This window comes from Lissotriton vulgaris, chromosome 4_1, assembly GCF_964263255.1.
Source record: "Lissotriton vulgaris chromosome 4_1, aLisVul1.2, whole genome shotgun sequence".
Taxonomy (NCBI): domain Eukaryota; kingdom Metazoa; phylum Chordata; class Amphibia; order Caudata; family Salamandridae; genus Lissotriton; species Lissotriton vulgaris.
The window spans coordinates 880,835,089-880,979,267 of record NC_141691.1 but is presented as its reverse complement, the minus strand read 5'-3'; positions in this window follow the sequence as shown (position 1 = coordinate 880,979,267).

Genomic DNA, 144,179 nt, shown 5'->3' with positions numbered 1-144,179 from the left:
AAATGGCCTGGGATTGAGCAGGGACATACGTGGAAAAAAGAGAGTCCCTGACACTACGATTCCCAGCATGCTGTTAAAAGAATGCCCACCTGCAAAGCGCTGTGGAAGGAAATGAGGTCATTAGAATAATAATAAAAATGTGTATTTAGGACAGCCTGCAAAAACTCAGTGAATACCTATGAGTAAAGAGTGAGGACATTGTATGTATATATGTATTTATGTATATTTTAGTGACCTAAAAGTCTTTATACATGAAGGTTCAATTTGCACTAAACACTTTAGAAAAAATACAGCAGGTAACTGGATCTTGGAAGCACACAGTAACTATCCAAAATCTCTCAAAAAAGTATCTCATATGGGGAATTCCTTAGGCTCAAGAGAAATTGCACCAATGAGATTGATTTCCAACAGGCAGCCAAGGATTCTATGGAGAGATTTGTGGTAAGAGGATGTGCCCCTGCAATATTAAATGACACCTTAAGTAGGCTAGAAAAAATTCCCCGGCATACCCTTCAAAAAGATAAACCACTTCAAGCAAATGGAGCAGAAAGCACACCGAGATTTATAACAACGTTCTCGAGTGACTCCAATGACATTAGAACCATTCTGTCACGCAATTGGAACATTCTTAAATCAGATGCCATAATCGGCAAGAACCTATCCAAACGCACTCAAGTAACTTTTAGGCAAAGTCGATCCTTTAAGGACTCTTTAGTACACAGTCACTTTGATCACCCAGAATCCAAGACTAGGCAATCTGACAGGATTCTATCCATGTTCCAAATGCAAGGCCTGCAAAAATAGTCCAAAAACCCTCACCTATGAAATTCCAGGCAGGAAAGAAAATCGAACAATAAAGACATTTTTAACTTGCACCACCCCATTCTGTGTCTTCTGTCTAGTGTGTCCATGTAGAAAGATCTACATTGGGAGTACAATCCACCCCACTAAACAAAGGGTCTTGGAACGTGCTATAGCCATTGAAAAACTTGACTTTTCATATCCTGTCACAAGACATTTTTATCAGTTCGATCAGAGCGACAGGAAACTGTTAAGATTTTTCTGTATTGATCACGTAGCAGCACACGAAAGAGGCGGAAACAGAAAGCTAAAACTACACAGGTTGGAGTCCCGATATATAGTGGATTTACAAACTAAAGCTCCAGATGGATTAAATACTGAAGAAGAGCTAGCTATCCACCTGTGAGAGTTACATTGCAAAAGATCGAGTTACACACAGTTAGGTACAATGAACCAGTTAATTTTATTTAATTTGTTATATTTGTTGCATTTGATGATATAGAAGGTCAAAATGAGTTGATATGCAGTAACGTTTTGGTGATTGAACCTCCTGAGATGTAGACTTCCTAGTTCCAATGTAAATAGACTTTAGATCATGAACCTCAAAATAGGCTGATAGATTGCTGAGTTTTGTTGCCCATTCAGGGCTCAATTATGCAGAAATAGGCTGAGTACTGCTGTCCATTCTGGGTTCAATTATGTAGAATTATGCAGAACTGCCTGCCTAATTTCAGGTCTAAACTCTTATGAGTTTCAGTTTTCATGTTGTTTATCTTATGTATGTATTCACTTGCAAAAATGAATTCAGGAAATTCTTGAAATATATTCAAATTTTGAACACACAATTAAATACCATTACTAAATGAATATGGCACAGGGCATCAGTCGTAAAATATGATAAACTGTAACTGAGACCAATATGTAAATACTTGTATATATTTGTGATTTGTCAAACAATGAAATGCTCATTCAGGGCTTAATAATGTCATGAAACATGAACGTGCAACATTATGTTTTGAATTGAAATCAGAAAGTTTTTTTAAATGACAATTTTGTGTCCTGTATTTAGATGGCGTAAAGTATGGCAGCAGTATGTTTGTCCTTCTCTTATGTTAATGACTTTAACCTGGAGAAAATACACTGTCCTATTTTGTTGTTCATGCTTCATTCTTTAAAAAATGCACCCTTTCCCGTTTTCACTCACAGGGGAAAAAGGCGCAATGCCGAAACGCGTTCTGTCCCTTTTCATGAGTTCTCAATTCGAATAAAACAACTGAATTTACCCTGCAAGTTGTGTGCGGACGAGGTTGGTGCTGATTTTTATATCACGATCTTGTTCACGGTTACAAACATTTGTCCTTCTTTGGTTTCAGTCTTTTATACCAGTTGGTCATAACAGCACTATTATGATGCATTATGGTTCTGGTAGTTACTGTTCACCTTTAAATTCATAACATAGTTCCTTTTGTTTCCTTTTAGTGGTATATTTTTGTGCATTAATCACGTTATAGTCTCTGGCATGATGTACACAGACGTATATTTGTCTTAGTTTGTATGGTTTTACAACAACTGATTTTGTTCTAAAAACATTTGCAGTAAATCCCTCAGTGAGTCAAGTGGATGTTCATTTATTTTACATGCATCAATTATGTCATTGCATGTATACACCCACTTGTTTAACTGTTACATTATCTTCATTAACAAAATCAGTTTTTGCGTGCATGTACGGTTATATAGGGACTTAGTGCCCAAATTCTCTGACAATTATACGGTGTACAATAAATTTTGTTGCATGATGTTTAATATTGGCCAGATTTTTTCTCTCTATGGAGGGTGGATGTGCTCAAAGGTGCACATAAAGTTCTTCATCCCCGTTTAATCCATAAGGGCTTTTTGTTTTAAATCGAATGATTAGTCTAGATTCAAGACGGCGTAAAGTCATCAGTCTGTTACCACCTCTCTCTTTTATCGGCACTATTGCCAATCCACTGTAAGTGATGTTCTTTCATGTCTTTTTTTCTTTTTCATGGGTCAACATGTGTTTGGCCATTGCGTAGCTTGGGTCACAATTTTCTATTGCTCGAATATGTTCCAATATTCGTTTGTGTAGAGAGCAAATGGTACTTCCGATGTATCTTTTACCACAAAAACATTGTAATAGATATACCACATGTGTTGTTTTACAGGTAATTGTACTTTCCACATTAAAGATTTTTCCTTTAGGATCCTTTAGCTTAGATAGATTTCGTCCCACTTGACAGGCCTTACATTGGCTACATTTGGTGAAGCCATTCTTTTTTCCATCTAGCCAGTTATTTGATTTTTTCTTTTTTTCAAAGTGGCTTTTGACCAATTTGACCGACAGGGATGGCGCTTTTCTAAATGTCATTTGTGGATGTTGGCCAAGTTCTTTACCTATATCTGGATCTTTTTGCAAAACGTGGCAAAACTTTTCTAGTGTCTTACGTATCTTGTGGCTTTCTTTGGTACATGTAAGTATCATTCTGATTGGTTCCCTTGTGGTTGATTCTTTTTGTAATTCTCTTTTTGGGATCAATGTTTCATTTCGACTTTTTTCTCTTGCTCTTTTTTCACCTTGTTGAATGTCACGTTGTTTATACCCTCTTTTGCTAAATCTGGCTGCAGTTTCTTTGAATTTGATATTCATTTATCCTTGATTAGAACAATTCCTTTTCATCTTGATGAATTCACCATAAGGTATATTCTTTTTCAGCGCTTCAGGGTGAAAACTCAGTCCATATAGGATGCTGTTCGTGGCAGTTGCTTTTCTGTGGACTGTTGTTTCTAGCTGGCCATTGTTCACATAGACTTTCGTGTCCAGGAATACTATTTCACTAGTACTTATACTGTGTGTAAATTTCAATCCCACCTCGTTGTTATTGAGGATTTCCATTTACTCCAGGAACTCATTATTTGATCCATTCCATATTATGAATAGGTCGTCTATAAATCGTAGCCAGAGAACCACTCTGGCTACGTACTGGTCATTTCCTTCTCTCCAAGCTACCTTTTTCTTCCACCAACCCATCACTAGGTTGGCGTAGCTTGGACAGAAGGAAACTCCCATTGCTGTGCTACAGTTTGAGAATAATGTACCTTATTAAAAAGAAAAACATTATTTTTAAGGCACATCTCTATCATTTCGACAAGCATCCTGCAGTGCTTCAATTGTTCAATCGGTTTTTGTTTGAGAAAATATTGTATTGCTGTCAGGCCCAGCTCATGATTTATCGAGGTGTAGAGAGATATGACATCGATGGTTACCAGCCGGTAACCATCCATCCATCCATCCAATGTCCATCAAATGTCTGAGGAAATCCCCCGTGTCCTTTATGTACGAGGGTAAGGTGGGTACAATTGGGGCTAAGTAGTGGTCCACATAATTAGCGACATTCTCATACAGGGACCCACAACTAGAGATAATGACTCTCCAAGGGGGTTTATTTAGTGTCTTATGGACTTTCGAAAGAAAGTATAGTGTTAGAGTGATAGGGTTTTGGTTATTGAGGAATTGTACTTCATTTTCAATTAGTAAATTTGAATCTTGCCACTTTTTCAGACGATTTACTAAGTCCAATATCATTTCATTAATTTGACTTTTGCTCAACTTTTTATAATTGTTGGTGTCACTTATATGTATATATATATATATATATATATATATATATATATATATATATATATATATATATATATATATTTATATATGAAGAGAACTCCGTTTCACTCCACCCATTCGTCGTCGGTTAAAAACAGACACGGACCCAGTCAGGTACTTTGCTTTTAGTTTAATGCGTGTACAACACAATCGCCGCCATGATGCGTTTCGGGCCCTTGAGCCCTTGATCACATGACGCGAATGAAAACCCCACCTTGTTATATTGTGCATGTGCTAGTCACCTGACCCCGGGCCTAAGGACATGAAAAAAAGCCTAACATTTCAGTCTTTCTATGCTTTTTTCTCCATTCCATTTGTCTTGCACTAGTGCAAATGTACAATCAATACAACATCACTTGTTAAAGATGCCTCAATTAATCCTTGCTTGACATGTTTAAATATTTACATATATATACGTGCAAAATTCCGCTAATATTAAAATTTATAAACATTGCGGTAAAACACATAAATATAAACTGTTACTTTTATGTACAAATTGTATAAATAAGTATAAATACATTTTGTTTAAAACCATTCAAAACTCCCATCTTTATGCAGCATCAAGGTGTGTGCAAAATCGCAAGGTATAATAGTGCAATACAGAGTTTTGCTTTAGTGCAAAGGTTGTGCATCAACAAGCTATTTTGAAACATGTCGCATAAGCATTTGGCATACATAATACCGCCCCAGTGGGCAACTTTGATTGATTTGGCATTGTTGCTATAACCACAATTGGCATTGTTTCGACATATGGACTAATTATGACCCAATTGCCCCTACCTTTGGGCCAACTGGTGCTATGCATTCAAATGAATACCAGTAAAAAGAAAAAGAAAAGAACAAATAAATAAAAAAGGAACCAAAACCTTATTGTATAATCCCCTACGTGATAAAATGTTAACCAATCTACAAGGGCCTTCCTTACAGATGTTATTCTTTTTGTTTTCTTTTACCCTTCAAAAGAAGCTCTGTTTCAGATTCATCGAACATATCAGATTCAGTAACAGTAGCTATTCTCCCCTATACTATTGGGTACCCTAGTTGTTACTTGGGTGCAGAAATTCTTTATATCAGCACTTATCCCAGGCAGGTATACATATCTTCCCTCATATTGAGCCCATTGGGGGTCTTAGTATTGAGTTCAATGATATAACGTGTTTCTAATGCTCTCAACTGGGCTTCCCTGTCCCCTCCTCTGCGTGGTGGCAATATGGTGTCTATGGCATAATAAGATAGACAACTGATGTCGCTGTTGTGACAGGAGTTGATATGCCTCGCCACCGATAGGACTCATCCCTATTGACAACCGCCCGCATGTGCTGGAGTATGCGTTTGTGGACCTGCAATTTCGTGCTGCCCACGTATCGCAGGCCACACACACACTCCAGCACATATACAACAAAATCTGTTTTGCAGGTTATCTTTTTAGTTATTGGAATTGGGATATCACTGAACGGGGTCAAATAAGATGTTTTATTTTTCCCTTGCTTACATGCCTTGCACACAGAGCATTTGATGAAGCCGTTAGTGGTATTGAGCCATTGGGTTTTATTAACCACCTCTGAGCTACTCCTCACCAACATGTCGCTCATTGAGCGTGCTTGGCTAAATGTGATTTCCGGTTTGTTAGACAGGGTCATGCCGATGATAGGATCCCCCTTAACAATTGGCCAATTTCTACGGAAGATATTGTGTAGTTGTTTGTATTGCCTGATGTATGCTGATCTGGGACTGTGGGCTGACTAGATTGACTTATCATCTTGCTCATCCCCTCCTGCATTTGAGCACTGATCTGGTTGGCTTTGGCGATAGCTCTGTCTACCACCCCAGCTGAGTACCCCTTAGCTAGGAATCTATTTCTGCTACTCGCTTGGGCCTTTCTGCATTCTGGTTGCGTGCTGCAGATTCGCCTGATCCGCAGCATTTCCCCATAGGGGATGCTGAGGATCAAGTGACTTGGGTGGTGACTTGAGGCATGCAGAACCGTATTCCTGGCCGTCTCCTTTCTGTGAAGCCTGGTTTCCACTCTGCCCTCCTCTATATAAATCTCCACATCTAGGAAATTTACCATTGTGTCGCTGATGTTACCAGTGAAATTCAAATTCAGACTATTCACATTGATATTTGCAATAAAGCTTTCTGCGCTTGATTTTGAGCCATTCCACACAATAAACAGATCATCTATGTATCTGTACCATGATATGATGTTATTGTTCAAGGTTTCTTCATACGTGGTCCTGAGGACCTGCTCCTCCCATAGTCCCATGTGCAAGCACGCGTAACTCGGGGAGAAGCAAGCCCCCATCGCCACGCCCCTTACTTGTTGAAAAATCATGTTCTGGAATAGAAAGTAGTTATTGCATAGGCAAAAGTTTATCATCTCGTTGATCATCTTGTTGTGACAGAGCAAAGAAACTGATCTTTTTCTCATAAAGTACTCCACTGCTCGCACCCCATCCGAGTAATGAATGCTCGTATATAGGGCAGTCACATCGAGCGTTATCAAAAGATAGTCTGATTGCCATCTGATCAGTTTGATATTTTCCAAAAAGTCCCCTGTATCTCGCAGGTAGGATGGGAGTGAATGTACATATTCCTGGAGAAAGTGATCTATATATGGGATGTATTTTCCAGCATACTGCCTTTAGCCGATATAATCGGTCTTCCTGGTGGGTGTACTGGGTCTTTATGGATCTTGGGGATCAAATAAAATACAGGGATTACTGGATAATTAGTTCTCAAGAAATTGAATTCCTCCCCGCTCAACAAGCCCATACTCTTCCAAGCCAATAACTTCGAGTTAAATGTGTTCCACCCAGATTTAACTGAGGGCCAATCACTTCTACCTTAGCATTGTCGGTCATTGAGGTGTTCCATGGCCTCCTCCATATACATGTCTTTTGGCCAGAGGACGATATTACCGCCCTTATCTGATTGCCTTATTATTACATTGTTGTTACTTTGTAATTTTTTCATTAAACTGCCATAAGCGCTGTTTTGCTTGTGACGTTTCTTAGTATTGGTCAAGGTGGATTTATGTAAATCTTTAATCTGTGTTGTCACCAATTCATTAAAGACATCGATGTTGTCATGCGTTAGTACTGGATTGAACATTGACTTGGGTTTAAAGTTCATTGAGCCAGGGGCATTTGTTCTTAAAGTTGCCATTCCTTCATAGTCATTATCCTCAATGGCTCCTTCCATCTGTAAATTCTGCATATCACAATATAGATCATAATCCCCTGCCTGGACACCCTGGGAGTTTGATGTTTCTAAATTCCTTCGAATAGTGCCTGGCCCAGTTTTCTTTTTATTCAATAAATGGAATTTCCTTAATTTCAGCTTCCTTGTGTATTTGAAAAGATCCAATCTTGTGCGGGCATAGTTAAAATTACTTGGAGGGCAATAGGTTAACACTAATGACAATGTAGTCAGTTCCTTGGGGCTTAAGCGGACATAAGTCAAGTTGATTATCGACAATGTACCCTCACCCTGTCTTTTTATCTGCGCCTCCATTTCTTCTGTGCCTTTTTCTTGGGCGCTGGATTCTCTGTGTTGCCTTATTTTGTGGCATTGCCTGCGTTTGACGTTGTTCCTTTGCCTTGTGCTGGTTTTTTGATGTGTGAGCGCAGGGTCTCTCTTCAATCGTGTCTCAGGCAATCCACCTCCTGAGCTAGGGTTCTTTTTGTAAACCCCACCCGAGAGTTGCCTGCCTGTTGCTCCTCTTCAGACTCACTCCCGGAACAGAGCTTAGATCTGACCTGGAGGATGACAATTGCATTGTGTCCTGCATACCCGGCACAATGCTTGGGACTTCAGTAATAATTAAATTTCTAGTATTTTTGGCAGAATCGTACTTCTCTGCAAACGTGAAGATGCAACCGTTTTGGTAATCCAATTTATCTCTTTGGAACTTATAGGTTTTCCATTTCTTTATCACATCCTCTTCCTTTGCTATTCTGCCCATCATCTCCTCCCGATATTTTTTCTCCAGCGTCGCATCATTCATAGCTGAAATTAGTTCATTAAGGGCCAGATGTAGGTGGCCATTTACCGGCCGGTAACGGCCGATTTCGGCCGTTACCGACCGGTAAATGCAAATTGAGATGTAGGGCCCTGTATTTTACAGAATCGGTAAATTTACCGATCGGTAAATTTACCGATTCTGTAAAATACCGAATCGGTATTTGATCAGATTCGGTAAAATTGATATGTAGGTGGGACTCTTCTGAGTCCCACAAGCATTACAGAATCGGTATTTTACCATCAAATTCTATTTGATGGTAAAATACCGATTCCGGTGTGCATGCACATGTGTGCATGCACACCTGTGCCATATGACAGGCAGACCTGCCCTTAGGGCAGGTATGCCTGCCACATGGCACCCGAACCTTTTTTGGGGGTGCTAGAGGGTGTCAAAGTGACACCCCCTGCACCCTTGTCAAAATCGGTATTTACCGATTCGGTAAATACCGACCGGTAATGCCCCATTCATTCCTATGGGCTTCAAAGCCCATAGGAATGAATGGAGCATTACCGGTCGGTATTTACCGAATCGGTAAATACCGAATTTTACCGATTCGGTAAAAGGGAACATCTGTATTCCCTACATACCAACCCCTCACATTTACCGAATCTTAATTACCGAATCGGTAAAATTCGGTAATTTTCGGTAATTAAGATTCGGTAAATGTTACTTACCTACATCTGGCCCTAAGTTCTGTGATTTTTGCCTGTAGAGTCGCACCATCACTCTCGGCATATTTTATCAGGATTCTTAGTAACCGACTAGATGAGTCCAGATTACATTCCGCCCACTCTAGCAACATATTTGGATCTGGATTTTCGAAGCTGGGGGCCAGCATAATTCGCAGTCCTCGTGGCACCCGTCCCACCTCTAAATATCAGGAGAGAGATTTTTTTTCCCATCATTTAGCCTGCTCCGTTCGCATGGCTTTCTCCAACTGTTTAAATAAGTCTTTCATTTTATAGCCCACCGGTCCCGCCACCAGTGGAACGCTGAGGAGTTCTGCTTCTGTTACTGGCAGATCGTTGAACATGTCCGCCGCAGCCTCTTCGCGGATTTTCACCACGTCAACGGCAGCCATTGTGTTGTAACGTTACTTCTAACGTATTGTCGCAAATAGCGCCGCAGACAACTTCCCTCCAATGGTTTCGCCTGTCGCGCTATCCTTTACTCCTACCCCGGCACAGAAATGCTCCGCAATCAACACAGATCAGGCACTTACTATAGACTTTGGCTCGATCACCGCCGTGAGAGTTAACCGTCTGTTGTTGCCTGAATCCGGTGGATATTGCAATCCGGGGGCCGACACAGCTGCTCCTTCACTGAAACTGTCAATGCTTCCGGGTTACCGGTAGCTCTGCTTCCTGCCCTTCAGCCCGAAGTGTAGGAGGGGTCAGTTTACACCTGGAAGCCGTCTTGGTGTAGAAATATGAAGAGAACTCCGTTTCACTCCACCCGTTCATCATCGGTTAGAAACAGACACGGACCCAGTCAGGTACTTTGCTTTTATACATATATACAATATTTTTGCATGTTTTTAATGAAAATTTGTGTGAAATTATATTTTAATATATAGGGACACAATATTTTGGTAATCAATATTTTTGACACAATATTTTAGTATCATGATATTGTTGTTTTTCATATTGTGTCAGAGATCTGTCCAATTAATACTTTTGGAGATTATCAGAAAATTCCATTTGACTGCAAACATCATGGAAACTGTGTTATATTAGTGGAGGACTCTTGCTGCTGATTATTAAGCCCTACCTTTCACTAAAGAGTTGGAGTACAATTGAAATACACACTGCCATGTGGAGCTAAAAAAAATTGGAAAATGCCACACCACTATAAACTTATGCCTGTACTTGAAAAATGTTTGGCAACTTGGAAAAACTCAAGATCACATGAAAACTTAAGTTATCTGCAATTTGGGTTGACAGTTTGGTACAGATAAGCAAAACTACGTACTGGAATTTTTTTTGATGCCTGAAATCATAGGGACAGGGACCTTCTGCAAGTATCAAAGGGAAAATATCAAGTGCTCCTGCAGAGGTAGAGTACAACACAATTATCAGAGTTGCAATAATGATGTGAATGTGCAGCCAGAGGTATTATTTTAATTAAAGAAACTTTAATAAGACCTCAAAAAATATAAATATACATAGTGAAAATAACGATCGAATGAGAAAAAGCACAGAAATTCATTAAGAAACATAAATAAAATGTACTGTTTATGATCAATAATTTATCACAATCGCTGCACTGTTTGTAGAGCGATGAGAACACAGAAGACTGTAGGCTCCTCCTATCAAATCAATTCAACTATCTAAACAATGAGATTGTATGATGTTACTTAGCATGCATTTACATAGTATGCTTTTACTTCGTGGTTTTTACTTCGCAAAGCATTTACTTTGCATTTTTTAGTACGCATGTCATTACTTCGCAAAATTAGTAATAACATTAGAATTTGCTTTTCTTAGCGGTACCTTACTTCGCATGTTTTTACTACGAGTACAAAGTGTTTTTATATATATTTTTTTTTTATTTGTAACCTAACCACTGGAACGGGATGCCAGGGAAATAGGGGATTTGGGTGGGTAATTAATTTAAAAAATATCGGTTAACTACAGCACTACCCTAAAACTCTTTACAAAATACCCCCTACACTACACATACACTACAACACTACCCTAAACCTTTAAATACTACCCCCTACACTACACATACACTACCCTAAACCCTAAAACACTACCCTACACTACACACACTCTACAACACTACCCTAAAACACTACCCCTACACTACACATACACAACACTAACCTAAACCCCCTACACTACACATACACTACTACACTACCCTAAACCATAAAACACTACCCTACACTACACATACACTACAACACTACCCTAAACCCTATAACACTACCCCCTACACTACACAACACTACCCTAAACACTATAACACTACCCCCTACAAAATATTGGTTAACTATAGCACTACCCTAAACCCTTTACAAACTACCCCCTACACTCAAAACACTACCCTACACTACACGTACACTACAACACTACCCTAAACTCTAATACACCACCCCTACACTACACATACACTACAACACTATCCTAAACCCTAATAAACTACCCTACACTACACATTCTCTACAATACTACCCTAAACCCTAAAACACTTCCCCCTACACTACACATACACGACAACACTACCCTAAACCCTAAAACGCTACCCCCTACACTACACATACACTACACTAAATCCCAAAACACTACCTTACACTACATGTACACTACAACACTACCCTAAACCCTAATACATTACCCCCTACACTACACATACACTGCACCACTACCCTAAACCCTAATACACTACCCCTACACTACAAATACACTACTACACTAGCCTAAACCCTAATACACTACCCTACACTACACATACACTACAACACTACCCTAAACCCAAAAACACTTCCCCCTACACTACACATACACTACAACACTACCCTAAACCGTAAAAAACTACCCCTACACTACACATACACTACAACACTACACTAAATCCCAAAACACTACTGTTATATTTGCATTTGCTTCATGTCACGTTTCATGTCGCGCGCTGCACTCGCGCTGCTCCACTTTGTGACATGTCTTGTGTTCCATGTAACGGTTGGCAATCTGGAGTCAATGGAGAATGTTGTCTTATCTCGGCCTAAAGCAGATTTTGAATTGAATGATGTAATTGTCAATTTAATGGTGGATACGGGATCACTGTACACAATCATCCCTAAGATATTATACAATTCATCTTGCTCTGGTTCAATTTTAGTGAAATCTGATATCACATTAAGGGGTTACCAGGGTGTGAGCATTGGTGTCCTTGGATACTTTGAGGCAAGTATCAAGTTTAAAGGGAGGGTCACTCAAGGGAAGGTTTACGTGTCCCCACATGGCCCTGCAATTTTGGGGTGGTTACACCAATATGAACTTAACATAAGGGTGAACCCAAGAGCTGATCCACCTGTAATGTGTATTGACGTTGAAAGTGTATGTAATACAGTCCATGATAACTTAGAAACCATTCTTAAAAAACATGAGTGTATCTTCAATGAGAAGTTGGGGGAGGCCATTGGCTATCAACACATCATCAAAACCAGAAGAGATATAGCACCTGTGAAACACACTGCAAGGAAAATACCTCTTTCTGCAAGAGATGAGGTCAGGAAAATCATCAAGCAGTTATTAGAGGATAACATAATTGAGCCTGTGGAGGCCACACAGTGGTTGAGTCCAGTGGTGATCACACAGAAGCCGGACAAATCTTTGCGCTTCTGTGTGGACCTGCAGAGCCTTAACAAAGCGGTGATAATGGATAGCTTTCCGCTTCCGAACATAAATGAGATTGTCCTGAGTTTGGGTGGAGGAAAGGTATTTTCAAAGTTAGACCTTCGCAGTGCGTACCATCAGGTAAAGCTCCACCCGGACTCAAAGCAGTTTACGTCGTTCATCACACCGGAGGGTACTTACCAATTTAAAAGACTCCCTTTTGGCCTCTGTTCTGCAGCAAGTGCCTTCCAAAGGATCATTACTGATGTATTAAAAGACATTGAAAGGGTAGTATTTTTCCAGGACGACATCCTGATTCATGGTTTGGATGTGGGTGACCATGATGTTATTCTGGACAAGGTTCTTTCTGCTCTTTCAAGGGCTGGTCTAACATTACGCAGAGAAAAGTGTGTGTTTGCTGTTAAAGAAGTGGACTATTTAGGGTACCATGTATCTGGCCTTGGCATACAACCCAAGAAAGACCTTGTAAGTGCCATATGTAATGTGTCTGAACCTGATGACAAAGACAAGTTAAGGTCTTTTATGGGCATGGTTGAGTACTATGCAAAATTTGTAAAGAACTTTGCTGAAAAAGTCGAACCTTTACGTATTATCATGCGGAAAGGGAAAGGTTTCACTTGGGGTGCGGATCAGAGGAATGCCTTCCTATTGATCAAACAGAACATATTAGATGCTAACATTCTGTCAAGTTTTGTACAGTCTTATCACACCTTCCTAACTGTTGATGCTAGTTCCTTTGGGATTGGTGCGGTCTTAACACAGAAAGGGGGTGGCAAAGAGAACACCATTGCATTTGCGTCGCGTTCTCTGACTGAGACCGAGAGGAACTACTCAGTCATAGAGCGTGAAGCTCTTGCTGCTGCATGGGCAACTCGCTATTTCAGGGTGTATTTATGGGGAATCACCTTCACACTCAGGACTGACCATAAGCCCCTATTGAAGGTTTTGGCCCCTGGCGGGATTAGGAACTGCTCTGGGAGGTTAGCGAGACTTGCTGTTTGTGTACAAGAGTTTACTTGTAGGGTAGAATATTTACCCGGTTGGTGCAACAGTGTGGCGGACTGCCTTTATAGATTACCTGACACCAAAGAACCGCCCAAGGAGTTAGTCACTGAGAATGTAGTCGCGTTTTTAGATGACTTGGAAAGTGATTTACCTAGCTCCATATCTAGCAGGGAATGGATTGAGGAAATGGCGAAAGATCCCGTTATGGCTGGTCTAATCAAGATGTGCAAAGAAGGGGTGTCAAGGCAGAGCACTGTCTCATCTGCTCTTAGGCCTTATGTTCAGTTACAGGACGAGATTTCTTTACAGGGGGAGCACATCCTTGTGCGGGGAGAGAAGTATGTACCTCCAACATCCCTTAGACCCCGCATCATTGCGCTGGCGCATGAGGGCCATCTTGGCCAGACCCTTACTGGCAAACGTGTTAAAGCGGATTTTTGGTGGCCAGGTGTAGATGCACAGGTGAAGGGTTGGGTTGAGCAGTGCCAGGCATGCAGAGAGTCTGAAAAGAGGTTACAAGTTTGTGCCAGTAAAGATGGCATGGGGAGGATCATTGCAGACGATGGTGTATGGCAGAAGGTCTGCATTGATTTCATAGGTCCTTTTCATGATCTGACTGATGCTGAGAAATTCGCCTTTGTTTTGGTTGACTCAACTTCCAGGTGGGTTGAGGTTGCTTTCATGAAAAGCATTACTGCAGAGTCCACTATCAAGGTCCTTGATGAAATATTTCGACGTGAGGGCATTCCCTCAATGGTGTTAACGGATAATGGTACGCAGCTTACCTCTGCCATTATGGAGGAATATTTTGCTTTCCTTGGTTTGAAGCACTTGCGTACATCGCTCTACAACCCACAAGGGAATGGACTTTGTGAGCGAATAAACAGGCTTGTTAAGGGTACTATGCAGCTCGCTTTAGCGTCGGGTCGCCCTGTACAGAAGGAGATCAAGGAAATGCTGTGGGCATACCGCACTACTGTTCATAGCAACATGTCTGTAACACCTTTTGAGCTCATGAGGGGGAGGGTGCCAGGCACTAAACTCATTCCTACTTGGCTACATGAGAAAAAAAAGGGTGTGGGGGGCGACTTCATGGGGAAAGCTGTCTCTTCCAAAATAGCTGAAGGGGACCTGGTAAAAGTAAAACCTGGGGGCAATCAAAGGATGTTCAACAAATTTAGGGGACCCTACCAGGTAAGGTCCGTAATTGGCAACTATGTTAAGCTACAAAATGGTCAGACGTGGAATCTCCGCAGGGTAGCACTTTACCAAAGAAAGCCTAAGTTTGTTCCTTCAGTTCATATTTCTAAGGATGTGATTACTGATAGAGTTTGCAGACCTCTTCGCTGCAAGGTGGCTCCTGCCTATCTGAAAGACTACGTATAACTTCGTCTGTTTAAGGGAGAATGTGGGGTTGATTGGTTTGTTTTATTTTGTTCTGCATTTCTCTGCATTTCCCAAGACCAAGTGATGTGTTCAATGATGCTTTGTTTTTCTTGTGTTTCACCTGTTCTTTGTAAAGGGTTACTATGAGCTTTTGATTTACTTATGCTGATTGTATCTTTCTTTCCTTCTCTGTTTAAGGAAAGGAGATGTGTTATATTTGCATTTGCTTCATGTCACGTTTCATGTCGCGCGCTGCACTCGCGCTGCTCCACTTTGTGACATGTCCTGTGTTCCATGTAACGGTTGGCAGTTGCCCGTTTCATCTTGCATACGATGGTTGGGTTTTCTGCTTCGGATCTTAAATAAACCATCCTGAATTACACGACGCTTGCGTTCCGCATTCAACTTTGTTTACAACAATCATCTCATCTTGAATATTCCCAAATTTTACACTGCCCCTCAGAGAGAAAGTGAAACTATTGATGAATTTGTTTCTAGACTGAGGGAACTCTCGGTGAAGTGTCAATTTGGGAATATTCAAGATGAGATGATTCGGGACCAGTTAATTGTGCAATGTTTTAGCAAGAAAACACAGGAGAAGTTGTGGGCAGCTAAAAACCCCACCCTTTCTGAGGCAATTACCATTGCTAAAGTCGCTGAAGAAAGCGATAGGTGTATGAAGGAGCTTAAAAGAATACAACTGGGACACACTAGTTGTCAGGAAGTTGCAAGCCTACAGGCAGATGCTTCAGAAAGCATAGCTTTAATACAAGGGAGGCAAACAAATAAGGGGGGGAAACCCACAACCTCATTTAATAAAAGCGTGACAAGCAAGTTTAAACCAGCCACACGTTCTTGTAATAGGTGTGGAAGCCCGTTTCACTTAGCTGACTCAAAGAATTGTACAGCTTTGTCCAGGGATTGTTTAAAATGTGGGAAGAAAGGGCATTATGCACGAATGTGTAGATCAGTTGGCTCAAAAAAAGTCGCAATGGTTGAGGCTGAAGTTACTGATGATGAAGCAGAGGTTATGATGATTACATCTGGTGGCAATCTGGAGTCAATGGAGAATGTTGTCTTATCTCGGCCTAAAGCAGATTTTGAATTGAATGATGTAATTGTCAATTTAATGGTGGATACGGGATCACTGTACACAATCATCCCTAAGATATTATACAATTCATCTTGCTCTGGTTCAATTTTAGTGAAATCTGATATCACATTAAGGGGTTACCAGGGTGTGAGCATTGGTGTCCTTGGATACTTTGAGGCAAGTATCAAGTTTAAAGGGAGGGTCACTCAAGGGAAGGTTTACGTGTCCCCACATGGCCCTGCAATTTTGGGGTGGTTACACCAATATGAACTTAACATAAGGGTGAACCCAAGAGCTGATCCACCTGTAATGTGTATTGACGTTGAAAGTGTATGTAATACAGTCCATGATAACTTAGAAACCATTCTTAAAAAACATGAGTGTATCTTCAATGAGAAGTTGGGGGAGGCCATTGGCTATCAACACATCATGAAAACCAGAAGAGATATAGCACCTGTGAAACACACTGCAAGGAAAATACCTCTTTCTGCAAGAGATGAGGTCAGGAAAATCATCAAGCAGTTATTAGAGGATAACATAATTGAGCCTGTGGAGGCCACACAGTGGTTGAGTCCAGTGGTGATCACACAGAAGCCGGACAAATCTTTGCGCTTCTGTGTGGACCTGCGGAGCCTTAACAAAGCGGTGATAATGGATAGCTTCAGTGGCGGCTGGTGACATTTGAAATTGGTAGGGCGTAAAAGTTGCGGATGAGACGCGTTGCGAGTGAGCGAAGCGAGCGTGAACGTCATAAGAGGGTGGGGGAGATTATCCTGAGAAAAAAAGAGTGCAAATGGTGCATTTTAAAGACCATTTGACAAAGCAATGCAAAACGGTTTATAAAGCAATTGTGAAAGTGTAGATATACATACTATAGTTCAAGTTGACATCACCCGACAGGGCACAGGCCACTTGCTAAAACAGTAGTTAAACACTGCTCCATGCATTCCGTCAGTCACTCTTGAACTCGTTATTTTTAGAGCTGAACTATGGCTACGATTTTGTTAATTTTTTATTCATCATCTCAAACTACCTTTCAGCTCGGATATGCAAGTATCCAGTCTCTGAAAAATTAAAAGCTGGACAGACTAGAACAGAGACATTGGCAGGCATTCATTCTTTGCAAGGAAACTGATATGTTTGGACAACAAGGAGACTCTGAGATAAACGTTAACCTGTTAACCTCTTTGTGTGCCCATACCCTGGGGAGTATACATGAAAAAGCCTCCGTCCAAACCCAAAAATAACTGTAAAGTAACACTCTACAAAACACACAGACCATAGCGTACAACCCCCCAAAGGCGACAATTTATCCACGAGGCCATATCTCCAGATTCTCCGTTTGTTATGATGCCCCCGGGACCCAAAAAGGGCCTCGTGTCTATCTTCCTGCTTATCTCTGCGTGCAGCCATTAAGAGGATTCACAGGCGGCATTTCCACTACACCGCGCTTCTTTTATGGCCAGCACTGCAAACAACAGATGTTACTAGTATTACCCAATTTAATGCAACTCACTATGACAACCTATACTGTTGCTCCTCGTCTCTAATTCAATTTCAAAATACCTTATCAGTGCTCCCTTTGTATTTCTGCATCACTTGAAATAATCACACCATATGCTACATTTAGGGTGACCTTTCCCCTTAAGAAGTGAATATATCGTGGTGATCATTTTTAAACGGTAAACATTTTAAATCATTCTTTTAGTTTTCGGATTCATTTGAATCATTTTTATTCACAGTTTCCTTCGTGTTTATTGTGTAATTTGTTATCAGTAGACGTCGACATTACATTAATAAGTACACTAGTAATCCAACTCGTTTCGAAAGAAAAGTTCCATCATCAGAGGCACTTTATCATGAACTTTTCCCATTGCTGAGAATTAAATAAAAGGTGCGTGTTACTATAAGGAGGCAAGGATGAGTTGGTCGGTCTTTACTTTGATTCAAACTGGTGACCTGCAGATCGAACGCGGCACCAGTGAATCATGAATAGACTGACCCGTGACCCCTCTTCCCAGCTACTTAAAAAAGACGACCTGAGGGGATGAGGGGGGAGGCGGGAGGGGTTTGGAAATAAACACAATATATATAAAATAAAAGTAAACTTACAATCGGTCGGAGACTCCGTCCCGCCGTCCTGGTTCAAGTCCTGCACGTCATCAGGAAGGTGGCGCGCAGGCAGCCTCCCACCCCTCCACCGCCTCCTTCTTGATTGGTGCGGCCGGCTGCCCCAGGCTACGTAATTTTCTCTGCATGCTGCTGCTGCAGCATACAGGGAGAGTGAGTGGGTGGTGTTTCTCGATGGCAGGGGGGAGTGGCTTGGGGGAGTGGCTTTCCCACTGTTGTGTTATACTGTCTGTTTGGGCGGCCTCAGGCTGCCCAGTCAGTCAGTATTAACAACAGTGGGCAAGCCACTCCCCCAAGCCACTCCCCCCTGCCCTCGAGAAACGAAACTAGGAAGTTCTTCTTTCTCGCCGTGCAAGAAGACAGAAACAAATGGTAGTTATATTAAGGCAATAACTACCATTTGTTTCTGCCTTCTCGCACGGCGAGAAAGCAGGGGGGGCGGCGCCCAAACGCCCCCATGGTGGAGCCGCCGCTGGATAGCTTTCCGCTTCCGAACATAAATGAGATTGTCCTGAGTTTGGGTGGAGGAAAGGTATTTTCAAAGTTAGACCTTCGCAGTGCGTACCATCAGGTAAAGCTCCACCCGTACTCAAAGCAGTTTACGTCGTTCATCACACCGGAGGGTACTTACCAATTTAAAAGACTCCCTTTTGGCCTCTGTTCTGCAGCAAGTGCCTTCCAAAGGATCATTACTGATGTATTAAAAGACATTGAAAGGGTAGTATTTTTCCAGGACGACATCCTGATTCATGGTTTGGATGTGGGTGACCATGATGTTATTCTGGACAAGGTTCTTTCTGCTCTTTCAAGGGCTGGTCTAACATTACGCAGAGAAAAGTGTGTGTTTGCTGTTAAAGAAGTGGACTATTTAGGGTACCATGTATCTGGCCTTGGCATACAACCCAAGAAAGACCTTGCTACCCTAAACCCAAAAACACTTCCCCCTACACTACACATACACTACAACACTACCCTAAACCGTAAAAAACTACCCCTACACTACACATACACTACAACACTACACTAAATCCCAAAACACTACCCTACACTACACGTACACTATAACATTACCCTAAACCCTAATACATTACCCCCTACACCACACATACACTACACTACCCTAAACCCTAAAACACTACCCCCTACACTACACATACACTACAACACAACCCCCTACACTACACATACACTACAACACTACCCTAAACCCTAAAACACTACCCTACACTACACATACACTACAACACCACCCTAAACCCTTAAAAACTACACCCTACAATACAACAATACCCTAACTACACTGCCCCACTTACCTCTCTCTCCTCGTGGTCCCTCTCTTCACCTTCAACCATAATTTTTTTTTACATCTTTAACATTAATTTAAAAAAAATGAAAAACAAAGTAAAATAACACTTAGTAAACATCATTGCGAAGTAAAGGCATGCAAATTAAAAGCATGAGAAGTAAAAGACAATGCGTCCTAATACATGCTAAGTAAAACACCTGCGAAGTAAAATCTGCAAAGTAAAGGTTGCTTCCCAAACAATGATTGTGGATAGTAAGCAATTGCGAATACAGAAAGAATAAAAATTACAATGCAATTGGAAAAACCTTCCTAGGAAGGACATAGGATTATAACATAGTATATAAAATGTGCCAGAGCCCACAGGTGGGAATTTCTGGAAGTGATAAAACATGCTTGGCTGCTCTGTTATGGAAAGAGACCACGAGTCCTTTCAGAAATATATATAACATGACCATGACATTTTTGTGAAACTAGGCCAATAGCCTCGCAGTTAGCAGGAAGGGATCTTGCTGCAGATGAGCCAGATGTTTCTCTGACACACAGAGATAATTGGTGTCTCAGTTCACTAAAGAAGTTGGTTGTATAAGCCCATTTGTATTTACTGTGCTTGGCAGCTAGTCAGAATCTCACTACCAGTCAGTTCCTGTGGATTCCTAGGAACTTATTATGAGTTTGGTAGTCCGACCGGATGAGAACTGTGTCGTTCACACCACCAGTACAACAGCAATCTAACATCCAGTGTATTATGAGTTGTGCTGTCTGAAACGCTGACCATGGCGGTCTGCAGTGTCGGCAATGCATCCAACTACGCCACCAGGTCTGCAGCCCACCCACCAAGCAGATTACGACTACACAGTCCTACTCACGGTCTCACAGCAGTGCTCAACATACGGCAGTTACCCAACAGCTGTTGACCGTTGCCATACATACCCCAAAAAAAAGAACACAACAGTGACCACTGGATGGATTTAAAAACACACACCTGATGTACTTTGGCAAGCTGGTAACGCCTGAAAGTCACACTATAAAACACACCCCATCCCTGAGCAGCATCCTTTGCTTCCAAACCACAACACAGCAAGACTGTCATTTTCTGCTTCTTTCAATAAGGCACCCCATTTTTCCTCTTCCAATTTAGCGCTCTCCCCCACATATAATTTTCTTTTTGGCACCTTTTTACCTCCATCGCTTGTTTGTTCTTCAATGATATACTCACTCACATTTTTGTTTTTTTCACCATGCCTGGGGAAAAAAACAAGCTTTACTGAGCAATGGTTAACAGTCATGGTGGATAAAATCATCAGAGTAGAGCCTCACATTTTTAGGTCTTAAGCACAGCAGACTCCTCTCATGCCGTTGGTACCACACTGCACACACAGGGAGACTTTAGGAAGAGGTGGAGCAACCTCAGGCGAGGGCAAGTACCAAGTACAACAGTCACCACCTGGAGGCTCAGAGGACTGGCTGTGACCCCCCCAGTGCAGCATTACAAATATTACTCTAGGAGGAAAAGGTCCTGGCCATCCTGCATACTGAGGGGTTGTCAGGACATAGAGAGGGAGTGGACTCCGGTAAGTTTCACTTTAATAACTGCCACAATTTCACAATGTTCTGTTTGATCTCAACTCTGCCTTACCTATTCTGCTCTCTATCTACCTTCCTAACATGCAATAATCAAAGTATCCGCGATGTTGGTTTGTCTGTGGGAATGTGCATTGGTGCATATAAGACCACATGTATCCAACTCCATGACATGCCACATTTTGCAATGTTGTCTGTAAGTTAATTTCCATCAAAATATCTATCCAGGACCAGTGATAGGTGTTAAAATTTAAATGTATGGTCCATCGCAAGTGCATGTTGCCAACAGTTATGGTTTGTCAAATGTTTCTAAACCGACACTGAAGTGACTACAACTGTCATGAAGTTCGTCACTCCAACTCTAACCAAGAAGCTACGCTCATATCACCCCTTCTCACTTATCTGCCATGTTGCTGTTGAGCTTCACTAGTCATGCAGTAAGGGAGGCCCTGCCAGTGGATGACACACCAGCAAGCACCCCATTTCAGCAGCTCTAGATCCTCCCTCTGGAAAAAAGAGGGGACGTCCACCCAAAAACCAAAATGCCCAGGATGGCAAGACACCCAGAACCGCCAAGTAGGAGCCCTCAACCCTAATGTCCTCCTGTGTGTGCTAGATATTCACTTTGCTGGATTAGTCCTGCCCACACCTCCATATCTTATGGGAGGAGCATGTTGGACGTTGGACTCATGACCACTTGGACTCTACTGCAATTGTTTCATCCAGCATGACTGAAGACTTCACTTATTGTTTGCACTGTTGAATTTTATGTTGATTCTTTGGCCTTGTTCAATTAATTAAAACACATGCCATCAAAGCATTGTGTTCTATTGTAATTCTCACATTTACATTGTGAATGTACTACCAGGTGAACTTTGCAATGTAAAAACTAGGGACTTCTGGAAGCATCGATATGTTGTATATAAACAATGCTCATTTCAGGATCACTACCATGTCACAACAACACATACACACAAGTGTCTGGGCTGAGAACATCTTTATTCCATTGTTCAATTCATAGGCTGACATGATGTTAGAAACATAGCAAATAAGACATGACTCAGTTATTCTGGGTCAATGATCACATAATCAATTGCAGACTTTCACAACATGGAATGATAGGATACAACTGAAAATATTCTACACAATAGCCAACAATCAATTAGGTCTACATCATCAGCTGGATTCATACTTCCTACCTCACAAAAGGAATCCTACATCAAAGAAAGATAAAACAGACACATGTCAGTGCAACAGTTTCTGACCACAGGGGGATTTCAATCCAGTGTTGCTTGCATCTGGCGGAATTCCACAATGTCAGTGATGTATTATAAGCACTTTGACCTACAATGAGGAGACATATTAACAGATACATCCAGTTCATAGACAATGAGGAATTAGCCAGTTTGAAGGCAGGCTACCATGAATTGGGCACAGTAGGACGCTGGCTCTCTATATAGTGTACTAAAATGAAGTACACAGAGAGTCCAGTGGACCCCAATAGGTGTGCAGAGGTAAAAAGAGATAATTTGTATGCTCTTTTTGTGGTAGTAAGGCGAGCAATTAGGCTTTTCAGAAGATAGTGCTAAACATTTGTTGTCACAAACACAAGCAATATATAAGACACACACTCAATAATAAATCTAAGACCAATTAGGAAAATAAATCTGCATCTTTATATATATTTTTAGAAACCAAGAATTTGGTTCAACAGTAATTACTTTGCATGTCGATGGTTAACCAAATGCAGTTCAAGGCACACATGCTTACAGGTTTTAAGCAACAGCGGTCAATACCGTCAGGCAGAAACTGTTAAGGTCAAGGGGAAGAAAGCATGGGGTTAGATTACTGAGTACCGCCAACACATTTACAGTCCCCGTCGATGGAGAAAATACTCTGCCATGGAGTTTTGGAAACAACGGTCACCCAGAGATCAGAAAGAATTCTACTCCAGGGGAGTCAGAGTTTTGGAAGTGTCAGGGATCGGACACAACAGGCAGTTCTGGGTCAGCCAGATTGGAGGTGCCGTATGTCTTGGGATACAGATGTGGTTCTTTAATAGAGGCTTCCAGCTACAGGAGCGGTGATGGTAGTCTGTCTTGGTAGTGCCAAAGTTGCTGCTTTCATGTGGTAGACACAACCAGAAAGTTGGTACAGGCTCACAGGAGGGGGACTGTTTCCAGCGTCAGTGACAGGTACTGTGAGAATCCCTCAGGCTGGTGGATGCGTTGAAGGGTTGGTTACCAGTCTGATGGCCAACAAGCCTTGGCTGCTGCAACTTTCGATTGGTGGAATGGATTGCTTCAACAGGATATGTATCTGTTATCACCCCAGCAGTCTTAACCGGCAGTGTGTCGGGAAATAGCACCACTAGTCCAAAAGTGGATACAGCCAATTGGTGAAGGCTGGCAGGGCTCTGTGTTTCCTGGAGGTTGCACAGGTTTCAGGTATGGGTGGCAGGACACAGTTGTCGAGTCCTTTTGCAGTTGGCAGGGTTTGACGCAGGTTTCTTTTGCAACAAGGCTCAGTTCCTGGCTTAGCAGCACATCTTCGTCCTGTGTATTCTTTTGGTCCAGAGAACTCCCAGTCAAGGTTTTGGGGAGCCACTTAAATACTGAATTTAGGCACATTACAAGGAGAGACAGGCAGTAGCCGAAGGGCTACTTACCTTTAGGGTTTCTACACACACCCCTAGTGACTACTTACAGTGGGAAGAGGTAATACACTTGCCCTGTTTGGGGGCTTTCTCACCATCTCAAGATAGTGGAATTGCAGGAGAGGTGTTTATCTCGACTGCCCCACCCTAGGGGTGGTTCAGGCTGAGGGGGGCACCTCCTGCGCATCTAACTAATTTTCCCTCTACCAAACATAGAGCAGGAAAGGGAGCATCACATTTGAAGCTTCACACCTTGGAAGACAACCTGTCCTGGAGAAGGTGTGAAACACCCATGCCATAGCATGTGTTTTCTTCTGTCCTCTTTGGGCGCTGTCTCTCATCCGATAAGGTTAAAAACATGTCTGGAGGTGGAAGGCTAGGGGAATCCACCAGACACCCCACTAGTGTTTGGTTAGGTTTCAGATTATACTCTAAAAGGGTCTCCTGTGTGTATTTATTAATGAATCCAACACTGGCATCAGTGAGCATTTATTAAGTCAAGGCATTTGGTACCAAACATCTCAGAAATCGGTGAAGCTATCATGGAGTTTCCGAACCTCAAACTGATGAAAATCCAGCCCATGTGTTCTTTATGGCTTCCCTGATCATGTATGTCACAGTATGGACTGGACATTGTAGGGGCATATCTACTCCTGTTGATAGGCCCACATATAAGGTATTTTTTTTCTCTGTCTTAGGGCTAAAGGCCTGGAGTAGGGGTGGCTTACCAATATATTATGCAGTGTAAGGGTGTCATGGTACACAGGGCTGTGTGATATGTTGACTCTTTGGATTCTCCTGCAACAAGATTTGCAGCCTGCAGTGGCAGATAGTGTAGCCTTGGTGAGGGGGCCCTGGAGTGGCACAACCAGTTCTGCAGCCCCAGACGACCCTCATCAGTATCCATTCCATAGGTACCAGGGTTACCATTTACTAGGGACTTACAGGGGCATCTGAAGTGTTTTTCAAAAAGAGACCTGCATTGCGGACCTGGTTTACAGGGACCCAGTGCACGTACGGTTCAAAATTACATCAGACATCAGGCAAAAAGTAGGGATAACCATGCAAAAAGAAGCCCTTTCCCACAGGCACAACACAACATTGTGTTGGATCACATGATGGTACACGTATTGCATTAGGACCATTGGTACTGGCTTTGTACACCCAAACTCTGTGACAGACATTCCCATGACCAAACCATGTCAACTTCGTACGTCTGAACAGTATCATATACCTACTAATGTCACACCTCTGAAATTTCCAAATGAAGATGACATGGTGAAGATACCTAAAACAGACCAACAAAGAGAGATTAGCTAAGGAAACATACGCCACACAAATTTTACATATGTACAAAGTAATACCCTACACATGGTTTCGTCCTGGACATGACATGGGAATGGAGCATTACCAATGTCAACATGTTTGCCCTCATTTGTGGTGGAGGTAACACACTTAATCGTTACAAATACAGCCTCAGTAAACGCTAAAATACCATCAACAATATTTTCTATACAAGTGCTAAAATGGCAGAAGGATGAACTTGCATATGGGACAAATGCAAAGTTCTGCCTCTGGAGGTCATTGAACGCGTGTTTGACAGTTCATTCCATGGCGGATACAGCCATAGGCTAAAGTTGGAGGATGTGAAAGCCACTGCCCAATGGCTGTGGGTGTCTATTCTCATAACCACATATACAGCTTACTTGTATGCCGCCGTGATTTAAAAACGTACTCACTGGCCTACTGACACTGCTGGAATAAACACCTCCTCTACATCAGCTGCTGTCTGGCAACTCTGGGAGCAACCATGGGAGGCCAGGTAGGTAAGAGGACCCCTGCCATCACACCAGACAAGCTGGAGACACTGGTTGGATAAGTCCTTTCCCTGTATGCCCATCTTTATGGCTCACCAGAGGACAAGTAACTTCCTACATGATGTTTGAAGAAATATGATTGCTCTCCCTTACCATGTTCATAAGCTACTGTGTGCCTCCGAGTCCCAGAGTTAAATCACCAACACATGTCTTAGATGTGTTATCCCTACTTAAGTCAATCAGTGATGGATTATGGTGGTCTGTGCTTTGTCGACAAAAAACTCCATAGTGATGTGGGAGTAGGCCTATATGCTACCCCTGTGCCATGCACATATAATTGCATGCTAAAGTCTCATTTGGCCTATTATGAGTTTAACATCTTCATCTTGTTCAATCTGCAAATGAATGAATATGTTTAACTGCATGACGTGTGTATGTGTAATGTAAGGTTCTGTTGTAGTTGATCTCAGATATGTATAGAGTACCCCATTTCTCCCAGCACACATCCGTCCTCCCCGGGGAGTGAAAGATACATCACAAACTCATTCAGAGAGCAACATAACGGGCATGTCCTGTATTCAATTGCCAACAGATGTACACAACTACCTATGTAAAACTTGGAAATTATATGGTAATGTGGGAGCACTATGGTACATCTGCAGGGAGCAAACTCAGGCAATAGTTTCTTCCAACTCTGGCCCAGCTTGTAGCTGTATATGTGACACAGTAATGCAGCACAGTGTCCACTTCCTGCACATCTGCTGATCGATAGATATTGCTCAAATGAGTAATTCTGAACAATTTGTTGCCTACTGTATCTTACATATGCTACCTATAGTATTGTACCTGACAAGATCCACAAACCTACTGAGACTACTTGCCATTTCCCCACATTATTAATGTATTTCACTGCTTTAAGACAGGCCCCTTTCAACCACAAGTCTACTGTTACTGTCCCATGAGTAGAGCTCGAATTGTGTAGGCAGATTGCACTTTTGACACATGTACTTTGCAGATAGTTGGTGAGTACAGTAGTGAAGTCCGTCACTGCATTAAGCAACCAGACCGTATGTACAATGGTATGTTGATGTCATTCTTTACTGGCAGGACATCACCCAAACAGTCAATTCAGCCTAGTACAATTTTACATTGAATTGTCCCTTGACCACCAGTTTCCAGATTGTGAGCGCACAGTGTGACACATGGCAGGCCTTAGATGGCGACCCATGTTTTCGGATGTATCACATTTATTGGTAATAGTTATGTTTTGAACAACATGGATAGAGTCACCCGTCTGGATTATGAAAGTGTCTATACTTGCATGCACGTCTACTTTAGCTGTGATGTGCTCCCAATGGTGTGTTGTGGTACATCTGGACTACATTCACAGTACATGTGTTACAGCACCGAGCTATGTGATGTAAGTAGGCTGATGTAGTCAGTAGAGGACCTGACCTGAGTTGGGTGTAGTCATCAGATGACTAGTGTATTGTGGTATCAAGTTAGTGTTTATGTTCATCATGGGAAGCTACGCATCTGGGGAGTTGTCAATTTATACATGGTCAAGCTAGGTGTCTACAACTTGTTGATCAGCCAGAAAAATGTACTTAGTCACGCATGTCCACTCAGTCTCTTCATCTATTGCATCCATACAGGTCAACACCCATCAGAAGCAGGGACTGTGAATACCCAATGCCCAGAAATTGCGGGCCCTGGAGGCATATTGCCAGCACAGCGTTCACTGCCAGAAGAGGTGGGAGGCCCTGAGATGCTAGCCCCAGAAGATAGTGGTGGTCCAGCTGGGAAAGTCCTCCCCTCGTGGTAGGGAATCATGCCAGATACTGACAGCCCTAATAGCCCACATCTTGGGTATGGCCTACAAGTTTTTACTACAAGATCTATAGTTCTACCGTCTGTGAGCATTTCAATTGTATGTGGTGGCGAATGTGTCAAGGACTTTTGTGAATGGTGAAGTGCATAAATGTAATATGTAATCACAGACAGGGGTGTGTAGACATGGGTGGGTGGGTCACACATACCCAAATACATTGTTAATTGTAATAACTCAGTTCCAGATGATGAGGCAATGACATACATGGTCCGAGTACTGACAGTACTGACTCACAATGTGATGTTCCATGCCATTGAGTTGTGAGTATACATTTGGGTGACATGCCCAGGTGGAATAGTGGAGGTTCATTTGGTGGCTTCTGACATGCAGCAGGTAGTGTAATGCTAATATGTTTGGGTCATATGTGAGTGTGTACACTCAGTAATATATTGGTATATGCGTTTGATAGACAATTAGAGGTGTTGTGATGTCTTTTCCCTATTGTCTACAAGTTCAAGTTTCTGTTCATGGACATGAGATTCCCTCAGTCTCATAAACCTTTGTAGTTGTAATGACTTCACAGTATGCTATGGAAGATTGGCACTAGTGAATACACTAATTAGGAGTTGGCATGTCCCTAGGCCTAGGTGGTCTCATGTCCTATGGATATACGTGAGGACATCTCACCCAACTTTAAGCCACATTGTCTCCATTCTACTTTTGAGTAAGACGTGTGATGCATACCAAAGGTATGCAGTTTCACCTTTGTAGAGTGTTGTGACAGAGGACAAAAGAAGAAATTTCAGTTTGGTCTTGTGAGCAGTGTGGAATGGCACTTCCAGGACACATCATTCTTAGTACTACACATATTGCAGGAAGATAGCTGTCTCAGGTGTCCATCAGTTCATCATGAGGTGGGATTAGGAGCATGTCTGGTTCCTGTAGCAGGGCCTTATATGCAATGGGTAGGGATGCAATAAATAAGGTCATGCTAGTTAATGTCACTTGGTCACTTTTGTATGTTAAAAGGGCCTAAATACACAGGGTAATGTTATATCCTGATACATACATGATGATGGAGTGGAGAATAAGCTAACACATGCAACTGTGGCTGACTGTGGTCCAGACATAATTGTGTGCAACTGTTAAGAACTCATGTTGCATTTGTGCATCTGCTAATGCTAATGTTGTAGACAATATAGCCATCCTAGTAGATGGGGGTGATACATGCACACATGTTGTTCCTCCTTTGTGTCTACGCAGTTGGATTTGACCAAACTCATATGTAATTACAGCATCTACCCAGGCAAGCAGAGGAGACAGGGCCCGGATTATCAGTTCCAGGCACCTCACCCCCTGTGACCTCAGCTGCTCTGAATGAGGAGGCTATTTACCTCCTGGGACCAATCTCTGTTGGGCAGACTGCACTGCAGAATGCCCGCCAGGGCATCCAACAGACTCAGATGGTTGTCTACCTGTAAGGCATTCACAGTGGTATGTCTGCCCTACAGAGATTGTTTCAGGCTATGGCATCCTTGCTAATGGCAGCTGTACACCCACCCGAGCATTCTATCCCACATCCTTCCTCTGCCCCATCCCTATCCAAATACCTTATTCTCCTGCCTGTCCCAAGCACACACATATCTGTGCATGCACCACTCCAAAGCCTGACGCGGAAGCCGGGTCCTGGAGGTACTACATACTTGCACATTTGCCTGCATTTTAAACTCGTTGTGTGGTGTCACTGACCTAATTACTTGTTGTTTTTAAAGCAAAGACTGCCAACTGCACGCAGCCGATTTGAACGCTGTCGCGCACTAAATTAACCTTCAGCCGCCGCCATCAGCCCAGGCGTGCGCGCTAAACCACGCCCACCTGATAGGCCACGCCCACTTGCCCGCCTACTTAAACGCTGAATACCAGCGTCCAAGCATTGATTCCTGACCCAGACCTGAGGCGGAAGCCGAGTGCTGGAGGTACTACATACTTGCACATTTGCCTGTATTTTAAACTCGTTGTGTGGTGTCACTGACCTAATTACTTGTTGTTTTTAAAGCAAAGACTGCCAACTGCACGCAGCCGATTTGAACGCTGTCGCGCACTTAATTAACCTTCAGCCGCCGCCATCAGCCCAGGCGTGCGCGCTAAACCAAGCCCACCTGATAGGCCACGCCCACTTGCCCGCCTACTTAAACGCTGAATACCAGCGTCCAAGCATTGATTCCTGACCCAGACCTGAGGCGGAAGCCGGGTGCTGGAGGTACTACATACTTGCACATTTGCCTGTATTTTAAACTCGTTGTGGGGTGTCACTGACCTAATTACTTGTTGTTTTTAAAGCAAAGACTGCCAACTGCACGAGGCCGATTTGAACGCTGTCGCACACTTAATTAACCTTCAGCCGCCGCCATCAGCCCAGGCGTGCGCGCTAAACCACGCCCACCTGATAGGCCACGCCCACTTGCCCGCCTACTTAAACGCTGAATACCAGCGTCCAAGCATTGATTCCTGACCCAGACCTGAGGCGGAAGCCGGGTGCTGGAGGTACTACATACTTGCACATTTGCCTGTATTTTAAACTCGTGTGGTGTCACTGACCTAATTACTTGTTGTTTTTAAAGCAAAGACTGCCAACTGCACGCAGCCGATCTGAACGCTGTCGCGCACTTAATTAACCTTCAGCCGCCGCCATCAGCCCAGGCGTGCGCGCTAAACCACGCCCACCTGATAGGCCACGCCCACTTGCCCGCCTACTAAAACGCTGAATACCAGCGTCCAAGTATTGATTCCTGACCCAGACCTGAGGCGGAAGCCGGGTGCTGGAGGTACTACATACTTGCACATTTGCCTGTATTTTAAACTCGTTGTGTGGTGTCACTGACCTAATTACTTGTTGTTTTTAAAGCAAAGACTGCCAACTGCACGCAGCCGATTTGAACGCTGTCGCGCACTTAATTAACCTTCAGCCGCCGCCATCAGCCCAGGCGTGCGCGCTAAACCACGCCCACCTGATAGGCCATGCCTTCTCCTTCTCCGCTAGAAAATGTGTATGTTTAGGAAGCGCAGCGGGAGCGCCGTTTGCGCGCTGAAGGCGCGCCTAAGGCAAGACCGTCTGCGCCCGTCCGCGCCAAGACCGCGACAGGCACAGGAAACTCTGTCCATTCCTCTTCCCACACCCGTTACCAGTCCAGGGACCTCTATCGACTACAGGGTTCCAAGCACTGTCCCTGCATACTAGACCCAGCCACACTAACCGGCTCAGTCAGCTGCAAGCTCTGCCGTTGGACCTCTATCAACTTAGACTTCACTCCAGCCGCTCTATCACCCCCCAAGGCTTCCCAGCCTCTATTCAAAGGAGGACTAATTAATGCACGATCCATGTGCAAGCACAATCAAGATATACACGATCTCATCATTAACTCCGATCTTGACTGCCTAATGATAACCGAAACATGGTTAACGGAAGATAGCAACCCCGATATTGCCATCGCCCTACCCCAAGGTTACTCGTCTTTCAGACAAGACAGAGCTAAGGGGAGAGGCGGTGGGGTCGCCATTATACTTAAAAACATCTTTTCCTGTCATACTTTCAATCTAGAACCATTGAAAAAAACTGAAGGCTTAGGCTTTTCAATTAAATTGAATGAATATACCTCCTTCTCAGGCGGCCTTATCTATCGCCCACCCGGCAATGCTACTGAGTTTCTTGACTCATTATGTGACTCCTTGGGACACTTCTCTCTAAGATACTCACACTTTACCCTACTCGGCGATTTCAATCTACATCTTGAATCCAAAACCGATGCACAATCCATCAATTTCTCCCAAACCCTGGATATGTTCAACATCCAGCAGCTCGTCACTCTACCTACGCACTCTCTTGGTCATACCCTTGATGGTGTGTGCACCAACCTCTCTTCCTTAACCACCCTTCCCCCTCTGCCACAGATCTGGTCTGATCACTCTTTGATCCCATTCCACATTAAGACTGTGCATCCGCCCCCCTGCAATAAAGCTAACTCCCACCTTACCAACTCCATCAACTGGAAAAAGGTCCAAGAAAACATTAGTCTCAAACCCCTAATGCCTTCTCAATCCCCCACCTTATCGGGGAACGTCGAAATCGACGCCGACCTTTTCCACAACTGGATCTCACAGGAAATTAAGTCCAGAATCCCCCCCAAACGTCCCTGTTCCTCCCAACAAAAAAACAAAACCAATGCCCCTTGGTTCACACCCGACCTAGCTACCGCTCACTTACTATGTAAGAAGGCGGAACGTAAATGGCGTAAGACATACGATGAGGTCAATCGTCTTTCCTATATTCTAATAAGGAAAACGTATCCCTCAAAAATTAAATCAGCCAAAAAAACCTTTTACGTTAACGCCATCAAAGATGCCAGCCAAAAACAAAAGACGCTGTTTAAAATAGTAAAATCGTTTACTCAACCCAAGGCACTCCTACCGGAAATACCCCCATCTCAAGATCTCTGTGACCAAATCTCTGATTACTTTGAAGACAAAATTGCTTCCATCCAAAACAACTTTCCCACTCCGGATACCTCCCTTGTTCCCCCCCTCCCGGACTCTAGTGTCGGCATTCTCAGAAGCTTCTCTCCGGCCACGTTAGCGCAAACCAGAGAAGTCATCTTGGCCTGCAAATCTGGCTCCCCATCTGATCCCTGTCCCCCGAAAATACTTCACCAACTAATCGAGGTGTTGAATCCGACTATCAACAAAATAGTTAATTCTTCACTCCTCACAGGGTCTGTCCCCAGCCGATGGAAGAAGGGAATTGTCAATCCCCTTATGAAAAAGGCCAATAAATCCCCGACAGATCTGACCAACCTCCGCCCGATTTCACTACTCCCTGCCCTGGGAAAAATAACGGAGCAACTAGTCTACAGAGAGTTAAAACGCCACTTGGAAGAAAACAACATTCTCCACCCCAAACAATCGGGTTTCCTTCCAAAACACTTGACTGAAACTGCACTGATAGAACTATCAGATACCATCAAATTGTTACAAGATCAGAGGAAAAATTCTATTCTTATCCTCCTTGACTTAACGGCGGCGTTTGACACCATTTCCCACTCCATCCTTATCAGTAGACTGATGGATATTGGCGTTACCGACACTGTTTTAGCCTGGATAAAGTCTTTCCTTACCGACCGTTCACAAACTGTCGCCCTAGGTCCCTTCCACTCTAAAGAGAAGAAGGTCTCTTCAGGTGTACCGCAGGGGTCCATCCTGAGTCCCCTCCTTTTCAATATTTACCTCATTCAACTCCTGTCCCTGATTGATTCCTTCGGCATACCAGTCACCTCGTACGCCGATGACACACAACTCATCGTGCCACTAGATGACAATTCCACTGAAGCCGAGCTCAACCTTAAACTCTGTCTAACTGAAGTCTTCAGCTGGATGGATCGCAACCACCTAAAATGCAATTCTAGCAAAACTGAGATCCTTCCAATTGGAAAAAACTCGTCCTTCTGCCCAGCCCTCTGGTGGCCAGACGATTCAGCTGCTCCCCCCCAGACTGTTACATCCGCCAGAAATCTTGGCGTTATCTTTGACTCTGACCTTTCCTTTGACCTACATGCTAGAACGGTAGCTGGCAAATGCTTTGGAATAATCAAATCCCTCAGAAAATTTTTCGACTTCCTTCCTATCGATGCTAGGAAAACTGTGACAGTAGCGCTTATAATTTCCCGCCTAGATTACTGCAACAGCCTTCTTGCAGGGGCAAAAAAGAACACGCTATCAAAACTTCAAAGTGTGCTTCACTCCGCCGCACGATTGGTACTCAGGCTACCTCGCAGATCCTCTATCTCTGCAGCCCTCCGTTCACTGCACTGGTTACCTCTCCATAAGAGAATTCTTTTTAAAATACTGATCATTGCCTTCCGTGCCTTCAACAAAACCGGCCCTAAATACCTCTCCAGACGCTTTCCCCACTACACCCCCAGCCGTTCCCTCCGCTCGTCTCTTGACAATCTCATCCTCCCTGCCAAATATAACCTAAAGACTAAGGGCGGTAAAACCTTAAGCTCTCTGGCCACGAAAGCATGGAACAACTTGCCCAAAACTCTCAGACAACAGACTCTTGAAAAACCCTTCAGAAAGCTCTTAAAGACCTGGATTTTCAACCTCTCCGATGACTACTCCAAAGCCGCCATCTAAACCCTCCCTCAACCCCAGGACTGGTCACTCAGGATCTTCAGCGCCAAGATGCTCCCTCCGGAGCGAACGTCGCGCTCTACAAATAACCTCACAAATATCACAAAATATCACAAAGCGACCTATGCAACAGGCACATAAAGCCTAAACTTCTGAAACACACATCCACACTGCACACACTCCTCTCAACCTACTCCACCACTGTCCCCATTATCATTAGCCCCAGGAGCACAGTAACACAAGGTTACCCATTACCCCCACAACTTTGCACTCACAACACCTGCACCCGCACATCCATCAACAATACCCACCCTCAGCACAGATAGCGCACCTACACCCACACACCCAGCAACAACCACGATCATCAAACACTTAGAACTGATGTACCCACAGACACCTCCACCCCATCTCCCATACCCTGCATATTCACTACATACGCACACACTACACACATACACATACACTCAGTTCCATGTTTAAATATCGATTACAAAAATATAGCTGGAAAAATATCTATGTAAAAATATTGATTACAACAATATCGAATCCCTATACTTAAACAGGTAAGTACAGTAATATCGACTCCAAAATATTGATGTAAAAATTATAGATGTAAAAAATATTGACTTTAAAAAACAACATAACTTGAAATACATTAATTAAAGGATATTAATATTATTAACAAAATAAATTAAATGTAATATATATTTTAACTATAACAAATAAACTTAATTTAATAAATATAAACACAAAAAGTGTACATATACATATATTAACTTAAATACATTTTTATTAACTATTATCTTTATTTAATTTATAAACTTTTTAAAATATTTTAAAATAAAATAAACACATATAAATATTTTTAAATAAAATATTCCATATATAATTAACACATTAAACTATTTAAAAAAAATGATGCATACATTTAATAACAAAATAAAAACATTAGTAGTTAAAACATTGGATAGTAGACGAGTACAAATTACTATTACCACTCCAGTGAGTGCAACAGTAGCGAAAGCGCTGGATAGCGGAGAGGTAAAAATTACTATTCCTACTCCAGTGAGAACAACAGTAGGGAAAGCGCTGGATAGCGTAAGGGAAAAAACTACTATTCCCACTCCAATGAGTGCAACAGTAGCAAAAGCATTGAATATTGAAGGGGTAAAAAATACTATTCCCACTCCAATGAGTGCAACAGTAGGGAAAGTGCTGGCTCCCAAAACAATAAAAAACATAACGATCAATATTTTTATTACATTTAATTTCCAATATTAACATAATTATTATATAAATGTAAATATAATATTATTATCAAAGATAATTAAACACATATTTACACATTATTTAACACTATAAATTCCACAGCACACACCTACAATAATTACACAATTACATTTTATAATGACTAATTAATTAATGACACATAATGTATTATTATTTATTAATTAATCATTAAAAAATTAATTACTTACCACCTTTCACACCATTTACACATATAAACACAAAAACACACACCTAAAATTAATTACACAATTACAATTATTAATTACTAATTAATTAATGGTAATTCATTTAAAAGTATTTAATAATTCACAACACACACCTAAAATTAATTAAACAATTAACCTACTTATTTAATAATTGACTAACTGAAAATAATTAACAACTAATTATTAAACAAATATTAATTAATCAATTAACACATTAATTGTCCAATACATTTTATAAAATTAAACTACTTACCAGCCTACTCCCCTATAAACCCACAACCCGCTGTGTAGCTAATAACGCAGAATTAAATTTCAAATAAATTAATAACTAGTAAAACTCTAAAACATATAATAAAATGACAAATAATTCTCATTAAAAACACACAAATACATAAAATTATTATTAAATCAATATTTTTGTAAACTTTATTTTTGTAAACTATATTTATTACAAAGATATTTATGTAATCAATATTACTTACCTGCCAGTCGATATTCTTGTCAACTATATTTTTGTCATCTATATTTCTTCCCCACAATATTTTTGCAGCGACATTTCTGCCCCACAACATTTTTGCAGTGATATTTCTACTCTGCACCACACACACATATACCTATGCAACACACACTTACACCAACAACAGAGCCACCTACACCAGACACATTCACTCCCTCCACCTCCCACCTGCACCCATTTATGAATATCCTTCAGCCTCTACCCAAGAGTAATACTTCCTTTCCTTTAGACTTTGGCCTGTTGGACGCCTCCCTCCCCACACTACCCAGGCCCCCTTTTTCCATACCCATAGCTATCCCTTCCAACTCAACAACCACAAATCCAAAACCAGATGGCAAAAAAAACAGAGGTCCCTCCCAAAACCCCCAAATCCCTTCCAGAGCAAAGTCTGTCCCTTCCAAGTCCAATACCTCCCCTCGCGTTGAGATCTTTGAGGTGCCTGACATGCTCACTAGATCCCCCTTCCTGGGAGGTTCCCCTGGCAGTGTTTTGCAGGCAAGTTTGGTGGCAAACCTATTGGTCACCTGCCCCAACAAGCAGTCATGTGGACTGATCAATGGCCTGATATATTTTTTTAAAACAGTGTTGTTTACTTCTGAATAAAGCACATAAATGTGTTTGAAACACATGGTATGTTATGTTATGTTAGTATGAATTTGTAGAGCGCATGTTCACCCCGGGGTTCCTTGGTGCTGTGTACCGCTGGGGAACCCGTCCTGGCTTTCCCTGTGAGATGGTCCGTATTGGGCATCCCCAAGGTGAAGCCAGGCATCCCCGGCAGCGAGGGGGCCGTTGTGGAGATTAAGCAAGCTATTGCCCAGAGTTGCAGCGTGGGACCCATGGTTAGAGAGGCACCGAGGCGAGGAGTCCTGCCACTTTTTCTGATATCATCGTGAAGCTACTATGTACTTTGTAATGTGAGACTACGGTTGTGGCTCTTACATCTAGTTTGCTGTGCAGTTAGCACCTGTTTGTACATCCTGTAAATGGGACTGGTGATTATATACCACAGGAGAAGGTTAACTGTTTCATGGATAGACATGTTGAATGACATAGAATTAGGTGGGATGTCATTTGGTGGCTATTTGTACTCCTCTTGGACAATGTCGACCTTTTTTGGATTGAAGATCAAACAATGTTGGGGGTTGGATATGTGTTTGATGTGTTGGAGTAACAACCTTGATTCACCACACATGGAGGAAACTATGTAGGCCTAATGTTGTATGGTTTGTAATGGACATATGTTCACATATGTGTGTAGGACTTTCACCTAAATAATCTTCCTGTATCACAAAATCAGTGCCTGCTGTGTTTGCTTAGCCAACTTGCACCTCACCATTTCCCTAATTTGCATGGCTGTTGGTTATGATAATGCTACCCCTGATATACTTCAGTCCACTGCTACTGTGCACATGCAGATTTGGAGTCATGTGCAACGTTGACTGAAGCCCAACCCTCAGGTTATCAGGAACCCTCCTGGTGCACTAACTACTATCATGTATGGGTACTTTCTATTCAGACAGAACTTCTTAATGACATCTCTTTCTTTCATGGTTTGAAGGTCTAGGAATGGCAGGTACACTAGAGCCTAGCGTCTTCCTAATGTCCCAGACTATATGTATGGTGTACACAAGTTTAGACTAGGGCCACCCACAGTGTCCGCAGTAACATCTTTGAGGACAAAGCCAAAATAATAATGTGAACAAACAGTACTGGATATGTAACCATTACACATCCATCCACGTAATTGCTGACTTACATCAATGTTTACAATATAATATTCATTCTGGACTCCACCTGTGTGAATTTCAGCGATATACACATTGTACATTTTCCAGTTGTATCAAATACACCGACTTCTGGGGTCAAAATAACCACAGTAATTGTGGAGGCATTAGCAGGAATGCTGTACAATCTTGTTTGTGAATTGTTAGTTACAGAGCATTGGTCTATAACATGTACCCACATACTTGTAGTGATGGTGACCCTGTAGAAAAATTGAGGAACACTCTAATTTCAAATGCCAAAATGGTGGTTGCCTGACGTTGCTTATCGGATATTCATAATCAACTACCGCCAGCGGAAGTAGACCACGTGGTAGGCAGTGTCATCAATGGTGGACACAGCTATTAGCTAATATTGGTGCATATGACGGTCGCGGGCCAATGGCTGTGTCTGTGTATACAGAAGACCGCCTATGTTGCGTACATGTATGTGGTGGTGTGCAAAACTATGAATTTGCCTTCTGGCACTGCTGCTATCTACACCTCCTCTACTTTAGCTGCTGTTTGCCATCTCTGGGAGCAATCATGGCACATGCTGTAGGGACAAGGGCCCATACTTTTTCTCCAGAGGAGCAGGAGATGCTAGTAGATGATGCCCTTCCCCTATATGGGTCTGATACCTAAAAGGAGTGAGAAGACTTTGTGGGGCTGGGCCCTCAACTTCCCAAACTTTCAACTCAAACTCAAAGGCAGGGTGCACCCTTTTGATCCTCCATACCAACTACTGTATTTTGGTGTGCGTGTATGTTTTAAATAGCACAAGTGAATATGCATATGACACCCAAGTAAATTAGTGTACACGCCACATTTCTTGGAGATACATTTTTATATATTTTTTTTGGGTCCTCAGGCACAGGTAGCTTCATCATTGGACCCACACTCAGACCACCAAATGGGCGGGCACCAACGCGTTTGTAAGCAGAGCTCTTAGGAGGTATATACAGGGAATTTGGTGTATTAAAAATGTCTATGGATGGGGGGGCGTGGCTTCAAGGGCGAAGATGGCGGACGCGGCTCTGTAGAGCTCCTGCCAGCCCGTTCTTTATCCGCTAACTTATCCTGGCCGTACCTCTTCTTCCCCCATCTCAGCTAGTGCAGGAGTTTCCTGGAGTCCAGAGGATCCCGGTGGTGTGCTTCATCGAGCTCCGGGCGCCCGCTGGCGCGACCATCGAGGGCCGTCCATTCTGGGCCTACTTGCCGCGTGGCGAGCCGGGGCCTCGATTTTTCATCCCTCCGCTGGTGGCGCCACGGGACCGGCGGGGTCTCAGTCAACTTGGCCCGCGCTGTCGGGTCGGAGTCACTGGAGCCGGAGTCAAGGGCTTGTGACCGTGCCCGGCGGAGAGTGGTCCCGGCTCGTCGATGGAGGGGGCCTACAACATATCCTGATTGCCCCGTCTTGTCTCTAGCGGGGCTGCGGCGGGCCCGGGGACGGAGGATCCGGCGGTGGGCCCTGGCCTGGTGGCCCTGGCGCCTCGGAGGAAGGAGGAGTCCCCCCCCTTGCTCCAGGGTCTGCTTTCTCTCCCGACGACGTGGGACGGCCTGCACCTGTACCCGTCCCTTCTGTGACCCATAGCGGATTCTTTCCATCGGTCCGCCCCGTCGGCGGCCATGACGAGGGGCAGAGGCGGCCACACCGCGGCCACGACGGGGCCCATGGACAAGTTTGCTGGCCCGGGGAATGGTGCTGGAGCGGCCGGAGGGAGTCAGACGGCCGGCCCGGACAATGCAGCGTTGCTCACGGCCATCACGCAATCCCGGGACATGCTGGACGCGAAGATCGGCGCGGTGGGCGCCGACGTGATGTTGCTGCGCCAAGACCTCCGCAATGCGGTGGCCCGCATCACAGAGACAGAAACCCGGGTCACGACGGTGGAAGGCGATGTGGGTGCCCTGAAGAAGAGGGTCGCCGACCTGGAACAGACGCAGCGGGGCCTGGCGCTCCGAGTGGAGGACGCCGAAGGGCGGGCACGGCGAAACAACCTCCGCTTTGTGGGCTTTCCGGAGGGGTGCGAGAAGGGGCCTATGGACGTCTTCCTTTCCCGGTGGCTGGAGAGCTGGTTGCCCCCGGACGTCCTGTCGAACTGTTTTGTGGTGGAACGAGCCCATCGGGCCCTGACACAGAAGCCTCCGGCTGGAGAGCGGCCTCGCCCGATCATAGCCCGGATCCTGAACTACCACGACAGAGATGTCATCCTCCGGGAGGCGAGGCTCAAGGACACCCTGCAGTTCGATAATTGCAAAATCATGATTTTTCCTGACTATACAAAGTTGGTTCAACAGCAGCGACACTCCTTTCTGGCGGCCAAGGCCAGACTCCGGGGCCTGAAACTCCAGTACTCCCTGCTATACCCGGCCCGCCTTCGGGTCATTTTCAACTCAAGGACTCACTTCTTTGATACCCCGGAGGCCGTCTTTGCTTGGACCGACGAGGCGGTCCGGCTTCACCCACATGTTCAGCCGGGGCTCCACGCCGGCTCTTCCCGCAGTTCTTCTCAGGAGCGGGGCGAACAGCCGGCCAAAGGGAAGCGGCAACGCAAGTCCAGATCGAGGCGGAGATCCCTGTCTCGGGACCCTCTTTTGGGCGACACGCAGCCGGAGACAGATCATTCTGGCGGGGGGTCGTGACTTCCAACGCCTGACCCTTCTACTGATATCTACTTCTCGCTTGGGGTCACCTGCTGACACGGCGGAGCGCTGTTCAACGATCCAGGCCGGATCTGGTGCAGTATTACTTGGCCTTTACGGGCCTCAGCTGGACTCATGTGGACCAATGCACTATATATGCGATGTTATTGCTGATGCTTATTGATGGAGGTGGGGGGGGGGGTGGGCATGTTTGGTGGGCTGCCTCCTGCTGTTGGGGTTGGGAAGGTTCGTGTTTTGGGGTGTGTGCTTGGTTAGTACTTGAGGGGTAAGTGGGATCCATTGGTATGCCTAACTTTTGGTGCTCTGTTTTGTGCCTTAACTACCGTATGCCGCGACAGGTACTTCATTGTTTCTTGAGGTATTGGGGTGGGGGTGGGGGGTCGGGGTTGGTTTGGTGGTGTGTCGGGGGGGTTGGCTGTGTGGTGGGTGTGGGAATTGGGGTACTGTTCGTTGGGGTGCACGTGATCTTTCTGACCTATGCTACTGTGGGGGTTGGGGCCTGGGCCGGGGGCCGGGGTGTGTGGGGTTTGCTGAATCGAGATGATGGCTGATGTCCCTTGCTTGGCGCCTTCTGGCGCCGCTATGCACATTCTTAGCTGGAATGTCCGGGGTCTCTTGGATAAGATAAAACGGGGGGCGGTATTACGCTGGGCCAAAAAGGATCTCGCTCATGCTCCAAGAAACGCACATGCTTGGTACGAAGGCCCTAAGTCTCCAGCGCTTTGGTTTCCACCAGGTGTTCCATGCCGGGTTTGCCAGGGGCTCCAGGGGGGTGGCTATTCTTGTTCATAGGCGCCTGGCGTACACACACGAGCGCCAGTGGCTAGACCCTCAGGGGCGCTTCGTGTTCATCCAAGGGAGAGTTGGTGTGGAGCCGGTGGTGTTTGGGTGTGTGTATGCTCCCCCCCCTCTGCAATGGGCTCTGGCTGAACGGTTATTCGCTCTATGGGCTGAACTCCCTGATTCTTTGGCGGTGATTGGCGGCGATTGGAATGATGTGGTGAATGTGGCTGTGGACCGGCAGCGGAGTCTAGGGGTGGCGCCTGTCCCCGCTCCTACGCGGCTGGGCGCTATGTTGGATGTATTGGGTTGGGCTGATGTATGGCGGCATTTACACGCGGAGCGCCGCGAGTACACTTACGTCTCAGCGGTACATGGCTCCCTTTCGCGCCTAGACTATGTCTTCGTCTCACGGGCCTACCTTGCCAGAGTGAAAGGGGCGGCGATTCGGCCTCGCGGGCTCTCCGACCATTCCCCGGTGGCGGTCCAGATAGACCTACATAGACCGCGCCAGCCCTTCCGATGGCGGATGTCCACGTGGCATCTGCAGCGACCCGACTACTCCCAGCATATTCGTGGCGCTATTGCCCAGTACTGGCAGGATAATCTAGATGTGGGGGTGGACGCGGTGACAGTTTGGGAAGCCATGAAACCCACGCTGCGGGGTGTCGATCTAGCATGGTGCTCGTCGGCTCGCCGGGCGCGGTTGGAGGGCATAGCCGCGGCGGCGGAACGGGTGGAGGAACTGGAGGCGCGCCACAGAACTGCGGCGGACGACATCTCCCTGCGACAACTCCTGCAGGCGCAGCAGACGCACTCTGCGATCTTATTGAATGAGGCTCGACAAGCGTGGCTGGCCACCCGTAGCCGGGTGTATCAGTGGGGCGACAAATCGTGCAAGATGCTTCATCGACTATGTCAACAAACCTTGCAGCCTCTTACGCTCCCAGGCCTTGTAGACGCTGCGGGTGTGGCTATCACGGACCCGGCTACTCTGGCCGCAAGCTTTGCGCATTACTATAGGGGTCAGTACGCCTCCCGGGAGGCTCTTGCTCCCGCCGCCATCGCCGACTATCTTGCCTCGGTCCCCCCGGCTGCGGTGTCAGATGAGGTGCGGGACGCTCTTGACCTCCCCCTGACGGCGGAGGAACTTGGAGACGCGCTAGGTCAATTGAATGTGGGCAAAGCGCCTGGACCAAGCGGCTTCCCCAGTGAGTTCTATCGAAAATTCCATCTGCAGCTGGGGCCGCATTACCTACGTGCATTGGAGGCAGCGCGTGGGCAGGGCCGCCTCCCGCCGGACTGGCGGCATGCTGAGATCGCTGTGTTCCAGAAGCCGGGGCGACCCCCGGACCGCCACGACTCCTACCGACCTATTTCCCTTATTAATTTTGAGGCCAAGCTTTTGGCCAAAGCACTCGCGAACCGCCTGCTTCCACACATCACTGCCCTCGTACATCCTGATCAAGCTGGCTTTATGCCGCGCCGGGCGACGCGGCACAACATTCGGCGGGCGCAGGCGGCGATTGATGCTATCGGTGCCTTAGAGGACCAGGCGGCGTTGTTGCTGGCCGACATAGACAGCGCCTTTGACTCAGTCAGTTGGACCTTCCTATTCACTCTTCTACCGCTGTTGAACCTTGGCCCGACTTTCATTTCCTACGTCCGCTTGCTCTACACGGAGGTTACTGCCTCGGTGCGGATATCGGGGGCGGCCTCGGCACGATTCCCGGTTACCCGAGGCACACGTCAGGGGTGTCCACTCTCTCCCTACCTATTTGCGCTGGCCATGGAGCCGCTGGCTGCTAGGGTCCGCGCTGACGCGCTGTATCGGGGCTTCGTCTGGGGCTCGGACCACACGGACCGCATTGCTTTATATGCGGACGACGTGCTCTTCTTTATGACCGACCTCCGAGTTACTGGCCCCCGGGTTCTGGAGTTGATGCAGGGCTTCGGCCAGGCGTCGGGACTCTATCTTAACCCGCGCAAATCGACTCTCTGGGTGCTGGGTGATGGCGCGATGGACCTTCCATGGGCAGCCTCCCTTCGGATGGCAGTGGAGGGGGTGAAGTACTTGGGAGTCTGTCTCTCTGCCTCGCCTACGGTGGCATGGGGCCAGAACATTCAGCCGGTCTGGGACCGGGTCCAGCTGGACATCAAAACGTGGACACGTATGCCCCTTAACATATATGGCCGGTCGGCCATTTTCAAAATAGTGGCCTTGCCTCGTCTTCTTTACCAGCTACAGAACCATCCCTACCCGATTGACCCGCAGTGGTTTCGCAGTGTTGACTCAGTGTTAGGCAGGTTCTTGTGGGCTGGAGGTGCCTCTAGAGTGGCGCTCCGTACGTGCTTCCTCTCTACCTACTGCGGTGGCTTGGCTACCGCGGATATGCTGTCCTACTATCAGGCCTCTCATCTCCTGGTGCTCAATGAGTGGTGGTATGGGGACCGTGGTGACCCGGCCTATGCCCTGGAGCACATTCTGATGGACGGCGCCTCTCTCCACACTCTGCTGTACTCGGCCAGGAGGAGACGGCTGCTCCCCCGCGTGACCCAGTTAGTGTTTGCCGTTTGGCGGAAGGCTCTACACCGCATGGGGTGGTGGGGCAAACTTACGGCGGAGACTCCGCTGTGGTGTAACGGCCTGCTGCCGGCGCTGGCGTCGCTGCAGGGCTTTGACGGCTGGGACGCAATCGGGATTTCGTCCCTGGGGCATGTCCTCTCCGGCACCACTCTTAAATCCTTTCAGGAGCTTAGCACTGAGTTCGACATGCCCAGGTCCCAGTTCTTTCGCTACCTCCAGTTCCGCCACGCCCTTACTCCTAGCCTGGTAGGGCTGGAGCAGCTCCCAGACTTCAGTCCCATAGAAGCAAAGCTGTTTATGGGTGACTTGGGTGATAAAAAAGTCTCCCAGATCTACCGATCCCTGGTCACGCACTGCTCCCCCTCGCTCCTGACACTGAAGGCCCTATGGGAAGCCGATGTCGGCCCCTTGGACGAAGACGATTGGCGCGAAGCCCTGGAATCCCCCCGGGGGACGGCCATTGCAGTCCGCCTCCGCTTTATACAATTTAAATATCTGCACCGAGCTTATTTTACGAGGGAGCGACTGTGGCGGGCGGGTCTGATTGCCAACCCGGAGTGTCTGCGGTGTGGTTCAGAGAGGGGCACCCTCCTTCATACTGTATGGTCTTGTGAGCGGTTGACTCGGTTTTGGGCTGGGGTTTGGGGTTGCCTGTCTGAGGTGTTGGGATGGGATTTGCCCCGTACACCCCGGTTGGGCCTTTTGCATGTGTTGGAAAACATTGGGGGCAACGTCTACAAGCGCCACCTACTGCTGTTGGGACTGGTGGTGGCAAAGAGGGACCTGGCGCAGGCCTGGAAAAGCGAACGAGCCCCTCCCCTTAGTGCATGGAAGGCAGGCCTGGACTTCATCATGGGACTGGAGCAGCCTGTTTTTGAGGCCCGGGGGTGCCCCCGCAAGCATTTCAAAATATGGAAGCGGTGGGCGGACTATAGGGGCCTCCCCCTCGACCCTCCTATGGACATGGACGATGCATTGCCTCAAGATGTGGACCCTGCACCATAGGCCGCTGACCGGCCCCACATATATCCCTCTTCTATTCTGGTTGCTTACTGGTCACGTGCACAGGGTTAGGGTGGGATAAGGGGTGGGCAGTAGTTGGGGATTGGGGGGAGTTCTGGGGGGTTGGTGGGTGGCTGTGTGTTCTGAATATTTTGAAAATTGCTGTATACGAGGGGTTCGATGCTATGCCATAAATGTGCCTTTTCATACTTGCTGTTGACAGTCTCCTCCTGATTGTGGAGGGCTGTGCCTGCACTTGCTTGACCCTCCAATAAAAATGGTTTTGAAAAAAAAAAAATGTCTATGGATCCTATAATCCTATTTTAACAAGCAAGTCTATCGGAAGATTAAAAACAGTGAGATGCTAATTAGTATACTATGGTCCTTAGCTTTTATAGGTCAACATGTTTCAGCCGTTCTTTTGCCCGCAAAGGGTCAGGTGGCTTTCTTCTGGACCTAAAGTAGTATTTTGGCCCTGCGTTAGAAGGTTTTTTACTTCTCTTTATGCTTTCATTTCAATCTTATGTGAAGCATGCCCATGACACACAGACCATACATGAGGGACTTTTTCCAGTATGGTCATTGATGGCTTAAATAGTGTTAAGAAATCATGGAGTTTACAGGGGAGGACAAGTTTTGTGAAGTTTTGAAAACTTAAAATATTCCTATAAAATCAGCCGAATCCCGAATTCAGAAGTACTCACCTGTGATCAGGAGGGCAGCCAGTACTGTATCTTTTAGCCCAGTACTGAATCACAAAAGTAATCCTAACCGGGTTTACTAGTAACCTGAATTTTCTCCATAGGAATCCATTGTCTGCTTTTCTGTGAAATTTCTTCCGTCTACTTTTGAAAACTTGAAATATTCTTTAAAAATCGTACTAACTACTGAAACGTAATTACTTATCTGTCCTAAGTAGAGATCCCAGTGCTGAACCTAGGAGCCCAGTACTGGATAACAAAAGTAACGAGAACATAATTTACCTGTAACTTGAATTTTCTCCCATAGGATAACATTGCCAGATTTTCACTGAAAAGTTTCTAAGTGTGAACTTTTAAAATACCTTTTTATTCCTTAAAAATCATTGCAATAACCAAAACGTTTTTTCTAAACTGTTTCCAGCTTAGACCCCAAGACTGAATCTAGGATCCAGTCCTGGACTTTCAAAAGTAATCTACAAAGTAATCAACTGTAACTGTGTCGAAAAACCCATTAAGCTCAGAGCTAAATTGTGTTTAGAATTGTATTTATTTATTTATTTGCAAAGTTTTATATAGCGCTGGCTAGGCACGGAGGTATCAGAGCACTTTACATGAGGATTAGCGAGTTACAGGGTACATAGTTATATCAGTTGGATCAGCGAGTTACCGGTTACATAGTTACAGCAGTTTGAATCAAAGAAACAGAGGGAGGAGGAGGGGGAGAGAAGGCGACACGAACGTGGAGACGAGGAAGACAATGCCAGCTGACCGGCTGGGTAGGTGACGGCCAAGGGGCCAGACTCAATCAATCAATCAATCATTTATATAGCGCACTACTCACCCAGAGGGTCTCAAGGCGCTAGGGGAGGGGGGTCCGCTACTGCTCGAACAGCCAGGTCTTGAGTTTCTTCCTGAAGGCGAGGTGGTCCTGGGTCAGGCGGAGGTGGGTCAGGAGGGAGTTCCATGTCTTGGCGGCGAGGTAGGAGAAGGACCGTCCCCCTGTGGTGGCTCTTCGGATGCGGGGGACGGCGGCGAGGGCGTGGCCGGTCGATCGAAGCTGGTGTTTGGGAGCGTAGAAGTTCAGGCGGCTGTTGAGGTATCCTGGGCCTTGGTTGTGTAGGGCTTTGTGTGCGTGGGTGAGGAGTCGGAAGGTGATTCTCTTGTTGACCGGGAGCCAGTGCAGGTCTCTCAGGTGTCCGGAGATGTGGCTGCGACGGGGGATGTCCAGGATGAGTCGTGCTGAGGCGTTCTGGATCCGCTGGAGTCTCTTCTGGAGTTTGGCGGTGGTTCCGGCGTAGAGGGAGTTGCCGTAGTCCAGACGGCTGGTGACGAGGGCCTGGGTGACCGTCTTCCTGGTCTCGGTGGGGATCCACCGGAAGATCTTACGTAGCATGCGCAGGATGTTGAAGCACGACGAGGAGACTGCGTTGACTTGTCTGGTCATGGAGAGGGAGGAGTCCAGGATGAAGCCCAGGTTGCGTGCGTGGTCTGTTGGTTTGGGTGCGCTGCCTAGGGCGGGGGGCCACCAGGAGTCGTCCCAGGCGGAGGGTGAGGATCCCAGGATGAGGACTTCCGTCTTGTCCGTGTTCAGTTTCAGGCGGCTGTTCCTCATCCATACGGCTACTTCTTTCATCCCTTTGTGAAGGTTGGCTCTGGCGGTGGCGGGGTCGTTGGTGAGGGAGAGAATCAGCTGGGTGTCGTCGGCGTAGGAGATGATGTTGAGGTTGTGCTGGCGTGCGATGTCTGCGAGGGGGCTCATGTAGACGTTGAAGAGGGTAGGACTGAGCGAGGAGCCTTGAGGGACGCCGCAGATGACTTCGGTGGCTTCAGATCTGAACAGGGGGAGGCGGACTCTCTGTGTCCTTCCGGCGAGGAAGGAGATGATCCACTCCAGTGCCTTCTCCTGGATTCCGACATTGCTGAGTCGCTGCACTAGTGTACGGTGGCAGACAGTGTCGAAGGCCGCGGAGAGGTCTAGGAGGATGAGGGCTGCTGTTTCTCCATTGTCAAGGAGTGCTCGGATGTCATCGGTGGCTGCGATCAGGGCGGTCTCGGTGCTGTGGTTGGCCCGGAAGCCAGACTGCGAGAGGTCGAGGGATCCGTTCGTCTCGAGGAAGGCGGCCAGCTGCTTGTTGACGGTCTTCTCGATGACTTTTGCAGGAAACGGGAGCAGCGAGATAGGGCGGTAGTTCTTGAGGTCGGTGGGGTCGGCTGATGGTTTCTTTAGTAGAGCGCTGAGTTCGGCGTGCTTCCAGCTCTCCGGGAAGGTAGCGGTGTCGAAGGAGGTGTTAATGATGTCCCGCAGGTGGGGTGCAATTACAGCGTCGGCCTTGTTGAAGACGTGGTGAGGGCAGGGGTCGGTAGGAGATCCGGAGTGGATGGAGTTCATCGTGCGGACGGTGTCTTCGGTGCTGATCGGGGTCCAGGCGCGGAGGGTGGTGGTGGGGGGCGGTGGTTCGGTCGTGGCGTGCGTCGGTTGAGTGCTGAAGCTGTTGTGTATGTCCGCGCTCTTGTTGTGGAAGTAGGAGGCGAGGGAGTTGCAGAGGTCTTGCGAAGGGGTGATGTTGTTGTTTCCGGCGTTGGGGTTGGAGAGCTCCTTAACGATGTTGAAGAGTTCCTTGCTGTTGTGTGCGTTGTTGTCCAGTCGTTCCTTGAATGCGGTTTTCTTGGTGGCGTGGATGAGTTGGTGGTGTTTTCGGGTGGTGAGCTTGAGGGCAGTCATGTTGTCCGGTGTTGGGTCTCTGCGCCAGGTTCTCTCGAGGGCTCAGCAGTTCTTCTTGGAGCCCTTGAGTTCGTCTGTGAACCATGGGGCTTTCTTGCTACCGGGTCTGCTAGACGGGGTCTTCAGAGGGGCGAGGTCGTCTGCGCAGTTTCTGATCCACTTCGCAAGGTTGGTGGCTGCCTGGCTTGGGTTCGTTGCGCTGGTGGGAGGGTTCATGCTCAGGGAGGTCGCGAGCTGGTCGGCTGTGATCTTGTTCCAGCTTCTGCGTGCAACCTGTTGCTGGTGGTGGTGGATCGTGGTCCTTCTGAAGCTGAAGTGGACGCAGCTGTGGTCCGTCCAGTGGAGTCCGGTGGCGTGGCTGAAGGCGATGTCCTTGCTGGATGAGAAGACGGGGTCGAGTGTGTGTCCGGCGTAGTGGGTGGGGGTGGTCACCAGCTGCTTGAGACCGAGGTTGGCGAGGTTGTCCAGCAGGGTGGTGGTGTTGCGGTCGTTGTTGTTTTCCAGGTGGAAGTTGAGGTCCCCGAGGAGGATGTAGTCAGCGGAGAGGAGGGCGTGCGGGCTGATGAAGTCGGCAATGTCTTCGCTGAATTGTGTGCGTGGGCCCGGGGGTCTGTAGATGAGGGTGCCTCTGAGGGTGGTCTTGGGGTTGATGTGGACCTGGAAGTGCAGGTGCTCGGCGGGTGCGAGGGTGTCGTCGGTGTTGGTCGTAATGCGGATGGTGTTCCTGTGGATGATGGCGATGCCTCCTCCGGTCTGGTTGATGCGGTCCCTTCGGATGATCTTGTAGCCGTCTGGGATGGCCATGGCGATGTCGGGCGCTGAAGAGGCGTTCATCCAGGTTTCCGTGAGGAAGGCGACGTCTGGTGAAGTAGTGTCGAGCAGGTTCCAGAGCTCAACGGCGTGTCTGTGGACGGAGCAGGTGTTAAGCAGGATGCATTTCAGGTGGCTGCTGCTGTTGCTCGTCTTGGTCTTGGTCGGTGCTGGAGTAGTGCAGGTCCAGATGCAGGTGAACTTGCAGGAGTGGCAGCAGAAGGGTCCGTGGGTGCGTCTCGGGGTGGCTCGGTAGCATCCCGGGATTCGGCCGGCGTTGAGTGCGTTGAGGGTGGCGGCGTCGTACGTCCGGCGGGTGGGCTGGGGTCTGCGGGGGCCAGGGGTCCTGGCACTGGGCGCGGTCCAGGCACGGACGGGCACAGACGGGCTTACCTTTGGCGCCCCTTCGGCGCTCAGTCGGCGCTCCCGCTGCGCGCGTCCGCTGCGCAGTTGCTCTGGGGGCGTCATAAGAAGGGGGACGGGAGGGCGGGTCAGCTGGGCGGCGGAGACTCCTCTATAGCTGCATAGGACAGCTCCACCAGGCATCAGTCAAGGTTGCTAAGGCTCCGCAGTAGGTATCTACATCAGTTGAATCAGTGAGGTACATGAAAAATAGTTACATCAGTTAGAATCCAGAGAATCACAGAGGAGGGAGGATGGGGAGGAAATTGAATGGGGAGACAAGTAAAACAATGTCAGATATCAGGCTGGGTAGGTGACAGCCAAGGGCCAGACTCCTCTATAGCTGCATAGGACAGCTCCACCAGGCATCGTCCAAGGTTGCTCAGGCTCTTCTGTAGGTATCTACATCAGTTGAAACAGGGAGTTACAGGAAACATAGTTACAGCAGTTAGCATCAAGCGAATCAGAGAGGAGGGGGAGGGAAGGAGACCAAATGGGGAGACGAGTAAAACAATGTCAGATGTCAGGCTGGGCAGGTGACGGTCGAGGGGCCATACTCCTCTATAGCTGCATAGGACAGCTCCACCGGGCATCCGCCAAGGTTGTTCGGCCTCCGCGGTAGGTATCTGCATCCGTTAAATCCGCAGGTAAGTACAAAACAGTATCCCTTTCTTCCCACGGGGCATCGTCAAAGATCAGATTAATTAGAGGACGCAAGGAGAGATCAAAGGAGGTGGAAAAGGAAATGGCTACCCGGAGGAGGGTGATGTAGAATAGTCTTGCTCGGGGGGACTAGGTGCAACCACAGGCACCAGGCACACAGGAGGCAGATGGGATGCTGTGCAAGCCGTATCGGATCCTGCTGACACATTGCATCAAATGCTGCTAGAGAGACTAGGGGCCAGATTTAGGTGGCCATTTACCGGCCGGTAACGGCCGATTTCGACCGTTACCGACCGGTAAATGGGTTTTTGGGATGTAGGGGGCCAATTTTACCGAATCTGTAAATTTACCGAATCGGTTAATTTACCGATTCGGTAAAATACAGAATCGGTATTTTTACCAATTCAGTAACTTCTAGATGTAGGTTGGACTCTTCTGAGTCCCAAAGGCCTTTCAGAATCGGTATTTTACCACCCAATCCAATTGGGTGGTAAAATACCGAATCCAGGTGTGCATGCACATGTGTGCATGCACACCTATGCCATGTGACAGTGGCACACATGCCTGTATTTGGGGTGCTAGAGGGTGTCAAAGTGACACCCCCTGCACCCTTGCTTGAATCGGTATTTACCGATTCGGTAATGCCCATTTATTCCTATGGGCTTCAATGCCCATAGGAATCAATGGGCATTACCGAATCGATATTTACAGAATCGGTACCGATTCTGTAATACCTACATCCCCCCCCTTTACTTAATCACTTCTTAAATACCGAATCGGTAAAATTCGGTATTTAAGAAGTGGTAAAATAAAATTACCTACATCTAGGCCCAAGTCAGGTAAGGTATGACCTCAACATGTGCTGTCACCGGTGGAGCTTTAATGCATGTGTTGTGAGGTCTGGGGCCATACCCCACTATCCCTCTGTTCTCCTCATTGGTGTGTACGTTTTGTTATTTTACCCTTAGGGAAAGGATGGAACTGCCCTTGTTTTTCCTTCTGGGCCCAGTCTAGTAGTTGCTACATCCCTCTTTATTTTCTACCTTGCATGCCGTCTCTGGCTCTCGCGGAGTTATTGAAGCCTGTGGTGGTCTCAAGCAGCCGCCATTTTGAGGTCAGGCAGGTCGCGGGGGGCTTTCTTATTCGTTCATATGCTGCTGGGGAGCCCTGGTCCTGTAGTCACCTATGTTCTCAGTGATAATGCTCCTCAGTTGACTCTGGCGGCCCCAAAGCTCCTCTCCTTTGTTGTGCTCCCCTCTACGAGGCCCCGCTCTGACCAAAAGGTACCCCTGTACCTATTGTGTTTACAAAGTCATCGCCTTTCTGCAAAGCAATAACCTGAGATCACTCATCACTGAGAAAAGTATATTTTTTATGGCTGTTGGTTCTAAAAATAAAACAACTATATCTTTTGATATACAACCAACGATCTCGTGAGACTACGCCACGAAGAACGATATTCTGTTGAAGCCACTGCTGAATCAGGAAGCTTTTGTGAGTTTGGACGCGGATTAACTACGCCTCCACAATCCTGTTAAGGAATTTTTACAACATAACAGGAATAACCTTGAACCAAAGGTCCCACACGAACCACACAGTCGGCAATGATCCAGTGGAGACCAGGAAGGGGTTACTTTTTATAAAAGATTGTAAGTCCTGAGGATGGCCTTGAGGATTTGTCCAGTATAAGGCCGAAACGTCGACACTTGAGTACACATCTTTCATTCATTTTGTTTGATCAAGTCATCACAGCATCATCATTGTATATATATCAAGATCAGCTGTGCTTGAATGGTAAAGAGTCGTCTGCAACGCAAGTGGTTCTCAAGAATCAACTAATCTATGTCTTGTCCACTTGTACTATCTTGATGTTTTTGCACAGTTTTTAAGTAATTGTACCCTTTGAAATGACTTTTTTGATATAAAGAGATATTCTATAAACACTACTTCCCGTGTAGCTTGTTCTATTTTGAGTGATTGCCATTTTCTACATTGATTTTTGACATTATGAGTGATTACCTCTTTTGTAAATTGCAAGTTCATATTTAGACACAAACAGGTTTAACATTAATTAAGGTGGTACTAAATTTTTGTAGACCAACCTCCTGTTCAAGAATTGAAAGGAAATAGAATTCCCTTGCAAGCACTTTTTTCTAAAACATACAACCAATTGGCCTGGAGTTCAGTCCTTGAGTGTGTGAAACCTTTTGTTGACTGAGTGTGTACAACAAATGATTTACACTGTCCTCTGGTACTGCCTTACTGCTTGACCAAGCTACCACTTTTTAGAGTAAGGTCAGCCCTGATTTTAACCTCTGTTATACCTCTGGGGTTGGTGGACTATATACAAACAGTGTACCTTACTTTGGTCCAGTATATATAGAGCCACTTTCTCACAGCCACACAATAGTCATGTCACATATAGCGTGGCCCTAAGTCGTACATTTCTGGACTAAAGTCATGAGAATATGTTGAACATGTAGGATGATGAGTCTGCACTGCCTGCAGAGGGCAAGGGTTGATAACAAATTGTGTTTCTTCAAAAAAGAGAGAGTTTCCCAGAATTACAGAAAGGACTGGGTGTAAGTCAAACAAAAAAGGGGGTTTTCCTTTCTGTATAGTTAACTTTTGGTTTATGACCCAAAGGGGACTAACACACTAACGTGACTTTCTTAGTGGTGAAAAGTGACACGGGAAATTAGATCTGCACAGAAACCTAAAGTATCTTTTGTTTCACAAATTTTATTTATAAAAGAACATATGAATTCATTTTCTACATTGATTATATAAAAACATTACATTAATTCAGACTTTATCTGACAAATAATTTGAATGCACATGTTACTATTAAAAACTTTTGATGCATCACAATACACATATAAGAAAATTTAACAAAACATTATAAAAAGATGCCACAGTGAGTCCTTTGTCGACGCGTTTCGGTGCTTTCGAATATTTTTAACACCTTCCTCAGGACAGACTTATTATTAAAAACCAAACGTTTCTTGGATCTAGAAACAAATACATACAATTAAAATCATATATTTTTTTCGGTGAATACAAGATACAGTACAAATATGTGCATAAATGTCCTTGTGTCATGATGTCAGCAAAAGACTAATATCTTACTTGCTAACGTTTTCTTGTGGAGCCGACCAGTATATGGGGTTCCACACCCTAAAGGACAGGGTGTCTATACGTCCTCGGGTTAAAAAGCATATTTCCCTTTTATTGGAAAGTCTAAGAAATAAAAAGGAGCCATAATCAATTTTTCTGTAATCGAAATCAATTTAGGCACCCACACTAGGTTAATGTTTTACTTGCTTTCAGAGAAAGGAAGATGATCTCCTAAGTGTCTTTTATCAATTAGATCAACTTTGGATCAACGCTGATACATGTGGGGTTTCGGTAACTTTAGCCCGGTCTGTAAAGACATCAATATGAGTTTATGTATCCCTTTTTATATACAGGTGTGGAGGAGAGTCTCTGTTATTAGACGCTAGAGCCCTACATACCTTTAACATAGATCGGTAATCGGATATTCTTGTTATCCGGGTTTTGTGGAACTACTGTCTCCTGATCTGGTATCCACATATGTTGTTTCTTTCCTTCACCGTATACCCTGGATAAAGATATATAGATACATCAGTATATATTTTTTACTGATGCAGGAGAATGTCAAAAAAACGATTTAGATTATATGTTATATCTACTTTATGTTCTAAGTCGTGGTGCCTACATAGCAGGGTGGGTGATTCAAAATGAATGTTTGAAGCGCCAGCCCTGTTGGGAAAAGTTTCTAACTGATATAGTTTGGCGGAAAATACTTTCATGCATTGCATGGATTTAATAAGATCAGTATTGCTAGGGGAGCCGATCCGCGTTCTGTTTAGGGAATTATTAACTCGATTTCCTAGTTTACAAATGGCTAACTCGGCATACCGTCCGACACCCCGTGCAGCAGGCACCTTACCGTCTGATCTGTTAAGCTGTAACCGTCGACGCGTCCACTCTCCCCTTCTCCGGATGAATAAGTGGCGTGAGCTCCTTTCATTTATACTCATACGAATTCAGATTTAATGAATTAATTGGTATGGGCGGCCGTTGTATAGATCGGTCGCGTTCATATTGGCGGCCATGTTTGTAGTTTTTTTGCGTTATTAACTTTACGAACAAAATTGCCCGTAGACATGTATGGTGATTTGATGCCTATTGCTATTAGAACCTAGTGGACCCGACTTTTCACTACTTTGGCTATTTAGGCTCAATTGTGGAGACCAAAACCTGAGGTTTACGTCAACCAAAAGCCAACAGTCTGTTAACTTCCTAGATATAAAGATAGTAAATAAAGAAGGAGCACTGAATGTTGAATTATATGTAAAGCCCTCAGATAGAAATACCCTCCTCCATCATACAAGCTATCATCCTAAATGCCAAAAAGACGGAATACCTTTCAGTCAATTTTTACGTATTAGACGTAATTGTAGTGATAGACAGACATTTGAAAAACATGCAGAAACTTTAAAAACAAAGCTGTCTCAGAGAGGCTACCCCATGCGACTTATAAAAGAAGCATATAAACGTGCTAAATATTTTAATAGGGATAGTCTCTTTGACACAAATCAAACTCCAAAGCAGTCCAAAAATGAAATAGTGATGGTATCGGACTTCAATGGATTTAGCAATAAGGTTAAAAACCTCATTAATAAAAATTGGTCTTTACTCAATGGAACAGAAAAAGTACCTATACCAAAACCCATCTATGCGTTTAGAAGGAATAAGACTATCAGAAATCATCTTGTACAGACCTTTAGAGAACCGAAAAAATCTGGTTTAAGAAATGTAATCAATAATGATCCTATCCGAGGTAATTTCCCATGCGGAACATGTTCGCATTACAACAACATTTTGAAAACAGATAAACTAGAAATAAACGGCATTACTCATTGAATGAATGATCATGTGAATTGCCGTACCACCAATGTGGTATATCTTCTGATATGTCCCTGCAATAAATGTTATGTAGGAGAAACAGGACGTGAAATGCGGCAGAGGTTAACTGAACATCTCTCCGCAATCAAAAATCTTAAAAAGGGTGCACCATTGGTTGATCATTGGGTTGCAGAAAAACACAACATTAATGATATCAAATGGTTCATTCTGGAAAAGATTAAAATATCAGTTCGAGGAGGAGACATAAATAAAAAACGCAAACTGAGAGAACAATTCTACATGTCCAAATTCAAAAGTTACTATTTAGGGCTGAATTGCAGAGAAGAGTGGGATAGAATAATTAGGTGACCCACCACACTCTATAGCTAGGCATGATACAGCATACATACACAGACAGCTGAAGATTATGAAATGCAGATAGATAAAGGATTGTCCATCAAACCTTTGTATTGTACAGGGTAAACCACACTTGAAGAAAATGTCTCTAAATGTCTGTATTAAAACAATAGCGGGATGTAAATTGTGTGTACAATGTATAATCCATAAGGAGGTAATAGAATTGTTGAAATGAATCCCCCTTATAATTTGGATATAGACTGTTTATATGATTTAGCTTCAGTAAAATTATTTGAAGATTGACCACATTTGTGAAAAACAGTCTAGGTATGTGGTCTTTGAAGTTTTATCAGGATGGAAAACAGTTTGCATACTGTACTGTATTATTTTTACTGTATCGGTAGAAATGTAGAAATGAATCATGATACGAAGCAAGATTGTGTAAAGGACGGTCTAGAAATGTTAATGAGTGTTTATATGATATCTGGTACATTCACCACTACCTGTCCTTAAAACGTTGGAAGATTGCAATAGATGGTAGCAATATGGGCAACATGGTTGATTAATTCTATGAAATTCACGCCGGTTTGCCATTGCCTTTTCACAATGTGGCCTGTTATTGATAAGGAAATAATTGTTTTTTAAATGGTCAGACACCGTTCAGGATCGTCACCAAATATAATGAGGCGATCGTTATAATACCAGGTGAAAAACATCCACAAGACAATGTATGTAGAATAATGCTGTACTTCTGTGAGAAATAGAAATGTATATTCTGGGCAAATAAATGGGTATCGCAATGAATAAGACAATAGAAGCCATCAATGAACTAAAAGCGGTTGCAAATGATAAGAATAGCCTTTCCCGATGTCATGCCAGCTTAAAATGCCCATTGTATAGTTTACACTTAGAATGTGGAAACGTAACCTTAGAGTGGGTAACTTTGGGAATAACTACGCTAAATGCAAAAGATGGTGAAGCTATATCCCTTAATTAAAACGGCCGATGTTTTCGTAATAGAAAAAACTACAAACATGTCGCCGAAAACCGACATAGTGAAAGTCCGTTCGCTCGCGCAGGAAAGAATACCTATAAAAACTACAAACATGGCGCGTTATACCTAAAACACGAGCAAAAGAGGAAAAGTAAAAGAAGCAGAAGTGTCTACTGACTAAATAGCCAAAGTAGTGAAAAGTCGGGTCCGCTAGGTTCTAATAGCAATAGGCATCAAATCACCATACATGTCTACGGGCAATTTTGTTCGTAAAGTTAATAACGCAAAAAAACTACAAACATGGGCGCCAATATGAACGCGACCGATCTAGACAACGGCCGCTCACACCAATTAATTCATTAAATCTGAATTGGTATGAGTATAAATGAAAGGAGCTCACGCCACTTATTCATCCGGAGAAGGGGAGAGTGGACGCGTCGACGGTTACGGCTTAACAGATCAGACGGTAAGGTGCCTGCTGCACGGGGTGTCGAACGGTATGCCGAGTTAGCCATTTGTAAACTAGGAAATCGAGTTAATAATTCCCTAAAGAGAATGCGGATCGGCTCCCCTAGCAATACTGATCTTATTAAATCCATGCAATGCCTGAAAGTATTTTCCGCCAAACTATATCAGTTAGAAACTTTGCCCAACAGGGCTGGCGCTTCAAACATTCATTTTGAATCACCCATCCTGCTATGTAGGCACCACGACTTAGAACATAAAGTAGATATAACATATAATCTAAATCGGTTTTTTGACATTCTCCTACATCAGTAAAAAATATATACTGATGTATCTATATATCTTTATCCAGGGTATACGGCGAAGGAAAGAAACAACATATGTGGATACCAGATCAGGAGACAGTAGTTCCACAAAACCCGGATAACAAGAGTATCCGATTACCGATCTATGTTAAAGGTATGTAGGGCTCTAGCGTCTAATAACAGAGACTCTCCTCCACACCTGTATATAAGAAGGGATACATAAACTCATATTGATGTCTTTACAGACCGGGCTAAAGTTACCGAAACCCCACATGTATTGTAGCGTAGTTCCTATTTTCCCAATAGGCCCTGCGCATTGGAAAAACATAAACAGTAGTATCGACGTAGAAGTGCGGATCTTCCAGGCCTCTACTGACTATGCTAAACTTAATTGGGTTTGTTACCAACTAGCTCAGAGGTCACTGGAAACTTTCTTGACTGAAATAGGAAGTGATCAGCTTCCCTGGCACAGACAAGAAGGGATTCAGTTTTCCAACAACCGTGCAACATGACAACTTTGCTCCTCAGATCAAGAGTCAATCTCTAGGGTCGTGTGAAACAATAGACAGTTATTTTACTCAGTCAGGTTGGTGCAGTTTACTTTCACAATATGTAGAGAACAGAGAGACGGGTGTTTGTCAATAAAGGGTTAACATTTATTGAACAGTCTTTCTTCTCGTACAAGAGAAATGTATTGCCACAATTGCAAGACTTGTTATGATAAAAAGTACGTACAGTAAGATAAGTATTGCGAAATAATACTGTAAAAGCATTGATATGGTTTCTTAGCCATACAATGGTTTAAAAGGAATAAAACATATATACATTCATATATACATTAGGCTAACATACTCAACTGGTGCTCCTAACTACGTCTACCCCAGTGTACCTGACCTAAGCCTAATACTTGGGAGGGGAGTAAGTAAGTAGCTTTAAGTTAAGTTGGTTTTGCCAAGGTTTGCTTCAAGAATTCTCTCTCAAGGGTTTAGTCAACACCATACCTCTGGAATAGAATGATGGAGGTCTGATATCTCCCTCAGGGCTCGATATCCCAGTTACCCGCAAGGGTAGACCAGAAACGCTGGAGCTGGATTTCTCGGCAGGAGAAAGGCAGCGTCTCTTCTTCAGCGCGTCGAGGAGGAGAAGGAGGGGGGACAGCGTCCGTGGGCAGCTTGCATCTGCTGGGCTCTTGCAGAGGGACGGCTGTTCAGCTCCTAGGTTCACCACACCATCGTTCGCTAGTTAGCAGCGATAGCAGTGGCGATAGCAGCTATGGTGTCATCAGCATGACAGCTTCTTCAGCAGCAGCGAGATAGCTGGCAGCATCAGCTTCACCAACAGCAACGAGACAGCAGCGTTTGCTTAAGGCAACGTTGGTAATATTTATACCTGAAAGGTGCCTTGTTTGACGTAAGTTTGCTGGACATAAGACGTCAATAAGATGTCACTAGGAAGTGATCGTCTATTAGTGCTCATTAGAGTTCTATTACTAATCAAAACACAGCAAGCGGGGATTTCCAGGTTTGCTGAGTTTTTATCTTGTTGAAGAACTCAGAGTGTTAATCTAGGAATCTCAGATAGTGACTTCTGCTCTGTCATTGCACTAATTGGTTGCAAAGGAAGTGGCAGAGAAAGCTATTCTGGAATGTGGCTCTGTTCGTGTGAGGCCAGAGATGAGTTTCTGAATATCGCACTTGAACGGTTATGCCAATATAGGGAATAAATGGATTTATAGCCGAATAGGGGCATAAGGTCACAGTATCGATCAGGATCCTAGATAAGCACGCAACACCCACTCCACGAATTCATGTCCATCAAATTACTAAAACTAGAGCAATATGATGCATGTGTAACATTGCCCACACCAAAATACATAAATGCATTTGAAATAGGCGTATATTGTAATACGTGAAATTTAGGTACTGTACGTTTTTGAAGCATAGAAATCTTTCAAAAATTATAGCATATGAAATCAATGAACGATTATGCAAAAAGAATTACACATGAAATATCTCTGAAACAGAAGAAGGGCGAGATAAATCGTCACATATAAATGCATTGCAATAAATGTGCTAGAGGCTGGTGTAAGTTATTATGTCTCTAGATGTGTTTAGAAATAGAAGTTGAAGCTTCTGTTCTCTAAGAATAGTTTTTACTTCAAGCAAAAAAGGGTGAATATTAAAAAGTGTTCAATTCAAAAGAATTATTGCTTGAACGGGGAAAATAGAGTTCCAACGCTTTTAGCAGTTTTTGTTGTTCAAAACTGAAGGCCGAATTCAGAGTTCATGGGAACGCTGTGTGTCGGAATGCTTCTCCAAAGTTATTATTTCTGTTCGGGTGAGAACATCATATCAGACAGGCTCTCAAAGAATTGGTCTACAAAATCAGGTGACAGTTCGACCAAATTCGATAGTGCTGTAACTTGGCAGGTGTGAGAATGATTGCTGTCATCATAGTCGGGATCAGCAATGCTCACAGAAGGTCGTACCTGGGTGATGCTGCTTTTGTCACTCGCTCCACTGTTACCACCTAGTCGTAGCACAGGAGTCTCAGCGAATGCCGTCATCAGGATTGGTAGCCGCTGGGGACAACACAATGCGTGAGCCGTTATCGGACTGAGCAAAGTATCGACGTCCATTGATACTGCTGATGGAAGTGAAAGACAGATGTCCAACACGCACTCATCTCCGCATAGCATACATCGAAGTACCGGTAAGATACAGGTCTGCCATATAGGTCTGAATGAAAGGAACCAGGTCATGTTTAGATCTCTCAGCCTGGCCAATCCAAGGACTCTAGTTATTCTGTCCCGGTAGCGGATTGCTAGGATTGTTTCTTCCATTCCCATAGGAGTCATGTCTGAGCTGTGGCTTGCCATAACGAAGCAGGAGGGTCAAAAATAAAATCCCTGCCACAAGTCCCAAAAATAGGGGTATGCCGCCAAAAACAGAGTGGACAAAATTAGGAACGATTCCCAAAATTGCTTGAAAAGGTGTTAGCAGTCCCGTAAAAATTGTCTTAAATATGCCTGGGATGCCTGTGGCACTAGACATGTGAAGGAGTTGGCTAAGCATTTCTACGAAATGCACGGGGCAATTTGTTGATAAAAGGTTATGAGCCTCCGTAGCTGTCCTTGCAACTAGAAGATCATACGTCTCTTTTGATGACGTTATGGGCACTGTTGTCTGTAAAAGCACAGACTTCATTTTACTTAAAGTATCAATTCGTATAGAATAGAGATTCAGACGAGGCCAGATGGGAGTCTCTGTGTCTGCAAGCCCGCTCGGGAACAATGCTTGCATACAGCATTTGACCATGGATGTTACACTTACTAGATAACTTTTCCCTGGCACAAGGCCACAACATCTGTGATCCGTTCTAAGAATGTAACTCCCGTTAGCAAGTTGCATAAAGAAGGGCTCTATCTGAGTTGCAGGTGTGACTAGCTGGTGGCATGAAAGGTTGTTAGAATTACCTTCAAAGGCTCCGTGTAAATTAATACCCTGGCACAAAAGTATACCGCTTAGTGAATGTTTACAATTTTCACCACTAAGAAATACATTTTTGTCGGTGTCACTATAGCAAGAATGTGTGTATGGTAATTTCCATTCTGATTTTACATATCCTTTACCCAATCGTTCATACTGGCCAGTAGGTATGTATTCAAGGCACTTTTTAAATCGGAAAGTTGTTATCGGAATAGTGATAATTCCGTGTATTATCCATTCAATGACAGGACTCTCTGACATTGTCAATGGTAATCTCTCGAGTTTTTCGATGCTCAGGATTGTATAGTCTGCTCCTTTCTGTGCCAAACTGATTTGTTTATCAGTAAGGTTAAAAATGGAAAATAATGACGTTGTGTTGATTAAACGCCAAGGCACATAGCCTGAACGAAGATTTTGCAGCGTCCAGCCCAATTGTACAATAGAACGTAATTGAGATTGGCCATGCTGTAACATTAGCAAGTCTCTGTCTATTATGTCAAAGGCAGAAGATACAATATTGTCCAACGAATATATTCTGGAGGACAGAGTCATTAACCCATTGTCCACTACAGAAAGTGATTTTTCCAAATTAATACGATCAATTTCTCGTATTTTTTCTGCTGTTTCAATTTGTGTGACTTTCCAAGCCTCGTTGTACGCAGCATAGATGCTGGCCGATATGAAACGCTTTTGACGCTGTTTGCGTGGACCAAGAATGAAATCGCGCAAATCAGCACCATCTTTTAGTAAAGACAAGTGTTGCTTAATTTCAGCCAGTGTGGATGTTCCTAGCCATTCAAGGCAGAGTTTCCCTACACTGTATGTTGTTACTATCCCTGGATGTTGTCTCTGGGAGTATCTAGGGTCTTGTCTGGTCATTTTTAACCCCTGTGTTTTATTCAGGAATCTATCTTGACAGTTGTTTGTGTCAGTAGGCCAGATTAACCACTTTTTCCAATCAGTATGTGTTCTGTTAAAATGTAAAATTTTAGATACGTCTATCTCAATATCTGTAGTTGCATTTTCAGGTATTGGTTTTGGAATAGACGGTTTGTTAAGTTCTTTGATCTTAGCTAGGCCAAGACAGGATGTTTGGTGAATTGTGTCATTTAAAAACATCATTTGTTCTGGTATCATGCAGGTTCTGAAGAGTGCTTCAAGGCCTTGTACCTGCCAATCTTTTGTACCCCAAATGGTTTTCGTTTCAATGTTATTTTTCCAATAATCAAAACCAAATGTCATCATTTTTTCATAAAATGCTTCTGAATATATTAATTTAGTGTTTGTCAGCATTGTTTTCATTCCTGTTTTATCTAATAGTTTGTAATAAAACGTTTCTGCATCACTGGTGTTAAACCCTGAGAAGTATTTGAATTTCTCAAAGAATGTTTTAGAACTGCTTTTAGGTGGTGTAGCACAATGTTCCCATTGATTATACTTAAAAACATTTCTAGGCTGTGCAGATTTATGCAAATAATGATCGCCATAATGTGTGTAGCAGAATAACTATTCATAACTAGACGAACCTTGTAAGTAATCATGTTCTGTGAATCTAGCTGACATTACTAAATCAGACATCATGTCATTAATACTGTTAAAGTCCCAATCATCAGAGAATGTACTAGATTTTACAAAGTCACTTAAGGAAACCATCAGTTGATGAGGATACTTCTGGATCTCGACCGGACCATAGGTCTCATAGTCAGTTTTCTCCCATACTACCCCACCAGGTATTGGAATGGCTGTGACATTTACTGTTGACAGTTCTCTTTTCTTCACGTGGGATGATCTGTGTGGTTTCAGGACTAAGTTGATGTTCTGACTTGCTGTGTCCATTGTACTATATTTTCCCTCAATGAATTTTCCCAAACAAAGTACCATGATGAGCCAAAGCAGGAGGAAAAATACACCTAGACCGAACCAGAACTCTAACCAAGGGGAAATAAAGTAGATTTCCTTCAGTTGATGAAAGAGTTCCGTTGCCTTTTCTTTAAAAGTCATTTTTGTTTCTGGCATCACTTCGGGGTCGTTTTGATCTTCAGAGAAGTTGTCGAAGTTGATGAAATAACCAGAGGCAGTTCTGTCAATTGATGGGATTGTTCTTTCAATCTGTCTCTCGGTAGCACTTTCTGATGCCACATTATTGTAGACTGGTGTTTCTTGACGAACTGTTTCAATCTGTGTCTCAAGAGGCACGAGTTCCATGGCATTATTGCATAGTCCTTCTCTGTGCACTGCAGGCTGATCGAATGTGATTAGTCTTTCAGTTTGAACCTCTTGGATTGTTGCAAGTTTGGGTATTCTGTTGTTTCTTGGGAGTCCACTGGGCCTACTGTTGATTATAGGCCACATGGTTGTGGTTTTACCAGGTCGATAGACACGACTCTGTTCTCCTTTTTACCAGCAAGGGGCGGTAGTACTACTGATCTTGTTCCTGTGACTGCCAAGACAGGTACTGCTTTTCTGTAAGAAGGCCCAAATTCCTTCTTCACCGCGATTTTTTCTCTGACTAGATCCCCAATCTTTGGAATCCAGACAGGCCTTGCTGGGGCTGTTGCTTGTGGTTCCTCGTCAGTGGTATCTGGCTGTTGCTTTAACTTTATGTTGCTTAAGGATTTTCTTTTTTCATTCAGTTCCTGTAAAACAGCCAAACGATCTTTGATGTCAAAGTCTGTTTTCTTATCTTGTACCACTGATACCTGACTATCTAAGTCCTGAATTCTCATTCTAATTCCGAACAATAGTTCGTATGGGCTGAAACCTTTTAGAGATTTTCTTGGCAAATGGTTAAGACTGGACTGGAAACTTATTAAATGTTTGACCCACCCAGCGCCTGAACCTAATACCTTCGCTGTTATAGATCGCTTTATGTCCCGGTTTTTTCTTTCAACCACACTATTCCCTTCGGGGTGCGACGGACAAGAATACCGCAACCCAATTCCCATGCTGACCATGGCCTCCTTATAAGCTCGAGAGCTGAAAGCAGGACCCTGGTCAGAATGGAACGTGGTAATTGCGTATGTGCCGATAAAGACTCGCAGATCTTTTATAACCGTTCTAGCGTCAGCCGAGCGCTGGGGCCACATCCATATGAACCTCGTACAGGAATCCACTGCTACCTTGATATATCTATAGTTGCCGTCCCTTTGTAGGGGACCACAGTGGTCCAGGTAAACACATGCAAATGGTTTATCCGAGATGAGAAGGGGTGTCTGCGCTGGTCGTTTTACTGTTGATACTTTTATCCTTTGGCATATATCGCATTCTAATACATACTTTTTAGTTTGTATTCTCAAGCGAGGCCACCAATATCTCTGTTTTAATAGTGATATTGTTGCGGAAACGCCAGCGTGTGCAGAGTCAAGCCCTTCGTGTGCCGCTTTGATTAGTCCTAACCTGTGTTCCATGTTTGGAATTACCCTATCCCCCACTCCAGGGATTCGAGCAAAAGGAACATTATTCGTATCCGTTAAGTATAAGTACTTTTCTGGAAAGCCTTTTGGGAGTGTTTTCTTATCATTCTTTACTGACGCACTGACAGCTTGTAGAATATCGCTGTCTATTTTTGTTTGTGACCGAGTTATCGCAGCTACGGAAGCCGTTTGCACAGCTGCCTTCGCGGCTTCATCGGCCAATGAATTCCCTGCAACGTGAACGCCATCACGTTGATGACTCAGAGTGTGTATCACGTGAGTCTTTTGTAGTTCTTTCTGTAAAAGAGCTACCTGTTTCCAGAGCAATTTATGCTTTATTGTGGCACCTGTGTCATCTTTGTAATCGTTTTCAATCCAACTCTGCAGTTTATTATTGTAAGAGTTGACTCATAAATGAGAATCGCTCACGATAAGTGTGGGGAATTCACGTTCTGCATTTTTGAGCGCCATCTTTAAACATCTGATTTCAGCTCTCGGAGCCAAACAGTTTCTCAATGATTCAGTTTTTGTTACTTTCGGTCTGAATTTACCGCACAGCCAACGACCTTTAACAATCGCACAGGCTGCATCGTAGGATTTGCTCTCTACGTTGAAATGCTGTACAAATCTATCTGTATAGATTATACAGGCGTATTGTGGGAGAGGCAGAAGTTCGATTGGCAGAGGATATTCTTCTTCATAAGTCAAATCATTCAGTTCTTCGAATTGCGGGGCAAAATAGTATTTCACATCTTCCGCTCCTAGAGAATCTACACACTGTATCCATTTAAGATCCAGTGACACTGTAGGCAGGTTTACTGGGCTGAATAGCGCCTCGAAGGCGGATTCCGCTGTGAGGATATTAATCCTTTTACCATGTGCTAGTTCTCGTTCATTTGCTAATGCAATTTGCACTGCTTTCACAGTTCTTTCTGTGTGACTGAATGTTTTTTCTGATTGTGTGTACAAGTGAGATTTAATTGAAATTGGTACCTTTTCTCCCTCATTAGAGGTCAGGTACGTGAATCCGCATCTTCCTGGGATGATACGGATTACAAGACCGCGTGTATTGTCACGTGTATCTAATTTTGTTTTAGCTAACATGTCTGTTTGCAGTGATCTCAAAATTTCTGTGTGTTTTTGAGTCCAATTGATTTGTTTAAAATCAGGTTTAATTAGTTCGTAGAGAGGTTTAACCCTCTCTGCGTAATTTAGAATGTATGTTCTTCCGAAATTTAGAAAACCTAGTATGGATTGTAAATTCTTCAGCGTTTTTGGAACTTGGAGTACAGCGCACTTCTCCAAGAAGTTGTCCGCTAGGCTTTTTCCTTCACTTGATAATTCGTACCCTAAGAATAGTACTGTCAGATGGGCAATTCGAGACTTTTTAAAGTTGAATTTGTAACCCTCTGCTGCGAACCCAAGTATAATGGTGTTCACTCTTTTCAAGTGAGTATCCAAGTCATCGTCTGTGAGATAAATATCATCTACGTAAGATAATGCCTCATCATCATATATTTGTAGTAACTCTGTTACTCTAGCTGAGAATAGTCCTGGGCTGTTCTTGAACCCCTGTGGGAGTCGACAGAATTTTTCTGCGACCCAAATGCTGAGAAAGCGGTCAAATATCTGCTTTCTGGTGCAATGTTTTGACAAAAGAAACCATTAGATATGTCTAATGTCGTTTTATATTTTTTCCTAGCTATGTTATTCATTAGGGCTGCACTATGCGAGTTTTGTACTGCAAATGTTTTGCAACATGTATTAAGGTGTCTGTAATCCAAAACTAGACGATATGAATTGTCTGGCTTGGAGACAGGAAACAAAGGATTGTTCATTTGAGAGGTGCATGTTTCAATCACCCCCTGGTATTCAAGTTGATCTAAGATCTCCCTGACTTGTTTTTTAGCTTCTTGCTTAATGGGATACTGCCGTTGGGCAGTTGGTTCACTTTTTAACTGGATTTTGTGAGGAGGTGAGTCCTCATCCCATCCTACATGATTTTTATACAATGCCGGTGCCTTGGCTACTGCCCATTTCCTTGCATATGTGTATTTTTTGTGAATCGGAATGTGATTCGAGAAGGCAGGCATAATCCCTTCTTCGCCACGAGGGCACTCCCTGACAAACTCTGGGGGCCAATCTTTTTCAGCTAACAGAATATCATAGCCTTTTGAGAGCTTATCCCAAAATAGACCTCTTATTTTCCTAGTCTTATCACCCTCTATACGCAATGTTATTTCGTATATTTTATGGGGCTCGCTAAGTTTGGTGTCGGCAGTTTCAACCTGAATGTATTCATTCGTGTCCACTGTCTCCAGATGACTCATCAGGATCTTGCGGGCTATACTGATTTCTGCTGCACTGTCCAACATTGTCAATGCCCACTCCCCGTTTTTCAACTGTGTCCTCAGTATTCTCGGCATGGTTGATTACTCTAATACTGGCTACCTTCTTTTTTGGAAATTGAGATTTTTTGCTCTGAGCAGGTTCCTTGTCTTTGGACTTGGTGTGCTCTCCTGGGTCTGACGTCCTCTTCTTTCCGATTTCTGTGGAAAAGATCGAGAGGGACGTGTATCAATACTTTGATATCTATCAGGTTTTTTCAGGTTATCCCTATTTCTAAGGTTATATCTTTTCTCAGAGGGCTCCCTCTGGGGAGACTGGTGTTCTCGAGTCAGAGTTCTTTCCCTCCGTCGAGGAGACCTTCCTCTGGACTGGAAAACTTTTTCCTTGGGAGTGGATTGTTTATTTCCATCCCAGCTCTTTATAGGAGTGTTTGAATTATTTTTAATAAATAATTTTTCAGGATTTTCGAGCTGTTGGGGCTTTACTGGTTTTCCACCCAAGCTGTCTCTACCTAATTCTTCATAGCATTTTTCTATGATTCTGGCAAGCTCAACTGGCTGATCTGTTATATCTGTTTCCTTCAACTTCTGGCGGATCGCCACAGATGCTGCTTCTCCCTTTATGTTGGCTAATAATATAGCAGAGACCTGCTTGAAGTCTTTCAGTAATTTCATACCAAGATTTAAAGCGGGCTCTGGACCGTATTCATTTTGAATCTGTTTTAGCACTTCTGGTATTACCGCCATAGACGGAACACCGTGTGTTTTTGTGTAAATGGAAGCAAAGACTGTACCCCAAGTGTCGCAGTCCTCCACGTGTGGTGCGATTCCCATAGGAAGGCAGATGGTCAAGATTCTGTGTTTCTCAATAGGGGTAGTATCAGGAAATACTGCCTCTATTTGAGTGATTTTCTGTGCTAACCAGAAAGGGATTTGTTCCCGTTTTACGGGTGTTTTACCAAGACATGACTGTATGTTCTGTATGTATGTATGTAATTTTATTAGTGTTCCCCTGATGAGGGGTCAGCTGTGGTACATTAACAGCTGGTTGGACTGTTGCAGTCCTCATTACATATTGGACTAATTGCCTATGTATTTTTATAAGTGTTTTTAGCTGTACTAACAGCTCTTCCTTTGACATTTTTGCAATGTCCGGATGTGGTGTGTAGCTGGCTAGAACCGGCCACGTTGCTCCTGGTCTACCTAGTGGACCGAGCCTGGTAATATGATCATTATGTTTTAGGGCGCGATTAAACCAGAGCAGGTGCTCTTGGAATTTTAGTGGGATTTCAGTCTCCTCAAAAGGAGCGTACTCTTCCGGAGGTTTCTCTATTTTGTAATAGTGAAACTCTTTTGTTCTAGCGTTTGCCGCTGGAAAGTTTATCCATGAATAGAATACCTCTGTCTGCCATTTTGTGTTTCTCTATCACGAAAATTACTGTACCACCTCGAGGTGTCAGTCCGTTTTCTATAAGTTTTAAAGTTATAGATTTTCTTAAGTGTACCGGGATGATTATTGCATCCGGGTCAGTGTCGTCGGGACCCTGCTGAGTCGCATCTGCTGCGGCCCCAGTGGTTCCGTTTTCTCCTGGCATTGTATAAATGCAAGGTTTGCAGAGTAGGTCTCCAAGGAGACAAAGATTAGGTGCACAATATTTTGGAACACTGTATCCTTCAACGTTGAATAAACCAGAGCTTTACATAGGAATCTCTTCCTACTGAGTTCGGGCGGATTTTAACCTTTCACCCACTCCAGACGTCTATTGGAGTATTTACGGGAGAAAGTGGTCTGTGTGAAATATGCACGACTGAGTTACTCTAGCGTATTGCGTTAGTTTATCGCCTTACCAAACGTTGGGCGCCATGTAGCGTAGTTCCTATTTTCCCAATAGGCCCTGCGCATTGGAATAACATAAACAGTAGTATCGACGTAGAAGTGCGGATCTTCCAGGCCTCTACTTACTATGCTAAACTTAATTGGGTTTGTTACCAACTAGCTCAGAGGTCACTGGAAACTTTCTTGACTGAAATAGGAAGTGATCAGCTTCCCTGGCACAGACAAGAAGGGATTCAGTTTTCCAACAACCGTGCAACATGACAACTTTGCTCCTCAGATCAAGAGTCAATCTCTAGGGTCGTGTGAAACAATAGACAGTTATTTTACTCAGTCAGGTTGGTGCAGTTTACTTTCACAATATGTAGAGAACAGAGAGACGGGCGTTTGTCAATAAAGGGTTAACATTTATTGAACAGTCTTTCTTCTCGTACAAGAGAAATGTATTGCCACAATTGCAAGACTTGTTATGATAAAAAGTACGTACAGTAAGATAAGTATTGCGAAATAATACTGTAAAAGCATTGATATGGTTTCTTAGCCATACAATGGTTTAAAAGGAATAAAACATATATACATTCATATATACATTAGGCTAACATACTCAACTGGTGCTCCTAACTACGCCTACCCCAGTGTATCTGACCTAAGCCTAATACTTGGGAGGGGAGTAAGTAAGTAGCTTTAAGTTAAGTTGGTTTTGCAAAGGTTTGCTTCAAGAATTCTCTCTCAAGGGTTTAGTCAACACCATACCTCTGGAATAGAATGATGGAGGTCTGGTATCTGCCTCAGGGCTCGATATCCCAGTTACCCGCAAGGGTAGACCAGAAACGCTGGAGCTGGATTTCTCGGCAGGAGAAAGGCAGCGTCTTTTCTTCAGCGTGTCGAGGAGGAGAAGGAGGGGGGACAGCGTCCACGGGCAGCTTGCATCTGCTGGGCTCTTGCAGAGGGACGGCTGTTCAGCTCCTAGGTTCACCACACCATCGTTCGCTAGTTAGCAGCGATAGCAGTAGCGATAGCAGCTATGGTGTCATCAGCATGACAGCTTCTTCAGCAGCAGCGAGATAGCTAGCAGCATCAGCTTCACCAACAGCAACGAGACAGCAGCGTTTGCTTAAGGCAACGTTGGTAATATTTATACCTGAAAGGTGCCTTGTTTGACGTAAGTTTGCTGGACATAAGACGTCAATAAGATGTCACTAGGAAGTGATCGTCTATCAGTGCTCATTAGAGTTCTATTACTAATCAAAACACAGCAAGCGGGGATTTCCAGGTTTGCTGAGTTTTTATCTTGTTGAAGAACTCAGAGTGTTAATCTAGGAATCTCAGATAGTGACTTCTGCTCTGCCATTGCACTAATTGGTTGCAAAGGAAGTGGCAGAGAAAGCTATTCTGGAATGTGGCTCTGTTCGTGTGAGGCCAGAGATGAGTTTCTGAATATCGCACTTGAACGGTTATGCCAATATAGGGAATAAATGGATTTATAGCCGAATAGGAGCATAAGGTCACAGTATCGATCAGGATCCTAGATAAGCACGCAACAGTATCAGCGTTGATCCAAAGTTGATCTAATTGATAAAAGACACTTATGAGATCATCTTCCTTTCTCTGAAAGTAAGTAAAACATTAACCTAGTGTGGGTGCCTAAATTGATTTTGATTACAGAAAAATTGATTATGGCTCCTTTTTATTTCTTAGACTTTCCAATAAAAGGGAAATACGCTTTTTAACCCGAGGACGTATAGACACCCTGCCCTTTAGGGTGTGGAACCCCATATACTGGTCGGCTCCACAAGAAAACGTTGGCAAGTAAGATATTAGTCTTTTGCTGACATCATGACACAAGGACATTTATGCACATATTTGTACTGTATCTTGTATTCACCGAAAAAAATATATGATTTTAATTGTATGTATTTGTTTCTAGATCCAAGAAACGTTTGGTTTTTAATAATAAGTCTGTCCTGAGGAAGGTGTTAAAAATATTCGAAAGCACCGAAACGCGTCGACAAAGGACTCACTGTGGCATCTTTTTATAATGTTTTGTTACATTTTCTTATATGTGTATTGTGATGCATCAAATGTTTTTATTAGTAAACATGTGCATTCAAATTATTTGTCAGATAAAGTCTGAATTATTGTAATATTTTTATATAATCAATGTAGAAAATGAATTAATATGTTCTTTTATAAATAAAATTTGTGAAACAAAAGATACTTTAGGTTTCTGTGCAGATCTAATTTCCCGTGTCACTTTTCAACACTAAGAAAGTCACGTTAGTGTGTTAGTCCCCTTTGGGTCATAAACCAAAAGTTAACTATACAGAAAGGAAAACAAATTGTGTCCATCATTGGCCATGGTAGAGGCTGAGAGACACAGTCTCTTTGGTCTGAACTTGTAAGTCACAGGTTTGCCTCCCTGTAGTTCTGCTAATCCTTGGAAGCTCCCAAAATGAGTCCCCTACCCGCAATTATTCCAAATTGCCTTTGCATGTTGTACATTCTGTATGTTGTCAGAGGTCACCCCCTGACCTGGTACTTATTTATGTTGGGGCACACTGCAGATGTATGGGATTGAATTAGGTCAGGCCATTTACTTGTACAGGTGTGTTGTAACTCTTCCCAATGGCATGCTTGCATTGTACCGGCCTAATGCTCATGTAACATTTCGGTTTTCCTGGAACTTGCTTCTGTTTGAGACAATCAACTTCTGTTGTTCAGCAGATTGTTGGAAGGCAACATATCCACAAGGGGGCATATTTATAAGCCCCTATCGCCACCACAATCTCACTTTTGCCGACATTGTGGTGGTGATAGGGGCTCTGGCTTATTTACAAGGAAGTATTAAGCCTCTTATGGTGTCTTAATGCTGCCTTGTAAATAAGGCACCCTTTCACACTATACTTAGCATGAATGGGGAGGGTAACGGATGCTCTACTGGAAGTTCCATTGTAACACCGATTGATTTTGACGCTGCCACATATTTACAAGTGTGGGGTAAATATGGGGCAGTGCCAAAATTAAGACCAGGGAAAACCTGATCTTACCCTGGCGCAGCAAGGAGAAATGTTTAAGTTCTCCTCATTTTTGCTGTTTCCATGTTTGCTTTGTTGTGCAGCACACATAGAAACAACAAAAGGCCATTGATTGCTAATGTGCAGGAAGGTGTCGCTTTGTGCACATAAATCATTTGAAAAAGATGACGCTTTGCAACTTCTATGTGTGCTGCATTAAGCAACACACATAGAAGTTACAAAACACCATTTCAGATTGTTTATGTGTAGGAAGGGACATCTTCCTGCACATAAGCAATCTTCCTCTGCAATGCAGGCACCATTGCACTATGGTGCAAGGGTATCTGGGTTGGTACTAGGCAGTTAAATTTAGCGCCAATGCAGAGGGAAATGCAGGCTGCACTGTATCCTTGTAAATACGGTGCAGCCTGAGATTCAGAAGTGGCAGAGCGCTACGTTACACCGAGGAGGCTCATGCCCCACTCAGCTACTTCCTCATGAATATCCACCTAGCTTTTATAAAGTTTGTAGGTGTTATCCCTGTATCAGTGCCACATATGACTGGAGGCATGTCCCGGGATGCTAGTACTAACCACTCAAACTCTGTCACACATTGCATGTTATTCCATTCTGTTGTCCACATTGTGACCTTAGTGTTTGCTGTCAATATGTACTATTGACAGCTGTCAGGTTGTATGTACCTTATGCATGTTGTTAATGGGGCTGGCAGTTACAGTTTTTGTACATACCTGCACAAGCATGTTTCCTTTCTGAGGGTCTGAAGGGTTTTTTCTGTGCCACAGTAGCTCAAAGCACACTACATGTTGATGGCCCTGTCATGCATGATGTTAGTGAGCTGCCTTTCTCAGTGTAGGACACAACCAGGGTTGAGGATAGTCTGTTAATCACTACAAAATTGTATATACCCCTTTATGTGGTGCTAAGCATATGAGGAGTACACAGGTAGTGTATTAAGAATTGTTACTTGTTTCTGCTAGATGTCTCCAAAATGTGTGTGAGCCTGACATTGATACATTTACTTGCAGTTATAATATTTTGCTCCATCTCTTGTATATATTCAGGTTAATGGCCCTCGGAAGCAGGGATTGTGGAAAGCTATCGCCCAGATAGTACAGTCCCTGGGGGTCTATCGCCGGTGCAGCGTCCACTGCAGGATAAGGTGGGAGGACCTGGGATGCTGGACCTGAAAGATCGTGGAGGTACAGCTAAGGAAATTTTTCTCACATAGCAGGGGCATGCGCCGGACACTGACTTCTCTAATGGCTCGCATCCTGGCAGTGGCCTACCCGGGAATTGATGGCCAGTTGAGGGGCCAACAGCAGACAGAAGAGTCTGAGTATTGGGACAAGTCATACATTGTGCATTAACATTTTCCCTTGTTACAGGCAGCAGTTCCCCCATCAACATGGCAGATTACTCATGTCCTAAGGATTAGCAGTGTTGGTGCATGTGTAGTACTTGTCATAGGTGCATGATGTTTCACCATGACAGAGCTGAGTCAAGGTCCATGTGAGAAGTTGGCCTGGTATATGATGTTCACTATTCTAGTGAGCACCTTGCACCAGTCCAAACAACCCTTATGGTGATGGTTGTAAAGTCAACCTTATAGACCAGCTATCCTAGGGATAGCATGGACAAAGCAGTCTTAGGCTAAACTCAAGAGGGCATGTGAAGCCAGCTGTTTTACCATATGCAATCCCTTTAATACCAAATGAAAGGACACCACACAGGATATATATTCAAAATATATATGTATTTATTTCTAAACAAACCCCTGAACTCTTTATGAGCACAGAAGCACAAGCGCAAATCAAGGTACTTAATATAACATACAAAAGTTGCACAAATATGGATAGGCCGGGGTGGCGCGTCATACCATATATTAAAAAAGTGGTATAAGTACCACGTCACGAACAATGGTAAGGCCTAGGGCCTTGGTAATTGCTGGGGCTACACTGATCTAACAATGGTTAGGGAGCAGGAGGCCCACGGGATGCGTGTGCAGTGCCTAAAGGCTCATGCGTTCACACATTGAAGTGAATGGGTGCGTAAAAGTTATAAAGTTAAAGATTTAGGAGCCTTCCGACTGGAATAGAACTTAACAGCTTGAAACTAGGACACTAGGAATGTAAACCTCTACAGGAGCACCATAGTACTCGTGTTACCTAACCCACAGGAAGCGGGTGCATAGGTCCAAAAGTGTGTCGGGTTTCGTCGTGGAGATCTATGGAGCCTTGGAGTAAAGATGCAGCAGGCGGCCAGAAGAGAAGAGTCCGGGTGGATGATTGGGTGGATCGAAGATGTAGAGGACCTGAAAGCAGAGGGGACAGAGTCTGGGTCACTAGCCAGTGACCAGGATGGAACAAGGTGATGTCGCGTTGCAATCAGGTGCCGATGGGATGCTTGTCTCTGCAGCCACGTGGACCAGGAGTCATTGACGACAACCAGGATGGAGGCACGGACTGTCCCACAAAGGTTCTCACTGACGGCGGTGTCGGCTTCAAGATTGGAGGCAACAAGCCTTGGCAAAGGCAACCCACGCAGGAATCGATGTAGGCTTCTTACTCAGACCAGCAAGGTCTGAGGGGCTGCTTCTTTTCAGGGAAGCAAGGTCCAGTCTGGAGCAACCAGACCAGTGGTGTAGTTTCACAGGATCATCGCCAAGATGGCCACTAGCCAACGGGTGAGTGACCGGGCAGATGCATCGAGCAGGAAAATGCAAAAGGGCCCCACGCAGAACTCGTGGAGTGTGCAGGGCTGATCTTCGGTGCAGATGCTGCTCTGGGCTGGGGCTTCTCAATCCCCAATGCACAGCTTCTAGGGCCCCCGGGGGCTGCGCAGTTAGCAGGTCACAGACATTTCAAGATGGCCGGTCCCACGTCTCTCGTCGCCTCCATGGGTCTCAGCTTTGCAGGGACTGTGGATCGGGCTGTTGGATGTATGGGAATCCGGTTCTTGTCAGGCTCTGGGCTCGGGCTCCGGCAGGAGGCGGCAGCAAAGCAAGTTGTCGATCGCTGGATGGTGCCTCCTTGTGCAGGGTGGTCACTCCTTGACCACAAATGAGATTCTTCAGTCGTCTTCTTCCAAAGTAGAGTGATGAAGGTCCAGAGTTTGGTTTCAGTGTTTCAGTTAGGATAATCTAAAGTCTCTAGACTCAGCTCCTACCTATATATGAATATTAGGGTATTAGGGGCTGGATTACCTGCTAGGTCCCTCCTATGGGTGGGACCAGGGAAGGGGGTGGTTACACCCCTTTCCCTTTGTCCAGTTTCGTGCCAAAGCTGGGGCAGGGAAGCCCCAGCACCTGTTTAATCTGGACTATGCATGGGACACCTTGTGTGCCGCAGGCAGTGTCTCAATCCTTTCAGCCCTCCCTGTCCCAATACACAAAGTCCTGTCTGGGGTGGTGCTAGCACCTCCCAAGGCAGGAAACCTATTGTCCAAGCCTCCCTCGCAGGAAGGACTCCCAGCAGCAGGAGCAGCATTGATGCCACTGATGTGGGAGTGTAGACTGTTCAAGGTATATTCACTGACTGCTGACATGCATCAGGGAGTGGCATGCAGATTTGTTGTGGTCATATGTGGGTGGTTAAGCACTGTGATACATTGGTATTTGTATGTGCAAAACATTTTGGGTACTGTTATGTGCCTTTGCTTCTGGACTCAAGTGACACCTCATATTTATGCACTGGAGATTACCTAAACCTCTTCAGACTTTCACTATTCTATTGAGTTGTGGAAATGCAATCTGAGGCTGGTGTTCCCACCAGGACCAATATGGACTGGGGATATATGTGCAACTTCTGACTGACACCTTAGGGCCACCGTGTTTCCATGCAAGTTGTAAGAAACCTTGTCAGTGGAGTGATCTGTGCACCTTTGATAATTGTACTGTTCAGAGCTGTTCATACATTGAGTTTACGCAGATGTCTTACACCTATTTCAACTGTCTTTTGAGCATCTACTGAGGCAACCAGTAGAGACCAAGCCGACGATGTTGGTCTGGCCATTGTACTCCAATCAGGAGACTGACATCGATGGAGACAATGGGCCAGAGGGTGAGGAGGTTTCCATAGAGGCACCTGATTCGAAGTCACCAGGTACTGAGTCGACCTTCAGTAGCATCTCTCTGGTGGTTTTGGATCCCAAAGGACCAGAGTCCACAACATCCTTTTCCGCCACCCGCAGTTCCATCTCCACGCTCCCTGCCACTCCCCACCAAGCTGTCTGGCTCTGCTCGTGGAAACAGGGTGAGGTCTCCTTTGCTCCATGCACATCACCCGCTGCCCCTCCCCCAGCTGCCCTGAGTGAGGAGCCCATTGACCTCCTGAGATTGATCTCCATTGGGTAGATTGCACTGGTAACCCAGTTGACGCAGACGCTGGACTACCTGGAAGGCATTCAAAGTAGCATATCTGGCTTATAGAGGTTGATACAGGCTCTGGCCTTATCAATGATGGCAGACTTCAACCCCCGCAGCCTTCCACACCATGTCCTGACTATTTCCCCTCCCAATTCTCTTTACCCAGTCCTGTCCACAACAAATGCAGACTGAAGCGTGGATTCACAACAACATCCACACAAAGCAAACACACACCAAAACCCAACAAGAATTACAGGCATGTAAACACTCAACAGACACTCACCACCCTCACCAGCCCCACCACCTACATACCCATGGACCCACACCAACAGACACAGCCAAAACACACAACATACCTAGCACATCCACAGCAAACACCCAAAAAAAGCAAACACGAAATCTCACAAAACAACAGACGCCTACAATACAGACACACCATACATCAGACCCACACACACTAGCAACAACAACACATACACACACACAAAAACACTCACTGACACTCCCTCTACTTCCAAAGGCCCGCCCCTTTTAACCTCACCTCCCTAAGACTCCCACTTTGCCCTTTTTCTCTTCCACAGCCACTTCCCCCTTCCAAACTCAAGCCTGCACCTCCCAATACCTACCCCTGCCCTCTCAAATAACATAATTGAGGTGCCTGGACGTCAACTAGATGCCTCTTCCTGGGGAGGTTTCCCTGGCAGTGTCAGTAACGGCAGGTTTTGTGGCAAAGCATTGTGCTATGGCACATGGACAAATAATGACTGGCCATAGGCCTTTGCTGTTTTTTGGATTCGTATAAATCCATTCATTAAAAATGTTCACAGTTTGAAAGACATTAGTCCTGCCATTACTTTCCTAATTACTTGATGTTATTGTATAGTTTGTGTTGTGTGAGTACAGTAGTGTTTTTGAGCCCTGATTACTGATCCATTTGAAGTGGTTAGTATGATGTGACCTTAGAGCCAGTGCTCGAATTATACAGGACCAGGGTAAATGCTGGATGGGTGTCTATGTGGGTTGAAATCCATAGGTGCAGACATTGCAATGGGTGACATGTTATGTAGTAAAAATGTAGGCTGGGCCTGGCTACTATCGAAACCATTTAGCTTGCCATCCACCTATGATGTAGATTGGGCATGTGTTAGGTGTGTTGAAGTTAGATTTTTGTGTATCTACACATGGAAGCTGTGAACTTGTTATACCTTTGTATAGTTCTGCATGGACATGTAGCCATTCTGCAGTGTGTATTGTACGGCTACTTCATCTAGATGTGTGCCATTTGATGTAAGCACTGTGTTTGCTATCATAGGTCACACTTACCCATTGCCTACACATGCCTGGCACTTGGTTATTCTATTAGTTGTTCCTGATATACTTCAGTTCCCAGGTCCAGTGCACATGGAGCTTGTCAGTCATGTGCAAACTGTACTGTGCCCCAGTGCCGTAGCCTTTCAGGGTTAACACTGATAGAGGTATGGCTATCCAGCAGAGAGTGTTTCCATTGAGCCCTTAGAATGTTTATCACACTGACTCTATGTAATCCCATTGACTGACGTTGCCTTTTCATGTGGGTGATGTGTTAGAGTCCACTACAGAGTTATAGAAGGGAAGGTGTGTTTGACTTTAATGACACATCCATACAGATGGTTCTTTGACCTCACAACAGGGCCTGGGATGTGTGCAATGTGAGTCACATTCACTATGGCATCTTGATCAGAGTTACACTTAACCACATCGCTGCTGTGGTTATTTTTCCCCTGTGCTGAAAATAGCTATACTCCTATATTCATGACGAGCTCAGCTCGTCATCAGCACAGCTCAACTGTGCCTCATGACGAGCTGAGCTCGTCATGAGCATGGAAGGGGTTAAAGGGCCTCATGGTAGTTGTAGTCAGTTCAATGTCACTTTAGCAACACTTGGGAAATGGTAAGCTGCATGAGTAGTGTAGATCAGTGGTGACATGGCAGGCAAGTGAGAAAGGGCAAAAGGAGTATAGCATCTTGGTCAGCTTTCCTGTCACAAGGCCTCATGAGAGTTGTAGTCAGTCCAAAGTCACTTTAGCAACAATTGGGAAATGGTAAACTGCATGAGTAGTGTAGATCAATTGTGACAAGGCAGACAAGTGAGAAAGGGCTAAAGGGTTTTAGATATTTTGGCAGAGTTGCACTCACATGGCCTCATAGGAGTTGTAATGATTTCAATATCACTTTAGCAACACTTGGGAAATGGTAAACTGCATGAGTAGTGTGGATCAGTGGTGACATGGGAGACAAGTGAGAAAGGACAAACATTATGTGTGACAGACATTAATAGGTATAATATTGATAAGGAGGTGGTCTTGTAGAACACAAATTAATGCAGACATCCCTACCAGTTTTAATAATTTGCTAACACATGTCCATTTGTGTATAGTGTGCCTATACAGTACCAATGTTTTGGCCTAAGAGGGAATCCTACAGATGTGTTTCGGAAGATTATTAAGGTACAATCCCAGACAGGGTCCCCGTTTATATGTAAATTGCTTGAAGATCCCAACTCCCTTGCCTAGTTCATGGCGGGGCATCATTTTGAAGATGAGGCTATGGCAACGGTTAGTTGTATGACTTACTGTCGATTTCGTCCATGACAGAGTTGGTTTTGAAGGTAGTAGAAGAGGTAGAGCAGCAACAGGGCTTGCACGATGGGCTCTGTGTTGCTAGAAGACAAATAGAGGTGAGCAGAAGTGAGTTTTGTCCTTATATCCCTCCCTTTTCACAGTCTCAGATGTGGTTGTTGGACCACCACAGTCACAACAGCTGTGAAGCAACTCATAATTTGGCGGGCTGTTTCACTGGTGGTCCGAACCTCCCACAATCTCATAGGCCCACTCCATGGCCACTGATCTTGGAGCTGGCTGGTGGTGTAAGTGGTTCAGCGTAATTGCAACAAATGATGGAAGGTATGCTGAATGATTCAAACATTCTCCCCAGTCAAGAGATCTGGGTTAAATCCATTGTTCTTTTGCCCGCTGCGCCACCCCAGTTTGGTCCCAGCCATATGCAAATCAGTCTTGACCCTGTGCCTCATGGGAACAGACTAGACCGAACTGCCAAGACAGATGTTCACTTGACTGGAAACAAGCATCCTGGGACCGGTTTTGGGGTATGTCACCCTTCATAAGCCAGGTTTGCTTGAATCCAGTGGCACAGTGCGCAAGGGACCCATGTCTGGGTATGCCCAGGTGTGGGTCCCATGCTCACTACACCACTGGATTCAAGCTGCATATAGCTGGGTCCAAACTGGGGAGTGTGGTGAGCAAAAGAATGATGGATTTAACCCAGATCCTTGTGACTTGGGGCAAATGTTTGCATTGTCCAGCATACCGTCCATCAATTCTTTCTTTTATCACTGGTTCAGCAGCGCTCTTCGCAAACTCAATCCCCACAACTCGTAATACGGCTGTCAGACCACCAAGCTCATCACAGTTGGACCACCACTGCCAATAAGGCGGTTCACGAACCTTAGTGCTTCACTTTTATCCCAAATTAAAATTTGATAAGAGATCCCATTCATGATAGCTTCACAATGCACTTAAAGGTGTATTTATATAAATTAATTAAGTGATGCCCTTAAGAATGCCTCTTTCGCTAGAATGAAAAAAGTTCAACATATCAATGAACCTGCTGCAGAGAGCTATATGGCCTCCAGGGTCACATTTGTTAACTCTGCATGTTGTGACATTATCTATCATACTTTCAGGTTGATAAAATGAGTAACCTTCGACTGTGGCTATGACAACACCTCTTTTCCTCACCTTCAGCGTACAATAAAAAGTCACTTCACTTTATCTACATATTCACATAGAGGGGGATAAAAAGAGCACCTTCTAGCGCAAGGGAATTTGGAAACATGCCGCTTTTTATGTGCTGCATAAACCAAAATTAAAATAGGTTGAATCAGTAACTCAGTGAGCTGAGCATGTACTGCAGTGATCTGTAGTTAACCTGTAGGTGCTAGATTTTAATCTGAAAATGTTAGATCAGAGGGGGGGAGTTCTGTATTCAGAAATGTGTTTATACTATTCAGATAACAAGTTTCAGCCTAAATAGGAAAGCTCAATGGGTTAATACATTCTCCTCAGAGAGGGGGGATTCAGCCAGAAGGTCCACAGATAATACATCTGGTATGATAGTATTCCTGGTTACAGCTCTTAGGTAGATTTGTCCATACTTTGCAATTTGTAGGTTCTAGTCTCAGTAATTAGGTTTAGGTGTAACTTATCAGCTGCAGAACTCTGTGGACCCTGGAGGTTACAGGTTGCAGCCCTGGTGTGGGATCCAACACAAGTGATGATCAGATACTGTAAACATGTGTAGTTTATTTCACATATAGAAGCTCCATACCAGTCATCCAATCAACTGCTCAGTCTGCTTGTAAAGTGTCTTCCCTGTGAAATCTTCCCACCATTACACACACACACATTACAAATCAGACGGAAGTCCTGAGCCAGCCTGATGCAGGGATACAAACTGATAAAGACTAACAATATCATATTATAAATAGTATAGCAATACTAATAACGTAGTATGCCACTCCTCATATCCCCAGAAACATAAAAATCAAGAAAAAAAATATTATACCTCTCCTTACACTAGAAATCTTGTAAATGTCTTTGTTAACAAGCTTTTTCTATCAGATCTGACAATGATTGCCCAATTCCTTATATCCTTGCCTTGTTCATTGGAAACTTTATCAGTAACTTGACCTTACTACACAGAATCATCTGATCTGCTCAAATATTTTTGTCAATTGCCAATCTACTGAAAGAGTCAGCAGCAACTGGCTGATCAAAATAATTATTTTGCGAATCTGATGTGAAGTCAAGATACTTCTAACTAACACTCTACTATTCAACCCCTCACACAAAATGTGTGCCTGAGTAGATTCAAAAGAGATTACTTTGTTTAAGTTCCACCACCCTTTGTCCTTAAAAAATACCTTTTGAACAAGAAGAGGTTGATTGAATTTAGAAAGACCTTTGGGGGAGGGACATGGCTACGGCGCTGGTAAAGATGGCCACCTGACGGATATACACTTTGGGTTAGAAGGTGATTTGATTGTTTACCTTTAGTTCTTTGACTTTGTCACATGTTTGTGTTGTTCACCCTTGAAGGTGTGGTTGAGGTCTGCTTGATAGTTTTCTTCATTATTAATATTAATATCTTCAATTGTTTGTCTTTTGATTTTCCTTGTTGGGCTTTTACTTTCCGTCATTTTTTCTGTTTTGCTCTCCACGTTAGAATCACTCATTGACACTGCATTTCCACATATGGGGGAGAGATTTTTTAATTCTAGCAGCTGTAATGTTTTTTCTTGTTTAGTGAGAAAGAGAATAATATATGGATTTGTTGTTATTATAGTACCCATGTCCAGATGAAGCCTATATCATCTGGCTGAGACGCGACCGCGACTGCGTCGACACCTTATGTTTGGAACGGAGTCCCCTGTAAAAATCTAGGGAAGAGTTGATTTTTCCCTAGGTGCACCAACACAAATGTAGGTTAGGTTGATTAGTCAACCCCCTGGTGCGTTGTTCTTGGGACTACCATTTTGTTGTATACTCCACCCCAAATTAAGAGGATGTACATATGTAAATTGGTGTGTATATATTTTTTCTTAAGGGTACCGAGAAGTGTTTTTGGCATTGTAAATGTTTTGTGTATTTGTATATTTGTATATAGTGTACATGTGATGTGTTGTATATAGACTGTGTTAGTTGTTTACTTTGTGCCTCTCTGGCTGTTCGCTCATATATGTGTATATGAATTAATATACATTTTTGCTGCGTATAATTCGCATAGCACAAGACAATTAATTGTATCTTGTTTGATAATTAAAAGTGGATTGATCCCTTCAGTACCATTTGTTTCTTCTTTTTCATCTTTGAATGTCTCCTGCTCAGGTACGGGAGGGTGAGGTGGGCAGAACCCCTAACCATTTTTTCTAGTTTTCACCTGATGGAGTTGTTCCGTCGCACCAGATCCTGTTCGGGTTCTGCAGCCACGCTCTCCATATCAATGGACTTCGAAGTCACTGCAACCTGCTTCCGAACATGTCAGGACTTCAGGGAGGTGTGTCACAGGATTGAGAGTGCTGCTCTTCTTTTCATTTTCATTGTGGACGCGCTCACCTCAGCGCTTCCGCCATTTTTGATAGACTGCTGACTACCGCTGTTTCATGCAGATGGAAGCATAACGCCCTTAAACCTTTCTTCTTCACTAAATCCTCATAATCAGTTTTTCTTCATGTAATGCATGCCAAAAGAAGAGGAATATGTCTTTAATGAAACATGGTGTATTGGGCACTGTCTCTGCTTATTAATATACCTCAGAATGGCCGCCATTTTGGCTTCTTCACACTTTCAGGAAAAGTTACCGGATAACAACTACATCTTTTAAATCTTGCTTCAAATATTTGTGACCTGTATGAATTCTTCATGTCCTCCTAGAGTGAAATTTTGTATACTGCGATATCATCTCTGCACCTCTCCGCATAGATTAATAGCGGATTCTGCTACATCCAGATGACAACATTCTTCTTTCTGGAATGTTCTTCAACATAGTCCTCCTGACTGATACCACTAACTTCAGTTTTGAAACTCTTTTTATTACCTACTTTCTACTGTCTTCACTACCAAGGCAAATTCAGAGTGTTCTTTATTCTTGATTGGTGTCATCGTCCTTGTTTATATCGGAATAGTCTCTTCTTTTGTGACATTTTTAGTCAACTCAGCAATTCTTGTGGTACTACATTTTCACTTGTACATGGGCAGGCTATGCAAACCACAGTTTGTTTTTGTCCCTAAAGTCTCTTCCAGGGCGTCACCTGCACCTTCTCTGCCTTCTCTGTCGACAATCCCCTCTTCCACTGCAGACATGGCTGGTGTACCTTCTGATCGCGCTCAATCGGCACGCTCGACACCACATACAACTTCTCCGCCTACTTCCACTCCTAAACGTCTGAAGCAGGATCCTCCATCTCCTGTCCAGCCATCACCTGCTATCTCCATAGAACTGTTGTTGGAGGAAATTTGCGCTTTGTGCCCATTTGTGGAAGAAACAAACAACAAAATGCAATTCCTAGGGGACAAAGGGTTTTCAAAGGAGAACAGAGACTCTGAAAAGGAACAACAACTCTTGACCGTTCAAAAGGACTCTCACAGATTTTCTTCACTCGAGAAGGAGGTTTGTAAGCTTTAACAGCACACTGAAGATTTTGAAAACTGCAACAGGAGGAACAACCTACGCATCTACGGTTTACTGGAATCTTTGAAAGGAGAGGATCCAGTCAACTTTTTTTCTTCTTTTTTTACCGAAACTGCTGGATATGCCTCCTTCAACGTCACTGAATATCCAAAAAGCTCACAGACTTGGTCCACGTCCTTCACTCTCTTCATCTCTGGTCAGACCCCGAGGAGTTATCATTCTTTTCCTCAAATTTACTGACCTGCTTTCTGTTCTCTCTGCTGCCAGAGCCAAACATCAAATTTATTGCCTAGGTCAGAGAGACTACCTCTCTCAAGATGTCTCTAACGTTACAGCAACCAGGCGAAAAGAGTTTCTTAATCTTCGTCCACCTCTACGTTCAATGGGAACTCGATATGGCCTCTTTCACCCCTGCATCTTCAGGTTACCTTCCAAAATTGAACTCTGTTCTTTCAAGATCCTGCAGAACTCAAGAAGCGTATCCATTCCCATACTTCAGCTAACATGGACATTGCTGCTCCTCCTACGGGTTGATTTGTTAAATTCTGACTTGTTAAATTCAGATTTCTTTCATTCTCATTGTTGCTATGCTATTAACACCTTGGCTGCTATGGCTTTTCCCCTCCTGTGCTGATTATTTTTGAGCCCCATTGTTCATGACGAGCTCAGCTCGTCATCAGCACAGCTCAACCGTGCCTCATAACGAGCTGAGCTCATCATGAGCATCGAAGGGGTTAATGAATGACTCTCTTATGTTTAGTTAAGTTATTCTTCTTACCTCTTCTGCATGATTATATGTTAATGTAATAATTAGTTTGAATCTTCTCACTTCCAATACTGTTGTTCATCTCTATTTCTTATGCTCTTCTTATATCAATTTATCTGCGCTCTTCCTCCTCTCTCTATTTATTTCTCTTTGCTTTTTTCTCCTTCCTCTTCATCACTTTCCTATTTGTTATCTTCATAGTTCATATTTATTTTTTACTTTGTGCTTGACATGTATCTTCTATTTACTGTTTATCAAATTTGGATTTTTTCTTAATTCCCTCTTACATTCATACAAGTTCCATCTGTCATCTTTAGAGTGTTTGGTCTATTTATATTCCTCCATTTGTTGTTCCGGTGTGGCCGGACTTCCTGGTTCGGGCGTCTTATCTTCCGTTCGTCACCACTACCCCAAACTTATTTTTTCTCTGCTCCCCTCAGGTATGTTTCCTCAGTCATCCCTTGAATATGTACTGTCTCTAATTGTATTTATCCTTTTCCTTCACTCCTTCCTTTTCCATTTCCTAACTATTCCCTCTATCCTGCATTGGCTTTTCCTCTTTCTCCACATGTTATTGCGTACTTGGTTTTGTATAAGTCTTTACTCTGTTTCTCCCCATGGTCCCTCTCCTTCCTTTTTTTCCTCCTCCTTCCTTAGCCTATTTCCCCTTTACTCTTTGGCATTCTCTTTTATCTTTCTATCATTTTAGATTCTGTTTCTTTAACATTTTTTTTTTTTTTCATTCAGAGTAATCTCCTGGAATGTAAAGGGTTTTATCAATCCGCTAAAAGACAGAGAATCCTTTCCCACCTTGCCTTGTATAACCCAGATATAGCTCTTTTACAGGAGACCCATCTCACAGATACTGAATCAGTTATGTTAAAAACAAGCTGGGTGGGTACGGTTTTATTTTCTCCATCTACAAATTAAAAAAATTGTATTGTCATTCTATGTCATAAGAAATTGAAATGTAAAGTTTTATCGCAAGAAAATTACACAGAAGGTAGATAGATACTAGCTAAATTGTCAATTAATTCAGTTTCTTTAACTATTTTTAATATTTATGGCCCTACACAGCCTGATTGTTCTTTCTGGCCATTTATTACGCAAAAATGTATTCAATTTTGTGATGATCTATTTATTTTAGGTGGTGACTGCAACCAAATTGTTGATCCCTTTTTTGATCGCAAGTCTACAGTCCGTTTTATTCCACATAAGACTCACAAACAATTCCTTGATACTATCTCTCGGACACATCTCATTGACTCTTAGAGACTTTCTCACCCTGACACTCTTGACTACTCTTTTTTCCCTCCTTCTCATGCATCTCTTTTGTTGTAAATGAATCTAGGACCTAAGTGTAGTTTTCCCGATTCATGCCCTTATATAGGTATAAATTACCCGATCCTTATATAGGCATAGAAATCATTACCATATTTAGACTGAGCCTATGCAGCCCAACTACGGCATGGCTACTTCCACTAAGTTCCGAGAAGCAACACCGATTTCTTAGAAAAACCCGCCTTCAGCAGCTAGGGACTTCTCGTCGCCTGAATACTAATTTATCTAGGAAATCATTGAGTTTTCACAGAACTGGGTCCTTGAGTGACGTTATTTAGTCCTCTCATACGTCAAACTCAGCACCTTCAAAGTAACAATATGCCTACATTTGCTCAGACAAACACACAGTGGTTTGGAGCAGATCGACTAACTACTTGCCCGACGCACTGCAGCAGCAAGTGCCGAAGGAAGCGGACCCTCCAGCTGACGCACTGAGAGACGCTGTCTTTTCTCTTGCCGAGAAATCCAGCTACAGTGTTTCCAGGCTACCCTTGCGGGTTGCTGGGAAATCGAGTCCTGAGAGAGAGATACTAGACCTCCTTCATTCTAAAACCAAGGTAGGGAGCTGATTAGACCCTTAGAGAATTCTTGGTTAGATCCATGGCAGAGAAATGCTAAACTTAAGCTAATCCTCACTTACTTCTTCCCTTGTACTAGACTTAGGTTAGGTACACCGGGGTAGGCGTAATTTAGAAGCACCAGTTGAGTACTTTTAATCATTATTTTATCACTGTATGTATTTTATATGTTTTAAGGCAATTTATGGCTTAGACCATATCATGCTTTTACAGTACTACTTTATAATACTTTTCGTATTATATGCCTTGTACTTTATAACCGGTATTATTATTGTAGCAGTACATTTCTTATGCTTGAGAAAGAAGACTGTTCAATAAATACATTTTATTGAAAACGCCTGTCTCTCTATTTTCTCAGCACCTCTGTTGAAACGAAGCATGCACGATTGACTGAATAAAATAGTTAATTATTGTTTCCGCAACTCTAGAGAATAATTTCTTATTCTTGGGAAACAAAGTTGTAATGTTTATGCAGTTGATAGAGACCTAGTCGACCTCAGTACTACGTCTAAACTATAGTATATGCTATTCCAATGCACCGAGCCTATTGGGAATATAAAGGAACTACACTACATGGTGCCCAACGTTTGGTAAGGTGATAATTTAACGCTAGATACTAGAGTAACTCAGTCGTGTTTTCACACAGACCCCTTTTTCCCGTAAAATACTCCAATAGACGTCTGGAGTGGGTAAAAGGTTAATATCCGCCAAAACTGAGTAGGACGAAAATCCTATGTATTAGTTCTTGGTTTATTCAACGTTGAAGGATACAGTGTTCCAAAATATTGTGCACCTAATCTTTGTTTCCTTGAAACTTGCTCTGCAAACTTTCAGTCAACAAAATGTCAGAGAGTTACGACGAAAGGGAGAGAGCTGCAGCAGCAGCTCAAGCAGTCTTAGATGACACAAATCTCCAACAAAATGACCCAGATGCAATAATCATTCCGGCAAATATAAGGAGAACCATAACTACAAAACTTATAGAAAATGGAGTATCATCGAGAGGTGGTAAATTAATCTTTGTAATAGAGGAACATGAATATCGGCAGACAGAGGTATTCTATTCATGGATTCTGTTTCCTACAGCAAATCCAGTAACACACGAGTTCCACTACTACAAAGTAGAGGAACCTCCAGCGGAATACATTCCTTTCGAGGATGTTTTAGTTCCACTAACTTACCAAGAGCTTCAGCTCTGGTTTAAAGGCACCCTACAACATCAAAATTACAATACCAGGCTCGGTCCACTAGGTAGACCAGCAGCAACATGGCCGGTACTAGCCAGCCACATACCACATCCTGACATTAATGGAATGACAGGTCCAGAACTGTTAGCACAGCTGAAACAGTTAATTAAAATACACAGACAATTAGTTCAATATGTCATGAGGACTTTAACAGTCCAACCAGTTGTAAGGATTCCACAGCACACCCCTCACCAGGGGAATACTAACAAAATCACACCACAGACTATACAATCAGTCATTGGTAGATTGCCCGCAAAAAAGGGAACAAATTCCGTTTTGGTTAGCTCAGAAAATTACTGAAATAGAGGCAGTATGCCCTGATAGTACACCTCATGAGAAACACAGAATTCTGACAATCTGTTTACCAATGGGGATAGCACCACATGTGGAGGACTGTGACACTTGGGGTACAGTCTTTGCTTCAATCTACACAAAAACACATGGTGTACCGTCCATGGTGGTAATACCAGACGTTCTGAGGCAGATTCAAAATGAATACTGTCCAGAACCGGCCCTAAATCTGGGTATGAAATTACTAAAAGATTTCAAACAGGTCTCGGCTATACTATTAGCCAACATTAAAGGTGAAGCAGCATTAGTGGCAATCCGCAAAAAGTTGAAAGAAACAGATATAACACACCAACTATATGTGCTTGCTAGAATTATTGAAACATTTGTATGAAGAACTAGGAAGAGATAGTTTGGGTGGGAAACCAGTAAAACCAGAATTAACAGAAAATCCTGAAAAAGTGTTTTTAAAAATAATCTAACTACTCCTAAAAAGAAGTGGGAGAATACTAAACAGACACTTCCTAAAGAGAAACGTTCTCAGTCCAGAGGAAGATCTCCCCAACGGGGAGGTAGGTCTCCCCAACGGGAGCCCTCTGAAAAAAGGTATAACCTTAGAAATAGGGATACTTTAAGAAAACCTGATAGATATCAAGATACTGATACACGTTCCTCTCGTACCTTTCAGACTTCCTCGCAGAAATCCGAGAGGAGAGGATGATCAGAACAGAAAGAGGAATGTGTGAAGTCCAAAGAAGAACGGCACGTTCCAAAAAATAAGAAAACTCAATTCACCAAGAAGAAGGTAGCAAGCGTAAACATCAGACATGCCGAGGATCTTGAGAACACAACTCAAGAACGGGGAGTGGGCTCAGACAATGCTAGACAGCACAGCAGAAGTCACCATAGTTTGCAAGATCCTGATGGATCATCTGGAGACAGTGGACTTGAATGAATCCATTTAAGTTGAAACTGCTGACACCAGGGTTAGTGTACCGCACTAATTATATGAAGTAACACTCCGGATGGAGGGGGACATAACTAGAAAAATAAGAGCACTCTTTTGGGAGAAGCTCTCTAAGGGCTATGACATTCTTCTAGCTGAACAAGACTGGCCACCTGAATTTGTCTGGGAGTGCCCACATGGCGAAGAGATAATTATGTCAGCCTTCTCAAATCACATTCCAATTCATAAAAAATACACATATGCCAGAGAATGGGCAGTAGCTCAGGCTCCAGCATTATATAAAAATCATGTAGGATGGGATGAAATCTCTCCTCACCATAAAATACAGTTAAAAAATCAACCTACTGCACAAAGGCAGTATCCAGTTAAGCAAGAAGCTAAAAAACAAGTCAGGGAGATTTTAAATCAACTTGAATACCAAGGGGTGATTGAAACATGCACCTCGTCAATGAACAATCCTTTGTTTCCTGTCTCCAAACCAGACAATTCATATTGTCTAGTATTGGATTACAAACATTTAAACTCCTGATGCAAAACATTTGCAGTACAAAATGCATATAGTGCAACATTGATGAATAACATTATGCGGAAAAATATAAAACCACTTTAGATATTTCGAATGGGTTTTTCTGTCAAAACATTGCACCTGAAAGCAGGCATTTGACTGCTTTCTCAAGTATGGGGACACAGCAACAATTTTGCTGTCTCCCCCAGGGATTCAAGGATAGTCCAGGGTTATTTTCAGCCAGAGTAACAGAGTTACTACAAACGTATGATGATGAGGCATTATCCTATGTCGATGACATTTATCTTACAGACGATGATTTGGATGTGCACTTGAAAAGAGTGAACACCATAATACTTGGGTTCGCATCTGAAAGGTATGAATTCAATTTTAAGAAATCACGAATTGCCCACCTCAACGTCCTATTTTTAGGCTATAAGTTATCAAGTGAAGGCAAAAACCTGGCAGCTAACTTTCTAGAGAAATGTGTGCTGCTCCAACCTCCAAAGACTCTGAAAAACGTAGTCAATTCTAGGTTTCCTGAATTTTGGAAGAACGTACGTTCTAAATTATGCAGAAAGGGTTAAACCTCTCTAAGAATTAATCAAACCTGAATTTAAACCAACTAATTGGACTCAAACACAGACAGAAATTTTGTGTTCAGTGCAAACAGACATGTTAGCAAAAACACAAATAGAAACACGCGACAATGTTCGCAACCTTGCAATCCGAATCATCCCAGAAAGATGCAGAGTCACATACCTAACCTTTAATGAAGGTGAAAAGGTACCAATAGCATACAAATCATACTTGTACACACAAGCGGAAATAAAATTCACTTCTACAAAAAACAATTCTGACAGCGGTTCAAACTGCAGTAGCAAAGGAGAGAGCCCTAACACAGGGAAAACGAATAATGATCGTTACACCTGTACTTGCTTAGAGGCAGTGACAAAAGCAAGCATTCCAAATGCAAAAGCTTTACATCCGAGATGGATACAATGGGTTAACTCTCTTGCTGAAACAGACGTTGAATACGTCTTTGATCCCTATTTGAAGACACTAGAATTTTTACAATACAAACACGAATGTCCTCTGCTGAACGAGATTCTGCCTCTCGAACATTACGGATGTATAATATATACAGACGGATCAGCACAGCCCGCAGTTGGGGGTAAACAAGCCTATAGTGCTGCGTGCGCGATTGTTAAAGGTCGCTGGCACGAAGGTAAATTCAGACCTATGGTCACAAAAACTCAATCACTCGGAGACTGTACAGCTCAGCGAGCTGAACTACAGGCTTTCAAGATGGTGCTTGAAAATACCGATCACGAATTCCTCATTCTAATAGTGTGCGATTCGTATTTCTGCATTGAATCTTACAATGAACACTTGCAGAACTGGATTAAAAACAGCTTCGAAAATTCAAAAGGTGGCACAATCAAGCATAAAATGCTTTGGGAACAAATAGTTCTTTTAAAGAAAGAACTACAAAAGACTCACGTGATTCATACACTTAGTCATCTGCGTGATGGCGTTCACGTTGCAGGGAATTCATTGGCTGATGAAGCCGCGAAGGCAGCTGTGCAAACGGCTTCCATAGCTACAATCACTCGCTCAAAAAGAGTAATAGACGGTGAAACGTTACTAGCAGTAAAAGCCTCAATGGAAGGCAATCATGCAGAGTTACCTCTAAACTATCCACTCATGTATACATACATACTGGATGCAAACTCCGTTCCTTTTGCTTGAATCCCTGGAGTGGGGGACAGAGTAATTCCAAACAGGAAGCGGAGAGCTTATTTAGTTCAAGAAGCACATATGGGAGAGGGTCTGATACATCAAGGGATCTTGAAATCTCTAAAAGAATTAGAAGAGATGTACTGGTGGCCAGGAATGAGCATCCAAGTTTATGAATTTGGAATCAACTGTGATACCTGTTACAGATATCATAGCTTTGACAACCACCAGATACCTGACTACAGTGTAGCCAGCCCAGTTCAGATGCCTTTGTTATACAGCATTAGACTATCTACACGTAGACGTCACCATGGACAGATACGGTCCCACAACTACTAGGACAAGATTTATTTGCATGTGGCCCCAGCGCGCAGCTGATGCCAGAACTGTTATAAAGGATTTGTGAGTCTTTATCCGCACATACGCAATTGGCACGCTACATTCTGACAAGAGTCCTGTGTTTGGCTCTTGAGCTTACAAAGAGGCCATGGCTAGCTTGGGCGTTGCATTGCGGTATTCTAGTCCCTAGCATCCTGAGGGTAATGCGGTAGTGGAAAGAAAAAACTGTGACATAAAGCAATCCATAACAGCTAAGGTATTAGGTTTGGGTGATGGGTGGGTCAAACATCTAATAAGTGTCGAACGTAGTCTTAACAATCTGCCAAGAAATTCTCTGGGTGGAATTACTCCATATGAATTACTATTTGGTACTAGAATGATAAACGAAGACCTCGATTGTCAAACTTCAGTGGTAGAACAAAAACCCTTTGATGTCAAAGATCGTTTGGCTGTTTTATAGGACTGAAATGAAACAAGAAGAAGTCTGAGTAACACAACACAGAAGCCAACGACCACTGAAGAAAAACCACCTGTTCCAGCAAGGCCTGTCTGGATTCCAAAGATTGGGGATCTAGTCAGGGAAAAGATCGCGGTAAAGAAGGCATTTGGGCCTTCTTACAGAAAAGCAGTACCTGTTTTGGCAATCCAAGAAACAAGATCAGTAGTACTACCGCCCCTTGCTGGTAAAAGGGAGAACAAAGTTGTGTCCATCGATCTGATCAAACCACAACATGTGTCCAATAATAAGTAGTAGGCCCAGTGGACTCCCAAGATGTAGCAGAAGACCAAATCTTGCTTCAATTCAAGAGGTTCAAATTGAAAGACTTATCACCTTTGATGAACCTGCAGTAAGAAAAGGACTATGCAGGAAAGCCATGGAACTTATGCCTCTTGAGACCCAAATAACAGTTTGTCAAGAAACACCTGTCTACACTGATGTAGCCTCAGACTATACCAATATGGAATAGGAAGAATCAGCTCCAAAGATTAATAACAATCCTGATGCAATTCCAACAATTGACAGAACTGCCTCTGGCTATTTTATCAACTTTGATACATTTTCTGAGGATCCCAGTGAACCTGAAGAAACACCAGCAAATAAAACTTTCACAGAAAAAAATCACAGAACTATTTCATTCACTTGAAAAAATATATCTGGTTTCACCATGGACTGGATTTTGGGTTGTGTTAGGTGTACTTTTCCTTCTGCTCTGGCTCATTCTGGTTTTAAGCTTGGGAAAATGATAGATGGAAAATGCAGTACAATGGACACAGCAAGTCAGAAAATCAACTTGGTCCTGAAACCTCACAAATCATCTCATCATGAACGAAGAGACTTCTCATCAGTAAACATCACAGCCGTTCCTATTAAGTATGGGCGAAATTTGCGAATTTGCGGTCCGCAATATTCGCAAATTTGTGGGAACTTGCAAATTTTTTTACTTTGGCGAGTTCACGGGCTTTTTTTTCAGTGCAGCTACCGCGAACTTAACCATGCAGTCATTTTTGGGCGAGGCCAACTTGTTCACGGGAGGAAAACAACTCGGCAAACTCAGAATCAAGGTAAGTCAACAAGGCGCGCGCAAGATTGTATATTTGAAGCGCGAACAAGCAAAAAAAATTTGCGAACTTGCAAATTGCTGATTGTTTGCCAATTTCGCGCAATTCGCGGATCGCAAAATTGCCAAAAATCTGCAAATTTCGCGAGCGGAACGAATTATCAGCCCATGCTTAGTTCCTATACCTGGTGGTATAGCATGGGATAGAACTGATTATGACATCTATGGCCCGGTGGAGCTGCTGAAGATTCCACACCAATTCAAGGTTTCTTTGAGTGACTTTGTATCACCCAGCACATTTTCTGATGATTGGGACTTTGAGACTATTAATAATATGATGTCAGATTTAGAAATGTCTGCAAAATTTACGGAACATGACTATTTAGAAGGGTCATCAGATTATGAAGAAATGTATTGTTTTAATCATTATGGTCACCAATATTTACATAAATCTGCAAGCCATAGGAATGTTTTTACATCTAATCAACGGGAACATTGTCCAACGCCGCCAAAGGGCAGCTCGAAAACATTTTATGAAAAGTTTCCATACTTCTCAGGGTTTAATGTTACAAATCCAGAAACGTTTTATTTAAAAAATGTAAATAAGACAGGAATGAAAACGATGTTGACCAATACTAAACAAATTTATTCTGCAAACTTTTATGCTCAGCTGTCTACATTAGGTTTTGACTTTTGGAAAGACAACATTGAGACAAAAACTGTCTGGGGCACGAAAGACTGGCAGATGCAAGGTTTAGAAGCCCTGTTCAGAGCCTGCATTATACCAGAACAAATAATGTTTTGAAATGACACTGTTCAACAAACTTCTTGTCTTGGCCTGGCTAAGATAAAAGATTTAAATAAACCGTCTATACCTAAACCCACATCTGAGAGTAATGACACTACAGAAAATGAGGTAGACGTACCATATATTTTAAAACACAACAGAACTAATCCTGATTGGAAAAAATGGTTAATCTGGCCCACAGACACTAATAACTGTCAAGATAGATTCCTGAACAAAACATAGGGGTTAAAAATGAACAGGCCAGATCAAAGATATTCCCAGAGACAACATCCAGGGACAGTAACAACATACAGTGTAGGAAAACTATGCCTTGAGTGGCTACAGACATCCACACTTCCAGAAATAAAACAAAACTTATCTTTACTTAAAGAAGGCGATGATTTGCGAGATTTCTTAATGGGGCCTCGCAAACCACGTCAAAAACATTTCATATATGCAGGCATATACGCTGCATACAGCAAAGCTTGAAAAATAACGCAAATGGAAACTGCAGAAAGAATACAAGAGATTGATCTTAATAATTTAGAGAAATCTCTCTCTGTAGTGGACAATGGGTTAACAACTCTGTCCTCCAGAATATAGGGGCATATTATCAAGGGGGTTTATCTCCGCTTTTTTGGCTTTAAAAGCCAAGAAAGCGGAGATAAAATTATCTCCCTATTACCTAGCTGTCGCTAACACCAGTTAGCGACAGCTAGTAGGAGATAGCGACCATCTTGGGCCCCACTTTGCATGTCAGTGATATTTATCACTAATGACATGCAAAGTGGGCGTGCCAAGATGTTAGCGACTGGAAACAGTCGCTAACATCGCTATCTCCTATTACCAACTTTTGGAGATATTCGCGCTAAGCGCGAATATCTCCAAAAGCTAACACCTGCTCTGAGCAGTTCTTAGCCATGTTATCCAATGGGAGGTGGATAACATGGCTAAGAGCATTAGCTCGGTAATGCATGAATATCGCGGACTTTTTAGCGATATTCATGCATTGCGGCGATTTTTATCGCATTTGCAATAAACCTTGGTAATACCAAGGTTTATTTGCGGTAAAAATCGCCGCAGCTCAGCGGTAAATTTTTGTCTCTAACCAAGCAATAGCGATAATTATCGCTATTGCTTGGTAATATGCCCCATATTCTTTAGACAGCATTGTATCCTCTGCAATTGATATAATGGAACAGGACTTGCTAATGTTACAACATGGCCAGTCTCAATTATGTTCTATTATGCAGTTAGGCTGGACGTTGCAAAATCTTCGTTCAGCCTAAGTGCCACGTCGACTAATCAACACAACGTCATTGTTTGCTGTATTTAACCTTACAGATAAACAAATCTCGTTGGCACAAAGAGGAGCAGACTATACGGTGCTGAGCATTGAAAAACTGGAAAGATTACCATTGACAGTTTCCGAGAAGCCTGTCATTGAATGGATAATACATGGCACCATTATGATACCAGTGACAATTTTCCAATTTCAGTATTGTCTACAGCATATACCAGCGGGCCTGTATAAAAGGTAGGGTAAAGAATACATTAGGTCGACCTGGACTTTACCATACACACACAAATGTTGGAGTGGGGGAAAAGAGGTATTCCGTAGTGGTAAAAATTGTAAGAACTCACTAAGTGGTACACTTTTGTGCCAAGGTATTATTTTACATGAAGCCTGCGAAGGATCTGCAAATAACCTTTCTTGCCACCTGCATGGTACACCCACCACAGTGATAGATCCAATTTTCAGGCAGCTATCCAATGGCAGCTACGTTATGCTCAATGACCACAGCTGTTGTGGCATGTTGCCAGGAAAAACCTATCTTGTTAGTGTGTCATCCAGGGTCACTTGTTGTATGCAAGTATTGTATCCAAAGAGCAAGACAGACAGGGAGACAGAGTTATGGCCTTCACCGAATATCTCTTCTATGCAAATTGATACTTTAAGCACAATGAAAGTCTAAAGAAACGTATGATCTGCAATTTGCAAGGACTTCTGCAGAGATACATGCATTATTATCAACAAACTGCCCAGTACATTTCGCAGGAAATGTTAAGTCAAATCTTAAATATGTCTGATACCAGTGGCATCGCACATGTATTTAAGATGATTTTTTCGGGACTGTTAACACCATTTGGAGCAGTCCTCGGCATTTTTCCAAATTTCGTGCACTCTGTGTTCGGCGGTCTGCCTCTCATTTTGGGACTCGTAGCAGGACTTTTATTTGTATTCCTTCTGCTCCGATATGGCAAGTCCTGTCACCAGCAATACCCAGAATACCATGGAACAATGCCTCCTTGCCATGAGGTATAGTGAGAGAATTACACATATTCTTGGCTTGGCTCGCTTAAGAGATATGAACAGAACTCGGTTTCTATCGTTCAGACCACTCTGGCAAGATTGCATCTTACCTGTTCTACGATGCCTGCTTTGCGGAGAGGAATGCGTGTTGGACGTTTGTCTTACACTTCCATCAGTACTGCCATTGGATGTCGACACCTTGCTAGGTCCGGTAACGACTCATGCATCGTGTTGTCCCCAACGGCTACCAATCCTGATGACGGCATTCATTGAGATCTCACCAGTAAGTCTAACTGAGGGTGAGATACGAAGATCAACAGGCACACAGGTACCATCTGATATGAACATTGCTAACGCGGCACTTGGCGCTGACGGCAATACTACTCATCTGTGCACATCTGATCTACTTGATGAAATAGTTCCACTTTCATCTACTGTGGTAGACTATTTCTTTGCCCGTCTAGACGATCTGATGTTTTCTCCTGACACCGAGAATAACTCTTAATTCATGCACACAGCGTTCCCTGAACTCTGAAATCCGGCCTTCCCGTTTTCATAACAAAGACTTCTTACTTTGGAACTCTATTTTTCTCAAACAATTGCATGTTTATTTCTCTCACCCAAAACATTGAACTTTTGGCACAGACTAATCTGCTTAAAGTAGAACTATTCTTAGAGAACAAGAAATTATTTTTGAACACTTCCTAGAGGAAATATTTGGCCTTGTCGTCAATACTATAAATATTGATATGCTATGTTATGTTATGAAATGGTCTCAACCCTTTTTTTTCAGTATTTAAGAGCCATTTTCATAAATGTAATTACATGATTCATTCAGTTTGCATTTCAGATATGATACTTTGTGCTTAGAATTACATCATTTTCCTTAAATGCGTACAGTATTAATGCTCAATTTTTCTGTGTGCAACCATTTCAAGTGCATTTCATGTGTTTTGGGGAAGGATTGTAAACACATGCCTTAGATATGTTCAGTGCTTATACATTTAGTTTATTGAACTTAATATAGTGGAGTGGATGTTGTAAATGAATCTAGGACCCTAGTGTAATTTTCCCGATTCATGCCCTTATATAGGTATAAATTACCAGATCCTCATATAGGCATAGACATCATTACCATATTTAGACTGAGCCTATGCAGCCCAAATACGGCATGGCTACTTCCACTAAGTTCCAAGAATCAACAAGGATTTCTTAGAAAAACCCGCCTTCAGCAGCTAGGGAATTCCCCTCGCCTGAATACTAATTTATCTAGGAAATCATGGAGTTTTCAGAGAACTGGGTCTTTGAGTGACGTTATTAAGTCCAATCATACTTCAAACTCGGCACCTTCAAAGTATGAATATGCCTACATTTGCCCAGACACACACAGTGGTTTGGAGCAGATCGACTAACTACTTGCCCGACGCCCTGCAGCAGCAAGCGCCGAAGGAAGCCGACCCTCTAGCTGACGCACTGAGAGACACTGTCTTTTTTCTTGCCGAGAAATCCAGCTCCAGTGTTTCCAGGCTACCCTTGCAGGTTGCTTGGAAATCGAGTCCTGAGACAGAGATACAAGACCTCCTTCATTCTAAAACCAAGGTACAGAGCTGATTAGACCCTTAGAGAATTATTGGATAGATCCTTGGCAGAGAAATACTAAACTTAAGCTACTTCTCACTTACTTCTTCCCTTGTACTAGACTTAGGTTAGGTACACCAGGGTAGGCGTATTTTAGAAGCACCAGTTGAGTACTTTTAGTCATTATTTTATCACTGTATGTATTTTATATGTTTTAAGGCAATTTATTGCTTAGAAACCATATCATGCTTTTACAGTACTACTTTATAATACTTTTCGTATTATATGCCTTGTACTTTATAACCAGTATTACTATTGTAGCAGTACATTTTGTATGCTTGAGAAAGAAGACTGTTCAATAAATACCTTTTATTGAAAACGCCTGTCTCTCTATTTTCTCAACACCTCTGGTGAAACGAAGCATGCACTAAGGACTGAGTAAAATAGTTATCTAGTGTTTCACTGACTCTAGAGATTGATTTCTTATTCTTGGGAAATAAAGTTGTCATGTTTATGCGGTTGTCAGAAACTAATCCCTTCTTGTTTATTCAAAAAAGTTTCTAGTGACCTCTGAGCTAGCTCGCACTCACAAATAAGTTAAATATATACGATAGAGACCTAGTCGACCTCAGTCCTACGTCTAAACTGTAGTATATGTTATTCCAATGCGCAGAGCCTATTGGGAATATAGGAACTACACTACACTTTCTAGTCTAGACAATATCTTTCTTTCTCAGTCTTTGTCTCAAAATCTATTGTCTTCCTCTATTGAACCCATAGCTATTTCTGATCATGCCCCAGTTGTAACAGACCTTGATTTACTCCCTCTACATTCAAAATCCTCTCAATGGCATTTTAATAACTCCCTTCTTACTGATAATCTCTTCTCCTTTTGCTCTTTTGCTAATGAATTCTTTGAACTTAATTGGGACTCCAGCTCCTCCACTACTGTCCTCTGGGACTTTTTTAAAGCCACAGCAAGAGGTTACATTATAGACTTTGTTTCAAAGAAAAAGAAACGCTTTCATCAGCAGCGGAAAACTACCTTGGCACATATTAAGCTTCTGGAACATGAATTTTATATTTATTTAAAAAATTCCATCGCACCAGAATTGATACGAGCTAAGCTTGCTTTTAACAAATCCACTACTGACAATGAGTCAGCAGTGCTCCTTCGTAGCAGCGCCCGTTATTATGGTGGTTGTAATAAAGCAGGGAAACTTTGGGCAAATTACCTCAAAACATGCAAATAACGCACTCCTATAGACTCTATTTATTCTTCCGACAACTCCCTTCTACATAAAGATCAGGAAATACTCAATAAATGTAAACTTTTTTTATCAAAATCCTAACACACCAGAATCTCCCCCTCCTCTTCTTTCATTCAATGTTATCTTGATAAACTTCCTACTCCCTCTACTTCCCATCTTAACCTTCTTGACCTTGATAAGGAATTCTCCCTTAATGAACTCTCCAATGCTTTAAATACTCTCACTTAAGGGAAAACCCCTGGATAAAGTGGATTTTATGTTGAATTATATTTAAATTTTTCTGATTTGTTACTTCCAAAACTTTTAACGCTTTTCCATTCATTTTATTTAGCTGGTAAGACAGAGGGCACCTTTCAGGAGGCCACTATCTGCCTGATTCCTAAAGACGGTTGTGATCCTAAATTTTGTAAAAATTATCGGCCGGTCTCTCTGGTTAATGTTGATTATAAATTGTTTACTAAGCTGCTTGATTTACGTTTATTCAGAAAAGGGGGTGGTGATGAACAGAGTGTCTGAATTAAGCAGACCACTCTTACCCAGTCCAAAGATCAGGGCTTGATCCATCACCGTTTTTTAGCTCACTGCACCATCCCAGCTCAGAACTTGGTATATGCAAATTAGTCTGACCCTGGCCCAGTGCATCATGGGAACAGGGCAGACCAAACTACCAAGCCAATTCTTATACTGGGAAGGAAACAAGCTACCGGGGACCGGTTTCTGGCATTTCAGCCGTCTTCGGCCCGGCTTGCTTGAATCCTGATGGTGCAATGAGCTAGGGACTCACATCTGAGTATACCCTTCCACGCTTATGGTGGACAAAAATTATTCAGTAAAGGGGGTGGTGATGAACAGAGTGTCTGAATTAAGCAGACCACTCTTACCCAGTCCAAAGATCAGGGCTTGATCCATCACCGTTTTTTAGCTCACTGCACCATCCCAGCTCAGAACTTGGCTATATGCAAATTAGTCTGACCCTGGCCCAGTGCATCATGGGAACAGGGCAGACCAAACTACCAAGCCAATTCTTATACTGGGAAGGAAACAAGCTACCGGGGACCGGTTTCTGGCATTTCAGTCGTCTTCGGCCCGGCTTGCTTGAATCCTGATGGTGCAATGAGCTAGGGACACACATCTGAGTATATCCTTCCATGCTTACGGTGGACAAACATTATTCAGAAAAGGGGGTGGTGATGAACAGAGTGTCTGAATTAAGCAGACCACTCTTACCCAGTCCAAAGATCAGGGCTTGATCCATCGCCATTTTTTAGCTCACTGCACCATCCCAGCTCAGAACTTGGCTATATGCAAATTAGTCTGACCCTGGCCCAGTGCATCATGGGAACAGGGCAGACCAAACTACCAAGCCAATTCTTATACTGGGAAGGAAACAAGCTACCGGGGACCGGTTTCTGACATTTCAGCCGTCTTCGGCCCGGCTTGCTTGAATCCTGATGGTGCAATGAGCTAGGGACTCACATCTGACTATACCCTTCCACGCTTATGGTGGACAAAAATTATTCAGAAAAGGGGGTGGTGATGAACAGAGTGTCTGAATTAAGCAGACCACTCTTACCCAGTCCAAAGATCAGGGCTTGATCCATCACCGTTTTTTAGCTCACTGCACCATCCCAGCTCAGAACTTGGCTATATGCAAATTAGTCTGACCCTGGCCCAGTGCATCATGGGAACAGGGCAGACCAAACTACCAAGCCAATTCTTATACTGGGAAGGAAACAAGCTACCGGGGACCGGTTTCTGGCATTTCATTCGTCTTCGGCCCGGCTTGCTTGAATCCTGATGGTGGAATGAGCTAGGGACTCACATCTGAGTATACCCTTCCACGCTTATGGTGGACAAAAATTGTTTCCTTTCTGGTGAAAAATTGGCTTGGTAGTTTTTGTCTGCCCTGTTCCCATGATGAACTGGGCCAGGGACAGACTGATTTGCATGTAGCCAGGTTCTGAGCTGGGATGGTGCAGTGAGATAAATAACGGTGATGGATCAAGCCCTGATCTTTGGACTGGGTAAGAGTGGTCTGCTTAATTCAGACACTCTGTTCATCACCACCCCCTTTTCTGAATTGATTTACGTTTAGACCCCCCAGGCCCAATCTTATTGGTAAAGAGCAGTGTAGATTTGTGAAAGGAAGACTAAATTTCGATAACTCTCGTCTTTTTCTAAATGTTTTAAATAAAGTTCCCTCCCTCTATACTTCTCTGGCTGCTATTTCTGTCAATGCAGAGAAACCTTTTGATAGAGTAGAGTGGTCCTTTTTGTTTGCATGGTTTTGGCCCTAAATTCATATCACTTATCTCCTTACTATATTCTGCTACTACAGCCTTGGTTTTAGTTAATGGTCGGGTCTCATCTTATTTTCCTCTCCAACACGGCGTTTGTCAAGTCTGTCCGTTATCCTCTCTTCTTTTTGTTCCAGCCCTTGAACCCTTTTTGTCTTCTATCCGTAACAATGATTCTATTTCCGGTTTTCCTTACGGTGATTATCAGTTGAAGCTTTCTGTGTATGCAGACAATATTCTTTTATTTATTTCTGCTCCTGAAACCCCAATTCTTCCTTTACTACTTGAATTTGAATCCTTTTCGAGGGTCTCCTGTTACACAATTAAATCAAAGAAGACTGACATTCTCCATCTCACAAAATGTTGTCTTCCCCATTCCTTCTCTTCCACTGGGTTTGCTTGGAACAGTAAAATAATTAAATACCTAGGCATATGATTTCCAATTCCATTGCCTCTTCAATTAAATTGAATATGTCTGCAGCCTTATCTCGAATTGAGAAATTACTCTCTTCTTGGAACCCTCTTTTTCTTTCTTGGTGGGGTAGGTTGGATTCGATTAAGATGATGATTGCCCCAATTTTACTTTACATACTCTCCATGCTCCCTGTTCACATTCCTGCTATCCATTTTAAACGTAATGATTCATGCCTTTCTAGATTTCTCTGGAAAAATAAAAAAGCCAGAATTAATTTATCTTCTCTTCGGAAACCAAAGTCTAATGGTGGGGTGAACTTCCCGAATTTTTGTCTCTTTCATAAGTCCTTCTTCCTTCGTCATGCCTCAAAATGGCTCATATCAGATTACGTTGAGAAACAGGGAGGTCCCACTGGTAACCACAAAGGTGGTTAGAGTTATTCTGTAGGTGCCCAGAATCTTGTTTTTTAGCAATACCAATCACACAAAAATATATTACAAAACGTTTTACACAACTTATTCAGCTAGACATAGGCCAACCATTGTAGAGAAGCTGTCAAATACCATTTATACCTATAAGGCACACATATTACTAATCTTTGGTCAAAGTTAGAAAAAAACAGGAAAAATGTTTTTAGAAAAATATATCATTTGTGTGTTTATTCAAGATTACAAAATCATCGCAATGGTAACAATTAGTTAAAAAAATCATACAGTATATCAATTAAAAACATATAGGATCATAGCTATAGACAAAAACAATTTATACAATATGAAGTTAAAAATATTCGCAAGAACGGGGGTCGACGCGGCGTTTCGGTTTTGGAGGAACAGTTAAAACCTTCTTCAGGACCAAGTTCTAAAAAGAAACACACAATTACTTTTTGTGTTTACAGATAGTTTTTGTTTTGCAGACCAAACACATTTACAAAAACAATTCCTGTTGGCTAAAGATATAGAACATACTATGACTATTTAACAGTTGGCACTAGTCAAAACCTAGTTGTTGGTAACTTTATTGGTATTGTCAAAACATACCAGCTTCTGTAGTGGTCACCATTAGTAAATACCAGCATGTGCTTACAGGGAGATGTTTGCACTATGTTGTCACCTGATAAGTGATTTCTAACAATGGCATTAGTTACCTGAGTTGAAATACTGGCTTCCAGATAAATCATAGAGGACCAGGCGCCCGATTATAAAATCCGGGTGTTAGCTTAACTGCATATTCTCATGACTTTGGATATAGCATGGGCAGTTATGATGTCTGTAGATAAATGACAGTAGAATATTCGTAAATGTACTAATTACTCTGGTTTTCTAGGCGTATAGAGTGATAAGTGGATAGTTTTTACGCAATGCATCTACCTTGTGCTTTCAATGGGCAGGGTCACGCTCTGGTAGTAGGAGCCACCGATATTGGTTTTCTGTTTAACTGCAGACAAATAGATATCTATTACCATATTGTTTTCCAAGGGATGATTCCCAAATGTCCTGGAAAGTTCTATCCTTAACACTTACCCAGATTTTAATCACTGGCAAATCATTATTACACGAGCTTTTTCAATTGGCTTGTGTTGAGGTCGGCATTCATGTGTTGACAGGTGTTCTCCTGACACTGTTGGTAGAGAGAGGGAATTTATGGAAAGGATGCTCCCATTAAATTGATTGCTCTACTTTGCCCTCAGATACCATGTGTGTACCTGCTCATGTTATATATACACAATAACGGTGCATTGCTTATGGGGGCTCCTGTGCTATATTTGCCCTTTCTATTGGCCCTTCGGTTCATTATATGTTCTAGATTATTTCACATAGTTTCTATTCTGTTTCTAGATATTATTATGTAGACTGATTTAAAGCGTTGTGTCTGTGCATAGAGTTCGATATATATGTTGCTCTCAGTGTGTTGATAATATCGAGCCTACAGGTAATTAAATTTTCTTGTTTAACCATATATGTCACAGCGTGGGTGCAGTTGCACCGCCTGATGTGGAACCTGTACCATCGGGTCTTTTTGAGATATACTTCGTATTTTAAATCTATATAACCCGCCTCGAGTGTCACAGTTATATTATTTGGGCGTACAGCAATTTAATAGACACGTGTTACTTGGTGCTTGCTCTAACAATGTATATTCAGTATGGAAGACATTGCGGGTAATGTTCTATTACGTTACTCTAAGCGTCCTGAATAGTAAAAAGCCTGTCACAGTTAGGTTACTTAGAATTATACGGTGCCCGGCGGATCTTGTAGCCTGCATATTAACAAAAACGGGGATCTATTCTGCGCAATGCGGATAGTATGCGCAAGGGACCGGTCGCGTTCAGCTTACCTTGAAATTCGAATTCGGCCTCCCTGCTCCTACTCCGGCAGCGTTTCGTGGATTCTGCAAAGCTTGAGAGTATGGGGTAGACGCGGTTTGGGGCCTTTTTATGGTCCGAGTCTGGTGATTGGATGAAAGTCATCCGCTCGCTGATAGGCTCACTGCCGATCACATGATTCAGAAAAGGGGGTGGTGATGAACAGAGTGTCTGAATTAAGCAGACCACTCTTACCCAGTCCAAAGATCAGGGCTTGATCCTTCACAGTTATTTATCTCACTGCACCATCCCAGCTCAGAACCTGGCTATATGCAAATCAGTCTGTCCCTGGCCCAGTGCATCTTGGGAACAGGGCAGACTAAACTACCAAGCCAATTCTTCACCAGAAAGGAGTAAAGCTACCGGGGACCGGTTTCTGGCATTTCAGCCGTCTTCGGCCCGGCTTGCTTGAATCCTGATGGTGCACTGAGAAAGGGACTCATGTCTGAGTATACCCTGCCACACCTATAGTGGCCAAAAACGATTCAGAAAAGGGGGTGGTGATGAACAGAGTGTCTGAATTAAGCAGACCACTCTTACCCAGTCCAAAGATCAGGGCTTGATCCTTCACCGTTATTTATCTCACTGCACCATCCCAGCTCAGAACCTGGCTATATGCAAATCAGTCTGTCCCTGGCCCAGTGCATCATGGGAACAGGGCAGACTAAACTACCAAGCCAATTCTTCACCAGAAAGGAGACAAGCTACCGGGGACCGGTTTCTGGCATTTCAGCCGTCTTCGGCCCGGATTGCTTGAATCCTGATGGTGCAGTGAGAAAGGGACTCATGTCTGAGTATACCCTGCCACACCTATAGTGGCCAAAAACGATTCAGAAAAGGGGGTGGTGATGAACAGAGTGTCTGAATTAAGCAGACCACTCTTACCCAGTCCAAAGATCAGGGCTTGATCCTTCACCGTTATTTATCTCACTGCACCATCCTAGCTCAGAACCTGGATATATGCAAATCAGTCTGTCCCTGGCCCAGTGCATCATGGGAACAGGGCAGACTAAACTACCAAGCCAATTCTTCACCAGAAAGGAGACAAGCTACCGGGGACCGGTTTCTGGCATTTCAGCCGTCTTCGGCCCGGCTTGCTTGAATCCTGATGGTGCAGTGAGAAATGGACTCATGTCTGAGTATACCCTGCCACACCTATAGTGGCCAAAAACGATTCAGAAAAGGGGGTGGTGATGAACAGAGTGTCTGAATTAAGCAGACCACTCTTACCCAGTCCAAAGATCAGGGCTTGATCCTTCACCGTTATTTATCTCACTGCACCATCCCAGCTCAGGACCTGGCTATATGCAAATCAGTCTGTCCCTGGCCCAGTGCATCATGGGAACAGGGCAGACTAAACTACCAAGCCAATTCTTCATCAGAAAGGAGACAAGCTACCGGGGACCGGTTTCTGGCATTTCAGCTGTCTTCGGCCCGGCTTGCTTGAATCCTGATGGTGCAGTGAGAAAGGGACTCATGTCTGAGTATACCCTGCCAGACCTATAGTGGCCAAAAACGATTCAGAAAAGGGGGTGGTGATGAACAGAGTGTCTGAATTAAGCAGACCACTCTTACCCAGTCCAAAGATCAGGGCTTGATCCTTCACCGTTATTTATCTCACTGCACCATCCCAGCTCAGAACCTGGCTATATGCAAATCAGTCTGTCCCTGGCCCAGTGCATCATGGGAACAGGGCAGACTAAACTACCAAGCCAATTCTTCACCAGAAAGGAGACAAGCTACCGGGGACCGGTTTCTGGCATTTCAGCCGTCTTCGGCCCGGCTTGCTTGAATCCTGATGGTGCAGTGAGAAAGGAACTCATGTCTGAGTATACCCTGCCACACCTATAGTGGCCAAAAACGATTCAGAAAAGGGGGTGGTGATGAACAGAGTGTCTGAATAAAGCAGACCACTCTTACCCAGTCCAAAGATCAGGGCTTGATCCTTCACCGTTATTTATCTCACTGCACCATCCCAGCTCAGAACCTGGCTATATGCAAATCAGTCTGTCCCTGGCCCAGTGCATCATGGGAACAGGGCAGACTAATCTACCAAGCCAATTCTTCACCAGAAAGGAGACAAGCTACCGGGGACCGGTTTCTGGCATTTCAGCCGTCTTCGGCCCGGCTTGCTTGAATCCTGATGGTGCAGTGAGAAAGGGACTCATGTCTGAGTATACCCTGCCACACCTATAGTGGCCAAAAACGATTCAGAAAAGGGGGTGGTGATGAACAGAGTGTCTGAATTAAGCAGACCACTCTTACCCAGTCCAAAGATCAGGGCTTGATCCTTCACCGTTATTTATCTCACTGCACCATCCCAGCTCAGCGCTAAGGGGCGTCAAGGTTAGATAATATACTGATTGTGTATCAGTACTGTTGGATGTGAATATTAGCGTATATTAATTAATTAGGCATAGTTCGTTCTTAAAGTGGCACATGCCTATCAAAGTAAAATTTAGTATTAAAACAAGAGCCTATTGTGTTTATATCTCACATGGGGGGATGGGGAGATAGATAAATAGATGATTTCATCATTATCTGCAGTGCAGGCATTTTATCGTCTTCAGATAAAGAAATAAATGAAGATGATTCTATTTAAGAAACACTACTATCGATATGGGTACCATATCTTATCTTATCCTAATTGCTGCCTGTATCTGATACTGCATGATTTAAATTATCTTTTCCCAATCTTCTCTACTGTTCAATCCGATGCGAACACTGTTGCATTTGGACATATAAAATTGTTCGCGTCTTTTTCTTTTTTGGGTCAGGTTTCCACCTCTTGTGCTGAGGCTTACATGCTCTAGGCAACACCAGCGAAGGTCACTAATCTCATGTTTAACTGCTTTCCAGTGTTCAGTTAGGGGGGCCCCTATCTTATTGGTACGTAGGGCTGATCTATGTTGATTAAGCCGTATACGGACCTCTCTGGAGGTTTCCCCAATGTAAATAAGATTACAGGGGCAACTGATCAGGTAAATTACATTTCTGGTCCGACAATTCATGGAGCTAGTTGGTTTAATTACTACATCTTTTATGGTGATGGTGACGGTGTTTCCTCGAATAATATCTTTACAGTTATTACATCCTGAGCACGGGAATGTGCCCGTTGGTAAGGGTGCGCTATCGATACAGGGCTGGTTAACTGTTTTGATTTCTCTGTACGTATGTACTAGACTATTTCGGATTGTTCGGTTCCTCCGGTAGGAGAACATAGGTTTAGGCAGCTTATTATGATGTTTATCAGTGATTAGGTGCCAATTTCTGTTTATGATGTTTTTTAGTTTGTTACTAATTGCATTGTAATTGGTAACAAAGGTGATGGGCTGTGGAGTAGTCTCTTTTTTCTCTTTGGGCAGAAATAGGTTCTCTCGATTGTAATATTTAGCACGCTTGTAGGAGTGTCTTATTAGCCGTTTCGGATAACCGCGTTCTAGAAACTTGGTTTTCAGAACGCTAGCGTGTTTTTCAAAGTCCTGGGATGTGGTACAGTTTCTCTTTAGTCTCAGAAATTGACCAAATGGAATGTTGTTTACTTGGCTAGGAGGGTGGTTACTTTTATGATGTAGCATGGTGTTTCTATCGGTCGGTTTTGTAAAAAGTTCTACGTTTAAGATGCCATTAGTATGTTTGATAATGAGGTCAAGAAATTTGCAACTATTATCGTCGATGTGAGACGTGAACTTGAGATTGTTATCACCGAGGTTTAACCATGTGATGAACTCTCTTAATGTATCTATAGGACCCGTCCAGATGAAGAAGACGTCGTCTATGTAACAAGACCACATCGAAATGTTTTCATAGAACGGTGATACTGCGTTATAGATATGATGTTCTTCGAAGTTGGATACATACAAACAGGCCAGACTGGGGGCACAGGTAGCCCCCATGCTGGTGCCCTTGGTCTGTCTAAATAGTTGTTTGTTGAATAAAAACAAATTATTTTTCAGTACCAAAGAGATGCAGTCTATGATGAACAGTTCGTGGGCCGTATGGTCCCTGTCTTCGTTGTTGAGCATGGATGTAATCACTTCTATTGTAGCATTCTGTGGTATATTAGTATATAATGCTTCTATGTCTAACGTGACAAGGAACTGAGAGTTGGGGTTGAATTCTAGACCTTCTATTTTCTGAATAATATCAGATGTATCCTTGATGTATGCCTTTTGGGTGGTGACAAGAGGTTGCAGAAAAACATCTGCATATTTGCTGAGCGGTTCCGTAAGAGACCCGATGCTTGATACAATGGGCCTCATTGGGGGGTTCAAGATGTCCTTGTGGACTTTCGGGAGTCCATAGAGGGCCGGGATAATGGGATCCTGATTGTTGAGGAAAGAATATTCCTCTTCACAGATTATATCGTCATCTCTAGCTTGTTTCAAAAGGGAAGAGATGGATAATTTAAGAGATATCCATTCATCCATGTTTGCTATCTTATAGTGTTCCTTGTTCTGTAGTAGGCTTAGCACGCGACACGGGTCTGTTTGTATACAACCGAACAGCCATGTGATCGACAGTGAGCCTATCAGCGAGCGGATGACTTTCATCCAATCACCAGACTCGGACCATAAAAAGGCCCCAAACCGCGTCTACCCCATACTCTCAAGCTTTGCAGAATCCACGAAACGCTGCCGGAGTAGGAGCAGGGAGGCCGAATTCGAATTTCAAGGTAAGCTGAACGCGACCGGTCCCTTGCGCATACTATCCGCATTGCGCAGAATAGATCCCCGTTTTTGTTAATATGCAGGCTACAAGATCCGCCGTGCACCGTATAATTCTAAGTAACCTAACTGTGACAGGCTTTTTACTATTCAGGACGCTCAGAGTAACGTAATAGAACATTACCCGCAATGTCTTCCATACTGAATATACGTTGTTAGAGCAAGCACCAAGTAACACGTGTCTATTAAATTGCTGTACGCCCAAATATTATAACTGGGACACTCGAGGCGGGTTATATAGATTTAAAATACGGAGTATATCTCCAAAAGACCCGATGGTACAGGATCCACATCAGGCGGTGCAACTGCACCCACGCTGTGACATATATGGTTAAACAAGAAAATGTAATTACCTGTAGGCTCGATATTATCAACACACTGAGAGCAACATATATATCGAACTCTATGCACAGACACAACGCTTTAAATCAGTCTACATAATAATATCTAGAAACAAAATAGAAACTATGTGAAATAATGTAGAACATATAATGAACCGAAGGGCCAATAGAAAGGGCAAATATAGCACAGCTGCCCCCATAAGCAATGCACCGTTATTGTGTATATATAACATGAGCAGGTACACACATGGTATCTGAGGGCAAAGTAGAGCAATCAATTTAATAGGAGCATCCTTTCCATAAATTCCCTCTCTCTACCAACAGTGTCAGGAGAACACCTGTCAACACATGAATGCCGACCTCAACACAAGCCAATTGAAAAAGCTCGTGTAATAATGATTTGCCAGTGATTAAAATCTGGGTAAGTGTTAAGGATAGAACTTTCCAGGACATTTGGGAATCATCCCTTGGAAAACAATATGGTAATAGATATCTATTTGTCTGCAGTTAAACAGAAAACCAATATCGGTGGCTCCTACTACCAGAGCGTGACCCTGCCCATTGAAAGCACAAGGTAGATGCATTGCGTAAAAACTATCCACTTATCACTCTATACGCCTAGAAAACCAGAGTAATTAGTACATTTACGAATATTCTACTGTCATTTATCTACAGACATCATAACTGCCCATGCTATATCCAAAGTCATGAGAATATGCAGTTCAGCTAACACCCGGATTTTATAATCGGGCGCCTGGTCCTCTATGATTTATCTGGAAGCCAGTATTTCAACTCAGGTAACTAATGCCATTGTTAGAAATCACTTATCAGGTGACAACATAATGCAAACATCTCCCTGTAAGCACATGCTGGTATTTACTAATGGTGACCACTACAGAAGCTGGTATGTTTTGACAATACCAATAAAGTTACCAACAAATAGGTTTTGACTAGTGCCAACTGTTAAATAGTCATAGTATGTTCTATATCTTTAGCCAACAGGAATTGTTTTTGTAAATGTGTTGGTCTGCAAAACAAAAATATCTGTAAACACAAAAAAGTAATTGTGTGTTTCTTTTTAGAACTTGGTCCTGAAGAAGGTTTTAACTGTTTCTCCAAAACCGAAACGCCGCGTCGACCCCCGTTCTTGCGAATATTTTTAACTTCATATTGTATAAATTGTTTTTGTCTATAGCTATCATCCTATATGTTTTTAATTGATATACTGTATGATTTTTTTTAACTAATTGTTACCATTGCGATAATTTTGTAATCTTGAATAAACACACAAATGATATATTTTTCTAAAAACATTTTTCCTGTTTTTTTCTAACTTTGACCAAAGATTAGTTTTATGTGTGCCTTATAGGTATAAATGGTATTTGACAGCTTCTCTACAATGGTTGGCCTATGTCTAGCTGAATAAGTTGTGTAAAACGTTTTTTAATATATTTTTGTGTGATTGGTATTGCTAAAAAACAAGATTCTGGGCACCTACAGAATAACTCTAACCACCTTTGTGGTTAACCAGTGGGACCTCCCTGTTTCTCAACATTACTCCCCTGTCCCAGATCTGACAGATAAGGGGGCCTCCTTTACTTTTTACAATTCATACCCAGCTGGTTAGCTGAGGAGGCGCGTTTAAGGTACACATACCTCAAACACAGCACCACTAACACTGCTTCCCTTTCCCCATTACGTTTTCCAATAACCCCTCAAAAACCTAGCAGTAGGGAATATGGAAGGTATAAAGGTACTTAGCTATACGGAAGATCATTTTAATAAGATCATCAATGCCCCCCCGTAAAAAATATCTCCACCGTCCGCCTTGATAAGTCAGACGAAGAACAGTGGCGTGCTCTATGGAATCTAAAAAAGAAGGTAGTCAGAGCTGAGCTACATGCGGAATTTCTAGTAGAATATTGTAAGAAAGGAGTGATTCCCAAAGGTCTTCAAGTAGTAAATGAACCGGGCATTTTCATAAACAACAGAAAATTCATAGAGAATTGGACATTGGTGGCAAATCGCTGTAGACGCGATTGGATCCTCCTTATTATAGAGACTGCACACGAGGTACTAGTGGTGGAACGCAAAGAAATAGAAGACCTAGAAGCCCAATTAAATAACAGTACAGCACTTCTAGAAGCAAAACAAAAACTAGAAGAAATAGAGAAGGATATTTCTGGTTACACTGACTACTTAGTGAATAAGAAAAGCAACAAACTACGCAAAGACATTTCAAATTACAACCCCGAATATGTCTACCCATACCTACAGAAGGACTTCTATGAGAGAAGCAAAGAGAATTATCCGCAGCGCAGACCCTGGCAGAACCAACCCCGTACCTTTCAAAAGAGAAAAGTAAGGTTCTTCGATACCTCATACACGAGTTCCGAATCTGAGGGAGAACAACAGAATGACAGTAGAAACACGAAAGACAGAGACACACCAAATACCTCCTATTCCAATAGTCTTCCTTTTTTGGAACAGCGCCAACAAAACCAAGGTCCCCCGAAAGGGAGAGGCAGAGGACGAGGGAATTACAATACGACACCCCAATTCCTACGACGTCCAAACACACGGAGCCAGAAACATTGGGATTAGCTAGCCACAATAAAGCACCCATTATCAATCTTTCTAAATACACGCTCACCAACCAACAAATCACACTGTTAGAAAAAGGCTTAGGATATGCAGTTTCATCCAATATTGACAGATATTCTCTAGAAAGAGATCTCCAAAGCTTTTTTAGGAAAATTAGGCTAGCAATTTTCTTTGAGGGAAAAGAAAGGCACCTCAGTCACAACAAATCAGAACTTAAGAACAAGTCTGTTTGGACTCCTAGTATTAATATGATTCCTAAAGATATAGAAGCCTTCGAGCGAAGCGTAGACAAGAGCGTAGATGACCTATTGAAGCACAAACACTGGATCAATCACAACCTTAGTAAAGATGAGGCATTAGCATTACAGACATTACAGAATAATATTGAACTGACCATTAAACCGGCAGACAAGGGGGGTGGCATCGTGGTGATGGACACCCCCGATTATAACAACAGAATGCTAAGCCTACTACAGAACAAGGAACACTATAAGATAGCAAACATGGATGAATGGATATCTCTTAAATTATCCATCTCTACCCTTTTGAAACAAGCTAGAGATGACGATATAATCTGTGAAGAGGAATATTCTTTCCTCAACAATCAGGATCCCATTATCCCGGCCCTCTATGGACTCCCGAAAGACCACAAGGACATCTTGAACCCCCCAATGAGGCCCATTGTATCAAGCATCGGGTCTCTTACGGAACCGCTCCGCAAATATGCAGGTGTTTTTCTGCAACCTCTTGTCACCACCCAAAAGGCATACATCAAGGAAACATCTGACATTATTCAGAAAATAGAAGGTCTAGAATTCAACCCCAACTCTCAGTTCCTTGTCACGTTAGACATAGAAGCATTATATACTAATATACCACAGAATGCTACAATAGAAGTGATTACATCCATGCTCAACAACGAAGACAGGGACCATACGGCCCACGAACTGTTCATCATAGACTGCATCTCTTTGGTACTGAAAAATAATTTGTTTTTCTTCAACAAACAACTATTTAGACAGACCAAGGGCACCAGCATGGGGGCTACCTGTGCCCCCAGTCTGGCCTGTTTGTATGTATCCAACTTCGAAGAACATCATATCTATAACGCAGTATCACCATTCTATGAAAACATTTCAATGTGGTCTCGTTACATAGACGACGTCTTCTTCATCTGGACGGGTCCTATAGATACATTAAGAGAGTTCATCACATGGTTAAACCTCGGTGATAACAATCTCAAGTTCACGTCTCACATCGACGATAATAGTTGCAAATTTCTTGACCTCATTATCAAACATACTAATGGCATCTTAAACGTAGAACTTTTTACAAAACCGACCGATAGAAACACCATGCTACATCATAAAAGTAACCACCCTCCTAGCCAAGTAAACAACATTCCATTTGGTCAATTTCTGAGACTAAAGAGAAACTGTACCACATCCCAGGACTTTGAAAAACACGCTAGCGTTCTGAAAACCAAGTTTCTAGAACGCGGTTATCCGAAACGGCTAATAAGACACTCCTACAAGCGTGCTAAATATTACAATCGAGAGAACCTATTTCTGCCCAAAGAGAAAAAAGAGACTACTCCACAGCCCATCACCTTTGTTACCAATTACAATGCAATTAGTAACAAACTAAAAAACATCATAAACAGAAATTGGCACCTAATCACTGATAAACATCATAATAAGCTGCCTAAACCTATGTTCTCCTACCGGAGGAACCGAACAATCCGAAATAGTCTAGTACATACGTACAGAAAAATCAAAACAGTTAACCAGCCCTGTATCGATAGCGCACCCTTACCAACGGGCACATTCCCGTGCTCAGGATGTAATAACTGTAAAGATATTATTCGAGGAAACACCATCACCATAAAAGATGTAGTAATTAAACCAACTAGCTTCATAAATTGTCGGACCAGAAATGTAATTTACCTGATCAGTTGCCCCTGTAATCTTATTTACATTGGGGAAACCTCCAGAGAGGTCCGTATACGGCTTAATGAACATAGATCAGCCCTACGTACCAATAAGATAGGGGCCCCCCTAACTGAACACTGGAAAGCAGTTAAACATGAGATTAGTGACCTTCGCTGGTGTTGCCTAGAGCATGTAAGCCTCAGCACAAGAGGTGGAAACCTGACCCAAAAAAGAAAAAGACGCGAACAATTTTATATGTCCAAATGCAACAGTGTTCGCATCGGATTGAACAGTAGAGAAGATTGGGAAAAGATAATTTAAATCATGCAGTATCAGATACAGGCAGCTATTAGGATAAGATAAGATAAGATATGGTACCCATATCGATAGTAGTGTTTCTTAAATAGAATCATCTTCATTTATTTCTTTATCTGAAGACGATAAAATGCCTGCACTGCAGATAATGATGAAATCATCTATTTATCTATCTCCCCATCCCCCCATGTGAGATATAAGCACAATAGGCTCTTGTTTTCATACTAAATTTTACTTTGATAGGCATGTGCCACTTTAAGAACGAACTATGCCTAATTAATTAATATACGCTAATATTCACATCCAGCAGTACTGATACACAATCAGTATATTATCTAACCTTGACGCCCATAAGAGCGCCCCACAGGTTTTGATGCATACAACCAAATTGTCACGCGGTCGACAGCGAGTCAATCAGGAAGTAGATGACTCACAACTCCCCATCCCCTGCCGTGAAAGTACACACACGTCAAATTTCTTTTCCATACCGTAATTTAGCTCAGTACACATGTGGTATTTTCTACAAAGTACCTTTAATTAATGTAAATACGCCAAAAATCACATTTAATATTATTGATATATAAAAATAGACATAAATCGGGTACTGACGCTCTTCAGCGCGCGACACGGGTCTGTTTGTATACAACCGAACAGCCATCCGATCGACAGTGAGCCTATCAGCGAGCGGATGACCTTCATCCAATCACCAGACTCGGACCATAAAAAGGCCCCAAACCGCGTCTACCCCATACTCTCAAGCTTTGCAGAATCCACGAAACGCTGCCGGAGTAGGAGTAGGGAGGCCGAATTCGAATTTCAAGGTAAGCTGAACGCGACCGGTCCCTTGCGCATACTATCCGCATTGCGCAGAATAGATCCCCGTTTTTGTTAATATGCAGGCTACAAGATCCGCCGTGCACCGTATAATTCTAAGTAACCTAACTGTGACAGGCTTTTTACTATTCAGGACGCTCAGAGTAACGTAATAGAACATTACCCGCAATGTCTTCCATACTGAATATACGTTGTTAGAGCAAGCACCAAGTAACACGTGTCTATTAAATTGCTGTACGCCCAAATAATATAACTGGGACACTCGAGGCAGGTTATATAGATTTAAAATACAGAGTATATCTCCAAAAGACTCGATGGTACAGGATCCACATCAGGCGGTGCAACTGCACCCACGCTGTGACATATATGGTTAAACAAAAAAATGTAATTACCTGTAGGCTCGATATTATCAACACACCGAGAGCAACATATATATCGAACTCTATGCACAGACACAACGCTTTAAATCAGTCTACATAATAATATCTAGAAACAGAATAGAAACTATGTGAAATAATGTAGAACATATAATGAATCGAAGGGCCAATAGAAAGGGCAAATATAGCACAGCAGCCCCCATAAGCAATGCACCGTTATTGTGTATATATAACATGAGCAGGTACACACATGGTATCTGAGGGCAAAGTAGAGCAATCAATTTAATAGGAGCATCCTTTCCATAAATTCCCTCTCTCTACCAACAGTGTCAGGCGAACACCTGTCAACACATGAATGCCGACCTCAACACAAGCCAATTGAAAAAGATCGTGTAATAATGATTTGCCAGTGATTAAAATCTGGGTAAGTGTTAAGGATAGAACTTTCCAGGACATTTGGGAATCATCCCTTGGAAACAATATGGTAATAGATAACTATTTGTCTGCAGTTAAACAGAAAACCAATATCGGTGGCTCCTACTACCAGAGCGTGACCCTGCCCATTGAAAGCACAAGGTAGATGCATTGCGTAAAAACTATCCACTTATCACTCTATACGCCTAGAAAACCAGAGTAATTAGTACATTTACGAATATTCTACTGTCATTTATCTACAGACATCATAACTGCCCATGCTATATCCAAAGTCATGAGAATATGCAGTTCAGCTAACACCCGGATTTTATAATCGGGCGCCTGGTCCTCTATGATTTATCTGGAAGCCAGTATTTCAACTCAGGTAACTAATGCCATTGTTAGAAATCACTTATCAGGTGACAAAATAGTGCAAACATCTCCCTGTAAGCACATGCTGGTATTTACTAATGGTGACCACTACAGAAGCTGGTATGTTTTGACAATACCAATAAAGTTACCAACAACTAGGTTTTGACTAGTGCCAACTGTTAAATAGTCATAGTATGTTCTATATCTTTAGCCAACAGGAATTGTTTTTGTAAATGTGTTTGGTCTGTAAAACAAAAATATCGGTAAACACAAAAAAGTAATTGTGTGTTTCTTTTTAGAACTTGGTCCTGAAGAAGGTTTTAACTGTTTCTCCAAAACCGAAACGCCGCGTCGACCCCCGTTCTTGCGAATATTTTTAACTTCATATTGTATAAATTGTTTTTGTCTATAGCTATGATCCTATATGTTTTTAATTGATATACTGTATGATTTTTTTAACTAATTGTTACCATTGCGATAATTTTGTAATCTTGAATAAACACACAAATGATATATTTTTCTAAAAACATTTTTCCTGTTTTTTTCTAACTTTGACCAAAGATTAGTAATATGTGTGCCTTATAGGTATAAATGGTATTTGACAGCTTCTCTACAATGGTTGGCCTATGTCTAGCTGAATAAGTTGTGTAAAACGTTTTGTAATATATTTTTGTGTGATTGGTATTGCTAAAAAACAAGATTCTGTGCACCTACAGAATAACTCTAACCACCTTTGTGGTTAACCAGTGGGACCTCCCTGTTTCTCAACATTACTCCCCTGTCCCAGATCTGACAGATAAGGGGGCCTCCTTTACTTTTTACAATTCATATCAGATCCCTCCTCGTTTTCTCCCCTTTAGCTCTCCATTGAACAACTTTTATTATTACCCTTTACTTTCAAGGAAGTTATACGTTTTTCTGCCAAAACTTCCCATACTTCTCCTCCCGTATCTAGACATACCTGCTCCATCTTGAAACCTTTGATCTCCCCTACTACTATCTCCCGTGAATCTTTTTTTGACTCCCCTATTTGGCATAACTTGTTATCCTCCTCAATAATAGGCCCGTTTTTTGGAATAGATGGAAATGAAAAGTTATCATATGGCTGAAACATCTTTTTGATGGAGTTTCACCTTGCTTCTTTCCCCAATTGCAATCCTTTTCCATTGCCCTTGCTCCTTTTTACAGAAGTTTACTACTTTTATGGCGATTATTCTTGAAATGTACTACTCCCTCTCTCCTTCACCCTCATCTGACATCCAAAGCTCTCTTCTAAAAATAGTCCTTAATCTACCCAAAGCCTCTCTTTTATATACATTCTTCTTAGCCCCCAATCCATATCACGCTAAATCTAAATTGGAGCTTTGTAGGGAATTGGATCTGGGATGCAAATGGTCTACAATGTTTTGGGATAAACTTTGGTCTAGATCTTTAAAAATGTCTTGTTCTGCCTCTCTTACCCAATCTATTTTTTTCCTTTATCACAGACTTTATCACTTCATTGCCTATTTAGCACGTTTTTATTCCACTGCTGACACCAGTTGTTGAACTTGTGACTCTTCTAATGCTGTCCTCCTTCATCTTCTCTTTCTCTGTCCTACAGTTTCTGACCTTTGGGAGAAAGTTTGGTCATACATATCTCGACTGTTTACAATTTCCATTCTTTATTCTATTCCCCTCCTCTTTGCTGGTAGCCTCTCTGACTCTTTAGACCTTCCCTCACATAGTCCTTTTAACTTCTTGCTTGCTCTAGCCTTTCAACACATTTCCTTCAACTGGAAAACCCTCACAAAACTTTCTATGCAATGTTGGTGGAATACTCTTTGTCATTTTCATAGACTTGATGTTGCTTTTGCCTCCTCTTGTAAACCAATAATTGATAGAGATCTCTTCTGGTTGCCTCTTACCACCTATTTAGATCGTATTGTTTTAAAAAATACCTCAAATTTCAAACCCCCTTCAATGATGTTATCTCTGTTCTTGATTTCTTTTTACCCAGTTAAGCTTATATATGTATTTACCCATTCAATAATTCATATGTATTTATTTACAATATGCAATATAGTATGCCTCTTGTTTTATTTCTTTATATCATAATGTTGGTATTCACTTACCTCCCCCCCTTCCTCTGCTCCACTCTCTCCCTCTCCTCCTTATATAAAGTCCCAAAAATTGCTTTTATTCTTCTCTTTCAGGTACCAGCCATTCATTTTGATATTTTACTGCTTTTGAATTTTTTCTATGTATTGCTGGTATGTTATATATATTATTGATTGCTAATAAAGCTTTTCAAACACAAACAAGAAAGACCTTTGGGTACTGCATACGTTTTCCGTATCAAATCCCAATAACTCACCTGAATGTTTTTTCTTTCATAATATACTTTTCTTTTAGCCTGAATTTTCTCTAGAGTTTTTCTAACTTCCGAAAGATCCTTAACTGTTGCACTTTCTCAGAATCCATCTGTGGAGGAATTGCTTTAGAAAATCCTACTCTCATCTGCAAAAGCTAAAACGGTGTTGCTCTGGTTGTAGAAGGAGGTGTATGGTGATAGCAACCATTTTTTCATCTCAAATACTCATTTACATTTACATTAGAAGAGAAGGCAAATTAAACATCTTCTTTAATTGTTCTGTTTGCCCTTTATACAAGTCCATTAGAATGTGGAGCTATTCTGTAATGATGTATACCATTTACTATAAGAAAGTACGCTTTTTTGTACCATTGACCAAAGCAAAAATTTGGGAAACCCTCCAAAAAGAATTCACTTTTCAAGAACTCAATCGTCATATCAGTTGTAATTCCCTTCAAGATTTAAAATGTTCATGACTTTATGAATAGTGTATATAGCCTTTTCTTTTAACTTAATATTATATTGAAATCCTTTCACACACCCAATTTCATCCAGGACCAGACTGGCAAAGATCTCGACCGGGCATTGGGCGGGTAGTGCTAGGAGAAGGAATGCTTTGTGCAGCTTTTGTTGCTAGGGGCCAATATTGCAGCTATGGTGCAAAACCGGATGCAGTAACAAAAACGGCCCCCAGGGGTCTAAAACCGACCCCCACCCTCGCAGCCCGCCGAGGAAATGCCCAATGCCCGTTGAGGAGGATACCTGTTTCAAAACTTAAGGTAAATATGCTCTCCGGCTTTTACAAAACCAACTGCTTGTTATTAAATTGACTGCTGTCACAAAATTGACCGCCGTTTACCACTACGTTTTCGAGTCCCGTAATTTATACTTGTGAACAGTGGGCCTCATTTATGAGGCTCCTTGCGCCATCGGAACTTCACTTTTCATGAAGTTCCGTGTCGCAGAAGCCTGCGTGGTATTTATCAGGCAGCAGTACGCCAGTTTTTGTGGCGTACTGCTGCCTGATAAATATCGTCCCTTTAACGCAGTGTTCTGCGTTAAAGGGGCGTGCAATGGGTGTTGCTGGGGGCGTTCCCAGCAACATCCATGGCCTTTTGACACTGCCCCAGATTTACGAGAAATCGTAACTCTGAAGCAGTGCCAAAAGCTTACGCCTCCCCAGGGGAGGCGTAAGGGAGGCGCAACAGGGAGAAATGTCTTTATTTCTCCTCGTATTTCCTTTTTCTATGTGTGCTGCATTCTACAGCACACATAGAAAGAGGAAAAGCCTCTTGTGATTATTTTTGTACAGAAAGGTTTCCCTTCCTGTACAAAAATAATCTTCCCCGCAACGCAGGCACCCTTGCACCATTGTGCAAGGGTGCCTGAGCTGGCGCAGGCAGTCCATTGTGCGCCGGCACAGGGGAAAAGGGCAGGAATGCGCCGTATCTTATAGATACGGCGCATTTCTGCCCTTTTCTTTTGCCATAGGGAAGCGCAGCAGGAAGGCCTGCTGCGCTTCCCTACGGCAAAAAGTCTTAAATGAGGCCCAGTGTGCCTAACGGAGCCCTTTCAGTTAAACGCTCAGTAGTTCAACTTGGACTAATCCCTGCAGTTATGAGCATACTCCCAATGCGACCACATTAATTTGACACCTTGCGAAAATTTTCGAAGTAACGTGTGGCGCCCACGTATTCGAAAGCCACTGTTTTCAATAATGTTACACAAAAGATTGGCCACGTGCGCGATTGTTGCACGAAAAAATCCCGCAATCACATTTAAATGACAGTATACTCTTTTTGCATTAAAACATACCTGGATTTTCGAATCTCACACAAATTACTGATTCCTTTTTAGAAATAATCACAAAACAGGAATACCTTTCATAAACACGATGTGATGGATCTGGAATCGTCGAATTATTGTGGACTAAGTAGGAAACGCTTGACCAGCATTTAAGTAAGTAACATACACAAACTGACTTCTTGGAAAGAAGTCTCATCTGACCTTGAAACGCTGTTAGACCTGTTTGTAATCTTCTCTTCTAGCTTTTCGAAAGAGAAGACTTCATAAAGAAGCACAGGTAGGACCTGAGTATATGCTGGACTGAATGAAAGTTGAGAGTCGTTCATATATATGACTGATAGTATGTTATTCAATTTTTGTCTTTCAGATTTTTGTGTTTGGTCCTGAAGAGAATCCCCTTATTCTTAGGGATTCGAAACGCGTTGACCTTATTTTGACCTTATTTTGTTTGTATAGACCAATCGATTATAAATTTGTACTATAAATATAAAAATTGTCGATGGTCTATGCTATGAGTGTAATTGAATTCTTGTACTCTTCCATTTAGTGGACTAGGTTTTACCTGCTACCACAAATAGAATTTGCGCAGGGCCTATAATACAAAACAATTTCCCCACCAAAAAACACCCTTCCCCACTACCATCCTTTGTTGTCTGTCGTCAATTTATGTTCACGAGTGAAATGTTTTAAGTGTTGAATTTTTTCCTTCCCCACTCCTTGGCATTCCTGCCCCTCTTGTTTCTTCTCCTAAAAAATGTTTTAAGCCAAAAGGCCTAGTATTCCTTCCCCATGTTATTCACAATAAATGTATTGGACTGAAGCCAAAGCTATATATTTAGTCTGTTGTGTTTCATAATATGACAATAATCTTTTTTCAAAAGAAAAATAAAAATCAAAATAAATTCATTTAACTTTGATAAAAATCTTGACTGAAAGAGTGGTCTGTGTGAATGAGCGACTTCCAGCTCGTTGCCCTTGCTAAATGTTGAATTGTTGCACAGTACTGGCAATTTCTTTGTTTAATACAATGCCCAGTATGGCCACTCCAGCCCTGCTTTCAACAGAGCCTCAATATCCTCTGCATTACTGGTATCAATTTCTATCAACGAAGGCTTAACATTGAATTACTCAATGTCTTGTGAGTCCTCCTCCACCCAGTCAGGATCCAACTGCATTGGCACAGAGGGTCCAGGTTTAGGAATGACTCCCAATGTGGCTTGATCCTGCCAACCAAACACATCATTTCTTTCCACAGCCATGTATACCTTAGTAAGAATTTTCATTCCCATGAATGACACAGTCTCCTTAAACCATTTCAGCGTCTGAATTTCAATTCCACCAAATGCTTTGGGCAAAATATTACACTCATGCAACTGTTAATCTTTCCAGTTCTCTACAAAAGTACTTTGATCTGAAATAACATCAGGAGACCCCGAATCTGGCATTACTTGCACTTGGATTGTGCCAATGCCTATAACACAAAATGGCCCCTTCTTTTTTAAACTTTCATTAGGTGCTATAGTAGAATAGCATTTTTGAAACTATTCTGGCATTCAATCAATAAATCCTCCTTATCAATTTGTATAGTGGAGACCTTTGTATTCATCTTCCTGTTCAGACTTTTGAAAAGTGACCAACCTTATCACATTTTGAACATTTGCTTTTAACAGCTGGCATCGATGGGTAAAAATAGTTTTCAAAATGTCAATACTTATTTGATTTTTATTGATTTTATGTATTAACAAAAAAAAGAAACCTGTTTATACTGTTATTTGTTGTCTGGAAATCCCCAGGAATATTGAATAGCGGGTGGTAAATGGAAGCTACACTGCAGCGAGGGTACTGGCCTAATGAAGTAAGTGCGTAAAAATTAGGTAGAACTTGAAGCACTGGTAAGGTATTATTTTCTTGTGTAAAAGTGAGATTGGTTGATAGCAAAGGAGTTTGCTAGTGAAACTTTAGTCTTATACCACCTAGAAAGGGTAAGTCTAAAGGAGTGGAAGGTTATTTTTGCTTGTGTGAAGAGTAAGCGGAAGAGGTTTTACTCGTGTGTGCGTGAAGGGTAAACATAAGGGTTTTACTCGCTGTGAGAGAAATTGTCTTTCCTTTGAATTTAGTCAATCAGGCACAGTAGCGAATGTTTCTATGTTGTTAATTAATGAAAGGTGCATTTTAAAATTGAAAATTATTTGAGTTGTTGCATTACCTTGCACAGGAGGGAGTCAGTTACGGGTGCTGCACTGACGTAATTTGAGCCGCACTGAGATTGGTTGACACAGTAGGTGTGTAGTTGTGAGAAAATTGTAAAGGAGGGGTGAGTGCATAGAGCAAAACTCATGTCACAGAAAAGCTAAGTAAGCATTGGTTAGCTGGTTTTGTAAAACAATTGTTGGTTGGTCACTGAAAATAAGAGACGCGCTGGTATTGGAGAAGCATTTCTGCAAGATAAACAATGAATTTAATTGCAGAAATTTAAATTTTTCAGTGTTAATAGACAACAGTAATTATATGTGGCATCTAGATCCAGCCTTTATAGGAAATCACCCAGATAGAAAGTACTTAGGTTTTGCCTGAGAACAGAGTATTAGAGGAAGACCATATATCATGTACTGAGAAAAAAGAAAAAATTATTTTATGCAGAAAATAAAGAATTATTCCAAAAAAGATAAACCTGTAAAAAGAAGAGAAGGTATTATTATCCCACCACCAAAAACGCCTGCCTCATATATGATGATAGAAAAAGGCTACCACACCAAGACTAAAGCAATATGAAGCTTTAGAAGAGTGAGAGGCTGAGGCTTTTGAACGAGACATACCTCGGTGTGACAGAACTTTTAGTAGATTTTACCCTCGATTTCCTAAACAGACAAGAGATAAACAGATGAAAAAATGGAGACAGTCTATGTTAGTGGAAGGTTTATATCCTGTATTTACCACCGAAGAACCATCAGGAAGCAAAAGTACAGAACAGACGAAAAATTTAATGACTAGTGGTGGTGATTCAGATGATGATTATTTTGAGTATTTAACAATGAAAAATCCGCTGCCTTATCAGGTGGGGTGTGATGTGGCTACGTCGGGGGACGTCGAGGATCAGTCGTGCCGAGGCGTTCTGGATTTGTTAAAGTCGTCTCAGGAGCTTGGTTGTCGTTCCTGAGTAGAGGGCGTTCCTGTAGTCGAGTCTGCTGGTGATGAGGGCCTGGGTGACGGTTTTTCTTGTGTCGGGAGGGATCCATTTGAAGATCCTGCGGAGCATGCGGAGGTTGTTGAAGCAAGACGCGGAGACGGCATTGACTTGCCTGGTCATGGAGAGGGGTGTGTCGAGAATGACCCCCAGGTTGCGTGCGTGGTCTGTGGGTTCCGGGGCTGTGCCTAGCAATGTGGGCCACCAAGAGTCGTTCCAGGCTGATGGGGTGGGTCCGAGAATGAGGACCTCAGTCTTGTCTGAGTTCAGCTTCAGTCTGCTGTACTTCATCCAGTCGGCTATGGCCTTCATTCCTCTGTGGAGGTTGGATTTGGTGGTGTGGGGGTCTTCGGTGAGGGATATGATCAGCGGGGTGTCATCGGCGTAGGAGATGGTGTTGAGGTTATGTTGTGGTACGACGTGGGCGAGCGGTGCCATGTAGATATTGAACAGCGTCGGGCTGAGGGATGATCCCTGTGGGACGCCGCAGATGATCTCGGTGAATTTCGAGCGGAAGGGTAGGAGGCGGACGCTCTGGGTTCTACCAGAGAGGAAGGATGTGGTCCAGGCTAGGGCCTTATCTTGAATTCCGGCGTCATGGAGGCGTGCTGATAGGGTACGGTGGCAGACTGTGTCAAAGGCTGCCGACAGGTCCAGGAGACCACATTGGAAAAGGTACAACAAGAAAGGGAAAGGGAAGCAATAAACAAACAGCATAATGAATTAATTCAGAAAATAACCCAATTAAATGCAAGTCCTGAAGCTCTAATTATACCAGTAACTATTAGTCCTGTTGTTCCCTTATATGGAGAAAAGCAACCCAGTGCTCAAACTTCTGTTCTGACTACACCCATAATACAGCCTAGGAAAGAAAATATAATATTTGATGACCTAACAAGTGAATGTGAGTCTGTAATTTCCTTGATGGATTTGCCTATGAGAGAACCAGTGGGTGACTTGATCAGGAAAATTACTCCTGGATGCTCAAAGGAAGTACAGATTGAGACCTCCACAGGAATGAGAAGTGCGACTGTAGTAACCCCTGGAGAATTAGAATGATGGACACGAGAAATAAAAAAGGCAAAATCCCAGTCAAATGTGTTAAACATTTTTATATTAAGGGTAGAATTGGAGGAAATGGTAGCTGGAAACGTAGGGTTGGAAAGGTTACATTCTTTTATTGTAGAAGAGTTAATGTTCATATGCAGAAGCATTACCCGAAATACAAAAATATTCCATGAAAAGTTAATGAATTTGGCCTCAGAAATGGAAATCGACATAGGTAAATCAAAGGTATTACAGAAACCTTACAGAGCTGAATTTTCTGACAAAGATTTAGAAAACATGAATGTGTCAGGACGAAAATTACAAATAAAAGAATTATTGTCGTTGTGGCAGAAATGGGGAGATTTAGACAGATGGAAAGCCCGATGGACAAAGAAAATGGAAGAAGCACAGGCAAATCGAACCGTGTCTGAATATGTAATGAAAGAAACAGAAAAGGTTGAAAGGTTGTGTCCGATGAGAGAAGTACCAGGAGGAGGTTATGTACATGTCCCATGGTCTAGACAGGATATTTGATCATTAACAATTGACTTCCCAAAGCTTAGAGAAACACCAGTAGAGTGGTATGGGCAAGTTGAAAGGTTTGTGAAAGTTTCAGAAGTACTGTTAAAAGATTCAGATAGTTTATTTGACATAGTTGTTCCTGTAGATTTATGGACAGAATGTAAAATTACAGCATATTGGCCAAATGATGACTACCCCAGAGATGCAAAAACAGGAGCTCCATCAGATGAAGTAATGAAAAAGTATAATCAGGAAATAATCTACCTAAAGGAAAAGGTATGCCCAAAAGAGACAGACTGGACAAAAATAGACAGAACAACCCAAAACAAAGATGAATCAGTACATGACTATTATGAGCATCTTTTACAGGTGTTCAAGCAGTGTAGTAGGTTGGAAAACATTGATAATAAAGAAATGACACATTTTATATATAGTTTTGTGTCTGGACTGAAGCCTGAAATATCACAGATGATTAAAGGCAGTGAGTCATATTGAGGGTGCCTGAGAGGGGGGAGAGAAGTGTGTACTTGGCGCATCCTTACCGGTAGATCAATCAGGTCCTTAAATTGAGGGAAAAGTTGAAGGAAATGATGTTACCTTTTTGTTGGTCACAGATGCTACCTGTTCTACTGTGAGAACAGCAGACATCCCAAACCTACCCCTCTCGGGAGAAGCGATCCAAGTAGTCGGCGTTTCTAATAAACAAAATAGGACCCCTGTCACAGAACCAATGGATGTGTGTATTGATCATTTAAAAGAGATGCACAAATTTGTTGTGTGGGACTCTAGCCCTGTAAGCTTGCTGGGAAGGGATTTACTATGCAAGATGAATTACACAATCTTTTGCACTCCAAATGGTGTTGAGATTCAGACACCAGATGAAGATAGAGTGTATAAAATCATGTTAGCTAAACAGGAAACAGGAGTTAAAAAGATGATCTTGGGCGATTTACCAGAAGAGCTCCAAACCGATGTAAATCCTTAAGTGTGGGACTTTTCCGGAAAAGAAGTAGGTTTAATGGCAAATGTCGATCCAGTAAAAGTGACAGTAAAAGAAGGTGCAGTTTACCCAAATATTCGATAGTACAGAATGAGTCCAGAAATAAAAGCAGGTAATGCAAAAGAAATTGAACGGTTGATTGAACAAGGTATATTAAAAGAAATATTGAGCAGTCCTTGTAATTCACCTATGATTGGCATAAAGAAACAAAGCGGAAACTATAGGGTAATTCACAACCTGCGAAAAATAAATTAAATTGTCGTCCCATGTTGCCCAGTAGTACCGAATCCAGCAATGATTCTGTATCAAATACCACGGAGTGCAGGATGGTTAACTGTAATTGATTTATACCATACCTTCTTTTCCATTCCATTGCATCTAGACAGCACATTTTAATTTTCATTTAAATTTGACAAGCATGTTTATGTTTGGAATCATTGGGCATATTATCAAGGACCGGTGTTAAAATTATTGCTGTTTTATCGGCAGGAAACTGACGATAAAACGGCGATAATGTGCTTGATAATACGCCCTTGTTAATTCCAATAGAAGCCCATGTTAACATCAGAACATAGGCTTCTAAGGGAATTAACAAAGGCGTATTATCAAGCCCATTATTGCCGTTTTATCGGCAGTTTCCTGCTGATAAAACGGCGATAATTTTAACACCGGTCCTTGATAATATGCCCCCATGTTCCTCAGGGGTACACAGAAAGTCCATCGATGTTTAATCTGATTTTGAAAAAGTGTCTTGAATATCTGGTGCTGCTCGGACAGTCTGTTTTGGTGCAGTATATCAATGACTTATTAGTAGCATCGAAAATCAGAAATGACTGAAATATTAATTAAATTGCATTATTGAATAATTTGGCCAAAGGTGGACATTTAATATATATATGAGACCGCTGGCTGGGGTCGTCGAACCGTACGGCATTAAAATTGTGTCGTACGCCGACGACACTCAGCTAGTGGTTTCATTGGCCCATGAGAACAACGGGCAACCCCTGGGAGGTCTGCTGAAATGCTTAGAGGACGTCAAGGAGTGGATGACCAACTCCTTCCTCAAATTGAACGGAGAGAAAACGGAGCTCATGCTTCTAGGCCCAGCTCCGCCAGTACCTTTCACTTCCTTGTGGCCCCGCGGGCTGGGCGCTCCTCCCACCCCTAAGGAAAATGTAAAGAGCCTAGGAGTGTGGCTCGACAAAAAGCTCTCTTTTTCCACCCAGGCTACCAAGTTGTCCGCCACATGCTTCGGCCTGCTCAGAATCCTGAGGAAGGTCCTCCCGCTTTTACCTCTGGAAGCAAAAAAGGTAGCAGTACAAGGCCTCATCCAGTCCCGCCTGGACTCAAATAATGCTCTATACGTAGGGGCCCCCGAGATGACCCTCCGGAAGCTGCAGGTGGTACAAAACTGCGCAGCACGTACCCTGCTACAGATTCCGCGAACCCAGTCTGCCAGACCTGGACTAAAGAGTCTGCACTGGCTGCCAGTGAGGCAGAGAGTGGCTTTTAAGGCGCTATGCATTGCGCACCTGGCCTTCTGGAAAACAGGACCAGCAATCTTTGACAACTTTGTCATCCCCTACCATCCAAACAGGAACCTCCGGTCCACGGAGGCTTTCCTAGCAGTTGTTCCTAGAGTAAAGCGAGCCAGGACCGGGGGTAGGCTATTCTCCTGGAACACTGCTAAGCTTTGGAACGCTCTCCCCCTTCCACTTCGGTCCAACCCAGATCTGCTCTCGTTCCGGAAAAAGCTGAAAACATTACTGTTTGCCAAATCCTTTGAGTGCTAACTCTTCTGCTCCGTCTCTTCTCTGCTTGAACTCAGCGCTTGGACGCCCGTGGGCAGCAACCGCGCTTAATAAATTTATTTACATTACATTACATTACATAAAGTGTCCCCTGAAAAATTGCAGTATTGTACAACCTCAGTTAAATATCTGGGACACCAGATAGAAAGAGGGGACAGAAGATTGACTTCAAAAATAATCAAAATAATTAGAAACATGAACCTACCTAAGACTCAGAAAGAAATCAGGATGTTTCTCTGAGTTGTTGGTTACTGCAGGCAGTGGATTGTGTGATTTATAGTGCTAGCGAAGCCAATGATTCAATTGACAAAGAAACGGGCAAAGGATTCAGTTGAATGGGATGATGAAAGAATGACGGCTTTCCTAAAATTACGTAACTCTCTATGTGAAGCTCCAGCGTTAGGCATGCCAGATTATTCAAAAGAATTTGCACTATTCTGTGACACTAGAAACAATTGGGCACTTTCATTCCTAACCCAGACCGATGGTCTAATGCGACGTCTTGTGGCATATTTTTCTGCTAAATTGAACACTATGGTCTCAGCATTGCCAGGGTGCCTAAAATCTGTGGCTGCACGGTGCATGAGTCTTGAAGAAAGCAAATCCATTGTCATGGGACACCCTGTAACCGTGCATGTCCCACATGCAGTCGTAATTCTGTTAACCAGAACACACACTCAGTACCTAACTCCTAGTCGAATGACTAAGTATGAAAGAGCTATTCTAGGTGCAGAAAACGTGACACTAGTCATGTGTACTGTTCTAAATCCTGCAACCCTGTTACCAAACTCTCGTTTTGAAGAAGAGAAAGATGAAGTTGAACATAATTGTATTGACCTTACTGAATACAGTACTAAACCACGCGCAGACATACAAGTAGAATCCCTAAAAAAATCCAGAACATGAGCTATTTGTAGATGGCTCATGCATGCGTTATGAGGAAGGAAGATTGAGTGCTGCTTACGCTGTGTATACATTATCTGGTATATTCTATTTACCAGGAATCAAGTCTGCACAAATAGCCGAATTGGTTGCTTTAATAAAAGCGTGCAAAATTGGGAAAAATTGGAAAGTAACCATTTACACTGATAGTCAGTATGGTTACAGGGTTGTGCATGACTTTGGCCAGCTGTGGATGCAAAAGGAGTTTATGACTTCTTCAGGAACCCCTATTAAAAATGGCCATTTTGTAAAGGAATTACTTGAAGCAATTCAATTGCCAAATAAAGTGGGCCATGGTCAAGTTTGCTGCTCACCAATCAGGAAATGGCAAAGTGAAAGCTGGTAATCATTATGCTGAGCAGGTGGTCCAACATTGCACCAAATATAAAATGGCCGTTAATAAGAAAATTGATGCATGTGGAATCAGCTGCCAACTTATGCCGCTAGGGGGTGTGAGAACATGGGAGGAAGTGAGAGATCTCCAAAACAAAGCAGAACCCAAAGAAAAGGAAGAATGGGAGAAAATAGGTTGTCAGAGAAGAGCTGAAGATGGTGTGATAATTTACTTAGATGGGAGACCAGTGTTACATGACTGTATGCTTGCACCCATGGCCAGAATTTCTATCATGGGGACACACACTTTGGCAGAGATGAAATGATAAGACTATTTAGACAGGATTGGTTTAGCCCGAGGTTCAGGAATGTAGCAGAGAGTCTTTGCCAGAGATGCTTAAATTATCAAAAATTGAACCCTGGTAGGAAAACTGTGGTTTGTCCTGGGAAAATCGGGAAAGCAGAAGGCCCATTCTTAAGACTCCAACTTGATTTCATACCGTTACCTGCTTGTCGAGGATTAAAATATGTCCTTGTCATTGTCTGTTTATTTTCAAAATTGGCAGAAGCATACCCAACCAGAAGGAATGACAGCTTAACATTAGCCAACTCCTTTTGAGAGAGCTCATTTCGTGATTCGGTTTTTCAGTAACGATTGAATCAGACCGAGGGTCTCATTTAAATAATGAAATAATTCGATTAATTTGTGAAGCATTCAAAATTGAGCAAATGCTGCACTGTGCATACCGCCCAGAGGCTTCTGGAGTGGTAGAACAACTGAATGGCACAATCAAATCAAGATTGGGAAAGATGTGTGAATCTACCCGATTGGAATGGCCTGATGCTTTAACTCTTGTCCTGATGGGGCTCAGAAGCATACCAGACAAGAAAACAGGCTTGATTTCCCATGAGATACTCATGGGAAGGGCATTGAGGCAAGCATGTGTGCTAGGACATAAGCTGTTGACTATATCTGATGATTTGGTATTGTAGTACAGCAAAGAGTTGGCTGACGTAGTGCGTTCTATCTCTCACCAGGTTGGAGAAGACGCCGTGGCCAGACAATCGACTTCAGCACTTGATTTGAATCCAGGTGATTGGGTAGTGATAAAAGAGCACTCCCAAGAATCGTGCCTAGCACCAAGGTGGGGAGAACCATATCAAATAATATTGGTTACCACCACAGCTGTAAAGTGCACAGGAATACCAAACTTGATCCAGCCCAGCCATACCAAAAGAGTAACTGAACATGATGAAGTAGAGGCTGAAGGTTGCGCAGCTGAAGGGTCTCAAGTATTTGATCCTGAAGTAGCTGATGAAGAACAACAGAGCACCGGTCAGAATGAATGGATTCCAGTAGTTGACATACCTGAAGTGACGATAAGAACAAGAGTGATAGTGAGGATGAGTCAGGAATAGAATAATGCACTCAGATTAAAGAAATCAAAGCTAACAGTAATTCTGAGGAGGAGCAGACAAGGAAAGAGAATACACTTACCCCCACCAGAACTCCTGAGTCTGAGGAGGGACAGATAGATACTAGAGAAAACGCTCAGGCAGAAGACAATCAAGAGATTATAAGACCTGAGCAGGACCAGACAGGTATAGAAAAACGTGTTCAGGAAGAAGAAAGAGAACAAATCCAAAGTCAAAATCAAATCCAACACATTCCTAAACAATGCCAGACTAGAAAAGAAGAACCCATTCAGGCAGAAACAGAGGTGGTAATAAGCCCTAGACAAGGTCAGATAGAGAGGAATTCTGAAACCGACGAAAATCAAAGTGTGCCACAACTTAATGAAAATAAAAGAACATCTGAAGAAAATCAAAGCACAGTGCCAGCCAAGAGTCTCAGAAAAGGTGATGCTTGGCCTAGATTCGTCAAAAGACTGAAATATTGCCTTAAACAATAAACGAAGTACCAGAAGTAGATGAAGTAACAAGTCAAACTGTTCCATCGACAAGTAAGCCAAAAAGAAGAGGTTCACGTTTGAAAAGACTAAATAATAAATTCAAAGGTCCTGAATGGACCTATATAATTCTTGAGAACTTTGAGAATCTAGAAATCAGTGATGAAAGTGATGAAAAACTGATTGCTGATCAAATTATCAAGGAAGTGAGACCAACTTGAAAAGCTTCACAGCTTGTATTCTGTGGAAAAGTTACAAAGAGGGGATAAGTCTCTTTAGGCAGAAATGACTGATAATAGAGTTACTGGAAACTCGAAAAGAAATTGTATAAAGACACGGTGTAGGATTTGCATATGTACTATATTTTAGTTAGTTTGTTTTACAGAACTGGAAAATTACAGTATTATTATTCTAATACAGATGTCAATTTTTTCTGAAATTCTTATACTTAGATACATGAACCGTGTCCTTAGCAATAGAGACTCACAGTTTATAGGTGAATATTTCCTAGCAAGGAAAACAATAGATATAGCTGAAGCACATAAAGACAGTTTAATGTGTAGATTACATGAAGAGGAAAAGATATTTTTGAATCTAGTAGAGAAAAAGAGACAGGATTTCCATAGAAAGGCCTCTGAACTAAAATCCCAGATACCCAAATGGGCTGAAAGTGAAGAATGTATGGCAACTAGCAAGACTCATGCTGCTATGTCTCTGGACTTTGAAAAGAAAGGAAAAATCTGTCTCCATAGGTTGAAAACTGAATCTAACAAGGTAATCAATGGTTCCAGTGAATGTGAACACAATTTCCTGCTAATTGGGGGTTGGGGACTAAAAGGGGGAACTGATCCAGTATTTCCTGGAGTCTATTATATTTGTGGGAACAAAGTTTATTTTAAGCTGTCGGATCATGGGTATGGGAGTTGCTATTTCGTAATAGTATTCCCGAAGGTATACCATGTAAAGAAAATCACTGGAAGCAATGAAGGCAATAATGAACTTACACAACATAAAAGAGCTAGTTTTTCAGAAATTGTAGGTGATATATTTTGTGCATTGATACCTTCAGTGGGAGTAAATCTGAACGCTCAAAGAATCTGTAAATTGTCTACAGTTGTGGATCGCTTATCTACTGCCACTGCTGGAGGATTCTTACTGATCACTACTGAATTAGTTGCGATAAGATCATTGGTTTTACAAAATCGACTTGCTCTTGATCTAATATTGGCAAATAGTCTGTAGAATGCTGAAGGTGCAACATTGTTGCACTTACATACCTGATAAAAGTATTAAAATTGGAAGGTATGTCAGAAATATTACTCATTTGGAAGAAGAATTGAAACCACTGGAGGTTGATAGTGCATGGAAGAGACTAACTGATGGTCTCTCCCCTGTAGGTAGTTGGCTTTCAAATGTAGGAAAAAGTATTGTAGGTAAAGTACTGATGCCAATAATGGGCATATCACTACTGATTTTGGTTCAAATGCTGCAGAAACAGAAAGTGGTATGCAGTAAATGAGAAAAGAAAGAAACGAAAAATCGAAGAAATTCAGCTCGAAGAGTTAAAAGGAGATATTTACAAAAGAATGACAGGTTTCCAAAAGAAAAGACATAAAGGAAATCCTTAAGAAATAGAAGAAATAGAATTGGGAGAATGCTAAATTTGGCATCTGGTTCCGTAATTAGTGATGGTATAGAATACCATCAAAAAGGGGATTGATGGAGCAAAGTTTCATATGTATAGAAACTTGCTTGGATTTAATCCTCTCAAAATAACATGTAACTAATTAATCAACATGTTTTGTTTTACTAATAATTATATTACAAGATATTTCTAGTAAAAAGGGGAAGCTTGCGTATGTGCTTTTACTAACATTAACCAGAGTCTCCTAATATGGCAGCCAAAAACACAGGAAACTTTCTGCGCATGCGTCTGCCACATCTACGTGGTGTGATGTATCTTTCGCTTTTGGTGGGAATTTCTTGCAGCTGCGTACTAATGCCAAAATGGCCGCTTCAAACCTCACATGCTAATGCTTATGCCATGCTTAAACTAAACCTCATGTGTTCTGCCTAACTGTTAATGCTATAGTTAAAATAAAGTAATGGGGTAGGAGTAGAAATAAGTGGTATACAGTGCATTCATATATTTTTGTATTCTAAAATGTCTCTCATTGACTTTATCAATAGCTCGTTTTTGGGCATGAAGGGTGACTTGAATCACCATTTTGAAATCCCTCTGCTCATGTACCAAGAGCATTGAAAGGCCTTGAGCAGTGGCATTGAACCAGAGCCAAAAGACTGTCTTTTCTGCGATGCACCTGGGAACCTCACCCATAACCTGGGAAAAGGAATACAACTTGCAAATTTGTATAACAACGTGTATTAAAATGAAATAATATTTATGGGTGAATTAAAACCATGGGAAAGTAAATTATGGGTGGGAACATTGATCAACTATATTGAATGAAAAATACATCATCTTAGTATGGTATGATGACCTCTCCTTGTCTTCCTGACCAATCAAATTAAGGGAACACATAGAATTTGCAACATTTAGGGGGTGGTACACACTCTGAAATGGTATAACTAAGGTAGGCTTAGTCAGATAGTTTGTCCGACTTGTCACAGACCTGTCACTGACCAAACGTATGCTGAAGGAGAATCTAGAGCAGAGTGCTAGTCAAGCATTCTCTCAGAATAATCAGGAGTTTTACAGATGGAGAAGAATCGATGACCCAGTCGGGGTCTGAATGTTACCTGCAGAGAGGGGTGTGACGCTGGCTTTGCACTTAGTGGAGGATACCTGTCCTGTCTTGCATCTGTCCTGTCCCGTTGGCACCTGATCAATCGGGAGCCCTTTCTCTTGACCCAGCCCATGGCCAGGGTTGGTCCTCACACCATTCTAGGTAAATATAATTTATGTGGGATATCCTTGTACCGTTTCTTTTTCTTACCCTTCCCAGGTACTAATGTCTAAAAATGTGTCTTTAAATTATTGCAGAATTATTGCTTTAATAATTATTTTCTTACTCTGAAAATCTTTGCTGTCCCTGATGTGGCTGTTAGCTCATATAATATTGCATAGATAAAGTGTTTAAAACTTACCTGAGCCTGTGGTTATTTTTTGAAGGTAAATGTTAAATTGACCTATTATTCTAAACTCCTTTTTGATCCTTAGGACTTAGAGCACAGGCGACAAGGATTTGGTAAGTCACATTGTATAGGTGTAAGTCCTAAAGTGAAATACAATTCTGATTGGCAGGTAGCTGAAGCAGAAATACTGGTTCAATGTGTGAATGTTTATGGGCCCAGGTGAGTATTGTAAACTGACCTGGTAATCTTGCCTGCCATCAGAGGCAATGGCCTCTTAACTTTACCTATTTCTTTCAGTCCAATATAATGTTATATCAAACTCAATGCGAAACCTTGGTGCAAATAAATATAGTGTTATCGCTTGAGATTGGTGAGAGAGTCACAGCAATGCACGCAAAATGAAAGGAAAGCAAATCAATTAAAAAGACATTTTTTTAACTAACTACCTTTCAGAAAAAGTGTGCATCACTAGAATTCCTTTAAATAACACACCTCAACAAATACTGTAAGTGTCACCGGTGAAGATGCACATGGATCAGGTAACACACTTCTACAAATTCACAGATGGTGTATGTGTCAGCGTTAAAGATGTGCAATGATGGAATCCAAGGGCTGGTAACATTCCTCTACAATCTCACAATTGGTGTGCGTGTCACTGTTAAATATGTGTATTGGAGAAAACACACTTCCTTTTCATGAATGGTGTGCATGTCTCCGCAGTTATTTGTTGAACAATAAAATCTGTCCCAAATCAAAATGGTCACTCTTCCCGAATGGTCCTGTGTGACATTAGTATCAACACACATTTACATTGCCACTAAAGACAGTTGAGGAAAAACCTTTCTGAAAGCCACTTCCATAAACAGAGCAATGAGCCTGAACAAAGGAATGAGCGGCTTCAAGGAAGTGGTGAGACTGTGCTTGTCACTGAAAGGTAAACAGTCCGATCTGTTGAACTCGGCGTGAGACAAAATCCTTTACAATGGTTGTTCACAAACCTTACTTTAAATGAAAGCCGAATATAGCAAAGCCACTTGAAAACTGAACAAATAAACAGTCTTAATATCCTTAACCAACTACTTTAAAGCAATGTTGGTCATTATTTCCCTCTGAAACTGTGGATCTTGAGCAGGTTAGGGACTGGACCTGTAACTATAGATGACAGCCTTGTATTTCGCTTTACCTCTAGCCTCCACGATTCTATCCCACCACAAACTTTGGGCAGATTTACAAGCCCCGTACGCCACTTTTGTACCCCGTTGTGTCACTTCTGTGATGCAGCGGCGGCGTAAAGCCAGCGCCATGCTGCGGGGTATTTACAACGTGACGCATCAAGGGAGATGAGTCACATTGTAAAGCCCTGCGCCACATGAAACCTGCGTCAGGTTTCATGAGGGTGTTCTGGCGCAGGGGCAATCCGCCGCAGGAACGCCTCGGAAAAGTGGTTGAGTGAAATCCACAAGATTTCACTCAGTCACTTTTCCGACCCTGCTGCGTCAAAACCTTGCGCCTGCTTGAAGCAGGTGTAAGGTGTGACACACCATGTTCCAGATAGGCCGGGTTGGCACAGTGTTAGGAATTGCAGCACTGCGCCAACGTTACGGCAGCAGATGCGACACGCATCTGAATTTCCTTGCGCCATGATGCACTGCATTGTGGTTGCAAAAACCACAGTTGATGGACAGAATGCAGAACAATTTCATACATTCACCCCAGTACAGAGATCTGGGCCTAAATCCATCGTTTTTTTGCATTCCACACCACCCGAGTTCAGACATGGCCATATGCAAATCAGTCTGACCCTGTGCCTCATGGGAACAGTCCAGCCCGTACTGCCAAGCCATGCCTTCCCTGGAACGGAAACAAGCTTCCGAGGACCGGTTTCTGGCATTCCAGCCGTCTTCAGCCCGGCTGGCTTGAATCCAGTGGTGTGGAGAGCATGGGACTCACGTCAGAGCATACCCATCCAACTCGGGGTGACAAATGCAAAAACCACAGTTGATGGACAGAATGCAGAACAATGTCATACATTCACCCCAGTACAGAGATCTGGGTCTAAATCCATCGTTTTTTTGCACTCCACCCCACCCCAGTTCAGACATGGCCATATGCAAATCAGTCTGACCCTGTGCCTCATGGGAACAGTCCAGCCCGAACTGCCAAGCCATGCCTTCCCTGGACCGGAAACAAGCTTCCGAGGACCGGTTTCTGGCATTCCAGCCGTCTTCAGCCCGGCTTGCTTGAAACCATTGGTGTGGAGAGCCTTGGACTCACGTCTGAGCATACCCATCCCACTCGGGGTGACAAATGCAAAAACCACAGTTGATGGACAGAATGCAGAACAATGTCATACATTCACCCCAGTACAGAGATCTGGGCCTAAATCCATCGCTTTTTTGCACTCCACAACACCCCAGTTCAGACATGGCCATATGCAAATCAGTCTGACCCTGTGCCTCATGGGAACAGTCCAGCCCGAACTGCCAAGCCATGCCTTCCCTGGACCGGAAACAAGCTTCCGAGGACCGGTTTCTGGCATTCCAGCCGTCTTCAGCCCGGCTTGCTTGAATCCAGTGGTGTGGAGAGCATGGGACTCACGTCTGAGCATACCCATCCCACTCAAGGTGACAATTGCAAAAACCACAGTTGAAGAACAGAATGCAGAACAATGTCATACATTCACCCCAGTACAGAGATCTGGGCCTAAATCCATCGTTTTTTTGCACTCCACACCACCCCAGTTTAGACATGGCCATATGCAAATCAGTCTGACCCTGTGCCTCATGGGAACAGTCCAGCCCGAACTGCCAAGCCATGCCTTCCCTGGACCGGAAACATGCTTCCGAGGACCGGTTTCTGGCATTCCAGCCGTCTTCAGCCCGGCTTGCTTGAATCCAGTGGTGTGGAGAGCATGGGACTCACGTCTGAGCATACCCATCCCACTCGGGGTGACAATTGCAAAAACCACAGTTGATGGACAGAATGCAGAACAATGTCATACATTCGCCCCAGTACAGAGATCTGGGTCTAAATCCATCGTTTTTTTTGCACTCCACCCCACCCCAGTTCAGACATGGCCATATGCAAATCAGTCTGACCCTGTGCCTCATGGGAACAGTCCAGCCCGAACTGCCAAGCCATGCCTTCCCTGGACCGGAAACAAGCTTCCGAGGACCGGTTTCTGGCATTCCAGGCGTCTTCAGCCCGGCTTGCTTGAATCCAGTGGTGTGGAGAGCATGGGACTCACGTCTGAGCATACCCATCCCACTCGGGGTGACAATTGCAAAAACCACAGTTGATGGACAGAATGCAGAACAATGTCATACATTCACGCCAGTACAGAGATAAGGGCCTAAATCCATCGTTTTTTTGCACTCAACACCACCCCAGTTTAGACATGGCCATATGCAAATCAGTGATCTCCGCCATGTAATCAGACAAGTCTCCATCCCCTGTCTCTAACCGACTCTGGTATAAGGTCGCATAATACTCATTAAAACGTTATAGGATCGCCGACTGGGAGTAGATTATATCCCCCAACTCCGTCTTCACACTCAATATCGAACTCCCCCTAGGCTCCGGGTTCGCCAGTCTCGCCAGCAGCGTGCCGACCTTATCGCCCTATGCATGGACCTTCGCCGTATACTGCTTGTAATCATAACATCGTAACCTTTCGGTCTCCGACGCTACCAGTTCCTTAGCCTCAAAAAGCTGTGTCTGCAGTGCTCCCTGCTCCGGTCTCCGCTTCTCTAACTCTCTCAGTGCCTCCTCTGCCTTCCTGACCTCCTCCAGCACCACCTTCCGTTCCCCAAAATGTTTACCAATACACAAGCCTCTCACCACCACCTTAAATTCGTCCCACTCAAGCCCCCTAGTGGAGGCCGTTCCCCTATTATTCTCAAAGTATAACTCCACTCCCTCCCGGACCTCAGCGTGAAAGACCTGATCCTCTAGCATGTCCGGTTTCAATCTCCAATTAGGAATCGCTGTCCTCACTCGTTGCCATTGGAGGGAAAGCAGCTGGGGATTGTGATCTGAGATGGTCCTAGCAAGGTACTCAGTGTGTTTCGCCATGGTAGCAGTGGTGGGGTCACAAAGAATCGTATCAATCCTGACATGCAGCTCATGGAGTGCAGAAAAGAAGGAGTAGTCCCTATCCTCAGGATGCTGCCCTCGCCACACATCTATCAGCCCCCATTCATTCTGCCAGTCCTTTCTCTGTTTCGCTACCCTACGCACCGGAGACTCAGTCAGTGGCGGATGGGACCTGTCCAAGGCGACATCAGTAATGGAATTAAAATTGCCTCCCAGTATTATCAGCCTCCCCTCTACCCCCACATATCTACCATCCGGGTCAATCCCCTGGCACGTTACCTGAAAGGGAATCCCTGCCCTAACCCATATCAGTACCCCCCTCGCAAATGCAGAGTACACTGTGCCAAACACCTGCCCCCTCCAGCGCTTCTGTAGCGCTGCACACTCCAGCTTGGTAAGATGGGTCTCTTGGAGCATTGCTATCTGAATCCCCCGTCGTACCAGGTATGCATGTAGTTTGTAACGTCGGGACATTGTGTGCAGTCCTCGTACGTTCCATGTGACGCACTTCAACTCAGGTATAGTCCCCATCGCTACCCTTCCGTTGCATCACTCCCTTCACACCCCGCCAGCCCACACCAGCAGCAGAAGTACCCACCCCCCAAACTCCCCTCAGAACCCCCAACGCCCATTCCCGCCAGAACAGGAACTAACAACTGCGCATCAGCCCCATCCAAACTACACACCCCAAATAAACAAGTCTATCCTGCAGTAGTCACTGCAGGGCGCCTTAAGGGCAATAGGAACGTGGTTGTGCCCCGACAAGCGGCCGCCCTCGCCCCAACTCCCCGCCCCCTGATCTCCCCCTGTTGCCTGATACAGCTACCATTCTCCCAAAGGTTACCATGTACCCCTGCCTCACCAACATTTTCCGTAGTCCACACTCCATTCCGGAGGTCATGCCAGTCAAAGATCGTCCGCCGAACAAGGACTCACCTCCGGACCAACATTACTATCCACATCCGAAATTTCTCTTGTCGTCGTCCGACGCCGATCCTCCAACCAAATCCTCTTTCTGCGACCCCGTGATCGCCGCCGTTGCCGCCAGGGCCCCCTGTTTGTCCGCCGCCAGTTGTGCGAGCAGCAGGGCCTGTTGAGTCTTGTGACGTTTGCGGATACGTTGGGACTGGCGCTCCCTCGCCAGCTTAGGTCGCTCATACTCAGCCTTGTTTCTGCGATCTGTTCCCGCTCTGTAGGACTCCAGCCAAGTCCAAGCCTCCGCAGGTGACATAAAAAACTGTGTTGTGCCATCTAAGATGATCCGCAATTTGGCCGGAAACAGCAATGAGTACTGAATCCCCTCAGTTCTGAGTTCCTTTTTGACTGCTAGGAATGAAGCCCTACGACGCTGGGCATCCTGGGTATAGTCCGGGAAGATTGTGACCGAACTGTTCTCCACTGTGAAGGGCCCCACGGAGCGCGCATTTTGAATCAACAGATCTCTGTCTTTGTAATGAAGGACACGTGCCACCACAGGTCTGGGTGGGCGCCCCAGCAATGGCGGCGTGGCCGGTACCCTGTGCGCCCTCTCTAGCGTGAAGAAGGGGGACAACCCCTCCGGGGCCACCTGCGTCCTGAACCAGTTCTCCATGTAGGCAATCATATCTGTCCCTTCAATTTTCTCCAGCAGGCCAACCACCCTCACATTATTGCACCTATTCCTACTTTCGGCATCCTCCGTTCTTTTCTCGAGCGCCGTCAGCCGTTGTAGAGCGCCCTCCAATTTTCGTTCAACTGTCACTACCGCCGGTTTCAGATCTTGCACGAGTAGTTCAGTGTCTTTCACCCTGTCCACCAACTTCGAGTGGTCAGCCTTCAGGAGGCCCAGCGCCGTAGCAACCTGCGTGATATCGTTATGTAGGGAGTCCTTGGTTGTCGTGATGGCCTCTAGGATCTGATCCAGACGTTTATTCAGCCTCCTTTCAGTCTCCGAGCCCCCCATCGCCTCTCCACCATCCGGGGCAGTACTCTGCGTCCCTCCATCTCCTCCCGTTGCTCCCGGCTTCATCTTTCAAGCCGCTCCACCCACAGCACCGCCCGATAATGTCCTCTGCTCTGGCACTCCGTGTTCAGGCAGCAAGGAGCGCCCTTCCATGTAACGCCAGTGGAGTGTCACCAATCTCTGACCACACTTCGTGCTAGCAAGGCAGCAGTCCCCTGTATTGACGTGAAGCTGTCCCAGCCGTCCCCTCTCATTCAGCTCCACTCAAGCGGTCTCCGCAATACCTCCCCAACTGCAGACCCCTTCAAAATCCAGCGGTCGCAGGGGCACCCTGCCTTTCTGCAATTGTCCCGTGTGTTCCGGGCTCCCGGTCAGCATCACTCTCCGACCCCAGGGGGTCCCGGAGTCTGCCCCACAAGCCGTCCCAGGTCTCCAATCGCAGGCACAGCCCAGCTTCTCGCCCGACTCCTCTCCGTTCCGGTTCCCTGGTGTAGCGCCAGCGAAGGCGCCCCCCCTTGCTATCTTATCAGGCCGCCGCCTGTGTGGAGCTCCCAGCAGGTCCTACCTACGGCCAGTCAACGGCGCTCTGTTCGGACCCCTCGCGGAGCACGCCAGGACCAAGTGCCTCACTCCGTGCCACAGCAGCCTCTGCTTTGCGCTGGAATGGCTATTGCCTCTGTGATGTCATGAGGTTCCCTCTGCAGCTATCCCTCAGTGCCGTGCCGCCTCAACGATCCTTGGCCACAATTTCAGAGAAATGGCCCCCAATTGCTGTGATGGGGGGTGTCACCCAGCTCTCGAGGTCGAGGTCCACGAATGTCGGACCCTGGTTCAGATCGCCACTCTGCCCCCAGAGGGCCCTGGGAGTCGCCCCGATGTCCGGTCCGGGGATCCCAGCACTTGCGCTGCTCCCAAGCCGGCCCGGTCCGTGCCCCTTCGGCTCCCTGTCCCAATGCGGGGCTTACCACGTCCTCTCACCGTCCCTCCAGGCAGCCGCCATTTTAAGGCTCCCGGCCGATCTCGCTGGCCGTCCGTCAGCGGCGCTCACCTCGATGTTTGTTCCTGCGTGACTCAGGTCCCGCCATCCAACTGCTGCAGCCCCTTTCTCGCCGTACCTCAGCCGAACTTTCTGACGTCACTGGGGGTACCTCTGCTCCCGACTGCGCTAGTCACTCGCGATCGCCGCCATCTTTGGAGCTCCGTCACGGCTCACCCGGTCCAGGTTGCATCAAAGGAAGCTCGGTCACTGAGCCCCCTTTCGCCGCTACACCGGGCTCAGAACATGCCCCTGGAGTTCCACCACGAGCTCCGTCTCTGCAGGCAACTGAAGATCCTGTTTTACAGGATAAATGAGGGATCGAGCGCGGAGCTACCGCCTCATGCCGCCTGCTCCATCGGCGCCCAAGCCACGCCTCCTCACAAGCACATAAAGGATGTGTGTCAGTTCCAGAAAGAAGCCAGATGAGTCGACATCAGGCAGGTAAATCTGCAAATCTCCGTCAGTAGTTCATAATCAGCTGGCAATGCAGATCAGCAAATCGTCCATCACCATCACCATTGCCATAAAATGTTGTAGAGAGTGAACCAGAGAGCTAGAGGAAAAGTCAGAGAGACAAATAAAAAGCCAGCAAGCCAACCAACCACATCCATTTAAGCCAGACAATATTATATTCTTAGAATTTCCGGGGGTGACACCTCCTGGATTCACCTTGTTTGGTCAGACCACTCAGTTCATTGGGCAGTTCATATGGAGTGTGTGTCAGGGGACATAAGAAAGACAATAAATGTAGTGAAATAGGTGGAAAAATTATGCGGTCCTTAACCCATTCAGTATGTGATAAGTTAGAACGCTGCCCCTTTAGCTAGAGCATAGGAGAAAGTTCAAGAGAACAGTTTCCCACGTAGATGTCCTGAAATGGTAACATTATCGTGGCAAAATCTTTAGTTCTATACATGTGAACTCAGCAAGGAAAAACACTGTTGCACATAATTTTTTACACTGTGGAAATTTCTCACAGACCGTGAGCTTAGCAAGCAGCTAATGTAAGTGCATTCAGCCCCTTATTCATTTAGGCTAATATAATGCGGTATATAGAATTATAAGCATACATTCATAAAAGAACATGAAGATGTCATGGTTTTTATGTCTTCTGATGCAGTTATGGACATTTAGTAGGATTCCAAATAATAAGTGTTGTATGGGGGTACTTATAACTTTTTGTTGTGCCAACTCCAAATCACACATTTTTAATATTGTTTCAAACAAATAAGATTGGTATATAGGTGAAGTATTTTCTCTCTAAGTCTTCACTGTAGCATCATCAAATAGAAATGTGTAGTGTTATATCCTTGTGATGATGCAATGTTCCATGGTCTCTGTGCTCACTGGATTCCAGAGTGTGGAATCCAGGGGGCAGTACACAGATGAGCAGTCACTGGATGTGTTGGTCTTGGATCTCCCTGGGGTTGTTACTATAAATAAACTACTTATTTTATCTTCAACTCTGCTCTACCTGAAGTCATTTCAGTGGCCACGAGGATGGGATGTTTTGAAGAATTTCAACTGAACTAATGAAGACTTCATGAAGAAAATCAATTGATGAACTGAAGATTTTCTTTCAACTGATGAATACAACAACCCCAGATTATAATTGAACATTTCTGCGGATTTCCAAGGCATCTGATGTATGTATTCAATTTTTTTTTTACCTACATCGTGTTAATGTTTCACCTTTTAAACTTATCATTTTGCGTTTAAAATTCGAACTAATTGATAAACTCTTTGTGGTAAAATCTTGCCACTTTATTTTACCATTTTGCGCAATTCTAATACCTTTGCCTAAGCGTTTACCAAAGTATAGCGCAATTTCGACATTTTTTTAACAAAACGCAATCCCAACGTTAAAGATCTCCATGGACTGCCAACGTTTCTTACTTGAAAAACGCTGTATATTTTCGACTTGATTCCTTCGCGTGCACTCGATCCTTCATTGTCTTCGTGTCTTCTCAAGCGTCTGCAACAACAAAGCATCTACGTCAGGATACGTCAACGCTCCTACGTCACGGCGCATCATCACGCTACTACGCATACGTGGCGGCCATTTTGAATTACCATGGCAACTTGATGCCATTGATCTTCACGCCACAACTCGGCTGCAACTTCTTTGTTTACACGCGTTTTTACACGCTACGTGCAATTTCCTTCGTTACAGTTTAGAAAACGCTGCCAAACTTATTCATTTTAATAACGTTTTCTTTTAACCTCAAGCATCTCTATAAACTGGAACTGCTTAACAATAATCTACTACTACTACAGTCTACAGCTGACAACGGTGACTACATTATTTATTTTAATTCAACTGACAACGGTGACTACATTATTTATTTTAATTCATTATTTTATGCTAAAAGTGACAACGGTGACTACTTTTATTATTTTAATTATTTGTTTTTCTCCATTTCCTCTTACTGTTATTGTGTGCTTGTTATTACTTTTGTGAATAGTATGGATGTTTCATCTTCTGTGATTGCTCCCCCAAAATTTTTACAATCTCCTGGTCCTCCACCTATGAATTGGGAAGATTGGTCTGAATCCTTTGAGACTTATTTGGAGGCGATAGGTGGTGATGTATTTTTGCCATCCAGGAAACTAGCTTTATTAAAACATAACTTGGGAGTTGAGGGCAGGAAAGTCTTAAAAACTTTACCTACCATCATTCGTGTCGTTTCAACTGTTGTTGACAATGATGAAGGTAGTGAAACCAGCGAAACAAGCGCAAATGATACATCCATAGATGTATATTCAGATGCATTAAAAGCATTAGAAGAAAACTATGGAAAGAAAACCAGTATTGTAGTTGAAAGGCACAAATTTTTCTCCAGAGCACAGCTACCCGGCGAAAATGTGCAACAATATGTAGCATGTTTAAGAACTTTGGCCATTACATGTAAATTTAAAGATTTACACGAGGAAATAATTAGAGATCAATTTATAAACAGAGTTAAAAACATAAAAATTCAAGAACGTTTACTTGAACTCAAGAATCCATCCTTACAGAAAACACTTGACACTGCTAGAAAAATGGAGAATACTTCCCATTATGTTAAGGAGTTAGGTTCTAAAGATGAGTCAAGTAATGTTAATGCCTTAACTTCAAATCACAAAAAGTCAGATTTTAAAAGTGATAATAAGGAATTCAAACCCAATTTCAGAAATAAGTCAGTTTTCACAAAAAGAGTATGTTTCAGATGTGGTAGTCAAAAACACACTGCTGACTTCAATAAATGTCCTGCTAGTAAAGTTACCTGCATTAAATGTAAAAAAATTGGCCACTTTGCTAAGTGGTGTAGGACTGGTGATAATAGTAATTGGAAACGTTCGGTTAATCTTGTTGAATCAAATGTTGAAAGTGATGATGAAGAAATTGACAGCAATGACAATGATATCGAGGTGATGATGCTGCAAGATGACTTTGTCAATGATATATCTGATGATTATTGCCCACCTAAATGTGAAGTGTTAATAAATGAAGTATACATGATGTTATGGGCAGATTCATGTTCACCGTATACCATTATTGACAAAGATATGTGGGAAAATGGGAACAAATACTCCTTAATAACTTCTGATGCACAACCTAAAGGGTATTGTGGCATTAAATTACCAGTTGTGGGTTATTTTGATGCTAAAGTGACTTTCAAAGGAAGGTCTTGTTCAACAAAAGTATATGTTGTTGAGCGAGGACGTGCACTATTAAGTTGGAAAGATCTTAAAAAGATGGGGTTACTACTAAACCCAAATCATCCTGATCAAGTAGTTTTAGCTTATGATTATCTTGACCAAGTTTTACTAACCAATGAGGATTCATCTTCAAGATGGGAAACTATCTTTCCAAAATTGTTTAGCAAAAATTTAGGATGTCTGATCAAATTCGAACATAAAATCATATTAAAAACTGACAACACTCCATCTGTCCACAAAGTAAGGAATGTACCTTTTGCTCTACGGAATCCTTTAAAGGAAGAATTAAATAGGTTATGTGATGCTAAGGTAATAGAACCCATTGAAGCTTCAGAATGGCTTAGTCCCATCGTTTTGGCTCGCAAACCCAACGGAAA